The sequence below is a fragment of the Telmatherina bonti genome (assembly GCF_933228915.1).
Source record: "Telmatherina bonti genome assembly, chromosome: 17".
Taxonomy (NCBI): domain Eukaryota; kingdom Metazoa; phylum Chordata; class Actinopteri; order Atheriniformes; family Telmatherinidae; genus Telmatherina; species Telmatherina bonti.
In genome coordinates, this window is record NC_136615.1 from 12,636,098 (window position 1) to 12,770,590 (window position 134,493).

Below are 134,493 nucleotides of genomic sequence, written 5' to 3' on the forward strand. Positions count from 1 at the left end.
GAAAAACAACGGATCAGATGAAAACTGTTTCTGGACAAAGGAAAAAGTATCTGCTGCCTGCTTTTCTTTTCTTGACATGTCGTCTCAACCAGGTTCAACTAAAGATTGAACAGAATATTTTTATTTTTATTTTTAACACTAATTCAGTCAAGTTGAGGATTACTGGATTGTCTGATAAGGAAACAAACATCTGCATCAGAGTTAACATATGGTAAAAAAATGACAAATAAAAGTTTTTTCTGTCTGACAAATGTTTAAACTAGATTGGTCTGACAGCTTGCATCTATTGGAACTGAGAGAGAAGATATTGGTTAAGCATTCATCCATGTTAAAGGACAGTGCCTTCACCACTGCTCCAACCCCACTGACAGTGATGGTCCCATTGAGCTCCTAAAGCGACAGACTGCTGCACCAAAGTGTGATTTTGTCGTGGAGTATGTAACAAGCTTAGTCACATTAAAATAAGGTGTGTATACTCACCTGTCATATTGAAAGCAATCCATTTCTCATCACAGCTCTCAGGAAAAAAACTGTAGTATTTTTCCTTCATTTTTTCAAAGAAATCCTCAAATGGATTAAACGTGTCCACCAGCACACAAGCTGCCAGAAAAACCTGAAGCGACACCAATATATGTACCGCTTTCATTGCTGAAACAGTAACTTGTTATATGAATCGGTTTCATGAGACAAAACAATTCCAACACCACAAAAAACTAATCTAACCTGAAAAACTAGTTTTGTATCCTCCTACCTTCAGCTGTTCGTGATCTTTGTGTTCACTCATCAGTAATCAAACTGTAAATAGTTTCTCAAGGGATTTTGCTCTGTGCTTCCAAATGAAACCTTTTGTATTTCTCATATGCTTTACTTTCTTCCTCTGCAAGAAGTTTACAGGTCAGAGAGGAAGGTTGCAGCTTTTCAGGTTGGGAAGACTATGCAGAAAACGATCCATGGTTAGCTGGACTAAACTCTAATTACTCAAAAGTAAGGCGTGATTAGAAATATTTTCTATGTTTAAGATCCTTACAGATTAGAATAGCATACTTTTCCTCATTATTACTCTAAGAGTATTCAGGACAATTTATCCTATGATAAAAGCAGTAATGTGATGCAGTCTGTCATGTCATGTCCAGCAAACAGAAACATTGTTACTTCACTAATACTGTTCTTTACTTGCCTGTGAACTTTGCCCATAGTAACTCTTGATTCATATCAGTAGCACAGATTACAAAGTAAACATATTGAAATAATAATAATTTATGTAACTAGTCATGTATATATGAATATAGCATGTTTCTTTACAAATAGAAAAAAACCCAACACCATATAGTTTGTGCAAATCAGGAATAAACTACGACAGACTGACTATAAGTGACACTGATTCTGACCAAAATTTGATTCTGATCAAAAATTTGTTATTATCTGATTCTTTGGTTTCTGTTCCCTTGTGTCAATAAATTCAGAATCAAAACATCAAGACTATGCTGTCCTCCATGATGTCCAAATATTCAGTGGTTTTGGACTTTAAAGACAGACCATTTAGATTTCATAGGAGAAAAAGCTAAATATAAAAAAAAAAAAAACTTAAGTGACAAAAATCCTCTGTTAAAAATCAAAATAAATCAGCAATCAAATTCAAACATTTTTTTTATTTTTACCTTCAAACTTCAAAGTAAAAATTTGAACAAAGCTTTTTTTTATGAATGAAAAGCAAGATTGCAAGTTTATGCAGTTCCAACTCTTACATATACGGTCTATGATTTCCAGGGTAAAAAAAACAAAAAAAAACAAAACCAAAATGTCAAGATTTAGTCAAGATTATATCTGGATATTTCACTCCATAAAATATTGGTATGCATTCACAGTTGTTGTTTGGTGCTTTTAGTTGATGAAATATTTCATTTAACTGATTCTTTTGATCTGAAAAAAATATTATCATCTTGAAACAATATATAACAATATATGTTTTCTGCTGTGATCATTGGTTTAGTCTAGTGTTTTGGAATATCTTTAGTGTACACAGAAAGTTCGATTAGTTTCAATCATATAACAAACTAAGGAGTAAGCTAAATAAACCTGAGGGCTGTAGATTCCAAGATTAGCTCAGTATTGTCATCTGGATGGAGACATTTCCACCTCATGGTGGTGCTAGAGGAGAAGTCAGAGCATGGAAGTAAGTAAATGTTTATTTTTGTAACACCTTTCAAGCTAAAATCTCAAGTTACTTGAAAATAATATACAGAAAAAAACAAAACAAAAAAAAAACACAAGAGACATAAGAACAAATTAAACTGAGGAAAAGAAAGTTAAAAAACTATCACCAAAACCAGCAAGACTGATATGGGAGACAAATGATGATTCATCAATGTTGTTGAAATATTTCATGTGAGGAGAAATGTTTGACCAGCTGGTGGTGCTGCAGCTGAAAAGTCTGGAGATCCACACTGTCATCTGCAGCACATTTCATGGCAGTCCAGCCAACATTCAGAGATTCTTTTAAAATCCAAACCATCATCCTCAGGATGACACAAGAGGAAACGTCAGGGATCATCAAAGTCTTGCTTCATACTGTAGGAAACAATAGCATCTGTTAAAAATGTCATGGCAATATATTTCAGGACTGTAAAATAATATCACTGCTAGAAATAAAAAGTCTGCATCACAAGTCTCTGACTTGTGATGCAGAACATAGATAGTTTCTATTTTATTTTAATGCCGTGATTTTTCATAAACTCCAGAGGCAGAACTTTTTCAGTTCCCAGTCAGTTCTCCTGATTAGGTAATTGATTTTGACATCTAATCAGTGGAATCTTCAATTGAAAAGATAAATAAGGAGGTTAAAGTCAATTGTTGAAGCATATTTTAACATGACTACTGAAACTTGCACTCTTTTTTTAATGAGTGGGCTTCATCGATCAGACATGTGTGTGTGTGTGTTTTCAGCTCCCAGTGGTCATCAGGTTGGAAACAAGAGCTTTATCTTCAGAATGTGGATGTTACTTCCTTGACTCACAAGTGCCTGATTTAAGATCCTTTCTCCTCTTTTATTTCATTTATTCCTCCTGTTCTCGTTCCCTCAGAGGTTACAGAATAGGAGAAGGGGGCAGGTCAGCTTCTAATCCTACAATAAACAGAGGGCATTGCCACCACACACTGACCCCACTCCTCCTCTCTTCACCTCATCTTACGCTCTCCTGATCCCCGACACTGTGGCCGCTTGGACTGGCCAGTCAGTCAAAGAATGAAAGCAGGGCCAAAGCACATTCCTGTGACTGAACAAGAAGAAAATCTGCAGAGAGAAGATTAGGGGAATGTCACAGGACAGATTGGGAGCATATTTAGAAAATCTATACAGAGATAAATCCTGCAATGAATGCAAAGGGTTTGTGTTTGGATTGTTATTTTCCTCGCCACCACCAGGCGGTGTGTTCTGTTTTTATCATGTTGGCTTTGAATTTTTGTATATTAGATGTGCAGAACACAAACATAACTTGATCACAGCAGCTTCTGAAGCTTTTTTTCTGTTAATTAACACACTTATAATAAACATATTCCCAGCTTTTGTTGATGTATACAGTTAAGCAAGTATGAAAAACAACTTCACGCCATGTAAATAAGCAAATATTTTAAAAGTCAATCAGCAATGTTTGGTCTTCTTTTACTTACAAATTAATATAATTTTAATTTATAGTTTTGTGAGTGGAAGAAATGGTAATAACTTTATTTAAAAAGTTTTCTATGCGACAGTTAAATTTCATGTATGTATAATACTAAAAACAACAATGAAAGCTCATTCATTCATTCATTTTCCAGCTTCTCAATCCAATGAAGGGAAAATGAAAGTTTGACTTATATATTTTTATTTAGATTTATAGTGATAAGCTCTGGTCATAGATAATTATATGATGACAAGTAATAAAGAAGAGAAAAACGTTTTCCTTCTGCAAACACTTAAAAAAAGATGTACATCGTAGTCTTTCAGTCAGGCTTCAGTTATGCTGTGTAATTTTTCTTTCTTATTCCTGTCAAAACCCTTTTCCCTCAATGAAACAAAGAATAGAAATAAAAACAATCAAGTTTGTATGAAAAACAATATCAGACTTTATACATAAGGTGCACTGACTTTCTGATGTCATGTAATATTCACATTTTAAATAAATGCAAAGCAGAATGGGGTCTAGAAATCAGGTAAAGCAGACAAATTATATTGACAGTCTATTTCTATTACTCAATTACTTTTCAATTCAATCAATCAATAACTATCATTTTATAAATAATGATGAAACAGTTTGGCTGTGTTCTGGACTGATTATCAATTAATATTCTTCAGAAAATGATATCCATTTGACAAAATGGTTCTTCTGTTCTCTTATCAAATATCTTAAGGCGGCAAAAGAAGGTTTGATGTGTTTTCAGAAGTTATAAAATTCTTAAAGAAAAAAAAAAAAAAGAAAATGATGTTTGAATTTAATCTTTTTTCAATGATGTGAAGGACTGCAATAAATTATTCATATAATTCAACTAAGAAAAAATTCAGTATTTGTTGTTTCTGCTTAAGATTTAGCTAAATTTAATTTCATGAATGAATTTATAATTTATATTTAAATACAATTCACTCAAGATTGATCAACTAAAAGGAACACTTATAATGACGCAAGGTGTTAATAGTAGAAAATGTCTTTGTGTTTATCCAACACCTCAGAGTTTTGTCAAATAACTATTCAACTTTGGTAGAACAAATATGAGTTTCATCAAATATTATTCCAGTGACCGTGAGTGTGGGGGCTTAGGCTTGTGAGTGAGTTGAAATAGAAACAGAACAGAAAAACATACATTTTGGACTAAATTAAACTTACAGTACTCTGAATTAAAATGGGTTTCCTCTTGATGGTGGAGCTGTGAAGGCTTCTGTCAGGTCTCGGCTTGCTAACCTTTCTCCAGCTTGCTGTCGTCAAAGGAGAGTGATTTCTGATGATGATGAGTATGATGGTTGTGGGACTGGGATTGTACTAATGAAGAGTGTGTGGGTTTGTTCTGCAGGACTTTATATGATTTGGAAAAACTGGTACATACCTGTGTGACTTTCAGGCTGCACTTCTGCTGGTCACGAAGTCAACTGTCTGTACTCAGGCGGAGGTGTTCTGAATCCTGAAAGGGTTTTTATGAAGACATTTCTTTGTCAAATTAAATTGTTTAAGTCAGGTTACTTTAAAATGAATCGCTGGAACAGACAAAAAAAGGGATAAATGCTCTCAAACAGACTGCTTTAAATCAGTCTGCATCACTGAGCAGCCATATGCATCACAAGTACTGACAAGTTAGTCGACTGACGTTCACATGGGTGCTGCTTTGACACATGCCACTAACCTAAACATTTTTGCAGACCAGTCACACTTCCTGATATACTGTCGCAACAGCACCCCCTTGGAAGGTGTTCGTCTGCACCATGACTGGCAGCTACACTGGAAACAGAGCTGATTAGTATAGGCTAATGGTGGATTTGGACCTGACTTTTGTTTTATGAATTTCTGCATCATGTTTCACGATGTGAATATTCATCCCTGTCTTGATTACATTTTAATCCTGCTTCCTAAACAGTTGGCATAATGTGTAAAGCGTATCACCATGGTCAGCAAGCAGGAGGTTAAACATGAATACATTTTAAGTCAAAATAAGAAATTAAGTAAAAAACAAAAAACACTAAAACACACACAAAAAGAAAAAATTGGGGACAGCAGAAGTCCGAAACCTCAAAACACTGAACAGATGCTGGTTAAATAAGCATTTAACTCAACCTCATAACACTTTTACATAATGAATAAAAAAGAAAACATTAAGATCAATTATTTTAATTAAGATTAAATAAATGATTAACATGGAAAGGCTGAGTTGCCATTAATAATGAACATCAGTAAAATTGTTGTTTTTGCTGAAGGAGGAATGACTCGGAAGTATCAGAGAAGCAGCTACAATGACAAAAACAAACACAAAAAAAAAGAAAATTCAGAGTTTCACTTATCATGTTGTTTAGCAAAGAAACACTGGAGCATTTTCTATAAAATAAAGTAATTTAATCCATCACATTTCCTCATGGCCCCAAGTTTTAAACAACACTTGTTACTCCATTGTAAAGGGCTGTAAGGTGTATAAACCTGAGGATGAGGTAACAATAAAAACCATGACAATTACAATAAAATCTTCCTTTTTGTGCCCCCCCCCCCCCCTGGTTTTACATTACCAGCCTTGTTAGTAACATAATTAGATCATTTAAGATAAATTAAGTGTTGAAATATTCATTGCAACTCAGTCATCTTTTCCAAAATCCTTACAGCAGTGTCGAGCCAGATACAGAGACAGAATCCTGAAGTTATTAGTTTTTATTTTGGCATTAATGGTCAGTGGAAGGGTTGGGTTGTGTGTGTGTGTGTTTTTAAGTGTGAAACTGTTTTTTACTTTTATGTTGTTAAGCACTTTGATATGCTTTTGTATGAAAAGTGTTATGCAAATAACGTTTGATTTGAAATTTCTCCTCCCATCTTTTCTTGACCTAATGACTTTCTCCAACATTGTTAAGGAAAGATAATAAGAAAAAGGTGACAGCAAGTGTGTTTTGTTGTTAATTTATTTACTTATTCATTTCAATGTTCAACTGGAAACCTGTTGTGGAGCAAAAAATGTGCTGATGAATGAGCAGCAAAATGAAAATTAATTTTGACCAAAACTAAAGATTAAGACATAATAAACATAATATAAATCAACGTGCTGTGACAAAAAAAAAAAAAAAAAGTTTAGAGAAGGCAGCTTTTTTTCAGCAGGACTATGACAATCAACATTCTGCACATGCTGTACAAAGATAGTGATAAAATAAAGCTTTACTGGCCTGTCTTCTTTGACACTGTTGAAAAACCACTATCCAAAAGCAAGGAGGAAAAAATAATGACAGACTTCTAAAATGACACCTGTCAGCCTCTTCAGATCTCAAATAATTATAGCATATACAATATTTTATGGAGAAAGATGTTTGTTTATTAAATAAAATTACAAGCTATTTCTAATTGCTGAAACAACCCATTGTTCATGTTAAATATGTTGTTGACTAAATATGTTAGATATGTTGATTTGTTATCATATAAAAGCTTTAAAGCTGTGTCTGTTCGGATTAAGAACCACTGAATTACAAATTTGCATGCAGAGAAAATTATACATGTTTAATTGTTCTCCTATGGAGCTTTTTTCTGTCTTCCATGATGAATGGAAACCACTGAGGGGTTTTGTTTTCTGCCAGAAGATGAACTCCTGTGTCCCCTTATAAAACATGACATATACAACCCAAAACACTTGAGCTCAGACAAATGTGTTTGTGTACTGTCTTCTGCTTTGTTCATGCACAGAAAAAAGATCCAGAATGAGCCAGAGGTCCATTTGCCACAGATAACCTGGAACACCTGCAGTCAGGTCTGAACTACTGCCCCATATGTGTGAGTCCCAGTAGGAGGGAGTTGCATTTTCTGTTGGTTTCCAGATAAAAGTCAAGCGTCAAGTGTCTGGAGAGAAATGACAACCTGCTGCACATTTTTTCTCAGCCACAGATGTGAAAGGCAATGCTTGTCCTCTAAGTGGTTTCCTGCGTCACCCTGCAGAAGGCCAAATGTCCCACAGCAAAAGAGGAACACACATATCCCTGCATGCAACGGGACAATACAGAGCAACAAAGGCTTAACTCAAGCTGTATGTGCAGACTGGGAGAAAAAGAGAATACATTTGAGTACAATGCATGCCATCATCTTCCAAACATTCTCTAAGCGGTCTCCATTGTGTCAGGCCAGCAGTGCACTATGTAAACATCCCTTCTGTTCTGACTCATGACTATATTCAGACTCTCAGCAGGAAGTGATTTCATTTCCAACATCCGCCTCAGTCTTCCTCTCTCAGGTGGTGAATACTCTTCTTCCTCGGTCTGGAAGGTCGACCTTCCAGACCGAGGAAGTCAGTTTGACATTGGTGATGTCTTTGAATGAAAGTACCAAGAAAGACTGTTTATATTCCAATGAATATGTAAGGCCAGTGAAAAATATCTTCTAATTGCAGCCATTTTTTGTTTAATTTTTTTGCTCAATTTCTTTCAGGGTTTGTTTGCTTTTAATGAAAAATTAAAGGTGTGATCTGACAGCAATTTCAGGTGATGTAAACACATTATTTTTAGGGCTTATAAAAATTTTAAAATAGAAAGGGATTTAAATACAAGCATGAGAGAATTTTTTAAAATCTTTTTTAAAACAATGAAAAGTTTAGTCTTACCAGTAGTTGTACCATAGCTTTAAATTCAACGCAGTCTTAATTGTAGAGGTAAAAATGTACTTATTTGTTGAAAAAAACACTCTTGTTGTATTAAGTGTTTATACAGGTAATCAAAAAACAACTGAGCCAAATATTTTAGTGGATGAAATTAAATTGTAGACATTTATTTATTTTAGGGAAGCCAAGGTAGTTTGTATAACACCTGTCATGTACAAGACAATTAAAAAAGCTTTAAATAAAACATTAAAAACATCACAGATGGTGTAAAGAAATCAAGATCAGTTCAAAGTTGCTGTGCAGAATTCATGCATAAGCGCTTAACAAAAGAAACGTTTTTAACCTGGATTTAAAAGTTGATGCGTTTGGTGAGAGTTTAATCTCCACAGGCAGTTTGTTCCACTTGTTTGCAGCAGAACAGCTAAATGCTGCTTCTCCATGTTTAGTCTGGACTCTGGTCTGGACTAGTTTAGTCTTTGGATTTAAGAGCTTTGCTTGGTTTGTATTCTCTGAACATATCACAGCTGTATTCTGGGTTTAAACCATTCTGGGATTTGTAAACAATCATCAGGGTTTTAAAATCTATCCTGTGACTGACTGGAAGCGTTTTAAGATCCTAAAACTGGTGTGGTGTGATCAGACCTCTTAGCCCTAGAGTTAAAACTCTTGCTGCAGCATTTTGGATGAGCTGCAAATATTTAATGATCTTTTTCAGAAGTCTTGTTAGAAAACCATTACAGTAATCCAGTCTACTGGATTGGATGAGTTTGCATGGATGCATGGATGAGTTTCTCCTGGTCATTCTGGGAGACTAAACTTTTAATTCTGTTGATGTGATTTGGTAAAAATCTATCATAGTAGCAACTTTGACGTTGCTGCTGAGAGTCAGAACTGAATCTATCAACACTTAAATAATGAAACATTGAAAGCAAGCTTGTATGGACTAAAAAAGTGTAATATTCACTTTAAGACCTTTTTACAGCCCCATTTTATTTTTTCTCAGTTTATATAAGAAACCACCTGTGTCTCGACTTTAAAGTTATTTTACAGTATTAACTTAGTCGTAGAAGCAATCTAATATCCACTGTGGCTCTAGTTTTTTGGCAAACACTTTCTGCTCCTCTGATTACAATGGAACCAGAGTGGAATGGAGCCAAGGAACCTGTAGGGAGCTAATAAGCTGACGAAAAGGCAGACATGCTTGGCTGACATTCATAAAACCTTAAGAGGGACCTTTAAGGGTCAAGTTATGGCTGTGTTTCAAACTAACCCCCAGAAATCTGTAATAACGAGCGCAGAGAAAATCAAGGAAAGAAGATAGTAAAGAAGAGGTAAACTTAACTCTATAATGCAGAGTTCTACTTGTAATTTAGATTAAAAGAAACATCCTGTAAATAAAACTCTTTTGGGATGGGGAATCTTTGTGGAAGAGCATTAATCTCCTGTATTACCAGGTTGGACTGAGCTCCAAAATAAAGTATAATTAGTGTGGGTTGACCCACACAGTAACATTTCAAAGTTCACTGACGCTAAACGCTAGTCTTATTAATAATTTTTTAACAGCCTGACACATTTACATTACACACCTGGCATAAAAGTCATACTGATGTAGCCAAAGTGATAAAGAAAAGTACAGGGAAAAACAGAAAACACCCATAAAACATGATTAACTGCGACTGTTAAAGGCTATATTTTGATATGTTTGATTTATTTTAATAACTGCATAGAAATTTAAGACTCTGAGCCTGAATTCTGCAGACCAAACGGCCGCTGCAGGGTTTTTAAGGCAGCAGCTGACTCATAAAAGCTGTTATTTCGGAGCAGTAACAGTGAAAGGACAGGACCAGACAAACACACCTGTGGTGACCTTCAGGGTTAGTGGCATTTTAACTTCTGTTTGTTTGGGTGAGTGTATTAAGTAAGTGTCCTTCTGGACTAAAAGCTAAATAAACACCCAGAACTGGGGTCATAGATTCGTCTAACAGGTGTCATGCATGAACCAGAACAGTGTTGTAAATCTCATGTTCAAAGGTTAAACTCACAAATTCCCTTTTTTTTTTTTTTTTATAGTTTTGGTACCACAGTGAGCAGAATGTGTGATTATATATATATGAATAAAGACTTTGAATATGATGTTGTGTGTTGTGTGCTGTGAAATTAAACTACAGCTGGAGCAGAAACAGTAATGAAATGATCTATCCACCATCTGTGACTCCCTGCTGTGAAAGGGGCTTGGGAACAACCTGCCACAGACAGAGCAGCGAGGGATGAAATGCGGAAACCAAAAATAAATGAGAGGAGGAAGTGTTGGTGGGTGGGGGGGGTTTGAGAAACAAACAAACACACGGCTAGTTTTACACTCACCTGCTCCACCACCTGTTCTATATCAGCTACTGACTGGGAAATGGGTGCAAGAACAACTCTTTCATGTGGAAGAGGAGTTCTGAGCACATGAACTGTGGAAGATGTGTTCATGTTCTTGATGTAAAGCTGCACAAATCAATATTTCCACCAGCAGCATGACTCAGCAGGTGGCAGCGTCGTGGGCAGCTCAGCTAGTCAGCCACTGGGATGCTAAATTAAACATCTGTACAAATATTGAAGAGGTGACATTTTGCACTTTGGTGTCCAAAGGATTAATCAGAGTCCATCTGTACTACAAGCTGGCCAGCATCCGTTGCCTTGTGAAACACACCAGCAACCACTGAGATGCAATGAAACGTTGGAATACAGATTTATGACTCTTGATTGGGCTGCTCATAGAGTCATTTTATACCTAAATGAAGGGATCCATCAGTGGTGTCCTCAGCCTTTTTTCTGTTCATTTGCAGCCCTCCTACTAACTAAAAATGCATCAATTCCAAAGATCAAACAATATGATGATGCTTTTTGGTTGAAAGCTGGCTTGAGTCAGCACCTGCTGGACAGTAGTCATTCTCTTAGGACTTTCTTTACATCACCGAGCATCTTAGTTCACTTCAATGTCTGATTTTCAACACATTTATGAGACAACAGCCAAGCATATATAGCAGTATGCAAATAGGCTATATGTAGATGTGTGTTTGCAAGACACCAGTAAAGAATGTATGGAGAACTATATTCAGCCTTTATTGACAGAAGTTTTCATCTGCATCAATATATTACAAATTTTATTCATAATTTTCTTTGGTTGATGACCAAAGATCCATCAGCATTAGTAACATTTAACATTTTTGCTAATTAGCTATATGATAGCATGCTAACTCACTAAACGGCCATTGCAGCGTCACACAAGTAAAATGTTCGAGTTGGAAGAGTATTTAATGCAACAACGAAACCAGAAAATCAGTGGGCTTCGATCATTCCACAAGATAGCTGCTGCTAGCATTGCCAGCTGGAAAAAAAGTAGCCTGTCCATGCATACATACATACATATATTCATTCTTCATACTCCTGATGAAAATTTGTTGGTAAATAAGATTAATTTGCTAGCATTTTGAAGAAATTTTACATGCCTCAAATATTGCTACGCAGAATAAGGTGGTGCCAATACCTGCCATCTAAAAATAGGTTTTGGGCTGTAATTAATGTTAAGTTCTTCTTATACTTGAATCCTGCTTCATTTTATTGTTTGGTGATAGCTTACCACTGTTGATTTTATTAATAGGTAGTTCAACTCAACAGTCAGAACTACTAAGACTGCTGCGATTAGTCACAATAATTCTTGATGCAGAAAAATGCTCTCATTTTCTATACTGCTTGGTCCAGTTAGGAGTCGCAGGAAAGCAGGAGCCTATCAGAGGCAGGGTAAGCCCTGGTCAGGTCACTAGTCCATCACAAGGCCAACACAGAAGGCTAAACAACCACATTTATTCCTAGCGAGAATTTTTTTTAGAGTACTTTTCAAGAATCCACTCACATGCGGAGAGAACATGCAAACTCCACACTGAAAGGCCACAGTTCAAACCTACCCTGAGCAGAGGCTCAAATCAGCGACCTTCTTGCTGTGGGGCTGCACTGCTAACCACTACACCACCGTGCATCTCAGCCCCCCTTTTAGGGAGTACAAGAAAATGTGAAAGTAGATAATTTGAATATGTTCTTTTTACAATTTATTATCAAGCAGGATGCGAACATGAAGTTACTTTGGGATAAATCAAATCATTTATTTTTGAAGTTGAATCTTTAATTTCCATGAATTTGAGTCAGTTATTGTATCTTTATCTGAAAATATACTTCAGTATATCTGATTTAAAATACTTTTTTAGTGCACTTAAGTAGGATAAACTAATTAAATCACCAATTGAAGGAATTCAACTACTGCTAAGAGAAATAAACTACTTTCTCTTTATAGTGTATTACTTTTATTTATGTCTCGCTAAATCTGACGAACACTTAGCTCTCTCCAGTGTTTATATACAAACACACACAGCACAAAATTGTACATAATGCATTATAAAAAATAATTTTTTCATACAATGGCTCACCTTTTATTGAACAAAACCCATGAGTTTTTCAACCTCTTAAACTAGAACATGATTAATTCGAGGTGTGAGGTCAACCCAACTCCGACCTCTGGGATAAATGGAACACAGCTTACGTACAGAGTTGCTGGAATGACTGATTTTGTTATTGTAACTTTGAAATGACTCTTGCAATCATGCACAGATGATTTTCACCAGATTCTGTGGTTCCCGCTCAGTGAACAGTTTCCATAGTTACTTTTCCTGTAGATTTAGGACAGCGCTCTAATCACTCTCCTTTCCAAAGACAGCAAGGAGGTCTTGAAAAAGTTGATGGATGCCTGGCTGGCGGCAAATGGCAAACTGACAAATTAAGTGACAAGCTGGTGAATATTACAGAGCTTTTAGCTTTTTCTACAGGTTAGAAACTAAACAAGAAGTGAGCTTAGAGGGTCACAAAACTCCAAACTAATGCAACCCTGTATGGTGCAAGACGGCTAAAAAGCAAACTAAGTGGATTTTTAGCATAACATCACATTTGTGTCAATAAAAGTCATCATGTTATAGTAGAGTGCAGAATTTAATTCATCATTTGTGATTTAGATAAATAAATTTAGATAAACAAATGTTCTATCGGCTCAAAATGATACAAAAATGGTCAATTTTATGAACTTCTTTGTTTAAAACTGTGTGACCACTCTTTCAAAGTTAACAAAATATGCAAATAATTGGGGAGTAAATGCTACTTTATTTTTTTAGCTGCCAAATTATAAAACAAACAGACAAAACACTGCAGTGGTGTGACCTGCTGGAAAATATCATTTAATTCTAAAGTAGGAATAAAATCCATATATAAAAAAGAATATGAAATATACTAAATTAGAGTTATACCCTAAATGCACACACACACACACACACAAGATGCATCCCAGTCCCACTAAAACCAGTGATGGAACACTTAATGATGATGATTAAACAGATAAAATCTCCGCTGTGAGATAAAAGTTTATTACTTTAAGTTTGATGACAAAGATGGAGAACCAGCGGTCGCTGCAGCCATCTGTAGCCTTTATTCCTTGCTACTCATTTACTCTCCCTCTTTTGCTCTTTGACCTCTTCTTCACTCACTCACTTACTCACACACTCACCCCCTCACACACAGAGAGTACACACATGAACAGAGATAAATGCAGAAAGCTGATTAAAGGGTGAAAGTGAATCAGTGCAGACAGCCGATGGAAGGAGACACTGATAAGTGCTACAAGTGGGGCTGGTGATCAATGGTAAGAAGCCATCTGCACGAGTGTGTGCATGCACTTGTGGGTGTTTGTGTCTAAGCCCCACCCCCACAACTCCTCGCTGCTGTGATTGTCCACCACCCAAAACTACATCTGTAAAAGTACAAGCAAAAAAAAATCTGCAACTGGTTTGTGAGTTCAGCTTACTTCAAAAGGCATTAAGATAAAGATAACACATTTATTTAACATTTTAAGCGAAGCAAAACTTTGGATACCTGCATTGTCTGTAGATCATTAGAAAAGACCCGTTGGGCACTTTGCAAACCGCTTCCTGTGGCAGCTACTGTAAGAATCTTTTGGCTTTTATTTGGAGGGTATTCACTCGTCCTTTCTGTAAAGATTTTAACTTCTGTCAGATTCTTGGCACGTGTTGCGCGCACTGCTTGCTGGAGATCCATGGGCCTTTGATGGCACTTCAGTTAGAAAAGAAAAGACTCAACAAAACCTTTAGTTTTGCATGCAAATCAAGCTGTCTAAATGATTCATTTAATGTTTGTTAGATATAAAAATTTCACACTACATTTAATTTTGTGGTTGTATTTAATAAAAGGCTAACAATGTCTCTCTGACAGACATTTCTTTATTGTATAATGATAAAAAACCTTTATCATATAAACTTTGCTAAGACCTTGTGATTTAACTAAACCACAGTCTCTCTCGTCCACACCCTGAATTTAGCAGGCATTCACCCCAAATATGAAAGATAAGAGATTCATTTCTGCCCTTGAAAAAAATCATTGGCAAAGAGTAGTTATTATGTTTCCTTTAAAATAACGATGAGTAATAAGTCATATCCAAATATATATCCATGTTATGGGACGATCACTGGCTATAAGTGTAATTTGATCATCAAAGGAACATACTAAACAAGGTTAATGGCTACCCTGGCTTCTTCATTGAGAAAGCAAATCACTGTTTAGGCAGAAAAGCAAAAGAAATGGATTTTGTATGCAGGACCGTGAACAAGCTTACTTCACAGGAAATAAAAGCTCACTAACAACCGAGCTGCAGTTCTGTGATGGCAACATCTAAAATTATGTCGGACCCCTCTGCCCAGTGGTCTCAGACAGCGCGTTTTCATGTTCAAGCCGGTTCTTTTTCAACCGGTTAAATCCCTAAGCTCTGACTGACAGGTTCTCCGGGAAGATGGATAGGCCTGCAGAGACCTGTGAAAAGTAGAAACCTCAGTAAGCTCCTTTGGTCAGGAACAGGGGGGGAGAAACCATCTGAGGGGGCAACGCCGTCCACATTAGCAGTCTGTAAATCCTAACACTAGTCACATCAGTCACCAGGCATTTACAGAGAGGGAAGCATATTAGTTAGTATCCATACACATGTGCAACAAAGGGTTTTCCTTGTATGGGTTGTCAGCATTTCATTATGATTTTCATTGATAGGCTTGCTGCTTTGGAGGGGTGTTTTCAGTGTATACATTTCATGTAGGGGAACGCTAAAGATAATGTCAGTGTGTGAGAGTCAAGAAAAACTAATATCTGCATTAATGGACCCCAGAAAACAGCCTTTAGGCTTGTTTTACGTCCTTCAGTATAATCCAGTCCTGACATAGTGCAGTCAAGAGGAACTGAATTTATTTTTCTTGAGTTATATTAAAAAGTAAACTGGCACCCTGCATTTCCACGTCCCTCCTGTGGTGAAATATAGACAATGTCATACCTTTACCTTTCACTCTTTAGGGCTGCATGTTGCACACATATTACAATATGAAAAAGCTTCATCCTGCAGGGATCAAAACAGACCGTCTCTATTTTACACCTTTTCACAGTTGGCTGAACAGCAAGGACACCAGACAGTGTTACTGCCCAAGCAGACCACCCTGCTGTTCTTCATAGATTTCTAGTTGTAATAGTTGCTGCTCAGCATGTCTTTGTTAGACCTGCATCTCAGTCCACCCTTCCCTCCTGTTCATCTCCTCATCTATCAGCCAGCAATGTGACTCATGTATTATTGTAGCGTTAACACAGGGAAGCACCCGTGGACCGGAAGATCTGCTTCTGCAGATTGAGCCACTGACTAAATGATGCTTCCTGCCTCCCACCCCTACCTCCCCTTCTAATGTTGCCTGCAGAACCATTACATCAACATTAAAAACTTTATGCTACTGTATGGTCTTGAAAGATTTCTGTCCGTTTGAGATGTAGTTGCTTGCTTATATAACTGACACTAAAAAATAATTATGTTATTTGTTCTGTGGCAGATATGTTAAGCAGTCAACCTGCTGTACCTGTGCAGTACAAGCGTGGAAGAAATACTGGCATTTTCCATTACGGGAGCAGTTGAGGTTTGCATATTTAACAGGAAAAAAAAGTGGGTTTGCACAATGAAACATTTGTCACTTCCAAATGAATCGTGACAAAATAAACAGTCGAGGGGAACGTACAGACAAGCCAAGGTGAGACACCCTCCATCAGCTCTCAAAGATATATTTGCTTTCCTTGCAGCAGAATGCCATATTAATCAGAAGTCATAGGTCACAGCAGGTTTGTATTGAATCAAGCGCAAAATACTCTCTGACACATGTTACAAATGTAGCCTGCACTCTTCACCAGCAATATGTCTACATTTATGTCAAGGGGTTGAGGAGAAAGTTAGGCTTGGGGCAAACAATCCCAACCCGACTGGTTCTGACTGACAGAATGAGTGAAGGCTCAGATCAAGACGATCAAAGATAACAGACTGTTGTAAGATTCTGCTTTGCTCGATGTCAAACGGTGGGGTTAACTGAGCGGATGGGCTCGGATTAAAGGTTGCAGCAGCAAAATCTGCCCCATTTTCTCCTTCAGGGTAGGATGGGGCGAACAAGTCTGCAAGACTGAGATAAATTCAGAAGGGAGTCGATAGGAAGTGATGTGAGACCACTTCCTGTCTTTGTTTCGGCCGCTATTTTCAAGGCTTGGAATGTAGTTCCTGTTAAGAGGTGAAGGAATTCAAAACAAGTTCATTAACCTCTTTATGTGAGCGCATTAAAGTTGGAAAGGACTTAAGGATTCATGCCTGTGAGTGAATCTGGATGACGTAAAGACGATGCTGTAGTTTTACATTAAATCTGTAGTATTTTACATAGTGAACCATACCAGGTGAATCATTTACAGCTGTATGTGTGGGGTATGCCCAGTGTCTGTCCCAGGGTCTGTGGGAGACTGAGAAAACTTGCCTACCACACCCTCATTACATCCTGTGGCAGGTTTGTCTTTGTGAATGTGTCTCAGGCCAGCATCCAGCTACATACCCAGCCCTCTAGTTCCAGTACACGGACATAAACACTCGCCAGCAAAGGAAGTGCTTGTTTGTGTTTTACATCTACTTTTGCCTAGTCGCATGTGCTACTTCACTACAGTGTGATAAACCACCAACGACTTCACTTCAAACATGCACAAGTACATGTTTGATGCACAACAACAATAAACATGCACAACTTAGTGCATGTTTTATGGGTATTCGGATGGTGTATTCAGATGCCTTTGTATATGTATATGTATATGTATATGTATATATGTTTCTCTCTTCTCTCTCTCTCTCTCGACGAGGTGTTGTCTATCCTCTCTGGTCTAGCAATATGATGCATACTCTGTAATACAAACAACTAGACAAAATAAACAGAAAAATAAAATAAGATTCCAGAATATCAAGGGGATCATTATATCTACAAAGCTCCCCTTGGTAAATTAAATTTGTTCAGCAGGACACAGCATCCAGACCACCAGACCACCATTCTGCTTGCTTAAATGCTGGACAACACACACACACACACACACACACACACACACACAAAAAAAAACCAAAAAAAAAAAACCACATGCACAACTTAGTTATTTGTGACCATTTAATTAATACTTATTTGACTTAACCAGGGTTTTCAATGGCTTCCAAAACCTGGAACTTCAACTGTCTTGATGAAGACAGGATGTCAGTCCCACTCTGCTCACCTCCAGTGGGTTTTCAGGCTTTTAACAGCTGGTGGGTATATCTCTCCTGGGACATCTCTGTGGTGCCCAGTACTTTAAACACAGACATGCAGAAATCCACCTCTTCTCTGCTGAACTGCCCTCAGTTCCAGTAACGTCTCTCCAGGAAACTGCAGTCAGCAGCAGAGGGATTTGAACTGAAATACAGCAAAGTTTTTCCAAATCCAGTCTGACACTTCTTCAGAAATGCGTGCATGGACTCTCGGTATTTCTGGATGTTAACTCATTGATAAACACCAATCTGTTCTGTAAATCACAGCTCATATAAAAGAGTGTAAGAATGATTTTTCCTTCCAAGAAAACTCAATCTGAGTAAATGTTCTGCTGTATTGCCGATATTACACCGTCAAGCATTAAAAATGTCCAAATGAATTTATTTTGAATATGACTTATTTTTCATCTTATCCCTTCTCAGATTTAAATGATTTTTATCTTATAACCCTGATGGTAACCCTGACTCAGACATCTATCATCATCGTAGCAGCTTGAGACTTTGGATAATCACACTGACAAGAGTTTGGTGAGAAGACCCCTTCTTGCTTTTGTCTGCGCTAAATATAAGGTCACCATAGATGGTTAAGCAAACAGAATGCACTGTGACTTTGAAGCATTCGTATAAATTGGTCATGTTTAGAAAGTGTGTAACCTCGCCTTCCAGGAATACATAAAAGTACCAAAACTCTGATGGCATGAAACATATTCAAATGAAGAGTGATCACCACCACATAATTAAGTTTTTGTAGTGATGAATGCATTAAGGCTGAAAAAAGTCTATGTTCTAAAATATAAGGGGGCAAATAAATGTATATGTAGTTAAGTGTCCTATATGCTATGATCAGTTTAGTTCTACATCATGGTTTAAACACTAATTCCACACGATGTTTCTGAAAACATCGTGTTATGGGGAGCCTAACCTCACCATATAAACAATATTCACTGTCATGTAAATGGCGCAACTTTTCACAAATGTAATGGAACGCACCACTTTCATAGAAAGACAACTAAGCAAGAACAACAAGCTGAGCCTGCATCCCCTTGTTTTATCTCCCTTCATCTCTATGTCTCACATAACCAGATTCATCTCCACAGAGATCTGTCAGCATTGGAGAAAATCCCATCTGCACCTATTATCATGTATGTTTGTGGGGAACACACTCTGGCTGTGTTTTCACAAACCAATCAAAATCACCCCCAGCAGGAGTAACCCAGGATGCCGTGATGGTATCCATGAAAAAATAATGCCAGGAAGGGAACTGGATTTGGTTTAACTAATGATACCACATGCAAAGCAATATGTGTTGGAAAATGTTTTGAATTCCTTTCCTTATTTATTTATTTATTTTTTTTTTTTTTTACAGCTACTTGATAATTAAGTAAGTGTGCATTATTGCATAATCATCAAAACTTTTTTTAATCTGTAGACTAAAGTTTAGTAGTTATTTGTCCTCATAACAAGTGGTTTGAAGAGTGACACAAAGATAACAGAAAGAAAGAAGAATCAGAAATCAATAGCCAGTCAACAGGCTTACCATGAGTTGACATCAGGTGAGTAAGACTTTTTCACCCTTGTGACCTTTTCTTTGTTGCCATGACTTCTGTTGATCTGGAGATAACTGTCCATGCTTTTCATAAAGGCTTTGTCAAGTACCTGTAAAATAGCCAGTTTGCCTTGTTCACTTGGACACTTCACCGTAGTGCTGATCTGAGTTCAAGAAGTGACTCTATTTTCATAATCTGTCATACAAGTGACAGGCATGGCTGGGGGCAAACCAAAGGCTATGGATCTACCCCAGGATCTGATGCCCCTTGTGTGTTAAAGTTCAGCAAGCACATTTATAGCACTGTAGAACAAGCTGTCACATTGGATTTGCTTAGATTTGCTCTCCACTGCTGGAGTGAATAATCACATTTATTCTGAACGAATATCCAAGACAGTGAAGCTTTGGATCTCATGTAAACCGGAGACAGACAGGAGATCAAATAGCTGTAATGGTGAGACTTTTGTGCAGAGTTCCTGGGGTTCAGCTGTGGTTTGACATAAATCTCCTCGAGAGTCTCTGTCTGGTATACAATAACTGCTTCTTGGCCATCTGTGCTTAGTTAGAGTGGGAGATACTTTTTTAATGAACCCATCATTAAGGCTTTAGGAGAAAGCGTCAGGCTGGTATGCCCTGTGGTCCACCGATGGCTCGTGCAAATACAACAGCTCAAACTGTTCTGTACTTCATTATAGAGCTGTTCTGCACAAAAGCTGCAGAAATCTGACAATTAGAGTAGAGTAGTGTTAAACACACACACATTTTTAGAAATCTCTTACCAATACAAGGAGTCTGCTTTTGTGGGTAATTTCCCTTTTAACTTATACTATGTTTGGTTTCTCTCAGACTGTATTAATATCTCAGAAGAGGGTGGAAAAAATGTCTACTGCTGGGAGGGAAAAATGTAAGTTGAATGGAGTATCTTTTGGAAAACTCAGTTAAATTTGATTATTAACACTAAAAATGTTTAGCTGGATGAATGTTTAGCATTTCTGTTAGCATGCGGGCAATTATTAGCTAGAAGAAGAGTTTTGGCATGGATCGATCCATCCGTCTGTCCGTCCGTCCATCCATCCATCCATCCATCTATCCATCCATCTATCTATCCATCTATCTATCCATCCCTTTCCCCAGTGACACTCTTCAGTACCTTCTGAGATGTTCCCAGGTCAGAAGGGATATAGAGTAGACTACAATCCATCCAAGATGTCCCAGGTCTCTCCTGGGTTGTCTACACTCGAGAAGCCAACTTGTGATGTAGAATTGGCGCATTCAGGCCCATTTCTTCTCCTTTGCTCAGCTCAGACTGCATAAGGACCTAAAATTTCTTCAGGACTGGTGGTGAGCCCATCTTCTGTGGCTTTTCCCTTGTTGAGACAACCAAGCCCCAGGAGCCAATGCTCTATTACCAGATACTCACACGCAAGCTCTCTTCACCACATTCTGCAAGATGTAAGTTTTCAGTGTTATATATTCATAAGTATTGTACATTTGAAACTTATTATGCCATTGGAAGTGACCAATCACAGCAGACTGGGCTTCTTTTTTTTCACAGAAAATCTGTAATTATACAGATGTAACAAGTGCTATAGATAGACTATTATAGTCTATCCAACAGTTGGTCCATGAATAACTATGATATAGTAATCCATCTTGTAGATGCTTAGATAATTTACTTGATAACTATGAACATTCTTGGTGTTACAAACCAAATAAACGACAACCAAGTTTTGTTGTAAATATCACTTTACAAGCATCATGGTTCCACTTGCTGATACTCTTTTCTCCCACATGGCATCTTGGGAACAGATGGCTGTCCGCCTGGCTGAATGGAGATCTTCCGGCTCTCTGCTCAGCCTGATGTCTCACAGTCTCTTTTGATGTCATATCCCTCCATTAAACAGTGCAGCTACCATACTTTTGGCTGTCATCGGAGCAGGGACAGTCTGCTGTGCATCAACAATCTATATGATTGACTGATCAGGCCTTCTTCAGTTACTGCCTGCCTTTTACTTAACATAGACTTTGATTTACAAGATTATATGTCGCCTTGCAAAGAGTACACTGTTGCAGACAGATGGACGGATTTATCATAACATTATTCATTACCTTTTCTTTGTCTTTCTTTTTCTTTTGAGTCGTTTTGTTTTAATTATTTGGAGCATAAGAAAAAGAAGAGTACTTTGAAGGTTATGTGTGCCTTGAGAAGTGTGCCACCCATGGTGACTCAAGTTTGGAGCTGCTTAATTCACCTAACATTTTACTGTATTTGGATTCTTTGGAAGTTCAAAGGATATGGTTTGTATAATCATATTAGGTTTGTTGTTAGTGAAGAAGTCAAAAACCATCTCATACTTAAGATTTTTACCAAAGTCAACTAAAAACTGGCACAAATGAGCAACAGGTTAACCTTCATGTTAAGGGTTGCTTGGATCTCCATTTAGCAAAAGCATTTGTCCAAGACAGTAACTTAAATTCAACAGTCAGACATCTAAACAGGAAGTGAAGTAATTTCTCAGCAATGCTTGGATCTATTAGAATGAAACTGTGATTTCGAGGAAGCACGAACAACTGTGCAGCATTTCATATCAATATCCACAATAAGCTAAACTTTCTCTCTTGAACAAATACTTTTCTGTTATTGTCCTGCAATCACATCATGTTAACAGTTATTGACAACACTGCCTGGCTGTGGTCTGTTTTTTTTTTTCCAAGAGTCAGTTTAGTGCATAGAATATAGCTTTTATTAGAACGGCGCATTTCTTCAAGAGCATGTTTTGATATGAGGGATTACCCAGCTTACTAGCAGTGGATTATTTGTGAGTATACCACAAGGCAGTGCCAATATAAGTTAATATGACTTACAGGTGTTCTTCTTTGAAGTAGGAAAGTTGCACGTGTTGCATCCAACATCACAACGTCTGTACAAATGTGCAACACATTGGCTTGTTTGGAAGGTTTCTTTTATAGAAAAAAAAAAAAGTTATGTAAACCTCAATTTCTTTCGAGGGTTTCAAAATGCAGCAAGTCTGTGCTTGATGCTCTTCTTAAAAAAAAAAAAAAACAGCCTTGACCTCATTTTCTTGCAAAGAAAGAGCAGTTCTCTCAAAATACACAACTGTGACAAGAATTCATACAAAATTATACCACGTGATTTCAGGTTCCAAGATTATGTTTCCTATATTTTGGCAATCCCGTCTTCCCGTCCTCTAGCAAGGCCAACAGTCGTAGCATCATAGTTATTTCAAATCAAGCGTATTTGTTTAACAAGATGGTTGTAAATGTTATCTGATCATACAAACCCTGAATTCTTTATGTCTTTTTGACTCTTAAATATATAAATAATGTTCCTCTGTTAGTGTCATTCCCCTGTTTAGTCTGTTACTCCAAAAGCTGGATAATAACGAAGAGAGGAACTCTAAAGATGACATACGATGAAACAACACACACATAGAAAAATACTGTAGAACACTGCATACAGCTGCTGGCAAGCTGTCATTAAATTTGTATGGCAAATATCATATTCAAGAAATATTACCATTCTCTTCATGTAACAAGACTGCACTGTGATGCCTCGCCATCTAAGATATAAATATTTGTGCAGGAACAAAATATCACATCATTCAGTAACAAGGCTGAGGAAAGCACCCCTGGGTGAGCATAGCAATGCAGCGACTGTTCACACTTTCTTTGCAGACACAAAGAACAAATCTAAACTGTCCTCCTCAGAGAGGGGGAATTTGATTACTTTAGTAAATAAGCCAGTTGAACTCATATGTCTTTCTGTGGTGCAGAGTTTGGTTCAGTGCATATAAGCTCCCTGAGCGTTTTCATTGCTGATGACAGACTGACGTGGAGAGCTGGGAGCAAGAGGAAAGAAATACCGTTGGATGAAGAGGCCATTAAAAGGGGGCATTTCAATGAAGTAAAACAAGATGTGAAGAATTATTATATTTACATAATATGATGACTTGTGTATGAAAGGAAAATTAATAGGAATATGTTGTATTTCTGTGGAAGGATACATGGATACTGGACTAGAGGAACTGGTGAGGAGCACAGGGAAAGTGGAAAGGTTTGTATTTCATTAAAAAATTGCTTTTCCAGATGACATTTAGTTTGAGAACAAATAATCAAGACAAAAGTATTTGAACATAAGAACTGAGCATGGTATTCCACCTCCTATGATCCAGTATCAAGTTATCTTGCATTTATATTTTTTATATGATGTTGTCAAATTATTCCAGAAAATCTCATGATTTTTTGTTGTTATGAACATGTAATTAAATAACATTACTAATTTAGTTACATAATTTAGTGACATTACAAGATTACAACATAACTTAGTAACATTAGTAGTTTTTTTCCGTGTTTGCGAGCCATTTTTTTCTGACCCGATCTGAAGGCACGAGGTATGATGACAAAGGGATGATGTTTGATATGTTTGCAATGGTTTTCATGCAATTGTATTTTTCTTGTGTTTGCGTGTTTTAATGTCGGTAAGCCAACTCCAAACTGCAAACCAATTCTATCTACGGGTATAAATAAAGTTTCCTGACATAACCTAATTTTGGTGTATAAACCTAGGCTAAAAGAAACAGAAACAAAACTGGCAAAATAACTTCAAAAGGGCTTTATACAGCAACTTTTAAGTCTGTTAAAGGTGGGGGGAACTAATTTTTTTTATAGTTTTTAAGACAAATCCTGTAATTATTGATCTTTCAACTTAACCTGGAATAATATGGATCCATCATGTTTCCACATACACAAACTGCATACATGCTTTTTAAGCCTGTTTTTGTTTTTGTTTTTTGTGTTTTTTTCCACAATACTCTGGTTTCATCAAGAAAAAAAACCACAATAAAGATACGTTAAGCTACATAAGGGAGTAGAATATTTGTTAAAGCAGTTAAAGGCATTTCTTTATCACGTTCATGTCGCTGCAAATATCTGACTGCACATGTTATGGTAAACAATTCACTGTCCCACCAGAAACTTATAATGTATATATTCAGAAAAGGAAAACTTCCACATGTGATTATGTAATGAAAATTGGAATAAAACAGGGTAATCTGATGATTTAACCTGGACAAATGGCAGTGATACAGGCTTTGGCATGGTGCCTATATGAGCTGTGGTAAGAGTCTGCTGCTTTTTTCAGCCAGTAAGACTTGTACCTCATTAACAAACTGATTTTAAACTCTATGGGATCCCACAGGTGCTCTTGTGGGTTTAGCAAACAGCCATTTTTATTGCAACATCCACTTAAAAAAAATCATTTTTTTCTCTGAAGTGCACATCCAAAATTCCTCTGCACACTTCAGAGGTCATGGGGGTGTCTCTAAAAACAGGTCAGAGGAGCCTCAGAAACTGATGTCTCCACCTCTGTGGATTAAACTACAACTCAGATCAGACATCTGTCATCACACAAACTTCAAATGTCCATCTGTGTAGGCTGAATGTGGACTGGTGTCTCTCTACCTGTCTCTTTCTTTGAGTTTTTAATATCTTTTACATGCACTTGACCCTGTTTTAAAGGGTTTGCAAGAGTAGTTTAATTAGATAACTCTGACTGATCTCTGGTGCAGTTGTTTTAGTTATCTAGCTGTGTTTTACTGTTACTAAGTCCAATCTGCTGCTTGTCTACAAGGGTCTGCTTGTGTGCCTTCTGTTCTCAGACCTCCATTTATTCACATTGACACAATATACCCAATTGTGGAGAGTAGAAGATGGAATTTTTTGCTGATGTGACACAGAACTGCCTTTTTGTTGCAAAATAATGATATTTGACCTTTTCAGAGAGATTTCTTCACTTGTCAAAGCCATATTTCACATTTTTAACTTGCCAGTTGTGAGGTAATTTATCACGAATCACTTTGAAGTTTGACAGTCTGAACTTTTATTAAAAAGAATATTTCCCTGCTTTTTTTTTTTTTAGTAAAGACCTTATTTATTTAAACAGAAACCTTTCTTTCAGAGTTGTGCTTAACATGTCTTCCTACAGACAAAACATCACTTTATCTTTCGTTTTATCATGTGAGCTGAAGATCCTGACATAGGTTTGCACATTGTTAAATTATCTGGGAACACTGTTCATAGCATTAACAGCCTTCCTGGCTGATATTAAACTGTAAATTACTGCAGGGCAAATTTAGTAAAGATATTTTCTGTTTTTCTTGGGTCTCAAGAATTTCAGTAGCAGGAGTATAGAACAGTACATTTTCAGTCTGACTTTTAGGGAACAGGAAGCTCTGGGACCACCAGCGCAGTCCTGTTTTTTTTCACAATGGTGTTGCAGGAGTGTACGTATTGGGTCCGAGGCTGAAACGGAAACGGTGGTATCGGTGGAAGGCCTTGGACAACAGGATGTCCTGTTTGGCTGCTCAGCATGAAAATCTGTGCAGACACACACACTTTATCTTTATCCTTGTGAAGCAGAGTGAATCTGTGGAGTTGATAATATTGCGGTTGAACTGAGTATTATATTTATCAGTTTCAGAAATAAAGGAGTTTTCTCAGAATAGGTCTCAATCCTCCATGTTGCCCAGTCACACAGCGTTGTCTAGCATTGCTTCTGTAGACATTATGCATTACTGAAATGCATGCAATTTGGTCTTATCTTAGTATGATGTCATTCAAAACTGCTGTAACAACAAATATTCTGTTGATTAAGACAATTTCATTCATACAAATCACACATTAAAAGTAGAAAATGAAAACTCAGAAAGTGCCATTTTCCTCACTTCTGTTACATATAATATAAACAGCTGAACAGCTGCTGTGCTGAAACATCTGTCATGTAAAAGCAGACGTAAAGGGTATCGGAAGGTGCATTTCAGCAGGAAAGCTGCCACAAACATGATTAAATCACTGCACTGCATCATGAAGCTTTGATTGGCGCATGCATTTGCAGCAGCATTGTTCCTATCTGCTCAATATTAGCTCATTTCTATTCAAAACTGCATTAATTGTTTTCCCTCAAGATTATGTACTGATGATGGAAATATTAGACTGTTACATCCCACATTGCCTGGTAAATTCTCAGAGCCGTTCATGGCAGTTTTTAAATCACAGAGTACCATTGTAGTGTCGCTTCCTGACACACTGTTCATCATACAGCATGGTGCCAGCTGTCCATTCATGACATTAACAAAGATTAAACATGGTGTTCTGAGGTGGAAATCATCATAATGCAGTCCTGATATTGCTGAGTGAACCAGTTTAACACAAAGAGTTTATAAGTGGCTAACAGCTTTGCATATTGGATGTCTGACTGATTCATTTATTTTCTATATTGTTTAATCCAGGGGTGGACAACTCTGGTGCTCGAGGGCTGCAGTCCTGCAACTTTTTAGAGTTTCCCTGCTGCAACACACCAGATCAGTGGGTAATTATTACTACCTCAAAGCTCAAAGAGATAAATTATTTGATCAATAAATCCAACATTTATGTTTTTGGACGATGGGAGGAAGCTGGAGTACCTGGAGAGAACCCACACGTATAAAAGGAAAACATGCGAACTCCACACAGAAAGGCCACTGGCCAAAATTCTCCCCAGTCGAGGCTCAAACCAGTGACCTTATTGCTGTGAGGCCTTTAGTGCTAACCACCACACCACCGTGAATCCCTGGACATACCAATCAGGCATATTCTAACTGTTGCTACATGTTACAGCATCACCAGATAGCTTAAATATATCTATTACTGTAGTACTTCTACAAAGATCTGATTTAAAATCTGAATGAAAAGCATTTCAAGTAACACTTTAAAAATTTCAGAGTTATTGTTTGGCACGGCTACCCTCTTGTTCATGCCCCATCCAGGGTCACTGCTACTGCCCTTTATTAGACTCTGTCAGGCCCTCTTTGACGCAGATCCGTTTCCTGTCAGAGAGAGATTTTTATTGTTCCAAGGGTGCAGCCTCCAGAATCTCACTCCCTCAGCCTTTTCCTGTTTCCTCTAAAAGAGGAAGCGCTGCTTTGCTTCAGCTTGTTTTTCCTCCTGCATCTTCTCTGGGACAAATCTGGAACGCTAGCTACAGAACTTTGCTTGTGTCGGCCAAGTCTTGATTTCAAAGAAAGAAAAGAGTTCCTTAAAGAGGTATGCCCTCCCACTTTGTTACACAAGCTTTCACATACAAATGCACACACAGACACAGAGAACAGCACACTCACAAACAAACCCACACCGCTGTTGGATCTTATATTCTAACATCCCCCCCTCCCATTGAGTAATAAACCTTGAAGGTGTGTTCTCACCTGCAAGTTCCCATGGTGCCTCAGCACGTAGGCTTTTAGCTATCATACAGGAAATGTTGTTTGTGTGCAGGAAAAGTAAGATCATACATTTAGTCACTATAAACCCTAAAACAAATATAAGAAAAAAAGACTCCAAAAGGGACTCCATAACATAGAGAGATATAAAAAAAAAATATGACTGAATATCAAGTGAAGAAGCGGTCTGAGATTTGGCTCATGCCACTTGAAGTCCGGCCACTCAAGCATAAACACAAAAGTTGTTTTGAGAGTGTATGCACGATTGCATACAAAGAGCAGCTCTGCACATACTTAGAATGACAAACGAGTCCTTGTTTTCAGACAACTCTCGGTCCATTTCAAGGCAGAGGAGGAGTAGCGTGTCTGTCTTTTTATACATCATGTCAGCTGCACCCACTGGCTCGCACAAGCCGCTTCATCTGAATGAAGGAACAGGCCCATCCGCCCGCCTCTAAAACTCCAAAAAATATATGTTGTTTCTTAGAGAGATATGTCCATGAGGGCCACTATCCTGTAGGATTTTGTTTTTTCCCTGCTCCAACACACCTGATTCAAGTCAAATGGATCCACCAGCTTATTGTCAAGTTTTTCGCAATAACTCATTCATTTCAATCCGATGCGTTGGAGCAGAGAAACAACTAAACCTGCAGGATGGTGACTCTTAAAGACAGCAGTTTGACACCTTGTTCTGAGAAGCTTTTGGAAACTAAGAGAAGTGGTAAGGAAATAATCCTGCATATCATGAATGTCTGAGGACTACAAAAACTGCAAGGCTACAAAGTTAAACAAAGTTGAAAATGTCAGATTTGCGACAGATTTTTCATAAAGATCCATGAGATCCTGAGGAGCTGCAAGCCGCTAGGCTTCAGGCTATCAAGCAGTTATGAGCACAGAAGCACGGCCCAATCAGCGTCCTGCTAGTGTAGTAGTTGTGGATGAATTTCAGGTATTATGATGACAGTAATGTAGACCTTTATTCACTTACTGGTTTCAATGTAAGAAGGTTACTGGTTTGAGCCTTGGCTGGGGGGGTGGGGCTCGAATGGTGGTCTTTCTGTGTGGAGTTTGCATGTTCTCCACGTGTATGCGTGGATTCTCTCCGGATACTCCGGCTTCCTCCTACTGTCCAAAGACATGCATGTTAGGTTGATTGGTTACTCTAAATTGTCTATAAGAGTGTGTGTATGTATGTGTGTGTGTGTGTGTGTGTGTGTGTGTGTGTGTGTGTGTGTGTGTGTGTGTGTGTGTGTGTGTGTGTGTGTGAATGGTTGTTTGTCTGTTTGTGTTAGCCCTACGATGGACTGGCGAGCTGTCCAGGGTGTACCCTGTCTTTTGCCCCAAAGACTGCTGGGATAGGCTCCAGCTTCCCGGCGACCCTTCATTGGACTAAGCGGTTTCAGAAAACGAATGAATGAATGAATGAATGAATGAATGAATGAATGAATGAATTAATGGTTTAACTGAGAGAACGATGGAAAAAGAATGATTTCTTAATTCAGTCTTATGGATTTTGACTGCTAAGAATGCTGACTTTGTTGAGGAAGACTTTTATTCTTTTCATCTAAAGCTTTTTCTTTCTTTTACAAAAACAGTAGTTTGTACTTCTAGAATTTGCACATCCTTAAACTCATCCATTCCTCCTGTTGTTTAATGAGTCTCCTGCCACTGACTTAAAGCATGATCAACCCACCCCTACGCTTCGAAGTTGGGAATGTGTCTCCATAAAATTCTGCACCATAACTGGCAGAATTATTTCTTAATTACATTACAAACAGAGGAAACAGCTTCCTGAAAACGCTTTGCAGGCTTCCTATAAGTCATCCTGAGTTAGCCTATTTTAATCTTCAGATAATAGCAGCTTAGAGTCGGCTGCTGAAAACTGAGACGTGATTTAAGACATGCGAGTATTATAAAGATTTGGAACTTTCATTATTGCCATTCTTGTGGGTCATAAACCATAATTATAGGAGGTCAGAAACCTTAGTAAAAAAAATCATTTAAGCGCTCATTCTGAAACTTTTGCACAACTATACTCGTACAAAACAGAAATGCATTATTCTTTCATAAAATTTGGGAAATAAATGCTACATCTACTATTGCAAATCAGTTTAATCACAAATTATTCAGAAATGTGGATATTTTATCTAAACTTGAGGGTGCCACAGATCAATACTACAATCTTTCAAGGCTTTATTTTGACCGTTTATTTGATTACTTTTAACAATTGTAAGCATTGTGGTGGGCTATACTCATACACAAAGGCAGAGAGGAGGAAAAGAAACTGCTTCCTTATCATGCAACTGCTTGGCTTCAACAAGCTGCAATTTCACAGATTTGATCTCTAACAGCTGTAAACATGAGCCTATAGGGCTCATGTCATTATCCAAAACAGGAGCTTGCAGTTAGACTGAACTATTTGGAAATGTATTCACACTCAGAAGAAAAAAAAAGTTATGCATGTTTTCTCCTGTGCTGTGCAGCAAAAGGCCAAGAGGTGAGAAGACTGAATGCATTTTGCCCTCTTCAAGATGTCTGCTCCACAATGGAGCCTCAAAACTGCCTCAAAATCAGATTCCAGCAGGATGGAGAGTGTTTGTGCAGGAGAGGGCTTTTATCAGCGGCAAACACTCACAGGAAGTCCGGTTTGGGAATGTCCATCCAATTCCTGCGTTCCACAGGAAGCTTTGCATAAAAAGCAACTGAAAAACGCCCAAAGACATTTCATTTGCCGCCAGTCGACTCGCGGGGAGCACCAAGAATCAGCCGCGAGGGTTTTTCATTGCAGACCCCCATAGTCGAGCTTTATAAAGAAACTGGCACCATGGAGAAGCCTTCTAGTCCACCAGTCCGGTGGCTCGTGCCCATGGCCGCCGCTCGACCTGCGCGCGCGCACGCACCTCACGGGCCAATACTGCGAGGGTAGGATTTTTACATTCCAACTGTCTTTGTTATAAATGTGTATTGTCGTGATGAAATTTTACATCTTAAAGCTTTAATTAGTTTTATTAGCCAGATATTCTGATTCATTGAAAAATAATGGGTAAAATATAATGAAGCAGAGTAGATAAATATGCAAAATGATAATCAGCCATTGCTGATCATAGAGGCCATATGCATTGTGCAGAGTTGCTGTGTGTTAAAGGCTGCGATGAATGATTAGGATTTGGTTTGCATGCATCATTCAACATTCTTATAAAACATTATACTATAAGTGAAAGAACTGCTCCTTGTACTTTTAAAATGTGTAAAATAACAGTAAAATGCAGGAGCAGAACCATTATAATGTCTAATGGTCAAAACTCCCAGTGGCCTGCTTTATAAATACAAGCCCAACATATAAAGTATTTCTCTCTATGAGTCTATAGTTAAAGCATTAAAGTAAAAAAATAAGAAGAAAAAAAAGACAAAGTTATTTAAGTTAAATCCAAACCAGTGAAAGCCAGACAAACAAATAGTAAAGACTTGTTTTTTTTTTTTATTGTTTTATTTTCACAATAAATAAAATAATCTATTTAATCTTTTTTTTTCTTGTTTATAAATTTGGCTTTTAATAAATTTCCTCCAGTTTTCTAGTAGGTTAAAGCACGCATTTTATTTTATTTTTTTAGATTTGCTTTAAGAATAAAATAAAATAAAATAAACAAAAGTAATGCAACTTTTGTTTTGGAAGACAAAATTCATGACTTCTGTGTGCAGCAGAGCTTGTCTGAATTAATTCAATCTTTCCCCAGAATGACAATTCCAGCTTTGAGTTCTTATCAGTGCAATCATTTCTGGGCTAAAAGAATCGTTTCATAAACTAAGAACACGAGCACTGCATCAGTAAGCTGTTACACTGGGTATTTTCCTTTTTGCTAATGAATGAAAAAAAGTTGTCTGCATGCTGACGTCACTCTCGGGTCCCCCGTAGCAAGCAGTCTGAGCCGTGGGACACCCAGCTGGAGGAGTGGGAGGAGGTTCTTCCATCACCCCCCATGCTCTCTGACAGTCTGAGCTCCAGGAGAAATCTGACTAGTTGCGGAGTTTTATCTCTGGACTTTTGCCTCTCCAGGACTTTGCTGAAGCCTCGTGTGTTGTTTTCCTGCTCCCTGCAGCGTTGCACTGTGGGGTTTTCATGGATAAATCCCGGCTTGGTTGCTCATTGTACGGTTTGTGGTTTGTTTAATATGTACCCATGCATGCGCTCTGCAGTTTGCTCTGTGGTTATTGGCTTGTGCGCGCTGGTCTGGCATCCCTGCTTGCCTTTTTAGCGTTGGAGAATGTGGATTTCTTTTACATGTATACTTCTAGGACGACTGAGAAGTCACCTCCTTACGGCGTGTGAGCGTGTGTGTCCGCGTGTGTGAACGTGAGGGTGCTACGGGGAAGGAGAGATGAGGGATGTTGGCGTTAACGCACGTCCCAAGACGTCGATGCTGTAAAACAGCGCCCTCGCGTGGTGAATGCAGGTGCATGCAGAGAGCAGAAGAAAATGTTGGATTTTTGAAGCACATACCTGCTCACACCAACACATTGCCTGAAACCTGTAATTACAGATGCTCATAATGACTATAAACATCCTCTTTTAAGAAAAGCATGGATAAAATCATACATAATTCCCCTCCAGATTTATTGAAGACGTGCAGCAACTTTCTCACAGACAGTTTATTCATACCAAGCTGTATCACACAAGCGCACACACACATTCTCATGGAGTTTTCAAAAATGCCCCCTGCTGCACTGACAGTCCATCTCACTGCAGTGGTTTGGGAATGAATGCAGGCTTTAAACGTGTTGCTGGGCGTGAAGCCAGCAGGAGGATCACAGAGACATGCAGGTTGTGATCTGAGGATCAGCGTCACCTCCAGGAAAACACAGGGATCTCCAGAATGCTTCAGTACTGCAGCCTGCCAATGCACCTGGCTGGCTTTAATGCACTGAGAGATTTCCCAGGGGTTTAGTGTCTGCTGTGTTAATACATGTCTGTTGACTGGCAGCGCAGTAAAGGAGGACTTTGGGTTGACTGTACTGCACTCTTCATAGTCTTGCTTTCAAACAGGTAGCTCAGGTTTTACTTTAATCCTGTACAGTATGTGATAATCAAATATATCTGTGAAGGGGTACGGGAACATTTCTGTGAACTTAGAGGTTTTCACCTTGCCTGGGCTTCTCTGTTTAAATCTCCTAGTCTATGCAGGTGCAGAAGAGTTTAAGGAGTGTGTTTACAGGTTGTTTATGTGTGTGTAGCAGTGTTAATGTTAGTATAGATGCATCTAACAAGACATTAACTTGCTGCAGGAGTTTTAAGCCCAAAACACCAGCCTAAAGATGTCAGTTTTTTATTGCTGGTTATAAAAGCTTCAAGTGATCACAACATCTCTGCTTTATGACTTTTAAAATCACTCAGCAGGGAAAAACATTCAATTGATTCTTTTATAATTAACAGTGTCACAATAAATCCAGAGACAAACACAAAATAAACTTCTTGTATTTCAGCTGTTTGAGTCTGAGGCTTAGATGAAAGGAAACAAAACTGCATGGTGGCCCAGAGGTGCAAAATACAACAAACAAAGAAGAAGATGATAAAAACAAATTTCAGAAAACATATTCTATCAAACAAACATTACAGAAACAAACATTTTGTTGTTTTCTCTCTGTGGGTTTAAAATCTTGTGTTTTGAGTTTATGGTAATCTTTTCTTAGAATTTCTCTCTGTTTTCTCGTTATCGTCTGAATTTCTGTGATGTGGTGTTTTATTTAAACGAGTTTATTTCCTTTGGCATTGTTGGTCGTCTGTTTGAAATGTTGTTGTTTCGGGCGATTTGTGGTTGCGTTTTGCACCTCAGGGCCACCCAGCTTATGTTTGCCATTCCTCCGCACAACAGCCTCCCTCCTTTGTAAAGACACGCAGCGCTCAGATCCATGCCTGACATAAACGTGACAGATCTGCTGGCAGCTTTCGCATCCTCGACTTGATAACATCCGGCTCTTAATTTTAGATTTGGGGAGTTGCAGGTCTGCTCTTTCTCACCCCTTACTGCCCCCACCATGCCCATCCTCATCAGCCTCTACATGACAGAGCCTCTGCAGACATGCACTGCTCTATGTATCCATTTCATAAGCGCTAATTCTGTTGAAAAGGACCTCAGGCTTTGCTTCGGTTTCCTTTGGAAGTCTGCTCTCAGTCATGACACAGCTGTCTCCATCTCTTTTGAAATCCCATTAGGTTTGATCTGTGGCTGTCGAGGAATTAAGTGTTTTTCATTGAAGTTTCTTCCTATTTTTTGCTTGATTTTATTGGACAAAAAAGTATTCCAGTACTCGAGTAATTCAGATTTCTGTCTTCTCACAGGTAGCTGGGGTCATCCTCCTGGAGGAGAACACACACATCCAACGTGAGGAGATTTTGGTTGCCATCCACAGTCCTCTTACCCCTCCCCCTTCATCCTCCTCTCCTCTTCCCTCCCACTGGCACAGAGAAGAGTGTGAGAGACCCAGTGAGGAAACGTGGGAAAGAGGAAGACGATGTACCAAACGCTGCTCCTTTCTTCCTCCTTCTTCATCCTTCATGTGATGGCCACTCCCCAGTTCTTCGCTCACCATGGGTAACAGCTCACTTAATACTCTTCCTGTGTTTATTATGGCCTGTCATCTTGTCAGTATCTTTACAACAATCTCAGATACGCGTCCACTTCAACTGTCAGTCTGAGCTGTTTGTTTTAGTGGCCGAGACGGAGGAGTCGACATCCTCGGCAACACAAACTGCGCAAATGATATTTAAACATTGATGAAGGTCAAATTTCCACCACGATGTCTCAGCCTCTTGTCATTTTTCACTGATTTGCATTAAGACCAAAATAAACCAAGAAAAGGATCAAATGGTGACATGGAGGTCAAAGTTCAGCTCTTAACCACTGACACATTCAGGAGTGACTTACCGGGTCTGTCAGAAGTTTTTTTTAAGGCTCCAATCTGGATGTTTTCAAGTCAAAAAGGGGACATGTGGGCTTTAAAGTGTGCATCTAAAGCCAGCTCAGCTTCTGATGAAGGCAACTTACATGTCCATGTTATTGCAGGAGGAGGGTGTGCGGCCGGGAACCCCATCACAATGTTGTTATGGCAACGGAGTCATATGTCCAGCCGGTGCACAAGCCTTACATCACCTTGTGTCAGGGCCATCGCGTCTGCAGCACCTACAAGTGAGACATGCTCTCATACACACACACACACACACACACACACACACACACACACACACACACACACACACACACAATAGGAAGAACATCATCTTCAGCCTGAGTTGCTGAAGCACTCCGGTTACATCAGCGTCAAAACAAAGCTTTAATTAGGGCATCTCCAGATGTAAACAATGCTTGACACGGTTAGAAAGGATTAGGAGCGCAGTCTGAAATAGATCTTGTGTTTCTTCCACATACTCCCACACAAACACACGTTAGCGTACGTAGAACTGGGTCACGGTGGCACATACTGGCGTGGAATCTAAGTATCGAGTACTTTTTGTAACTACGGGAAATGAGCTGCCTGCCCACAGAGACCGCAGCCTTGTTTATGTTGGACTCAGCCTCGCTCTGTACTTACAGTCTCTCCATCTCTGACACTCTCTTGCCCCCTCCCTCCCTTCCCCTCCACACATTATCCCCCTCATCTTCATCTTCTCTCTGCCCAAATATTCACTTTTCCTTTTGGATCGTTTTCATTCTTGTTGTTCTAACATGAACCGGCGTCACACAGTCACAGTCTTGAGAAATTAGTTTTATTAAAACAAGTTTTTAGTTGGTTATTATGACTGTTTGCCTCGGTTTATCACCCCGTTTCTGCTCCTCCTCCTCCTCCTCCGTCAAGCATACCACACTCTCACCCGGCTGTAAAAAAATCTTAGATTTTAGATCTGACTTTCCGCTGCTTTTACCCCCGTGACCTCCCTTCAACCTTCACTCATCTCTGTACAAAGCTCAGATGTCTGCGCTTTCAGTATTCCAACAAATTTTCATTCTCTTATCAGCGTATTGCAGTCTGACTGAGCACAGAAAGGGAGCAGACCACACACACACACACACACGCACACACACACACACACACACACACACACACCGCAGTGATGACAGCATGAATAATACCAAACCCTTAACTGCAGTGTGTGTCTGTGTGTGTGTGTGTGTGTGTTTCCACAGGACAACATATTTGATGGGTTACCGGCAGGTGAGCAGAGCAGTGTTGCCTTCACAGCTCTACCCAGAATGCTGCCCAGGCTGGCGACGATTTCACTCTCATAACTGCAATCAAGGTAATATGAAGAGAAGTGTGCTGATGTTCTGTACCTGGACTCTGCTGCGGTTTTTAAGGAATAATAGCTGAACATTTTGGAAGAACAATATACATACTATAGTTGCTCATTTGCTATAAAGACGCATAGCTGCATAGCTAAGCATAGTTTGCTTAGCTCAAACCTTTTCTAAAGGTTGAAATAAATGGTGAGGAAAACAAAAGACACAAAAGAGACCTGAAGGAAACAGTGGCAAAAGCAGTCAATGCCCTGGATCTGCTGGATGAACACCTGACTGTGACAAGCTTACGTGCTATCAGCTGCACCTAATACTGCTTTTTAGCGGCACGGGGAACTTAGCAGTGTCTTCAAAGGTCCGATTTTCTTCCTTTTTCAAAAAAAACTTTTGTGAATTTCAAACAATTTTACCACATAAAATTTTCTTGCCCTTTACTTTGACCATGCAAAAAATGAGCTAAGCATCATTTAGCACCAGTGTTTTTAGTTAAAAGTACTACAAGTATTTTTTACAGGTGTTGCTGTTCAGCTCAGCACAAAAGTGGAGGCTGATGCAGAGTTTGGATGAACAAAGAGTTTTAATTGACTATAAATAAGCAGCTGAAGTGAGAACCTAACGTATGCACTGAGCTCCAGCTGCAACAGAGGTGAACTTCGTCATGTGCATCTTTGATACACACATTCACAGGTTTTTCCCAAACACGCAGAGAAGAACAGGCACCTCTTAAAGCATTGCTTTTGAAAAGGTTTGCAGAGGGGGCGATACAGATAAGAAAATTGTAAGAAAACATAAAACGTGATATTTCTGAATGCTTAGGGCATCATTGCATTAGATTAGGGCATCCCTCCAGCTCATCCAATCATGTACAGACCTAACTGGTAAAAATCTCGGCATTGAAATGAGTTTCTAGTTCAAATGAAACAAATCAGACTGATAGTAGTAAATATTCATCTGTAATAACTTCTAACCCCTTCCATGTCTCTGCCAGCTGTGTGTGGACACCCATGTGTAAACGGCGGCACCTGCTTAAGACCAAACCAGTGTGCTTGTCCTCTTGGCTGGACTGGACACCAATGCCAAACTGGTACCGTCAATCACACCCTGAGATTTACCTTCACAGCCACACACAGGTCTCTGTGTTCACGCTCACACCAGCTTTCATGTCTTTCTTGCCTGTCAGATGTGGATGAGTGCAGCGGGCGGCAGCCTTGCACCCAGCAATGTGTGAACACAGCTGGCAGCTATCGATGTGCGTGCAGAGACGGCTTCACTCTCGCTGGAGACGGCCGGTCCTGTCAGAGCCTTCCTCCAACTCCGTCTCCTCCTCCTCCTTATCCTTCCCAGAACGGCCAGGCAACAGTGGGTGGCCACCATGATGCGGGTAAATGAGCAGGACGGGGCTGTGTGCATACTTCACACTGTATAATTTTGTGCTCTGCAGCAAGACAGAAGAAGAAAAGAACATGGCCAGCTTCGCGGTCCATTATTACTTTTGGTACGCGCTATGCCACTCTCAACTCGTACCGTGAGTAATAATGCACTGCGACTGGTGCCGACTCCAGACAGATGTCATGCGGGCTGGCTCCATGCAGTGAAACTGGGATCACTGGAACTTTGATAATGACTCAGTTTACTCCTTTGAGTGCTGTGATTGAAGCAAACATCTGCCTTTAATAGAGCTCTCATGCTAATACAGACATATTTTCACCCCGCACACTCCATTAGTTCCCTTAAAAATGTTGCAATGCTGTCTGTCTTCATGAAAAAGTCCAGATTCGCTTATGTGTGCTTGTTGTATCTAAGCAACAAAATAATTCAACCCCCCCGCCCCCTTCCATGTGTCCAGATGTGGTTGACCCCAGCATATTCCTTTTAAGTTTTATTCTGTGTAAGGGATAGTGTTCTTTTGGGAAATGAAGCAACATGAAGCCTTAAAATAGACTTACCTTTTCCTGATTTCTCCCAACACTTTTCAGCCGTAGGGATTTTTTTTCTGTGAGTCACCAAACTGTAAAGATCAGAAAAAGGGGGGGTGCAGTTTCTTGCACTTCCTGGGAAAGAAATATCTCTCTATGAATGAGAGACTGCCAAATTTCTCAGGCCCTGCTCCAAACTCCCATCTATTTATCAACATTTTTTTAAAAAAAGGAGAGAAAAGACTTGAAAACTTTCTCGCCTGAAAGCTGAACTCTACGACAACATGATGGATTGCTGAGTCAGCTAAAAGACAGGGAAAAAAACACCAAAAAAAGGCATAAAAAATGCTAAAATATGACAGATCTTTATAGTATTTAAAGCTTCAGAGTGTTTTTTTGTTGTGGGTGTGTGTTTATTCGTGCTGACCGGCTCAAATGCAAAAATATTGCAACATGTTTTGCTTAAGACATTTTTTTCTATCAGCTCATATGCACATGTCAGAAGGATGTTGATGGAGATCACAAATGTAAACAAGTTTAAATGTTCAGAAAGTCGACTCTCTCTCTCTGCCAAGAGAGTTATTCTCTTGCCTCCTTTTTCTTCCCCTCAGCTCTTGGCCAGTGCTTGTCTTCTCATTCCAGCTCCATCAGCTCTGTCTGCTGGGGGTCATTGCCTGCCTCCCCCCTTCTTCCTCCCACACCTCCTCTTCTTCCACCTCGCCCCGTTTCTCAACTTGAACTAGTCTCAGTTAAGGACCACATCTGGGAGAGATTGAACATCTCCTGGTCTGTCTGCAGAAGTACAAACCAGAGTTTGGGGGTAGTGCAAGGATCCCTTGCTGGGTCCTGCTTCCCTCTCGAGTGGATTCATTCGGAGGCTTAAAGTTTGCCTGTCTATTTTTGGTGGCTTCCCTTTCAGCTCGTGTATTGCCTTTTTTTTTTTTATAGCCGTTCTCATATCTACAATCTCCCTTGTCCCCTAAATTCCCCCTGTCTCTTCGCAGCTCATGCTGATTTCCAGATAGAGACGTTGCTAGTGGCCTTTCCATCAATGAATTAGATAGATTAGTTAGATTGATGAAGGCAGGATGCTCCAAGGGATCTCTACAGTAAATGTAATCTTCCCCACCTTAGATCTATGCCCTAACCTTTCCCTACACCTCTACTCTTAGTGGCCATAAATTCCCTGATGTCTGTGTCATTTATGTTTTGTGCAGGTGGAAGCTTGGGCCTGGTGGAGAATATGACAGAGGAGGTCCAGAGCCTGAGGAACAGAGTAGAGCTCCTGGAAAAGGTACATGAGAAAACTCAACACATGTTGAAACTCACATAAATGCCACCTACTCTGATACCTCCCAGTGCGGTTCAGCAGGAACACCTCTGGTTTTTTCTGTATGTACAGTTTTATAAGTCCAAGCAGCTCAGACTATACAATCTTTAAAATGCCAGACCTGCACGGTGCTTTTATATTAAAAAGTGTCGACAGAAACAAGCATGACGAGGAAATTAAGATGAAAGGGTTACTATTTTTCTTTACGAGGCAGGTCTGTTCCCTAATCTGCTTTTATTTTTGTGCTTCTGTTAAGAAATTACAGTTAGTGTTGGCCCCCTTCAGCAACTTCTTCCTGCCGTCGCTGGACGAGGGCTTCTCAGAGAAAACCACCTTACTCTCCCACTCCTTCCAGCAACTAGACCGCATTGACTCCCTCAGCGAGCAGATTGGTTTCCTTGAGGAGCGCCTCGGCACATGTGAGTGACCACAGTCTGACCTTAATAGATGGTTGCTCTTAAAGGAGGGAAAATCCAATGTTTGGTGGAACATCGGGGGAGACTGCGATTCCCAGAAAAGCAGGATTTATCCATTTTTTTTCCAAAGAGAGCACATCATGAAAAAGCTCAAACAATTGTCCATAATTTCATAAAAGTATACTGCATTATGGTTTTATTAATAAAATAAAGCAAATAGAATATAATAAAATCTGCCTCTAATGTAATAACCTTGAGACAGATTCAGTTTTAAATTCAAACCCAATTAAAAACATAAGGAACGTTGCTTTTTAGGTCTACTTTACTTTTAGTTTAGCAGAAACTCAAGGACAAAAACAAAAAAAAAAAAAAAAGTTTTTTCAGTGTGCTGGAGGAAAAAAAGAAAAGTCTCCCAGCAGGACTTCTCCTCCTGGATGTTTGTACAAAATGTGCAGCACGCTGCATAAAAAGCTCCTGAGAAGAGTAGACATGTATGAACCATAAGTTACACAAACTATGCCTTGCTTAAACATAAGCACTGGGTGTTATTATTTCTGATTAAGCACTTTATTGCTATGATGCCTGGGACCACTTTTCATTTTAGTGACTTCTTTTGTAACGTCCACTCCATGCATTACAGATGTGAGACGTTGCAAAATAAATTTTTTTTTTTTTACAACTTCTTCCAATCTCATAGTTTATATTTGTCATTTCTGCATATTAATAATCATAATTAGAGCAGTCTCAGAATCCCTGTTTGCATGTCACATTTTGTGACCCTTTGTTGGAGGCTTATAATCAGATTTTTTTTTATATTGCACAAGTTTCATCATATTTGATTTTATTAGGTGCTGAACTGTCAGTATTATGCAGGGCTATAATTGTATGCAATTGTCCCTAAAAACAAAATCTGATACCAACAACTTGTTACCCATTTTTCTAAAATATCCCTAGAGTCAGGAATATATTCTATTTATCCATTTTCTTAACTACTTAGTCCAAATGGAAGCTGGAGCCTATCCCAGCAACCACTGGGCGAGCAGCAGGGTACCCCCCTGGACAGGTCGCCAGTCCATCACAAGGGTTATAGTCAACTGAAGAGGAATCTTACTCTTATTAATGAAAACAATAAAATATCAAAAATACTGTATTTGCAGTTCCTACAAAACTTGTATCTCCCATTTGCCATCTTTCAAATGTTTTTTTTTTTTTTCATGTTTTTCCTTGTAGGTTCGTGCCAGGAGAATTAGCTGCTGAGCAGGGCAAACGTTCTTTCAGTGACAGAGACGCCGCACGCCAGGATGGCAAATGGCAGCCTTGGTCATTGCTATGCTGTGACGCAACCATCGCACAAATTGTTTGTGGTTTTCGCCACTCTCAACAGGTCCTTTTTTTTTTTTTTTTTTTATAAATATTTGTTTTCTTCACCGAATCACTGTTAAGTTCTTGAATTTCCAACAGAACCTGAAGCAGGACCACTTTCACCAATACATCATTCCTGCAGCATTGAAACTCAAACCTCATGAGGTCAAAGGTTAAGGTAGCCTTTTAGTTTCTGTTTGTTTTGCATCAGTGCAGCTGTGCCCCCCATCAGAAGTCCAACCTGTGCTGGGGCTGATATGGGCATCTGTATTTATCTATTTAAATTATGATCATTTTTAGTCATTTCTCAGTGGTCCAACAGCTATTTTAAGTTTTTTTTTTTTAACATTTTGTAATAAAAGTCTTAATCAAAAACACCTTGTGTGCTCACTGACTGATTAATGGGTGCAAACACAGCTTCTCTACACCACTGGAATACTACTGCATCAACAGCGCAAACCGCAAGTTCTGTAATCATTTGTAGAAGTATTGAATATCCTTAACCCCTGCTCCCCTAAAACATAGCAGCGAGGGGGGGGGGGGGGGGGGGGGGGGGGTTAGGTTGCCAAGCAGCTTGCAGAAGAGAAAGCAAAGGGAGGCCAGATGTAGAAACACTGATACAGATAGTTAGCAGAACAGCTGATCAATCAGGTGATGTAGTAAGATGTGGGGTGAGCTTGACCTCTCTGAAACAACTCTATGCTCACTATCGTCTGGAATTGGGAAAATATTTATCTTTGGAGACTGCAGCCAGTTGCTCTACTCAGTTTACAGAGTGTTACTAAAACAGGAGGTGATGCAACACCGCTGAGCGTATAACCTATAAGTATCGGTCAAGTTCAGGATAAGTTTCAGCTTGTTTATGTCTCATACTTGTGATCTTTGTTTCATTACATATGTTTTACACAGCCCTGCTCTAACATACAGACAAATAACAGCAGCTGAATGATTGCAACCATTTTTAGACACTTTGCATAGTTCAGTTTCTTTCTTTAAATGACAGAAAAAGGGAACAAAATGCTCCAAAACGTACACAATGTAAAACTCAAGATTTAGTGTTCCCCTCAGCAATCAGACTAAGAAATCGAAAGTGGACAAATCGCATACAAACACTGAGACCCAAATTATCATACATTTACTGTTTTTGTTCATTTCTCCTAAATCAGTGTGAATGACAGAAAATCCTGAAAAATAATCAAAATAAATTCATTTTGATGAACAAATCACTCAAATAAGTGCTTCAAATTAATCTTCATAAACAGGTTCAAAATTTTAAACAGCTTGTAGAGCACTGAAAATCTGTTCCTGTTGTATTTATTTTTTTAACTTACAATATTATTAGTATTTCCCTTAAAGGTAGAGTACGTAAGATTTTCAACATTTTCAAAATAAATTAACTAAAAAAATAATTACAATCATAATTAGATAGTTTTTTAAACATGTAGGTTCCAGTCTGTCCATATTTGATGTGTTATTAAATTACAAGTTTAATTAATGACAAAGACCCTTCTTGAATGTTTTCTGACCAGTAAAAAAAAAAAAAAAAAAAAGTACTTTTTTCCCACCAGTAGGGGGAGTATAAGCCTATTTATTACAGAGCGGCTCTGAGCTACAGCTCACAAGCGATTCCTGCCCTCATTGGAGCTGGCAAGGAGGAGGGGTGAGGGGAGAGTTTTGCTCATTACTGCCAACCTGTGGTCGTTTGTGGAGGTAGCAGTTTTGTGGTTTTGCTCACGACCTGGTGTTTGCCACCTGGTGGTGGAAAGAATCGCCTTGAAATCTTACATACTCTGCCTTTAAATGAAGCTAACCTGCGAAACTAATGATCGAATATGTCCGAGATCATCAGCATGCAGGAGAAGCAACGCATGCTTAATCTTCCACAGAAATCTGAAACCCAAATGTTTAATTTGTTGAAAATGCAGAATGATTTGGGACACAGTGTGAACACAAAGTTCGCGATGAGTAGAAACGCAGAACAAGAATAATATAGGACACTTTCTCCATTGTGCTTGAGTATATCTATTTCTTCACCTTTTAAAGAAAAAAAACAAAAAAACAAAAACACAGTTCAGAGAGCTGCTTAAGAAAGAAAAAAAAAAGAATTTATTTTTTCTTATGCAAGGCATTCACATTTACCCAGAATAAGTGAAATCAAGACCACTTTATAATCAATATTAACCAGATAGTATAATGGGCATTTATACCACGTGTGCATATTAACACACACGCATTGTAAAGGACCATACACACACACACACACACACACACACACACACACACACACACACACACACACACACACACACACACACACACACACACACACACACACACACACACACACACACACACACACAAGGCTCTGCAGGACGTCATCTCTGATTCTCATATCTATCTAAATTACACTTTGGTGAAAAATCAGAGAAAAATCCTTTTTTTTTTTTTTTTTTTTTTTGACTTGGCGCACCTGAACTCAGCATGAAAAGTGCTTTGATAACATTGTGAATACTTTGATTATTTTCCTATATATTAAATATGAAAACTGCCCAAAGATCAACAGGTGGTTTGAGCTCATGACACAAAAGCTTACAAATCGCATGTCTGCTTTAAAAAAAAAAAAAAACGCAAGTGAAATGAACCAGGAACCAGTCAATCAAAGACTTTACAAATAATTTAAATGGTACAAGGAGTATTTTTGAGGGGAAAAAAAACAGTTTGGTAGAGAGCTTTTTTCACATTCGGACCACTTGCTGCAGAGTTCAAGTCTGCTATCATAGTCATCCTATTGTTAAAACAAAACAAACAAACAAAAAAAAAATACTAAAATGAATAAAATAAAATAAAAAGTCAGTATATCTAAACTAAACTTCTGTTAGTCATTAGGAGTAGAGGTGTACATAATTTACCAGCTTTTAACATACATGAAATCCTAACCTCCATGTGTATGAAAGCAAGAATCCCTAAAACTACTGTTGCATTTGACTGCGAACAGCAGTGAACAGGCTTACAATAGTATCTAAGTAAAGATAAATCCAATCACGACTTCCTCAGAGTGTCTGTGTGCACGATCGGTTGCTTGAAAATGAACATTTACAGCTCAAATAAACACATCTTTTCAGTCTTGATGCCAGCTGTATGCAAAAAAACAATATCCTAAAAAGAAAAAAAAACAAAAAAAAACTGAAACTAAACAACTTCCTTAAAGCTGCAGTACATTCTCAGATGGTGTTTGATGGGCAAAACAGGTGAAACAGTGAAGGCAGTGAGCAAAATTAAGACCTGGATGTAAAAGACAACAGTTCAGTCAGCTATATGCAGCTACAAGTTATTGTCAGTACATAATATCCAACGTAAATCAATAAGTGAACTTGTCAAACAATCCAAAGTGCGACAGCAGCAACCAATCGAACTTAAGGCCAAAACTTCCATAAACCTTTTAAAATAAATTAATGCTCTCCATAGAGGTCATAACTGAATCAAAACATGAATAAAATTAGGGATAACTTCTCATTAAGCTAGTCAAAAAAATTAATTTGTGGTTAATAAACTGTTTTTAGGAATGGATTTTACTCTACACTTCTATATTTATTATTCCATTTATAATTAGAAAATAAAACCAGTTTAAGCTTTATCTCTCTCAAAAAACATAAATTAAACGCAGAAATGTCTTCTTTATATCATTGGTAAAGGGTAATTACTCAGTCAAATGACTGATTATCCAGGTAATAGCAAGAGAAGAACATGGTTAACTTTATACAAAGTCTTTGTCATGGCACAGCAGGTAGCTTGCACTTTGGAACAACAATGCTTCAGAAAACAAAGTCACCTCTGTTTCTATTTTTTGTTTCTTAGACACATCTTGAATATGTTCACCTTTGAGTTCTCACTGAGGAACAAAAACATGTGAAACAAAATAATCCCAGGTGAAAATAAATAAAGAAAACAAACATAGAAGACACTTGCTGCAACGCTGCATGTCAGTCATTTCTAATGTTTTGGAAAGAAACTGAAAGAAAAGCACCAGGATACACAAACAACACACGGCACTGGAGACTCATCAGTTCACATCAAGTCCATTAATTCAGCACAGATGGGGTGCGACTGTTAAACATGGCGTCTTGCACTCCTCGCTTTCTGACATCATGACGCATGTCATGGAGAAATTGGTCACTGATCTGACGAGCCAGTATGGATATCGATTTGAATTCATAGTGACAGAGCTAAAGAAGTCCACTGGCGACCAGTGTCGACCTCTCACCTCCACACACTCCACCTCTTGAGGAGACCCCGCTCCGTTTGTCTTTAGGCAAGAGACTGGAATGCAAAGGGAGAGCACACTAAAAGCAAAAGGAAGGAAGGAAAATGGGTTGCTTTGAATGTGTGTCGGTATTTTGTGCATCCAAAGATAACTAAAACTAAGGCAGCATGAGAGGAACGCATAAATATCCAGTGACATTTATGGACAGAAAAGAGAAAATGCCAAAGTTTATCTGCTAAACAAAAGGCAGATGTAGACAAAAAAAAAAAAGGGGGGGAGGGGGAGGGCAAAGAAAGTACAAAGATGATAAAGTAGAAATTTAACAAAGCCAGGCTTTTCCAAAGCAAGGATGAAGGTGGACAGAGCCATCCAAAAAAGGCATGCATGAACACACATCCATACTGTTCGGCTTGCCGTCCGTCACTCCACTCACGGCGTGCAGAGCAGCGCTGAGGGTCGGGACTGACTGTGCTGTATGGTCAGGCCAGAGGCAGCCTGGACCAGGCGCCAACTAGACAAGAAGAGACCTGTATCATGTTGTTTCCTGGCCAGGTAACGGGACAACCTGGGGAAAGCGGGGAGATCTGTGGGGTCTCGGAAAGGGGCAGAAAAGGTGGCGATACAATGGCAAATGTTCAGTGCCTTGTGGGCCCGTTGCTCTGGGTTACGGAGTCAGAGATGTCCAGGAAAGCCGAGCGCATCAGGTTGAAGGATTTGTCAGACAGAGATGATATGTCTTCCGATGTCATCCCCTTTGTGTCAATCTTTGGAAGGATCTTCAATCTGATGGTCCCTGCAGACGCAAAGATCTCTAACATCAGAAATCTGCATATAGCAATTAAAAGAAAAAGAAAAAAAGCAGAAACAATGACTAAAATCCAGCCGGGATACCTGATTTGAACTGCTTTTCTTTCCGAAGGTAGAAGCTGCTGTAAGAGGAAAATACGACTGGTATGATGGGAACCTGAAAGAGAAGACAAAAAGCAATAAAGCCACCTCTGAAGGCAGCTCCTTCCTCTTTTCCTCTGTTTTCTAGGCGAGTTAAATGATAAGAAAGAGATTTTCGACAGTGGCAAAGTTACATTCTCTCAGCGTGTCTCCAGCAATCTCAGTCTCCTCTGCTACAACTAATAGAGGCCGAGCTGCTCTCTCGAGGCCCCGAGTGGCCCTTCAACGGCACAGGCTGAGCCAAACGTGTCTCCCCCTGGGGGCTGTCCTGCTTCCACTCAATCTGGCTGGCTGACTACAAATGGAAAGGCTACACTACAACTCAGCAGAAGCAAACACGGAGCCCCGAACAGTCTCAAGTGTAAAGCAAAGCCAACAGGGAAAACTACAACATAGACTCAAGTCAGAGGTGCTTGCACATCAACATGTTTGAGTTATTTTTCCAACATAAGCAGACTCCCCCACTGGAGACCCACTATAGAAATAGTTACACATCTGCTAATGAGGAGCAATAAGGTTTGTATTTTTGCAGCCTCTCGGCTCTGATGCAAACCTGAGCCAAAATGATTTCAATCTTTAGAAGCTGGGAAAAGTGGGCTCATACACAACATAGTTTCCTAGGGTGAACAAAGTTGTGGTTTCTGGCCAGATTTTACTCAACAATTTCTTCCTTTTTTCCCCCTTAAATTAATTTATTCCACCTGTCTGACCCTGAATCTGTGCTATGAAACATCAACTGTGAAACAGAGACCTCCCACATGCATGCATGCAGAGATAAAGCTCATAAATGCACACAACAGAGCTGTGAATTACTCTGCAGTCGCTCCACGTTGAGAGCTGTGTCCACAATCTCCTCTAATAATTTAAGGTAAGGAGTTATTTCATGCGTAATACTGTATGGAAAACAAATGAGAGGGGCTCAAAAACAAGACTCAAAGCAAAGTGCCTTTCATTTGGGGAAATGAATAACTTGGTCCTGCAGCACATAAGGCTGCTAGCTCCCTCGTGTGTCTAGAAGCAGCACAGTACTAGCCCCTCACTCTTTTGGGAAAGTTTGCAGAAGTTTCCTTGAACACAGCCAGAGTCACATAAACTTTCACTTGGGGTCGGCTGAATGAACAGGATGAAGGTGTGCTTCAACTTAATTCACCAACAGAGTATATGGACAGGACAGCCGAGCCTCATATGAACACACCATGTCAGGTGAAATCCAAGGACATCAAATGTACTCACTTGTGCCTGAACAGCCAGGTGGAAAGCACCTTTTTTGAAGGGCAGCAGGTCACCTCTCTGGTTACGCGTTCCCTCTGGGAACACCCACAGTCGGATCTATTGAGGTCAAAAGAAGGAGCAGGGATTTAATCATTCCACATGATTTCTCTAAAACAGCACCTCAAATCAAAGATGTGACCCCTTTTAGACTGAAGCGGTTGCTTACCTGCTCATCCAGCATGGTTTTAGCAGCATCAGCCATGACGCTTTTGGCATCGCTGGTCTTCTTGCGGTTGATGAAGACGATGCCGCCCAGCCAGCAGATGAGGCCCACCGTGCCAGCGTAGACTAACTCCTTCTTTGCAATCATGGTGCAGCGGTCAGGTAATATCTCCATCAGGCCTGGGACATGAGAGAAAAGAAGTTTTCTCTTCAAGCACTGAAACACTTAACCTGTTCTTGATAAGGCCCATTTTTCTGGCCTCCTGTCTGAACTGACAAATAAATGAAGTATATCTTCACAACTACAAGGTCTTTATGTATAATCCTGGTTTTAAAAGAAAAGCGGAGACGTGTCAGATTATTAGGGAATGTGTGTTACAGCAGATGATTAAAATAGTTATCGCCTCCAGAAACAAAGAAACCACATTAGTTTCAGGAAGTAGTAAAGTCATGCTTGATGAGTACATGTGGAAAAGCAGAAGCTAAAAAAGGGAACTTGTGCAGTTTTCATTTTAATAGAGGTGTTATGAAGGTAAACCCTCCCTTCATCCTAACGGAAACTACCAGGGCCTTCAGGATTCATTTCAAACTACAGAATTGTAGGACTAGCACAGTTTTTTGAGGTGGATTACAACTTTTGACCACAAAACAGTAAAATGAAATCAGTAAAGCAGACTTTTAGTCCCACAGTGATGAGACGGGTGTCTTTGTAATGAACTGTCTCTGCTTCCATATGACACCCTGTTTGTATGGTTTGCCTGAAGTAGAGAAGTTAGCAGAAGCTAAATGAAGTGGACGATGACGTTTTAGTGTTTGTGATGTTCCAATGAAACTATTTAGAGCTTGAACTGTGTGTGTTTTTCTTTTGGTTGAAAAGAACCAAAAGAAAAACACACAGGTAGCCCTTTGGCTGAGCCCTGTTATTTTGGTATGCTACATGCTAGCATAAGTGCTTCCTAGCATGTGAAAAGATCTTCTGTACAGCACATCTTTATGTTGCTCTCTGAACAGGGAACCCCAGTCAACATGCACTTAAAGACACACATTTGAACAAACCAGTCAGTCGTGTCTTATTGAATGGTTTGGGAGCAATAAAAATCTGTTGATTCTCACCAGTATGGTGTCTACAAAGGGGTTTGTTAAAGCCCAATTCAGTATGTACAGCAACACCAGTGACTAGTCAAGTGTTTCAAGTTTGAAATGAGCTTTGACCTTCCCTTTTTTATCTGCTTGATTGCATGAGATAGAAAGTCTGTTGACAGAACAGATTCTCCCTTTATTGGTGGGAGTTATCGTATTTTATCAGCCTCTGTGCATCGAGTGATGTCCAAACAACACAGAGAAATGAGCTGAATTTACGTCACTTGATCAAATGATAACAGCTGCAGCTCAGGAAGAAGAGTCGGTCGCTTAAATTTCCCCAGACGACAAGTTTAAATGTTCTTGAACCAAACAGTGAAACCCACGTTCCCTCTGTCAATCTAATAAAATACAGTAGTACGTAACACTTAACTAGGAAGTGTTGGTCAAGTGTAAATGAATGGATGAATGTAGCTTCTAGTGGCGGTCAACAGAACTACACAAAAAGTTTATTAGGGTAGGAATTAGAGTCATAAAAAATGATTCAAAAATAAATAAATAAATAAAACGGGATTTTTTGCTTAACAATTTTAAAATTTATACTTTTGTTAAAAACCAATTTTTTAAATAAGTTAAAAACATTCCATCATAAAAAATTTCTAATCTTTATTGTTTTTTATTGATCTTTTTACTTGTCTGCATTATAGCAGCAGAATGATGTTCTGGCTACTGCTTTGTTTTTTTTCCTGAAATTGAAATGAATTGAAATTAAGAAAAATGACAAGCAAAAAAAGATTTATACATGTCACAGTTTAAATCGAATCGGCCCCATTAATTTCTCAGTTCTTTCTAGCTTATAGAGGAATGAAGCTACTTGGGAAATTAGCACATTTTGTTCCTCAAGTGTGATGATTATGAAATGAAAATCTGTTTGAATTGAGGAATGATTCTAAATCGAATAGTCGACCCAAAAATCAGAATCGAATTGAATCGTGACTTCTTAGATTCACACCCGGAAACATTTATAAATACAGAGTACAGTGAGTTCCAAACAATGTCATCACGTCAACTCCAAAAAACAGCCATTAATTGCCGGATGTAGCAGTTGACATGGTAACGTGGATGCCAACTCGGCCTCATGCTGAGTTTTCTCAGTGCTAATTAGATGCCTGGCTCTCCTCCTGCTGTCACTACCCTGGCCTTGATCCTGTCCTCATCACTCACCGGTACAGAGAAACACTTCTGTGACAGAAAGAAAGAGAAAAGAGAAAAAGACACACCTCTGCTTTATTACTCTCCACCACACTGAGATTTAGGGACTGAGACAAACGTGAAAGGTCATTCAAAATGACAACAACAGCAAAAAATTAAAAAAACAAAAACACAAGCTGAAACAAGAACCAAAAGCTTTTAATGACATACTCTGGTGAAGCAATTTCCAGATTTAGATGTTAGGAAATAAAATCCGAAACAGGTGGAGGTGTTTTATTGGAATAACTGCTGATTCCAACCTCTCTGATCTTCAAAGCCCAATCAAACCAACTTTTAAAGAGTCTGTGGCTGCACAGTGATCTGCAGCACTCTGAGTGTCAGCACATAGCTGGAATGCAGCATCCGTAAATGTGCCCTAGTTAAGCACGATGCTGTCTTAACATGCACAAGCAGGATAAGCAGTTGTTACTTAAACAAGTATGAGTTTGAAAATGATATACGTCCCGATTGCTGGTTCAGATGCTAAATCTGGCTTTCCGATCTGCCTGTTTAACACTGCACTGCTACAGTTTGGTGGCAGATCTAAAACAGACCTTGACTAATGGCCAGTGTACACATTATCTGGCTGAACTGCATTCCTGCTTTGTTATTTTTATGTTCCTGCTCTTAAATGAGGAGACAAGCATGAAATTCAACCAGTGCAAATAAAGTGCAGTATTGACGAGGCAGCTGAGATGAGGATAACGTTATTTCATTGTCATAAAATTGTTATATTGAAGAAACCACAATTAAATACAAGGTTTAAAACATGATATATTTAAAAGGCATAATGAGGGTTGTACTCTTGCAACATCCTAATTAGTCTCTAGCAAACAGAGTTCCAGTAAAAGAAAAAGCTGAAATGTCAGCAAATACACTGTAACTGAGTTATAAATTAAGCTGCTTCAAAACAACACCCCTGTGCTGAAATTGTAGCAGAGCTGCAAGAAAGCTGGAGTGCAGCTGCAGTGAAATGCAACATAATAAGACCAACAGAAAAAGCAAATAACAGATCTAAATGAAATTTGATGTAATGATGTTGATTTCACTCTAAAAAAAACAAACAAAAAAAAAACATGTCACTTTAAGCTACTGGCAAGGCTTTTACGCAAAAGCTCATTAACCCTACAGTGCAAAACACTCAGGTCAACAGCCAGCTGTTTGTCATCTAGACAGCGAAGGGATGGTGTGAGGGTGTGAGCCTATCCAGGTCAACAGCCACTGACTGACTGTACAGTCCAGCTCAGTCAAGTAACTTTATATATAATCTGCTTCTCTTGGCCAGATTCTGTGGAAAATATCTACAATTATACCAGTTCCTAAAACTAGCAGACCAAGAAAACTGTATGAATTCAGGCTTGTTGCTGTAACATCTCCTCTTTCAGAAGAAAGTAATTTGCAATGAGATGCTTTCAGCCTGTCTATTAGATTATTTAAAGTTTGCTTACCAGGCAGGTAAAAGCTTGCATGGTGCTAGGATTTTTATTTTTGAGTGGACAAGTATCTTAAAACTCCAACGTCCCACACAAGACTTTTTTTTTTTTTTTTTTTTTACTGATTTTTATTCAGTCAGAAGCATCCTCACATTAAATTCTTGCTTCTAATTTTAAACTTCTAAATTAAATCTTTTCTTCAATCTTACATTTTTAACTGAATAAAGTCAGCATGGTTTTGTGAAGGGGCACTTGTCAGGGCTGGATCCTGTCAAGACTGTGCGCTCTCTCCCTTGTTTTATATTGTGTACAAACAACTGCAGGGCCTCCTATAAAGGAAGTCATTTTGTCAAATTCACAGAAGACACTATCCTGTTAAAATTGCTTCAAGGTCATGGAGTTTTGTCAACATTTGTTAAATGATGTGACAGCACATTTTAACATTCCAAATTTGTCACATTTTAACGTTCAAAGCATTTATTTCTTTTAAACCATGTCCGAAGCATGTCATCAAATCCATCTGCACTGGCTTGACTAGTGTGGTATTGGTTGCGGTATCGGTACACTTTTATTAATACCAAGTACGAGTACACACACATGGTATTGAGCCGATACCGATACAGATACTGATATCGGTATCGGTGCATCCCTAGTTGGAATGTGCTCCAAGTCAGGCTAAGAGTGTTCGGAACCTTGTGTAGAAACTGGGTAGAAAACCAGAGACATTGTGTTGTACCTGAGGCCTGTACTAAGAAGCGAGGTTAACATAACCTGGATATCTCTTCAGTACCTGGGTTGACTCATCCAGATATTGACGATCTAGAGAAGCTACGAAGCCGGTTATCAACCAGTAAATCAACCCAAGGTTTTCCAATCAACATCAATGCATGCTCAAATAAAAAGGGGTGGTGTTTGCAGCCTTGGACATACCACGAACAGAGAGAAACCTAGTACAGCATCCTACTTCACCATGGAGAAGCAGACAATTATTGTTTAGAAATAACAATTTAAAACACGTCGTCCAGGCCAAAGGCAACACTGCAACAGCCAGGAAGGAGCCCTGACAGAATACACGCTGTAAATGACTGTACTCTGTATTACTTCATTACAGTTCAGACGTTTTGGAAAAAGCTTCCTCAGTTCCTTCCTTTCATATTTCATTTTAAGTTGAGTAATGATGTCAGTACTTAAACCAGAAGGTGATTAAATGCAAAGACCTGAACACCTAATCAACACCTCCTTGTTTCTCTTAACTCTCATGGTTATTTCCATTCCCCACCTAGTGGGGTCTGCATGGAGAACAAAGGAGCAGAAAATAAATAATACATGCTGGCCCTATTAAGCAGTAGCAGCTTGTCTATTTAATGGGAGAGAAGATTCACTGTGTTAACAGTCAGGTCCACAATCAGAACTCCCAGCTGTCAGAGCTTAATGGTACAATTCTTAAACCTGTGTCTCCTGCAGAGCACAGCACTGCTGGTTGCCCTTCCAGTTAAAAAAAAAAAAAAAAAGTACAAAACTGAGCGTGTCAATTTCATTATTCGACAGCTCAGAGCATTTTCACTTTTTTTTCCCCCTTGATGCTGCAATTCTGTTCTCAACTCAAGTTTCTGAAGATTAGTAAAGGAAAAAAAGCTGCCATCTGAGAGGCCATCTCGGTTTATCCTTCATTTCTAACAGCAAAAAACATTCAGCCTGTGTTTAAAACACATTAGCTGGACTGCTTTTCTTTAACTCTTAACATTGTTTCAGATTTACATTCAATCTAAAACCAATGACAATTTAATATACTCAAAAATATTCAACATAGGTGACAATGGTGACTGTCACTCAGTTTAAGGTTCTACACAAACCGGGTTGGCAAAGTATGAGATGTGTGTTTAGTAACAATTGCTTTTTAGTTTACAGGATACAAATACAATCCCCTAAATTATTTGCGCTAAATAAAATGATAATTGTGTTCAAATCTGTAATCCAAATTGTTATCAATCTCACATGTTTATGCTAAGAAAGATATTGCAATACCCACCCAAAACATCCAGGGAGCTCTGATGGTTGGAAATGATGACATAGGGACCTTCCGTCTGCAGATGTTCCCAACCACTTACTTCAAATCGAAGACCCAGCAAGTATTTGACATGGCGAACCATGGAGCGGATGATCCTGGAGAGGAGGAAGAGAGATTACCGGTAATTACAGTGCTGAGAAAGTGTGGGTTTGTTTTCACAGATATGCAAAGCTCTCAGTTAATTTGATGGGAGTTAAATGTACCAATGCCATGTTTGAATTCAGAGACAGATGGTTTTCTGGAGTGATTTACCATAATGATGAACTGGAATATGTATACATTACTCCCAACATGAACTGCTTACATTAACAGACAGGCATGCACGCCTTCTGTGGCCTCCAATTTAAATTAAGATCTGTTTTACAGACAAATCCATCATTGCATAAACAAAGGAACACCCTGGTCCAAAACTCTCATTAACAGCACCAGAACCCCGCTTTGAAATACTGGAGCAAATTGTGGAGTGTATATAACCAGATGGCCATGAAAATATTGCAGCACATATATAATCAGATATCTATAATTCTACTTTAAATGAGACAAATCAATCAGCTTTACCTTATATATATATATATATATGGAAAAAAAAAAGAAGATGTACATCTGGTGGTTTAATGATGTTTTACATCAACATCAGCGCTTGGTGTTTATGAGATGTAGCAGTAATTAAAGAATTGCCTGTGGTTGGTTTAATGCTCTAATAAGCTTTCAGAAACAATGTCTTACCATCTGCTTGCCTGCCTGCGTCTCACACTAAACACGTGGCACATGCCAGTGGTTGCAACGTATTACTGAGAAAAATGAGGGACAGTAGTAGGGAAACAGAAAAAGTATCGGTAGTAATTCACTGTAAAAACACGCATAAGACGTAGGACTTCACTCTCCATTTTTAGCCATTTTACTTCCCAACTAACTGCTTAATGAAAACATTTTATAATACTTTAACATCAAAGATAAAAAAATTAAGCTAATTTAATTTGGTTAACTTTGACATTAACAAATTTAAAGTTGTATAATTTGGTAAACTTTGACATTTAAGTTAACAAATTTAAACAACTTTAAGACTTTTATCCACCATGCAGTTTTAAACCTGAACAGAATCACTTAAAAACTGCAGCAACTACTAGAAACGTACACTTTCATTCAAGCAGTTGATACAGAGCTCTCATCTATGCTCTAAAGTGGAGTTTCTCAACCTTTTTGCAACACAGTACCCCTTTTAAAATAATTTTTCAGCCAAGTACCCCTTAACCACTGCAAAGTACATTTAAGAAAAAACATGAAATACAGCACTTCGTCATTTGTGTTTGGTTTATTAAACTTGAACCATGTTTTGCACATCTCTACTACGCTTCAACTAGGATTTCATTGTTTGCGTTGTCAAGGCAACACTGACTGACAGACATGATTTGGCTCGTAAGGGATGGGGTTCAATTCATGTCGGAATGTGGAATTTTGGGAGGAATAAAATGGTGCACATCTAAATGTAAATTCAGTACATGAAAGTACACTTACATTTACTGAAATATATTAAATATTTATAAAAATATTTTATTTTATTTAAGGATGTTTTAAAGAAAACATAAAAAGATCAACGTTTTCAAGAAATTTCATGTACCCCCTGGAATGCCTTGAAGTACCCCTTGCAGTACATGTACCCCTATTTGAGAAACAGTGCTCTGAAGAATTGTTGAATAAATAAATATATAAATAACAACAAGACTAAACATAACAAAAATAAATAAATAAACTAAATAAAAACTAAAATAAATACAGCCTCCCATGAATTAAGTTAGCATTTTAACCTACAATGCTTTTATGTATGGAAGATGAATGTAGTTAAAGGGAAAAAAGGGGGTAAAAAAGCACACACACACACACACACACACACACACACACACACACACACACACACACACACACACACACACACACACACCATGTTTTGACCTCAGAGTAAACATTTCTTCACAAAAGACACCTCCAGTTTACACCCTCTGTCAAAGTTTCATACGTTGACCTTTATACAAACACAAATGATAGCACTTCTGTGAAGTCTGAAATCTGTGAAGATTTAATAATTTGAAATCTAACTTGTCAAGGAAAACTTTCAGGGTTGTTAAAGACAGCAGGCACACAAAAAATCTTTGGTCATATTGTTTTGGTTTTTTTTTTTTCTTTTAGTTCCAAATCATCTTTTACCATGGTACAAGGTAATTGCCAATTGTCAGTAAATATGTAGGTATAAAAATACATTTCTAAACAAGAGGAAAAATGTTTCAAATGATAACCCTAGCAACCAAAAACATATTTAATGTCTGTTTCGCATGGAATTCATCAGAATTTGTTAAATGTCCCTTTTTATCCAACAAGCATAAAACATTTACTTTGTCTCAACACTAGTCCTGACAACTTCTAGGCCAATCTGGATCAGAATTTTTATTATTATTACTATTATTGTTGTTTTTGCTCAGGCTAAAAGTTTCTTTTAGCAACTGAATCAAATTTGTACAGTTTTATTAACATGAAATCAATCAATTTGTGTTTAATTGGCATGCATATAAACAATGGAATTATATGAAAATAAATAAATATATGCATTTCATACAATAGGACATGCATTGTTGTGAATGCAAACCATCCATATCCTGGCTTCTGTTGCATTAACTTGAATGGTCCTACTTCTCCACACGGTCACTTCTTCAACCTCTGGCAGAAAAGTCAGCTTTTTAAAAATCAGCTTTTATCACTACACCAACAACAGAGTTTGCTTTCACATTTTTTACCCAAAAAATATAGGTTTGTAAACTTGGAAGTAAAAGTCATTAATGTTACATGATATTTGAGCAGTTTCATCTTGAAACATAAAATTTACAAGCCGAAAGCAGAATGTCAATAGACCAAAACATGTTTTCTATGGCATCTTCTACTGGAATGTCATTACCATTATAACTATAATTGCAAATCTAAGGTACAACTATAAAAACTATATGCTGTCACATTGCTTTTCCCTAAATGGGTCTAAAAATACAAACAAGTTGAAGATCTTCTCTGTTTTGTTTTCTGTTTCTGGGAATAACTCAGCCACATCCAGCCGCCATTCTGGTTTTTTGACACATACATTCATTACACAGCAGTTGAGTTCAACACATTTTGCATATGTGAAGTCAAATTAGCCTCATCTGAATTATAAAAAACAAAAAACTTCCAGCTTCATCGCATTGTAGATAAATGCCCTGCTTCTCTGTGCCTGGGGGATAGAAGCAGATGACAAACTTGTAGTACTGAACTGTAACAGGCTGTTTTTTTTTTTGTTTTTTTTTTTAAATAAGATTTTTTACAGGTTCTTCATCAAATAAGATCTTTCATTTTATAGTAGATAACATGATATGAAAAATCATGAGCACCTCCCAAATGTTTTACTTGAAGCAGAATTTGCTACAATGTTGGGAAAATATAAAGGAATACTGCAAATGAAATTAGTCTACTAACTGTATCAGTTTACTGTGTTGATTTTTCTATTGTCAACTTTACCCTAATATCACTTGAATGCCTGTAAGAAAGTAAGCAAAGCCACAGAGAGCCCATCATCCATCTTCCCTTCCTCTTATCTCGGTTCCCCATCATGATCAGATGGCTAATATCACCATATTGCCAGCTTGGAGCGGATAACGAAGTGAAAAAGCAGTGAGAGCTTCTCCAATTCCTTGTGCCAGGAGCATACTGCTAACTAAATGACATGAAGTGCAGTTATCCTGCAGCTGCACACAGGAAGTCAGGTAACTCACAGCCAAATGGAACAACGATGTAAGGTAGCATCAAATGTTAACCAACATGGCTACAAAGACTGCGTTCTTCATCTGAATCACGTTTTCCGGTCTGCCTCAGCTAATGACATCAAGATATAGGAATCTCTATTCCTTCAAGGACTGTGGCAACTAAATACCCACATAACTCAGGACATACAGTAACAATGCACACAGCTAAACATAGATGCTCGACTCCAATTGATCTGTTGCTGTTGTGATCATGTTTCATGGTCAGCGTATTGTGTAGTAACACAGAAACGGATTCTCGACATAGACTGTACATATGAAAGATACATGTAGCTACAAGGCTGAAGAGATGGAGTAAGATATCTGCCACTTACTTCCCATCTGAGCTGTTTTCAGAGTCAGTTTGGAGCCCATGCCCCCAAAGTAAAACTACTTTCTGTTTTGACTGCCATGGAACAGGCTCCCAGTCAGGAAACCTGGCATTGCACCAGAAGAATAAACTCTTTGGTCAGAGGCTGGGGGTTTATTATTTATGGCAGAAAAATTTAGAAACAAAAAGGAAAAAAAAAAAAATCGAATGCGTCAGTAAGTCTTATCCACAAGAAAATTACAAAAACACAGCTTAAACATACATGAAGTTGAGACAACAGTTTATAGTTTTATGGCCACGTGACTGGTGTACACACTCATGTCAACCAGCACTGCCCAGCAACTTAAACAAACACTACACTGTAGATATTCACACCACGTCTCTTTTACATTAGATTATGGTCTGTTTGGGTAAACATTGCGCAGTTAAGCAAATTAGAGAATAAATAAAACAAAAGCAACATGTTACAAAATTATAAATATGCTCAAACTCCTGACTGTCTTCTATTGCACATATAAAACTACTAACTACTACCAACTACTCTTAAGTACTTCTATTACCACCATAACAAACTTTAATTTTTTCCATAAAAAAACAAAAAAAAAACAAAAAACAAACAAAAAACTTCCACACAAACCATTTGGAGTACATCTAATACCATCATCCTTGCAAATACAAGCTCTACTAGTTTAGTTAATTGTGAATTTGGAATATTTAAATGATTTTAACAAAGATTTTTTATTAATTATTTAAGTTGCTGGCCAGTTTATTGATGTCAATCATGAATATCACCAAACATTGCTAATATAAACTCTAAAATCCTTTAACCTTTTTTTTTTTTATACATGAACCTTTTTATTGGAAATTAAAATCTTTCCAAAAACCGCTTTATACTTTTAGTGCATTGTGAACTTAAATTCATTGTTTATCTACTTAGACTCCAAACTGGTGTTAGAATGAGATTCCCAACTTATATATGACTATATTTACTGTTGTAATATTAAGGAAAATTAAGCATTCATTGCCCAGTTTAGAGAAATGTCTTATAAAAAGAATCATGAGATCAACTTTGACCTTTAATCCATAGTGTAATCTTCAGGGTATCTTTCAACACATTTACAGTGATAAAACACTTAGTCAAGTAAAAAATTCAGAGTTGCAACAACTGTCTGTTGCAGCAACACCAAGTTTAAAGGGAGTTAAATTACCTTGGCTGAATTATTTTATTACCAATTTACTAAGCTTTTATACTTGTGTTAATTTCATCATCAGTCTGTAGGAACCTTTGATCTTGCAGTGTGTGATCACAATTAGATAAGAGCAAAACTCAGACCTTTCATCCCTAAAACTACTACACCAACAAAAAGAAATGTAGCATTATAAAACTTGTTTGGCTTATTCACAAGCTGAAAGTTGTACAGTTGAGGGCAAGGATCAGCTGAGAGTGACAGAGATAATTATCATTACACTTCAGAAAGGAAGGAAAAGGTTACCCGAGACGGATGGACTATGAACCAAAGAACAAGTTCAACCTCTGCGATATCCTTGATGTTTCATCAAAAAATGACTATCAGCTCTTAAAGAGGCAAAATGGAATCAATCTAAGGTTGGCAGGGAAACTTTAAAGTTGAACAAGCTGGGTCATCTTAATCCCACGTTTCTGCTGTTCAGATATCCCAACCTTCATCACACATCCTTCAGACTGTCGCCGCAAAATCCTGTACTGTGCATCCCACTGTTTTCCTCTGTCATATGGTTGAGTCTTTTTCACTCCTGTGATTTTTCTATTTCTAAGTATTATAGGAAATTATGTACATTAAATGAATTATCTTTCAGAAGTACACAGTAGTCTACGGTTTAAATAAGAGGAAACATACCTGTAACCCCTTGGTATAAGTGGGGAAAAAAGCACAAAAGCAAAGATAAAAGCATACATACAGTAAATATAACTGATAAAAAATTTATATCTAGCAGGAGTGTTTCAAAAAATATAAAATCAATCTTTATTTTAATTTGGGTTTCATGGATCTTTTTGACTGAACACACACAAGCTGGTTGTGGCCCTGCAGTTTACAAGTTCCTCTAAGTCAGCTGCGAAGTCAGCAGTCAACCCCAGAATTTAAGCTTTTGTGTGACAGTAAATGCCTGTGACAGACTCCTCTGTCCTGATGAATCACTGAGCCCTTTCTGCTAGGCCTGGCAAGTCTGTAAAACACACATCCATGAAAAAGAAAAGGTCTTTTCACTCTCTGTTTAAGGTCTAACCCCGATTTAGTCGCTTTGTCGCAGTCAACAGGTCCAGATAACCTTTGAGCTGACAGGATGGTACACCGGTGCAACATAACACCGCCAACACGGCTAACATGACTGGGAAATAGTTATTCCTAGTGCACCTAGGCTCTGAGGTCTGCTGTTGCAACTGACAGGGCTACTGTCAGCAGATCAGGTCCACATGAGGTTGCACAGAGGAGATGAGCCTCATAACTATTCAGTAACCCAATTCTAATCAGAGGAAACTTGCCAACTGGCATCTGTCTCTTCAAGGTAATTACTGGATTGCAGTCATTTGTGTGCAGCAATCCATCCTCACTGAGAAGACTTAACAATCACAACAGAAAGCCCCCTGCAGCACACTGGACACAAATAAAGGGGGTACCACATTTCGACCTTACCAGCTATCAGTTGACCTGGTCACATTTGTCTGCCGTATAAATAAAACACACATCTTGATAGGGGAAATGACAAGAGAATGATATTCTTCAGAACCTTTTCTATCCTAAACTTAACTATGTTAATGAATTTTAAGAGTTATGGTTGCAAACATGCAAACTTCAGAGAACAACACATTTTAATAATCAGCGCTATCTATTTAGAAAACATGGTAAAACAGCAATTTCAGAATGCAATGCTTAATTGCATATTTGATCTGTACAGTTATGCCTTCAGGTATCCCCCTAAAACTAAGTAAAAATGAGATACATCGTTTCAAATTAGTACTAAGGATATTTAAATAGCACAGAATTTATTGTTTCTTTGGGGAAAAAAAAACAGTTTTTCAATAGACAGACTGATGTACTCACTCAATATAAGTTAAATTACTGGAAAGAGTCTAGCAGAGATTATTGCAGAAGACATAAACAAGACAATTACTGTTTACCCACGTTAACATGAACGTGTCAAACCAGTGTTAGCAACATGAGCTAACATTAACGTCTCCCTAGTGCCAATGTGTCAACAGGGCTAATGTAGCATATGCATTATTAAAAATGCTTTCAATATTTTCCTTTTTGTTTTTTATTTGTTTCTAAAAATGATTCCATACCTGTTCAATATAAAATTGCCACTGATGTTACAGCGTGTTAATGTCACCATTAGTATCTGTCAAATGAAATCTGCTTGCCAGCCCAGCCTGAACCTTTAATATCAACAACTGCCGATGCTAGCCCGCTAACATGCTAACCACGGCTAGCTGTCAGACGGCGCTTCAAGCGACATTTCAAACTCACCTCATATTTTCAATGTCTCTGCCTCCGCTTTTTAGTAAACACATGGGGATCCCCAGCATGGCCAAGAGCATCATCCATGCCACGTAGAAGAACTTTTTGAAATAAAAAACAAACGTGCTGCTGGTCCACATCAGGAATGGAACCAGCAGCAGCGGCACCATCCACAGCACATCCATAGCGGTGCACGGGGGGGAAAAACTCGCAGCCAGCGACAACACTCGTGGGTCAGATGAGGAAGCTGTTAGCATGCAAGCCAGCTACGGTGCTAAGGGAAAGGGACGCGCCGCGATCCTGACAAACATTACACTGTTGGATGAAATATCCCTTGTATGCGCCCTGGTGATCGCGGTGCTTGATCGTGGCTGCACGAAATGAACATGCAGCGGCGCTCATCTGTTGCTAAATGGCATCATGAGGTGGAGCAACGTCGTCATCGGTTGTGTGTGTGTGTGCTTTTTTCCCCCCTATTTCCGGTGGCTTCACTGCCACTGTGTCAGATGTCACCAGTTAGACCAGTGTTTCTCAAATCCAGTCCTCAGGCCCCACTGCCTTGCATGTTTAAGACATGTCCCTCCTCCAAAGCACTTGAGTCAGATTATTGAAGTTCCTTATCAAGTTCTTTGCAGCCTGTTAAGGAGTCCTTTATTTTATTCAGGTGTGTTAAGGTAGGGTTGCCTATAAAACATGCAGGGCAGGGGGGAAACACTGAGTTAGACCTTTATTTACAGCTCGAATGGGACTGGTTTACGCAAAGGTGCCATATGGGGGAGATAGTTAGGGAGATTCTAAGGGCCCCACGACTAGATAGGGGTCCAAAAAGAAAATATATAAGACAATATATAGCACTAATATAAACTGATAAACCATTTATATCAAAATAACTTAGTTAGATGTATGCACTGTGATTTAACCCTTCATAGGGCACTCAAAGAAATACCTTGAAATTAGAAATTTTAACCTAAAACTGTCTTCCTGGTGTGTACCAAGACTTCCATTCTCTTGTTACATTAACAAAAAAAAAATAGCTTCATGCTGAATATGAAAGAAAACTGTTAAAAAAAATAGTCACACGGCCCTAGATCTTTATTATTCCCATGAAAAGATTTTTTTTTCTTTTAATCAGCTTGAAGTAATTGAAGCAAAAATGATAATCTAAAATTTGCAATCAAGTGGTGGGGTATATGCCATTGTCTTTCACAGGGCCCAAATGTCCCTGGATTTACGGATGACTAGGTCGCAAAATACTTACTTTTAGTTGTTTTATTAACATTTTCTCAAAACTTTATTTAGCTACTTGTATGTTAACACATACGCTTATCTAACTCTGTTGTAATTTGTTTATGGGAACTCACTCTCTCTCCAAGGGGTTATCCTCAGTATAAAACCAGTTTGAAGGCAGATTAAAACATGTGTAACTGGATTAGTGGTGATAATCCAATCCTTTGCGATAATCTGCCACTGTCCAGTAGCCCTGACAATTAAGTTTCAGTCATGTTGAAGGGCTCTGTTAGACATGATTTAGAAGATTACAGTCAGTAAGTCCTTAATCTTTATGTAATATGTGTAATATATTTCAGATTTCTTCTCTCAGCCATCTCCACATAAAGCAAACCTGATCAATTTATCATGCCCAGAATTGACCCTTTGTCATTCCACACAGCATATCACCATATAAAACAATACTTAGTGGCCGTCCACTAATGTACAGATCTATATGAATTTTATTAGATGTAGATTGAGCCACCTCAGAAGTTATAATTTTGACCCTTTTTGAAGAATTTCAAAGCTTTTAGTGGGTGAAAACCATTAAATTCCTACTGCATGAACACACAAAGTCAACATCAAGTTGGGAAAGTTTGCCTTTGAACTGGTATGGCATAATGATGCTTAAAAGGGAGTACAAGTCAATAAAAGTAGTCATGAGTAAAATCTTCAAACATTCAATTGTAGCATTTATTTATGGTGAAAGCAGCTGTCGACAACATTTTCCAAAGTGAAGGAAGAAGAAGTGGCCACCATCACATGGATCTGACTTCCATACTGTGTCTGTCCAGTCCTGGAGGAGCACAGTGAATACATTCATTGGGTTTATCATGGTGTGTCATTTGCTGTATTTTTGTATCTTAACATGACGCTGGTAATTCCACAGAAAAAGAAATATACTTGAGATACTGAGTAATGTTACCTGCAAATGTATTCTGGTATGTTATATTGTTAGTTTTATGGGTGTGTTTGAAAGAAAACTGGGTTGATTTATGCTGATGGATAGGTATGTGTATGTTTAGCAAATGTTGGTCTTCATTCTGTGTTTATGTACTTATTTTTATGATTTCCCAAAAACATGAAAGGTGAAGGATTATTTTAGGTAAAATTAATAAGTGATGTAGCATCAGAAATGATCTGATCCATAATTATTTATACAAACACTACAGAGGTTGCAGAGATTCAAGACTCTACGCTACTAGAAAAAATACAGTAAAATGAAAAATAGAATAAAAAAATTAAATGAGGAAAATGCAGAAAGCAAAACGTTTCAGAGAAACTAATGTTTTTTGTGTGGAATGTTGTGTATTTATACCCCACTACCCCACTGTTGTTGTGCTTTGGGGGTAAAAGGTTTTAATGTTGTGTTTTGGCTGGTTTTATTCTTTCTTTGCATCTTGGGGTCATTTTCACACAGCCTGTACATTAATGAGAATTTCCAAATCCACATAACTAACTATTCATTTATTCTTCAAAACTCTGAGTTGGATGTCAGTAGCAAACAATTTATCTAATGTTTGTTGTCCCTTCATATCTGTGTATGAGCCATGAAACATTCAAGTTAAACATCAAACTAACATTCCAGTGCATATAAATTTCTGTGGTATGGGAAAATCTTGACCCACAAGGTCATGTCAGATTCATCAAACCAATACAACTTGCTGAACTAAAAGGTCAAAGTAACAACAGTTTATCTGGTTATCATGTCAGTAAGAAGAAAGGAGATAAATATCCAGTGCCAAGATGCCTTTGATGAAGGATATTATGTTCAGATAGATTTTCCGATCTCTGTGAAAGACTTTATGCAGTAATAATGCCATGGTCATTTGAGTTCCTTAAAACAGCATCCATGAGTTTGTCACTTGCACAAACAGAGCTTGTGCACCCCCTGCTGGTCAACAAAGAAATTTCAAGAATGATGTTTACACATTGTATCTTGGCATCATAGACTGTCACAAAATTCATTTAAATATATGTGAACAGAGTAACAGATCTTTAAAAAGTAAAAAGTGGAGATGCTTTCAATCATATATTAAAAAGAGAAATCAGTCAACATGTCAGAGCTCACATTTTCCAAAAAAGTTCTAAGAAAGTTTAAAAAAGAAGAAAAAAATCTAAACAGCTGCCAAAATTGTTTCAAAGTGCTGATGAAGTAGTTTTGATGCCTGTTTTGTTTTTGTTCTGTTTGTTTGTTTTTGCCTATTTCACTATTCCAAGCCCTTCTGGGTTTTTTTTGGTTTTTTTTTTTGTGCTAAATAGAGGTACCCAAACGATTGCATACCAGAGTGCATTTTGTTTTATTTTATTTATCAGGGACGATGTACAATGGTTGCATACAAACCTACATGAAGAGCAGCTGGCAGTTAATAATGAAACAACTAAATAGCAGTGGAAGAAACATGATAAGTAAAAGTTCTAAAAATGAGATAATTGCAATTTATGAACAGTGGTTTACAAATATGCAATTTGTGGTGAAAGACCACAACAAAACACATATTGGAAGGCTGAAGCAAGTCTGCCTACTGAGATGTTGCACAGCCATTTAGTAGTTTTTAAACAATACCCCTTAAATCATGTCCACTCAAATCCAGTGAAGGGTTTTCAAGCTTTAAACTTTACATGTGAATTAAAAAAGATGACAATGTAATGCATAAAAAAAATACAGAAGAGACCAAAGCATATTTCATTTTGCATTTTGGTGTATATTCAAGATAAATTATGCTTTTGTAAAGGGATTCTGCAAATAAAAAGGCAAGACCTTGCATTCATCAGAGATTTAAAAATAAAAAAAGGAAAATATCAAAGTATTTGATAGTAGCTTTGAGATCTAATTTTGGAAACCATTAGGCTGATGTCTTAAATTGTTCAACTTCTCTGCCAAAGAGATTATGTTTTACCCGGCGTTGTGCTTGTTTGTTTGTTTATGTTCAAGATAACTCAAAAAGTTATGGACAGATTTTCAGGAGTTGTTGGAAATGTGAAAAGAAAGAATTTATTTAATTTTGGTGGTCATCCGGATCACTGTTTAGATCCAGAAATCTTTTAAAACTGTGGCCCTTAGCGGAGGTTTGCGCTCACCCAGAGCATTTAGTTATGATAAAGAAGTCTAAATGGGTATGATTGCCCACATTCTCAAAAGAATCTATTTAAAATATCTAGCATGGCTTTTTTTGTGGAAACATTTTACCTATTTTACTCAGATAGTTCACCATGTGGTTACATTGAAATACTGTCATTATGTCTTTCTTTCACACAAAGTGTCACAAAAATACAAAACGTTGCCCTTTCCCCAACAAAAGTAAGTAATCCTTGTAAAATAGTCTAGTCATATGCCCCATGAGTTAAATACGTTATGGGAGTTAGGTCTCAACATGATGATCTCATCTTTCAAAGAAATGGCCTCTGTAAATTTCATGAAACTGCTGTGTTTCTATGTACTGCCACTAGATGGCGGTGCTTTTCTAGCTGTAACATTGCTTGGAAAAAATACTTCTTTTTTTCTTTTGCACCATAAATTTAAAATGAAATGGCTGCACTTTACGTGATTAATAAAAAACAAAAAACAAAAACGAAAGTAATTCTAACATCAATCGATTTCTAAGTTACAGTTAATATGGTTATTTTGTAGCTGACAGTTGGCTAAACATATGTTTACTGCAACAGGTGTCTCAGGAAACTAACCATGTGAAAGTGAGCCAATATCCACAGACAGCTATGACGTTCATCTGAAATGTTTCAGAAGTTAATTTGTCTAACAGACAATGCAGTGTATGACAAATTAAAGAGACAATGCAGTATATATAGCCTGATAGATTAGCTTTGACGATAAAGTTAGTTTTTCCTTATAGAAAAAAAAAGAAGAAAAAGAAGCAAGTAAGGGGTGTTTGGCTTTTTTTTTTCTTTTTTCTTTTTTTTTTTTTTTTTTAAAGGAGATTTAAAAAAAACTCAGCTCCAAGGTTGGGATCAGTTTAAGCCACACATTGATCTTGTAGCCTGCAATTTCTTTTTTTTTTTTGCAGATATCTGATCACCTTTATCTCATCAGAGAATCAGTGACTGTATGCAAACAGCTGCCACTTGATGCGTCCACGTTTTGAATAAACTGACATTACAGGAAATCATTTGAGAGAAAGGCAGACTATTATATTTAGGGCAGCTTTCAGCATGAGTGACCTTTTAATCTTCTGTTAATTATAACTGTTTTAGTTTTTAAAGGGCTTCTGGCTGCTGTAAGGGTAAATGTTAAGTAAATATGTATAAAAATGGTCTTGTCAAAGTCATGCATGATCGCCTAATCAGAAAGAACTTGAAGGCTAGATGGGTAGGCAAAGCCAAAAAGAGAAAGTTCGAGGGGCATCAAACCCACTGTGAACATTCAATAAAACATCTGCCATGGGTGATGACCTCTGAACCTCCCACCACCACCCCCAACATCTCTCCAGCATTTAAGCTTCTGCTTTTCAAAACAGAGCCTCTCTCCAGCTCCAGATAGTGAATGCGCAAAGGCACTACTAGAGGCTTTATTGGACTGCCCCACAGTGACACCCCCCTACTAAGCTTTTTTTTTTTTTTTACCCTTGCTCATGCACGCGCAAAAGCAGCTGTCATTGAGTCAAAGCGGGTGCGCGCACGCGCTGCATATAGCGAGACTATCCTGTTTGAAGATTATGCTGCAGCTTCTGGCCATCTTGTGTCAGACACGATGAGGCACTGAAAAAAAAAAACAAAAAAAAACATCCACGAGCACACGAGCGTTTTGTTCTCAACTAGGTTGGTGACAAGCAAATTAATTCAGGACAAAGAGAAGAAATCACGCCTGTCGCTGCTGCGGGGAGAAATCACCTCAGCCCAGTTGTGGATTATTCCGAGGACATCGTACTGAAACCATGAGCTGGGGGTCGGAGCTATGGGTGAGTCTCGTTGCACTTGTGCCGTTCATGTACATTAGTTATATAGTTCATGTAAATATAACGAAACATGTGTGTCAGAGCGCAGCGGCCCAGTGTTTTTGCCGCTAAAACGACGTTCAGTGTGCGCCGTGTCGCGGATGTTAATAAGCCTTATTGACATTAGCTTTAACTGGGGGCTAATTTGTAGCGAGGGGGGTCGCCCGTATGCTTGCCATGATGTGTCATGGTGCTGCGTGTTGGCGACCTGAGTGCAAATAACGTCAGCTCGCAGCTCGCGACCCATTTTAGTGTTACATTTGTGCATTTTTCTAAGCACGTTTTGCGCGCACACCCCCTCACAATGTAACACTGCAGTTAGCGGTGCCAACAGTTCAAGGTGTATGGCCGTGTTGCGTTTACGTGCTTTGTGTTCATATGTGAGAACTGTGTAACAAGCAGATAAATACGTAGATTTCACATGTTGTCAGTAGAGGAAGCAGAGGAGGCTTCTCTCTCTCTCTCTCTCTCTCTCTCTCTCTCTCTCTTTCTCATAGCCGGATTAAAAGTGCACAGGCCCCTGGGCCCAGAATGTCCCAGGTGCCCCCTTCCCCACCGCAAAATTGTGAAAAGTGGGAATGATACACTGTGAAACAACATTTCTAACATCTCTCAGCCAATGATACAAGTAGCAATACACTAGACACTGTGGTGTAACTATCTGGCTGTTATGTACATTTTGTTTCATGTCCAAAATGCGGGTGTTTGCCCCACATGGCCCCAGGTGAGCGTGGGCCCTTGGACCTGTGCCCATAATACCTATTGGATAATCCGGCATTGCTCTTTCTCTCTCTATTATTTGCACCCACCAGTGGACCATAACAAAGCACTGCTGTTTACCTTTGCTTTGCAGGTGATTAAGCTGCTTTATGTATTACTACATCTATATTCATTTGACTCCAAATAGTACAATTATACCTGCACTGAGCAAAATGTTTTCTTTTGTAATTTTATTTACATCCATTGCAAGCTAACTGAAAAGCCTCTACATACAGATCTGAGAGGTTTAGTCATCTTTTGTTGTTCTTTTCTATCAAATTTTACTAAATGACTTGAATTGTCTCACAAAATCAAAGAGCACAGCTTAATATGTTTTTTATTTAATGTGGTTAACAGCCGCCAGAAGGTTAGTAAGCAGCTGTAAGAGATGAAGTATAAGCTGGTGACCTCATTACAATAAATACCTCTGCTATGATGTCACTTTTCATCACACTGAAATGGACTTTTTAGGAAATCTAATACAATCCCCATGGCATCTATTGCCCACTATGTCTCTGTTTCAGCATTAGAGAAGTTCATGAAGGGCAACTCATGAGGAGAAAAACAACAATGACAAACACAAACCTGCATCAGACTATTTTTATGACCTGATAATAAGCAGTTCTGACAAGTGGAACTCCTCGTGCCATGATGCTGTTTTATTGGCAGAGGTGTTGGCTTGTTGCAGGACTCATTGCACGTGTTAGGTAATTGGTGCTTGGCTTTGAGTCTGTGTGTATTTGTGTGCCATTGCAAAGATGTATGAGTGTTTTTGCAGGTCATGTACAGTCGGTAGTTCTTTTCCTTAAAGGGAGCTAAGATTATATTGACATAAACTCATGTTGCACCCATCTGTGGTTCTAACAGCTTCTTCTTTTACATTTCTAGGAATTCTGTGAAGCACACTGCTATTCTCAATAACCAATTTGATTATTTATTTAGGATGCATTGCAGAACAATTATTGATCTGATTTAAGTTGCATTTGAGTAATTATAATAGTTTTATTAAGCATTTTCCACTAATTTCCTTCTAAACCACAAGAGTGTGTGGAGATAGTTAAATCATTGGTGTGTTTTTCCTCTTTAGAAAAGAAGGCAGCAGGAGGAGGAGGAGTGGGATCTGCAGAATATTCCAGTGATTTACCTGTTACAAAGTTCACTAAAAGAGCTACATGCACTCTGCATTCTTCACATTTTGTTGTCAGTTTATTTTTACCTTTCTGACGCACTGCTCGACTGAGAAACATAACTGTTCAGGTACTCACGCAAAGCGAACATAGCCCTGAGGTGCTCTACAGGCTTTCATGTGTATCTTTGCGTCTGGAAAATGTTTGCTAGTTGGTCAGACGGAGCTGTAGCCGTGTGTAATGTATTACAACCAGATGCTTTACTTTTTTTTCGCCTTTAGTGAAGTCAGTGGTATCCAGAAACTTGTTTCTGTAGTCTTTGTCTCTGTATTAGGGAAGCAGACACAGCTCAGAAATAATCCATGGGTGGCTCTTGCCACTAGAAGCTTAACGTGTTGTAGTCAGAAAGCAGCCTAACACACAACCATCCTGCCACTGAGGCAGCACCCACTCTTTTATAGAAGGCAAGATAAGGATGTTGTGGCTCAATCTAAAATCATCTTTAGTTATAACAGGTAGCGTTGCAGCTACCGGTTTTGTTTTTTTACTACACATAACACTACTGATTAACTAACTTAATGTGTGTTCTTGGTTTGTGAATTTTAAGAAAATATCCAAGTCAACAACTTAAAATGCTTCATACATGACATAGATGTATTTGATTTGTTCAAGAATTAGCTAATATCACATTTTGCTCTCTAAATGAATCTGTCTTCTCTTTTTTCTCTTTTTAAAGTGCTCAATCTAACAGATTAGATTAGAACAGAGTCGATAAAGGATGAGGCATCTTCTGCATGACACATTTTGTCGTGCTCATCCTGTTGTTCCTCTCTGCGAACAGGAAAGAAAATTATATTTCAGGAAGTGAAGTCAAACTAGAATAGGGTTGCTCAACCGCTCAGCAACATGGCTGCGGTGAGGTAGCATGAAGATTTTGCTGTTTGTGTTTGATCTGTTTTGTCTGACCTAAATCAAATGACGTTTATCAAATATGGGGTCTGTTATAACTTTGAAAGGCTGTTTATGCTCATAAAGAGAAACATGGTAAATAAATGAGGAGAAATGATTTTGGTTGGCTTCTATTGTTTAAGCTTTGTGACTCCCCATCATTAAAGCACCAGTTGACTACAACATGTTGAATGCCTTCTGTGCAGCATCATCCGACTGATTACAGCGTTTACAGTGTTCATAAAGACAGGCTGGGAATGTTAGCTGCCATAACCATTATCTGTCCTTGTAATATTACCAGTAAGGCACCAACAGAACATGTTACAAAAACGGTGTTGAAGTAATCTAGCTAAGGCTTGCAACATTGAAACCAGAGAGATTGATCACATTGAGCTGAGTTCATAACTTAAGTACTAAATTAAAAAACTGTAGTAGATGCTGTATGAGATTTTGCAAACTTCTCAGAAAACTGAATTGAGAAATGGACCTGACTCACATGCATCCACTGTAGAGACCCCAAACCCCTTCCTAAGTAAGGCGTCACGTACAAAATCAAGCAAACAAAAAAAAAAAAAGGAAGTCAAATGTTGCGAAACCTGTGACTTTCACAGTGGTACAAGGGTAAGAAAAACTGAAATCATACAACTCATTTAATTCTAAGTAGCTGTTCTTCATTAAAATTAGATTTGCTTTAAGTGTTGAAAAAAGAAATGTGAAATGTCAGCTGGAAGACTAGAGCTGCAGCGATGCCACAAAGCCAAAGTTCATTTGCCAAAGAAACAGGTTATATCACACGTTTCTTATTAATAGCATTTAAATGGATGCAAAACTGAAAAAAGAAGTTAGCCTGTGTGGCTTGGTGCTGAACTGTTACATCTTCCCGCAGTAGCACACCTTGACTGTCTCACTTCTCTCACGTGGTGAATTTGGGAACTGGATCCAAGCCACTTATCCTGCAGTGGCATGTAGGAGTTCCGTAAGTGCAGGATGACAGTGTGTTTCCCTGTCAGACACAACCTATTGATGAGGCAGAATGGACAGAGCGGAAACTCTCCTCAAAGAGCATCAGCTTAAGGTGAGTTGAACTGCGAAGGAGTCGTCAGCAACAGCCTGGCATTATCAGGACTAATTTGTGTGTATTTGCAGTGAATTGTGCTTTTTCCAGTTAGTTTGTGGTTTGGGTGTTTAGACGTGGTCTGTGAGAGTTTAAAAGCCCTTTTTTAAGTGTGACCACTTAATGCTATTTAAAAGGAAAAATTATGTTGTCTGGAGAGGACCTTTAAATGTCATCTGATATAGTTGTGGCATTTGGGACTTGAGCAGTGGGACACTAGTAGAAAGTCTTAATCAAAGCCTCATTTAGTTTATGCGTTCACAGCAGTGATATGTCTGGGTTCATTTCCTTGCTAAGTTATTTGAAGTTTGAAACAGCCTGGTACCAGACTGAGATTTCCTCAGTCTTTTCTGCCATTACATCCCATCTTGACTCAGTCTCCCCCAGGGTCCGACTTCCCTCCTGCTGCTCTCTTGACATTCAGGACTCTTGCAGGACTGAAACCTGAGCTTCATGGTTTCTCTTTGTCTGGGCATCCAAGTCAGTGGGGGTCAGCGACTGAAACATTTAGCAGACTACAAAAGGCCTCCCCGTTAAATCTTGTGGTAATTGCCTCCCACCTGCTGACTCAGTGATACTCACTCAGGCCTGCTTTCTCCTCTCTTTCTTCGACCCATATATGATCTGAGAGCACTCCTAGGAATGTGGAGCTGATTCAAATGAGTAGATATATGAGGAATAAGGTTTAATCTTTTGCTAATCTGCAGCAAAAACATTTTAAAACTGAGAATTTGGTAGCTATTCGATGCGCATTTGTGAGGTTCGTAACATAATGTTTGTTTCTCTCTCTCTTTTTTTTTTTTAAACCATCAATCAAACCAGGTATTTCCTTTGTTTAAGAGGTCTTCTGACCACGAGAATAGTCCTGATGTTTCATCATCTTATTCATGAAACTGTAATCAGTCCTTCCCAGCACAGCCTTTAATCTTGATGTATCATCACCTCATGTTATTAGTAAAGTCGGTCTTTAATCACTGCTGTGACACTGGAAATTAAATGGCTATTGAATGTCAGCTGCTTGAGCTCTGACATAATGTCACCTGATCTTTCAGCCCATGTTCCTCCCATTGCTGCTGCATCATAATACATACCGTAAGTACCACTGGGTATTTCGGCTGCATGGAGTTGCCCTCAGCAGTGATAACACACAGCTTTGTTGGCTGTTTATAGCTGCTTAAAGAGCTGCAACTTCTTCTTTTTTTAATGCAACCATTTCTTTGAAACAACTCATGCTTTCGAGCTGCTTTTTCGTCGTAGACGGTCTAGATTAAAAACAAAGTGACTTTTAAAATGCTCGTTCTGCTAAAAGAGACTCAGCATCTGGCAAAGATTCAAAAACAGTCTGATAAGAAAAGATTCACTTCTTTGTATGATTTTATCATGTGTTCTACTGGAAATATGTGTTAGTCTCCTCAGATCTCATGGACTGCCAAAAGAGGATGCCAAGCCAGTTGATAGACAAACCACTTAGTCACCTTTATGGTGGCTTTAAGGTGAAATGATCCAAAGCAATAATGAAACCTGGACCACAACAGCATGGAGTTACCACACATTTGTCTCCTACTGCCTGCAAATATCTTCAGAAAAATAATTCCAGCATTAACTTCAGCCTACTCATGCTTTTCTTTAAATGTGTTCCTTTGCTCTTTTCTCTTATCATTAGACTGACTCACTGTGTTCAAAAACATAACCTAATAGCTATAACCGTGTTTTAGGCCATGTTTTTACTTAATCTTACACTTCGGTTAGATGGAGGGTGTCCATGAAGTAGTCAGAATGTGCGATAAAACATTTTTCTTACTAGATTTATTTAGATTATTCCAGTATAAGGATGCATATGAACATGGCTTATTCCAGATAGACAGGATGGGGATTTCTAAAAGAGGTCCTGTGATGGTATATGGAGTTTTCTGAGCTTTCTACAGTGTTACAGTGTTGAATCCTCATCAGACATGTGAACAACACTGGTTTTTATCACCTAAACGCATGTTTGAGTTTGAGTTTGAGTTCCAGCACGCTCTCCGTTTGGTTTCCGAAAAACACGTCGTTTTAGAGAGTTTTTTCTACTTCGAAATCCTTGTTACATCCCAGGGGATAAGGTTCGGTGATTGGTTACCTTCTACTGGTTAACAAGGGCATGTACAAATACATCAGGCGGGTGGAAAACGTCGGATGAAGTTATTTCCAATGATGGCTGGTGAGTTTACCAAAGAGAGACATCCTGCTGCATTCGTTGCTGTGGGTTGCTGTTTTCAGGGTCCGATTCAGGTTCCAACATGTAGGGCTGTATGCTATGTGTTGACATTGTATTCAACTGAGTTCATATTAGCCTAATCTTTCTGTTTATAAGATATGTTACAATGACGGCAAAAGCAGTTGCGGTGCGCACTCCCGATGTAGTGCAGTGGCAGCTGACCAATCGGTGGCAACTTATATCTGGCGGGAGGCGGGGCTTAATGCAGAAGAGTCTCAATCCATTCGTTTTGCCTGCAGGCTGATCTGACAGCCTACGGAGAGGGTCGGTCTGAAGTAAATAAAGCGATTTGTGACAATAACTCCATCAATCCCAGCCCTTCTGGTCTCAGAAATAAAAATAAATTAGCCTGAAATGCACATAATAGTTCCACTTTAACATCATCAATACTTTTAGCATAAACCAGTCAGATTCATTAGCAAACTAAACTTGATACATATATGTGTCCCTGGATAGATGTTTCCCCTTGTTCTATATTAGCAGGGGAAGCTACCTGATCCTGCCGTGCATAAAAGTGCATTAAAAGTCTCAATAGGTTTCAACAAGATGAATAATTTGTTTGCTGAGCTCGGTGGTGTCTCTTAAACAGTGTCATCTGTACTCATTTCCTGAGAAGAGGCATGTTAAGGGTAGAGTGAAAGAGCTGCCACATAATTCTGAGAATTTCTCTGGGAAACTTTTCCAGTCAATGATCTGAGCTCATTTCAATAATGCAGTTAAAGTAATTATGCATACCAAGTTCCCTATGGGTTTTACTGCCCCCAAAGTATAAGCATCATCTTTAAAAAAATGACTGGCGCCATGGACTCAAGTGTTACTAGTGGTCTGTTAGCAGGTTCATGTACTGGCTTCTCATCCTGTAAAGTAGAACGGCCCTCCCCTTATAGCACAGTTGTCTTACAATGAATTTATTGAGAATTATAGGAAGTTTTTAGTTGTTATTGTTAATAAAAAATTAGAGTTAGATGTAATTTCAAGTATTTCCTTTCTTTAAATTAGGAAAGTCTCAATAACAGGTAGGAATATCTTATATCTAATAAGATAATTAAGGGGTCAAAGCGTTTGACACAAGTAAAGTGCTGTGATGTGAAAATTCCCAGGAAACACAAAAAATGTTTTGAGACATAATTTTGCAGAGAAGGGCTTCTGTGCAGTCATTAAAACATTTGATCCATTGATCTGCTAAGAAATTGGTAGTTTCATGACATAATTTGCAGCTGTACTTCAATTAACTTAAGCAAATGTTTGAAATTTTTACACATGAAAAAGGAGTTTTTTTTTAAATCTTATCTGACGTCATCTAATCTAAATAATTTCTTCTCTACTTTGTTGCTTAACTGAAAAAGAGAACATGGTGCAAAATGTAAACAAAATAATTGAACACACACACACACATAACTGAATGGAGGCCTGATGGGGGACAAATTGATCTTTAAAGTACTGATTTGACCCCTTGCTATTTAAAGCTTAGCTGAAGTCAGTAAAGGCAAGTCTTCTATGACACTGACAGAAAAAGCTTTTGACTGATCTAGTTATGAGCTGAAACTTTAAGTAAGACACATAGCTTCTGTAGGTGTCAGTGTAAAGTCTATTGAAAAACACGTTTAATCTAGTCTATCATTTACTACCACAATGTCTCCCAGCTGGGATAATTAAAAACTAGTGTAGCTTGTTTGTGAGTTGTTGTTTTTTTAAAATTGCACAATCTCCCTGGCAGCCACAGTTTAATTTAAAGACTGAAACCTATTGAGGAGTAAGTATAGTAATCATTTCCACCCAGTGCAAGGGAACATGTCGCAGTGTTCCTTCACGCAGGACTTTAAAACAAAACATGTCACAACAGCACGAGGCACGGCTGCCTCAACAAGAGATTTTACTGAAACTTATCAAGCATCTGTGCTGTTAGTCGGCAGCTCAACAGGGGTGTCATTTTCAGACTGAAGTCAGTATTATATCCCCACTTTGGCCTCATGGATGTTTCCTTTCAGGTTTCTGCATTAACTTAAAAAAGCACATGATAAACACATGTTGTGCACATATATTCCTGGTCTTATTTTTATTTAGACTTCATGGTCTTTCATGCACAGGTACACAATACTCATTAGGGCTGTGACGATATGCTTTTGTCCCGATTCGATTCGTTTCCGATTTTTTGGGTGCCGATTTGATTTTAATTGCGATTCACAAAATTCTTCAATATTGCTGAGTTTTGTAGATTAAAAACAACAACAACAACAAAAAAATATATATATAAAACTTCTTTTTCTAGTAATTTTTCTTGATTTTAGTTAGGAGAAAACAACACAGTAGCCAGACCATCATTCCTCTGCAATAATGCCCAAGAAGTAAAAAGATCAATAAAATCAATAAAAATTACCATTTTTTTATGGTGGATTAATTTAAAAAAAATTTATCTTTTAACAAAAAATTGATTTTTAGCAAAAAAAAAAAATCGATCTTAAAATTGTATAACAAAAAATCCCAATTTTCGATTTTTCGATTAGATTTTCCCACTCCTGATACTCATTGTCCTTATATAGTAATTACATTACTTCTGTTCTATGTAAAAACTTCATTTGTCTGTCTGCACTGTTCCAGACATACCTGCAGTGAGTTCTCTTAGTATCAGAATGATGGTGAGTTTTTTTCAATCATAATTGATTCATGTTTTCAAGCACCCACCATGTCAGCCAATGTGCTGATATGAGTTCATCCCACAGTCAATATCCCACTTGCTTAGCTGTCCATATCATATATCCTTATTAAGTTTTTGGCTAAGATATTCTGTATTGATTCTAACTTCTGTGCTGAATGCATGAGGGATGGTATTTGAGGTGTGCCAATACCTTAGATGATTGCATATATTAAAGTGACATTGCCGTCCCCATATATTGGCCAAATTATGAAGTTCAAAGTTTCCTTCATTCCAGAGAATGTATTATATAAGAATTAAAGAGCTTTATTCTCCACAAGGAACAAAAACAGCTCAGCGGGAACAATGGCAAGTGTGTGTTTGCTGGCCTAGTAGGACTAATCCACAGAGCAGCCTAATGGGTGTTAAAGGTAGCTACAGGGGGAAGTTTAGTAATCAGATTAATAACATCGTCATTTAATCAAGTTCTGTGCTAGTTGCAGCATTTCTGTTCCTGTCATTACACTTTAGGTCTGTCGCTATTTGGTGAGCTTCACTTGGCCTTCAGTGACCAATATCAGGATATATTTTGAATTTAGTCTTTGAACTACTATATTCTTGCAATTTAATCTGTTAAGATTAGTCCACTTGACCAAGACCTGCTCTTCTGTAGTGTTTTATCCCCCCAAAGATGGATTAACGCCATTCGGGACTTCGTTTTACCACTTTGTACTTGTTTGAAAATAATGACCATGTTGCGCAGAAGAAGTGGGTTTTTTGTTTTCCTGGACAACGCTCTTTCTGTGAAAGCAGAAAAAGAAGAACATGAAGAAGAGGAGGAGCAGAAACTGGGTCCTTTTGAAGAGTATCTGCAGGTGCTACTTCAGATGAAGATGACCAGTGCTGTAAGTGTTCAGGATAGTGAGAAGACTGGTTAACTAGAGGCATTGTTTTGGTTTTATACTCTTAGATGTGCTTTGTTGCTCCGTACTCTTCAAAATTAGAGCTCAAACTCTGCTAAATTGTTGGGCAAAAAATTTGTATTTTAATCAGTGAACAAGTCAACCAACCCTTCCAGTATAATGACTCATCGGAGAGGCAACAATTTCCATTTACTTAACTGCCACAGGAAGGTTTTCTTGTTAAAAAAAACTGAATACTATGGCATGACCAGTCAAACTTAAAGCAGTTAGTAAATGTACTATGAGCCCCAGTGCCTTATATGTGTGTGTGTGCATACACCAAGACAAATTTCAGACCAGTTGAGGTGTTGTTTCTATAAATATCTACAAGCCATGCAAACAAGAGGTCTTGGACACAAGGTCGTCCACTGCCACAAACAGCTGTTCATAGTTTGCACACAGTTTTATGTCTGTACATGTATGCATTTGCCTCTGAACATGTGTCTTGTTCAGAGGCAAATGAACTTAAGGGGATTTTTCATGTTGTACGATCCTGAATGGCGATAACGCAACTCAGTTTGCAAATGTAAGTTCAGATAGTATTGTTTGACATGTAGCTGCCCAGCAGTTATCCAGCCTTCAATAAGTATTTTAGCAAAGCGATGTAGATATGTAAAATTAAAAACATTTAATCAAGTTTGCAGTGAAACTACATGGCAGATAGAATGCTGAGAAATAATACATTTGCTTGTACAGTATGTATCTATTGTGGTTGTACTGGAGCCCGACAAACACTTGTCAGCATTTAATAACCTGAAATGAAAAAGCTGATGGCAGCTTGTTGGCGGTCCTTCACATGAGCATCTGTCTTAGTTTACGTGTGCGCACGTGTGTGTTTGGTTGTGTCTTTTCCTGTGACTCTTCTCTGACACATGGGGTTACACGGGGCTATAGAGGCATTGTTCCGCCTCTCTTCCTTGGACAAAGCCTTGTGTGTGTTCGAGAGGGGGTTTGGCATCTCCACCAAATATTTGTTCTTTGCTACTGGACGCCCACATTCGTGAGACACAGTAAAATGCTGCAGTGACCAACTTGTGGATAAAAGTAGACTTGAGTGGCTCTGCTTCACTGGGCACACTGCTTCTCTGAGTCTTGTGGTGTGTCCGGTTACTTAAAGACTGGTTGTGAGTTGGGTAATGAGTAATCCCTTGAAGAAAAAGTCCAACGAGTCAGACGTGGCAACACTATTTTGCATGCATAGTTGAACTATTTGTTATTTTAATTGGCTAAACCCTCACAGCCCAGTGAGTAGTTCTGGGTGAATTCTTTTCCTTTTTCATCCTTCTCATTACTAGTGCAGTTTTGGGCTCATCAGCTCATGAGACTCATGAAATAGTAATTTTTGTTAGCCATTATCAAGACTTGACATTCATCTGTGATGAATCAGACATAAAACAGTTAATTATGTCAGCGTGAAATAGGATGAAGTATGCTGTGCATGAGCCACCATAATCCAGATTAGCAGAACAGATATTAGCTAGTTTACTGGGCAGTTTTCTTCTGGGGTTATAGAGATTTCAACATGATGCCAACCCCACCAACCTGCTGTCCTCTGTCCTCGATCAACATATTGAACCATTGAAAGGAGAACAAAAACATCTATAGACCTCTTGTCCCATTGTCTTCCTCCCATCAATCATTCAGAACATCTGTCTCCTCAACCACTTTAAAAACACTCTGGTGGTTCATCTTTTCTTTTTCGCTATTTTTTATTATCATTTTAGTTTCCTGTCAGTTGTAGGGATTCATATAATCTCCAGTCTCTGCAGTGTTTTGTAAGACTGAAATTCCATTGTGAAACTGCACACTGAGTACCCGCTGGTGAAATCTCCCATCATTAAATTAATCTGAAACCTTTACACTGTTACTCCATGGATTTAATCAAAGCAAGATGTGTTAGTAGTATGACATACCTTTACTTTAAAGCAGTAATGTCTTGTATGACCTATTTAGTTAAGATTGCTTGAAGACATTTATAGGAAAATCGAACCTAAATTCAGATGCATTAAAATCTTCTGTAATATATTAGTCAGCGATTTCCTTTTTCTTGTTCTGTGTTCTTTCCGTCAGTCGACCAATGAGTTGCTCTTTCTTTGTCCTCTGCTGAGTTTTTTCTTTTTAATGGGGTATTGATTTAAACTGTGGTCATCAGAGCAACAAACCAGCCTTTGCAGAAGTAGTGAGACCCCAGTACATTATAAACCCCAGAAAGTGTTTGCACTGAAGGTTTAAAATCAGTGAAATCATGTTAATTTTGTTGTAAATTTCCTATTTTTTTTAACTTCCTGTTCTATTAGCCCATGAGCTGAACTTTATAATCCTAAAAGAACATTACAGGACTAAATTTATCATTCTCTACCGCCTCTCTTGGTAGGAAAGGAAATTAAAAATTTATCAGTAAAGTGTTCCTTGACTCTGTGTTGAAGGGGACGATGCCATCATACTGTCATTATGTTTGTGATTCAGAGATTTAGACTGAGTTGGTTTCTCAATAAAGTGCATTAGTTCAGATTAACTGGCAGTCTGTTACATTAACCTGCACCATAATCCCCCTCACTGCTTAGGATGGGCTTTACAGGTCAGGAGGCTGATCCTTAAACAAGCATGTATTTGTTTTCTTATAGTCCATATGCAACCTACATATATTTAGCAACTGCTTAGTGTCTCCTTTGTTCCCGGTTTGAACCTGTTTCCCATTTCCCAGTTAATAAGAAATATTTAGCCACACAGTTCTATTTATTTTCTGTTATGTACTTCAACAATAGCACATGTATAACAGGGAGTGGGACTGCAGCCTGAAATAACAAGCAGAGTGAGCCTGTTTCATGTCCTAAAGGGATCCCCCACATATCCCCTCCTAGAGGAACAAAGTCAGGTGTCAGAGGCTGCAGATGAAAGAGAGGAAGAAAGTCAAGGTCAGGACAATGAGTTATTAGTCTTTCGTACGAAGCTGTAGGAGGATTTATGCAGGTTGGACTGTAAGGATGCTATCTTTTCAGCCAGTTGTAACTGAGTTAACTGACTGTGTAGTTTGTTTGCAGGAGGTACAAACACATTATGGGTAAGAGAGAAGAAGCATTTACATTTTTGTATGTGCCAAATATTTTTTCCACATTCATCATCGGCACATTGCTGATTTATGGTTTCCACTGGTTTGTGCAAAAAAAATAAATGGACAATGATTTTTTTTTTTTATCTTTGTCTTTGGTCTAAATGTAACAGTTCACATATAAATGTGAACTTTTCAAATGTGAACTGAAAATGGGGAATTTTGAGTTTATTTTCCAATGACAGTCACAGGCTGCACATAATGAGTGTGGATTACACAGACCAGACATAACATTATCACCTTCCACCTCCTGTGCCAACAGAGCTCACACCAGTTAGGGTGTGGACAACAAAGAACATTTGAGGGTTGTCCTGTAGTGCTGATACCAGGATATTGTGGGTTGCGCAGCCTTCCTTCCCCACAGATGCCATCACAACTGATCAGATTAGTATCTGGGAAGTTTGGTGTCCAGGTGAACACATGTCACACGGTATGTTCTTTCAGCATTTCCTGAGCGGTTTTTACAGCCTCCCCACAGCAGTGCTGCTGAGGGGCTGTTACCTTAGTAAACTTAAATTACCACATGGGGGTGTGACGGGTTTGCAAAAGGTTTAAAGAGGCAGCAAAGTAACAACATAATAACATTACATTGAAAGAAGAAGAGCAGTGTTATTAAAATTTAAATAAATCAATAATCCAGTCATGACTTGCACTGATGTCTGGTTGAACTTACTTTGTCCAGTAATGCATTATCTGTGTATATCCCATCTGACTGTTGTAGCTTTAGCATTTTCTGGTGATGAATTTGCCGTTTACTTGTTTGCAACAAAAACGTATTCATCTTTGGGTGAAAAAAATACAAAATTCTCCATTAATCAACCCAAATTTGTTTTTATTTGGTGCACATTTAGTAAAAAAATAAATTATCTAATTTAATTTCTGAAGATAGCCATGCCCCTCCAAAACCCCAGCCGCTTGCTCTCAACATTCCCGTGTGCTTTCTCCTGCTTTGCTTATAGATCCTTGTCATTGGATCTGCTCTGTATGGTCAGAAAAATGCATTTTGTATGGGGTTAAATACTTTAGTAGCTTAGATGGAAACATGTTGATGGGATAATGTGGCACATTATAAGAGTGTGTCAGGCTCACTTCTCAGTGTGTTGTTTTCTTTGATACTTCCCTCCTTCTAATTCATTATTTATTCATCTGCCATTTCTCCTACATCTTGAAAATTGCTTTGTTGATGGCTTTTCCATTTCACTTCAGCACATTTCTCTTCCGCCCCAGCAGATTCATCATATTACACTAACTTTTCTTGGCATAATTTATAAGCTTTATACCACTGATTTGCTACATTTACTGCATATTTTGTTAGACTTGTATACATTGTGCAGGTTTTCAAAATTTATAAAGCTCAAGCAGCATGGTCTAGCAGCCCCCTCCCATATAATCCCCTCTCATATAATCCCGCCTCTTCTATCATTCCCATTCCTTTCAAGCCCCCTCCCTTTGTTTTTCTGCTCTCTCACTGTCCTCCTCTCCTATCCCACTTATTCCACCTTACGCCTGATGGAGCATTAAGCCTGAATGCCGTGAGCAGCCGTGGCCTCATACTCAGAGTGTGTTGTTGAGTGAGCCAGTGCTGCAGCAGTTTCCTCCCCTGCTTTTGGATTCTCACTCCTTCCGGAAAATCAGGAATTACTTGCTACGTCTGGGCAGTTTCTTTTTGTTTTTATGTGGGAGTGGGGTCAGTGGATATTGCTTCTCAACCCAGGCACCACTCTTTCTGATCTGCACGCTTGTTTCACTCTGGATACCTAGACAAAGCTTTCGCGGATGACCCCCTCCGACCTAGCCTCAGCGTTCCTTTGGATGGTGGCGAGTTGAATGGACATTTTCCGGATTTGGATGTTTCAAAGGGTACACTTTTCACGTTGAGAGACAGTGGATAAGATGGTGCCCCTGCAGAAAAGGGTAATCTGAGACATGTGTGTGGAGGAGGAGAGGAAGGTTTTATGTGCATGATGTAGCTGTAGTGATGAATGTGTTGCTTGTTGTCTTTATTTCTTCTGAATGGTTGCTGTAAGGTTATGATGAATTGTATATGATTTCATCAACTGGCCCTTAAATCTGAGAGTGGGCATGCTCATAGGGATTAAAAAAAAAGAGTAGAAAAGCAGTAGTTGGTTTTTGAATGTAGAGAAACTCAGGGGGCTTAACAATGATGAGTGATGAAGTGGAGGACTTGCCTCATTATTGCTATGAAATGTCTAATTGCTTGGTTTTATCTGGTCATTCTTCTGCTGAGTGGGTTGTTGATGAGTGATTTCTCATTGAAACTGACTAACAATGCAGACTGGAAAGTCCCCGTCATTCAGAACACACTCTATTGTTTTTCTTGAGCACTTCAATTGGGAGCCATTTAATTTGTGATTACCACTTTCCAAGATGTACAACAGATTTAATGCATTGTAATCTTACTTCCACAAAAGAGCAAAACTACAAATATATATTTTTTCTACCATAAACTAAATGTAGCTTAAAAAGATTAAAAGTACGTCAAATTGCTATTCATTTCTGGAGGCTGCAATACATCCTTTTGAAGCAGCGTTTCTCCACCACAACCGCTTCCTGTGTCTCGTACCACAAAGCTCTTAGTGCATCACATACGCTTCATAGTCTGCTCAGAAAATCTGAAACATTCCTTTTGTGCTGACACCTGCTTAGTGTGTTTTCTGCAAGTACTGTTATTTGGACTCAAGAAGAGACTCCAGACATGGTGGAGGAAAGGATGGGGGACTGTTGGAGCTACACCAAGGTTGTTTTTGTTCCATTTGTTTTGGTTCAGCTTTAGGATCTGTTTCACTGTAAAGAGATAGCTTTTAAAGTAGCCATAAGATTGTGTGCAAATTTTCAATCTGGCATGTGAATGTCTGTGTGTTAATTGATATCCCATACGAAATAGTCTCTTTTCCAAACTGATGAATTTCACAGCATGACCTCAGCCAACTTGAGGCTCATATTTTCCCTACAAGTCATGAGCAAATTATGAATAATAACTTCAGCCTGAACAGCTGTATTTGGTTATCAGTGCTGCAGTCTGCTAATGTATGTTATTGCTATGTTACTCACTCTACGTAAAAGACCTCACATTGAAATCCTATTTTTTTTTGTGACCAAACTAGCTGGTGACACGACTAGCACACAAAGATTACGTAACAGGAGACTTGTGTCAGTCATCTTCCAGATGCTCAATCTTTGAAGGGCTAATACACTCAGCAGGTGCTTTTGTGTGAATATACCATGTTAAAAGTAGATTTGGATGAGGGGAGATTGATTATAACTCTCCACAAAAGTGAGGTACCAGGGTGAGTAAAAGGAACCTACTTAGCCTGTGAGCACCGAGTGTCTGTATAAACTGCTAAGTATAATGATGACGAGTTATTGTTACTAAAGAAAACATGTGTCTTTGTGTCCTAAAGCACATGTACTTTGGAGTCTAATTCTTTCATTTTCCAGTGTTTTAAATAGTAACATATTGCTTGAATGAGTCTTTGAATGAGTTAATCACCGTGTCCTTTTGTCCTCTACAGGATCAGTTCGACAACTTAGAGAAGCACACACAGTGGGGTATCGAATTCGTGGAAAAGTACACCAAATTTGTGAAGGAGCGATCGGAGATCGAAACCAACTATGCAAAGCAAATTAGGTAAGTAGTCAAGTTGACTATGTTTCTTTTTTTTGGAGTTGCAGCTATTAAATTAATTTATAGAGTTTTCACTTTGTGTAGATAAAATTAAAACAAAAAAGAAGAAGCCATTATTCAAGATTTGACCCACTTTAAACAAGCCTTGAAACAAGCAACTAAATCCTAAAGAGCTCTTTATGCAGCTCAACTCGAGCTCTGATCCCTTTAAAGGAGGGGGCCAAAAAGAAAGATTTACATGGCATGCAGGATGTTAAATAAATAATTAATAAGGATACACTGATCCAATTCTGAATTCTGTCAGATCTCTTTCCCCTTTACATTATTAGGGTTATATCTCTCCCAGAAAATGCAATATGCTACATGTCTAGATACACGAGGTACAACACAGCTCATAGATATAAATGGCAGTGTTAAACTGTTACCTGTACCTCCTTTACATTTGATTTAACAAGTTCTCACCTGTATGTGTCAATTAATAATTAACTAACTAGACAGGTGTGAGACAAGGGAATTACTGCATTCTTGTTACTTGCTTTTAGCAGTTCTTGATTGATTTCTCTGTTTATTTTGATAAACAAACCTAGCATCTATGACATCATTGACCACAGGCTTATTTGTACTTAGCATATACTGAGCATCCAGACACACCATGATGTCTCACCAGATAAAGGTTCAGATGTGTTGCGCTAATTCGATACTTAATCCATGCTTGGTAAACTTTTGTCCAATGTCCCTTCCTTTCTGCAAAATCCAAATAAGATTCAGGTGTTTGATGTGGTGTTGCAAGCCTTGTCATGTGTTGTCATTAGATATGGTTTGTGTTTACCTTGCAAGTAATTGCAGGATGCCGGGCTTCCAGTTGGTGGGCTAGAATGTTTAAATGGTTTACATACTCCTCTCACTTGGTGGGTGTAAATGTTTTGCACCATTTCTGACAATGATTTTAACGATTCCTGATTTTAATGTGTAGAATTTGGCCATTGACTAGTGAATGACACTTTTTATTATACTTATGATGTAAAAATATGATTGTATGTTTAAAGGTAATGTGGAATTTAATTCAGATTTGTTAACTTACTTATTTAGCTCACTGTTATTTTAATTATTGTACAATTCTATTATTACTCTTCTTGGATCTATGTAGGTTCACATGAGACTGAGGTAAAACACAGAGTGCACTGAGGGATATATTTCTGTTTTCATATTTGTATTCACATTACACATGATTACATTAGAAGTAGCAAAATAATACAATCACACTAACATTAGCTACCATAGTCACCGAGCAGACTGGGGTCAAATCATCTCTGCATCAGTTTTAATTACGTAGCTATCCCTAAATTTGGAGCACATGCATAAATGGACACTGCAGAGATGTTTACGCTCTGTGGGCTGTGGTTTGTTTAAAAATGTCTGTGTGCGTTGTTAACAATAAAAATAAAATAAAAAGGTTCTAGAAAAGACTGAAATATCCCTAAAATAGAAACAAATGTGCTCTGTTGGTGGTGATGTAGCTCAGAAAGTGTTCCTCTTAGGCATTTGCACATGTTAAAGCAGTGCGTTTGCATTTGTTTTCAGGATTTGTGTGCAGTATCATGTGCAAGTTTTTACTTTTGTGTTTGAGAGAGAAAAAGACATGTCACATTAATGTGCTGCCTGCGTTAGCTGTGCTTTAGCCAAATACAGTAAATTGATTGAACATGTTATAATGATGCGTTTTGGTGCTTTTAGGTTCTTTTGATGCTGCTAGCTAGTGAGACACACTGGTGTTGTTCACTTACAGTAACCTCTGATCCCAGAGTGCCTCACAGCCTCCAAGAGCGGTTTCATCTCTACAGGCATATATATGACCCATAGATCATCTGCAGCTTGTAGTTTACTCTCTGTTCGGTGGTGTTGTGCAGTACAACATAACTGTCATCGCTTTGGCATATGGGCATAATGAAAGAAGCTCTTTTCCAGACATATTAGCTTCTAGAAAAAGATCACTAAAAAAGTCAAATTAGTTGTCTGTGTTCGGTTGTCTTTATGCCATTCTTAGACCAGAACAAGCCTTGTCTGTGTGTCTTTACCTGAAAAAGGCAGGGATAATAAAAATGCAATTATATGGAGACTACATTTAATAAAGTAATTTTGCAACGGCAACCTTGTATAGTAATTTATTTATGATTATTAAAAACACAAGACAATGGTCTCTTGATCCTTACATGGATCAATAATATTTGTCTTTGATATAAATCAAAGCAGGAAAGGAGAACAGCATCAGAACCTGGTAACAGTGATTGAATAGGTTGGTCTAAAATCTAAGCTATCAAAACATCCCCAAAATTACAATCATTATTTATATTTGTTGTAATGCACGAGCTTACTGGCTGGCAGGTTTAAAGCCAAACATACAACCAGGAGAGGATGTCGTCTCCTCTCTCAGTCCTTATTTTGTCTGGAAGAGTCGCTCTGTCTGCCTCTTTCTCGTTCTCCTGCATGCAAGCTGTTTGTAGCTCTGTTGTTGGCTTGAGCTTCAGGCAAGAGGAAGTCAGGTTGTGAGGGGGTTGGGGGGTTGGGGGGGGGGGGGGGGGGGGGGGGGGGGGGCTTGTGTTTCCATAGAGACTACAAGGTATCAGCATTATCAACCTCAGGTCTGACCTAGATTTATTTTATTCATCCAACCACAAGTGTTGGCCCCGCCCCCTCCATTTTTCCCTGCACATACTGTATTTTAGTACAGTCACTGACTTTCAAAGGCAGCGATGGGAGCATAAGCATTCATGTTCTGAGAGGATGCATCTCTTAGGGCCTCCTGCTGCTCAGCTGGCACAGTAGGAGACAGTCCCCCCTCTAAAAAGAAAAATCCGCAGTCTTCATCTCTAAAGAGGATAGCCAATATGGGTAATGCCATAAGTATTGACCCCAACCCCCAATTTCAAAGTGACTAGCCAATAACATTCCGGTATTTATGTAAAAAAACACCCTCGAACAGATCCTCTGCAAACCATAATGCGACTCTTCATGAGAATTAAATCAGCATGAGATGATAAGACTTGTTCTCTGTTTAAATGTATGCTTTAACCTTGTAATCCTTTACCTGCTAACCTTTCACACAGACCTGTCTGTAACAGAGAGAGTGACACATTTATCTATTTATACTGCTTTATAACCAGGTTAAAGTAACATGAGTCTAAACCGATGATGACCCTTTCCCCCAAAATTTACATTTCATATTGAAAACAGATATATATATATATATATATATATATATATATATATATATATATATATATATATATATATATATATATATATATATATATATATATGTATATGTATATGTATATATATGTTAATATTGAGTTCTGCTAGCTATTTCAGGTTGGCCTTTATGCAGCCTTATGCTCCACAGATGGTGCAGATGTTTTCAGTCTGTGTGCTTAAACTAAGGACTTGCGATCCAACTGGCCCCTTTATTTGGAAGATGCACTCATAAACTCATATTTGCACATGGACTTGCTTGACAAAAGAAGCTAAAATAAGGAGATTTGGATGCACACACACACAAACGCCTAAGTTACAGTTTTTCAAAGCTGTCAACACACTGCCTCTCTGTTGGGGTGCTTCTTTGCCATACCTTTGTACTAATTATCCTTTATAAGTAATCAACTTAGCTCATTAGATCAGGTTTAATCTATCAGCCACACTCATACTAAAAGAAACACATGGCTCCTAGATCTAATAAACTAATGGAACTGGGGCTTTGATCTTGTTCACTTGTCTCATCTGTGTTGTTGGGCAGATTTGGCCATCTTAGATGTGAAATGTCTCTTCACAGCAAACTTTTAGAGACATCACAGTAGAATAATAATAACAGTGGAACTGCAGCTGTGTACACTGTGGTTTTGCCCCAACTGAGTCACTGGTTTAGCTTGCTGGGACAACATCAGAAGTTTAGTTGAAAAAGGAGGAATCCTAATTCGGTTTCTTTCATTTGGAAGTGTTAAAAAAACAGGTATACATTTCGCGCCATTGTAGACCGAGTGATTTGTCAGATCAATAAAGAAAACGGCCAGTAGAACTGGGTCAGTTATAGCAAACCAAGTATTGATCCAGTAATTGGAATACAATTCCAAACTAACTTTTACAAAACTGTACGAAATAGTCAAAATACATCACTAACTGTGTCTCATCTGCGGCTTTAACTCCACTTTGCACCCTTTCTGTAACCATACCAACCACACACCGCACTAATCCAAGAATAATCCTCTTCTCTGCATTGGTGTAAACATGCACAATGTCTCAGTCTAGTCATTGCAGGGCAGTGCATTAATGCTTCCTCCTCCCCCAAACTCCAGTCTAGGATAATCCATAATAAATTTGAAATATAGTTATGATAACAAAAGAGAAACTCTAGGTGTAAATGACTGTGTGCTTGTATGTGCGTACATTTTCTACCAATCACTATCCAGCAAAAATAAAACAAATTGTATCATATGCAAAAAGCATTCATTTAATCCCTTTTGGTTCTATCAAGCAGCTACCTTAATTTTGACAACTTTGTTCAATGTAATGAGCGATAGCAGGAAGAATAAAGTCAGGCACATGTCATCTGGCTGTGGATGAATGAATGGGTGAATGGGAACTCGTGCTATAATTAGAGATGGGTTGGGAAGGACAAGGGAGCGAGATACACAGATAGATCTGCCTAGCAACAGTCCAAACACCACCGGGGAGTTGAAGCGTGGGGGATGTTGGCAGAGAGCTGGATGGAGAGCTCTGGAGTCCTACGATACATGTAATTTTTAAACACATGCATTATTTATTTAAGTAGGAGTTAAGAATCCTCTGACATGTACATGCCAGAGCATTTGCAATCTATCGGGTAATAAAATGTTCGCCTGCCTGTGATAAGCTTTTGTACAAGCAGTTTACACTGACATTGTCAACACTTTGGAGGGATTATTTTAATAATCTGAAAGTGTAAATTTGTTGTTTATCAATGCAGTGGAGTGGTTTTCCATGTATTTGTTAACATGTAGATGGCTTTTTCTCGATTGTGTTTGTTTGTTCGTTTCACTTGGTTCATTTTTAACTTGAGAGTGGTGCTTTTTAATTGAACAAAAGATCCTAAAGGTATCAGGACACTATGTGCACCTAAAACCCTCAGAGCATAGTGTACAGCATTATGTTTGCCTACAGACCATTTGGGTGATGAGTGGCTCACCTTATCTGACTGAAAGATGTGATGTATTCCAGCCTCCACCACATCATGTTGCAGGGTTAGCAGAGGGATATTGAAAGACTAATCCAAACAGCTCATTCACCACAGATGGCACAGTGACATATTTCTTTTATCTGTGCACTGCTCTGTTTACTGTGCATCCCTGTTTTGCCACTCTCATCTTGTGCCACTGACATACAGCCAGAGTCAAAACAAGGGCAATATCAGCTTTAGAAAAGTATGCTTGTTTCTGGTGACTTGTTCTGCATGGATCTTTCTAGGGTAATGATTTAAGGCATGAAGCGATGAGAGGGGGGTGTAGTTGCAGAAGCAGAAAGCACTCTGCAGAATTGAATGTTGTACTGGAGGATGCTTTGGCAGGTCCATAAGGGCGGTGTCAAGGAAATATTACGGGAAGTCTGCAGATTGGTTTCTTTGTTACGATACCGTAATAAATGTCTGATGAAGCTAAACTCTTTGTCTTTGCAGGAATCTATCAAAGAAATATCAACCCAAGAAGAACTCACGAGAAGAGGAAGAGAGCAAGTAAGTTAAAGGAGTCCATAACAGAGTTAGATGTGGGTGAATGATACCACTGTGATTTTCATTGAGAGGATTTTGAGATGTTTTACCATTGTTCTGATTTCTCTTCCTGTCTCTGAACAGATACACCTTCTGTCAAGCCTTCCTGATGACCCTTAATGAGTTGAATGACTATGCTGGTCAACACGAGGTTATAGCAGAAAACTTGACATCTCAAATCATAGCAGAGCTAACGCGCTATCTGACGGAGCTCAAGGCTGAGAGAAAATCGGTGAGGCGTTTTGAAAATTTGGAGCCATTTCTCTTTGAAATGCTTGATTTGTGCTTCTGCATCCGAATCCCGCCTTTGTCGTTGTCTCATTCTTCACATCACAGTGAAATCAAATACATTTTGTGAATTTATAGAAACAGATTGGCCTACAAGAAGTGAAGTAGCCCTTTAAACCTGCACACTCACACCTCCGTGAACTGAGGTCACCGCTGAGTAAATATAGATAAACCCAAAGGGTTTACCAGAAGTGAAGAACGTGACTTCCTGAGTCTTTTTTTTATGGAGCTCAGTCACAGTCTATAACATACAGCATTTCCTCCACCTCTCACAGCAACTTAAGAATTAACTGTTTTTCCTCATTGACTTTATAAAGTGATTTATAACACTAGTCGACCTGCATGATGCGTAGATAACAGCATAATTAAATGAGTTGAGCAGGAAAAGCAGAGAAGAAGTCACCCAGATGGAAAAAGTATGTTTTGAAAAATATGTCATGAGCTGTTTGGCCTCAGAAGCCCAGCTGAGGGAACTGAAGTGGAAAACCAAGAGTGCGTGTTCATTTGCACAAGTGATGACATCAGAGCTGCTGCCTTTACTCTTCCTTTGAAAGTGGACGATTTGGCTTTTCAAAGATCTGGGCTTAAAATAAAGTGGTTACCAGATCTTAAAACAGCAGAATCATCCACTGATACCAGAACTTTCTAGCCCTTTTTTTTTGCTGTGGTTTAGCCGGGCTTGGATTAGCATAGCAGTGCTCTCTTACTGTGATCACATTTGTGTCTTTTCATTGAGGGACTTTGGACGTAATTTTTTCTGTGCTCGAGCTGCAGGATGTCGCTTTGACACCTCTCTTCCTTCTTGCTTCCTCTTCTGCTCCTTTTTTTTCTTTAAATATTCATTTTCCCCACTCTGGCCCCTCAGTCCTTCTTTACTTCCCTTCATAGCTTTAACACTCCATGCTTTCTTGGAGCTGAAATTGCTGATAGCCTATCATGTGTCTTTACCAAAGAAGCCCTCTGCTGTGTTGATTTAGTTATCCAGTCATAGGGTTGTGATGGTGGGGGCAGGGATCTCTTTTCTGAACAGAGGAATATTTGATCTAAATACATGGAACTAGTAGTTTTGGTGTCATATACAGAGCAGTGTACTTACAGGGAAAATGTAGTCTAGACATTCAGACACATTGAGGGAACTGATGAATAGCGTCCCATTGAAAAGGCTTTGGAAAATAGCAAGAACAAGGTCTCAGTTGGTTATAGAAACAATTAAAGCGCGATGGATGTTATTGTACATGCTTCCATGGCTCTCAACCAAAGGTTTCAGTGATATTTTGAATGGTGGTTGTGAAACAGAAATGCTCATGACCTCAGCTTCCTTTCACTTATTTCCCTGTTTTTCTCTCACATTTACATACCGATCTGGCTGCTATGACATGATGATTTGCGTGCATGTCAGGCAAAGTTGTTCAGGCAGATCCAGACAGTGGGATTAGAGGAGGGCCAAAGGCCTGCCTCTCCTGGGTTTACAGGGAGCTTATTAGACAGCTAAAACACCACAAACCCAGAAGGAGAAATAATAGTTCATTACTTTCTCATGTTGGGTTGTTTTGAAAGTGTTCCTAACGCTTTCTCTTGGCTCAGCTCATTGTGGGGCAGGATTGGTGAGGTGGGGTGAAGAAGGGGAGATATGATTTCTTAACAGAGTTAAAAGAGCAGATATGTGTAAGATGACGAGAATTAAGATGTTAGATAAATATACTTACTCATTATATACACTTTGTAAAATAAAAACATCAAGAAACATAAAAAATTACCTCTATTTTGCAATGCACTGTTTCATGCCTGATAGTATAATATGTGATGTTGCAGACACATCAGGGTTAATATGGGATGAAGGGCCTAAGTCTCACTGGAGTGTGTTTGTGCTGAGGAATCATATTAAGGTGTTCCGTCAGCATGCCTCTGTCCTCATAAGGGCTTAGTTGTCCTCTCTGAGGGGGAACGATAAAGACACGATAAAGACCTTTAAACACCCTGCATGGCCTTAAAGACCATCACAACTCAGTGGTTATCACTTTAAAGTCCCCATGCTGCATTTCCTGTTTGTATGTGTTATTTTCAGGTTGATTCTGTGCATTCTCTTCCCACTAACATCCTCATCACTGCGCATTTTTATACCTTTTGGTGTTGGGGGAGGTTTTTAAGGTGACATGTTCAGCTATTTAGAGAAAAATTCAAATAATATATCTTCCACAGTGACAGACAAGAAAAATTGTTGGTGCATTACATGAAAATTTAGCAGAAACTCTAATGCACAGTATAAAGTATTAAACTGGGTTTGGTGGAGAATGCTGTTTTTATTTTCTCTTTAAGGCAAAGGCGAGCCGTGCAGTTGTTTGTGCGGTCACTGCACAAATAATGTGTTACTTCAGAGAAAACTGATAAAAAAAAGGGGAGGAGGTGGAGAAATGATTGTTTTATCTCAACACTGTGACTGCTTGTACATCTCAAACACAACTTTGCAGCACTGCTCAGGTTTAACAGTCGCATTAACACTCAGATTTTATCAATGAAAAATTAAAACATCAGTCAGAGATTAAGTATTTAGTCATACATGAACACATCTTAACATAAAAAAGCTAAAACAGACAGCAGAAGGTGTTTTTTTGTTTTTTGTTGACTTCTGTTTCTTTACTTTGCTCAAAGTATGTTAAACAGCTTGTAGATCTTTAAGCCGTAGACAGATTCCTCCTTTAATGGATGTGGCAGCTTGTAAGTGCACTTGATCTTTATTAAACCTGGAAAAGAACACCTGAAAATAAATACGAGAGAACAAATACCAGAGTCACTTTGGTGTAGAAATAGGACAGAATGTTGCACTACAAAAACTCTACCCATTATCAGATCTGGGACATTTCTTTTTCTTGCTATGTGTGTTACTGTTTCAGAGTAGCTGGAGGGAATCTGTTGGTCAGTGTTGCACTATGAAGAATACTTTGTCTGTGGAAATTGCATTGGTTAAAACAAAAAAATGGGTCATTTTCTTTTCTTTGTTTACAAGCAAATGTTAAGTCTGTTAGATCTAATATTTCTCTTTGGTTAACGTGAATGTGGTGACACCGCCAAAGCTTGGAGATGAGAATTTGACTTAATGTTTCAAGCGGTGAGGGTGGCAGGTTCAGGTCAATAGCCTGTTGTGTTGCTGCTGCTGTTGTCAGATGTTTCTGACTGTGCCAGAAGTCACATGCTGTTACTAACTGGAAATAAGTGGAGGGAAGATGGCACATGCCTTCATAAATATGTCTGAAAATATAAAGATGGAGAAGCCAACACGTCAGAACGTCGGCATAACTGGCTTCTCCATTTACAGAATACCTGCATCACACATGTGCATCATGTTTGAAAGTGAATTAGCACATATGCCTTGGTTTGGTTTTGTTCATATTGTGTTCATTCTGTGTAAATTTGACCGGAGCAATGTAATCATCGTTTGTTTATCATCCTTGTGATGAATGTTTAGTTAAGCAAGACGAGATGCTGGATAGATCTCTGAAATGCCGTTATGGAGACAAATATTTAGCTGAACGAAAGCTTCACAGCAACGGTGATGAAGCCCGTCTGTGCCGTGTTTCTGCTATAGCCACGTTAAGGTTCCAGGGCTTCAACAGCTTCACAATCCCCCTGTTTCTTTTAGAGATTAAATACTTCCTCTGAAACACTGGAATGCTTCCTTATTTTATTAAACTTCCCTTTAAACTTTGGAAAGTGAGAAGCATGAGCGTAAGCGGTAAACCATTTCTGACAAACCACTCTCATATCCAGCATTCATAAGAGAAGATGAGCATTTTGCATCTGCCATCTCCACATCTCCTGTTTGGTGTAAAAGTACTGACTTCCTCATGCCCCAAGCGTTAAAATAGCAGAGGAACACAAGCCAAAGGCTTCTGTTCTTTCTAACGACCTGAGTATGTTAATGAATAGCAGCATCGATATGCAGCTCAGCTCCTGATTTCCGACTCTGCAGTCTGTGTAACCAGGGGATACCTCATTCATAGTCTAGTCTGGGATTTTTTTTTCATTTCAAATGGGTTCTTTTTTATTCTTTGGCAGAAAAAACTCTGCTGAAGGCAAAAGGATTTGTATGCATTAGAGGAAATCGCTATCTAATTTAAAAACAACAAAGTTTTAGATTTGTTCCTGCGTGTCTGGTGGTCGACACAGAGAGCTGTAAAGATCCGTGCTATGTCTGTTAGCTAAATGCACCTTCATTGGTTGAGCGAGGCCTCGTACAGACTAACAGCATATGTGCTGTGTAAGTTTAGCCCAGCAGCTGCCACTGAGTTCTGTCCAGCATGCCACACTTGGCAGCGTCCAGGTTCACCAAGGCCTGTTCCCCCTCCCTGAACACACTCCATCCAACTTCTCCTGTATGATTGGTCACATCCTTTGTTTACTTGAAGTTTGTGTCATTTCACTTTAAATTATTACCTTTCATTTGCTTCTTATTTTAACTTCCATATCTATAAGCAGAACATTTGCAGAGAATGCCTTCTGCTATACATTTTATATTAAAGTAAACTTAAAATGGATTCATTTACTTGTGGTCCAGCTCTCTACCAAGTGTTATGAAATCAAATAGGATATTATTAATATTATTCCAAATTTTATCTGTAATTAATACAGTTTTTGTCATAGCATAGCTAATCTGTTACATACTAACTTGCATGGGGGAAGCAATACTAAAACAGCTGTCAATTGTTTTACATGTGTTTGGTCACCTGGTGATGGCTTCTAGCATATATCAGGGAAATCACCAAAGTTAATAAAACCCACAGAAGAATAAAAAATGAAGTTGGGGGAACTCCAGTTTTATTAAGTGCTATAAGAGAGGAATTGTGTGAAACTGGCTAGTAGAGCGTTTATGTATTACCTCTGTTTCAATTCTTTTCTTGTTAGCATGTTTTCTTTCAGTTTGAATATTTTGTTGAGATAAAAATAATCACATTTATGTGTCTCACTGGGTTCAAATAATTTTCAATTGAAAGTATGCATGACGTCTCGACAGAGAGCAGCGAGGACAGTTGTTTAGCAGGAAAAACCTTGCTGCTGGCGCCATGCTCTGTACAAACATGTGACTTTGAAACGTTGTGAAAGCACTGTCTGTTCTGCTTCACCACACTGTTACTGGTCCCTCGTTGTGGGTGTTATTTAATTTAGAATATGTTGAACCTTTTTTATTAAGTGGAACTTTTAGTACTATTAATCTGTCATTTTTCTTTATTTTGTTTTTATTTCTGCTCCATATCCATTGAACTGTAGCATACATCCTTAAGGGGAATTTTAATGGACCTGTGGTAAATGTAGGATATGATCTTTAAGACTTAAAGCCATTTTGCTCAAGCCTGAGTAAATCTTCCAACTTCAATCACGCAGTTTTTCAGTGATAATTATTACTAGAGCTGCATAGTGTCTATTTGAATTTGCACTACTTTCTATGTGCACCTTAATACCTTTCTGTCACAGTGTGGGTAATATTCATAGCCGTTAATAGATGAGCCTGTCCTTTTTCACTGCTTCGTTTTTCTAATCACCACTTTGTCAAGGTCAGATTCACCTGCTTTTAGATCCCCTGAGCTTATGAATAAGGTGATCATATTATCTTGTTTTTTTCTTTCTCCTCATCTTGAACAGCATTTCCATGATGGGCGCAAAGCACAGCAGCACATTGAAACCTCGTGGAAACAGCTGGAAGCGGTAAGTGACCCTATTAATGTGGAAATCCACATTGGTTTTTTATTCTTTTAAGAAAACCCTGAAAAATACTTTGATTTGTGCTTTTTTGTTTCTTTTTTTAAAAAAACAAAAACAAATTAGAAGTTAGAAATAAAGCTGTATATGATGGAAAAAATCTAACAATATATTTACATTTTATAAAGTTTTTTTAGGCTGAGTACCTTAAAAAATAACCAACAACCTGTCCAGGGTGTGCCGTGATACTTGCTTAGTAGCTGCTGGAACAGGCTCCAGTGATGTCAGTGTCGCTTGCTCAATGTTTTATGGATTGAAATTTGAATGTCAGAAAGAGATGAAAAATTAAGGCTTGGATTAGAGAACAAATTTAGCAAAGATTTCTACAAATGTAGGTATTTCTAAACTGTAAGAACTGAATTCTTGTTAAATAAACTGTATATATATATATATCTATATCTATCTATCTATCTATCTATCTATCTATCTATCTATCTATACATATATATATATATATATATATATATATATATATATATATATATATATATATATATATATATATATATATATATATATATATATACACCTTATGACTGATATAAAGATGCTCTAAATGTGAAGCTATACATGCTCAAAATCACAAAAATGTCACAGGCAGACTGAGGAGATCAAAAGTTGATGTAAAACAGAGAGTTATGTCAGTTTTTGTTGCTCAAGACCCTCACAGATCGTCAAAACCACATGATACAAAAACAGATGCTGCCTCAGATACTCCAATAGAGACTTGTTACACATATTATGAAAAATTGAGGCAGCATAGATGGGAGGTCTCAGTCAAAATGAGTCTGATTGCACAAAGCCCTGAGGGATCTCTTGTTCTCTTTTCATCAGAAATCTCAAACCATGCAATATGGACCATATTTATATCACCCTGCCGACAGCTCAAAGGACGGCTACACTCCAACCAAATTCATAACACACACGTTCACCCGGCTCTTCTTGGTGCATGGTCTATGCCATATTTTTTAGCCAGGGATTTATCTTGTGTCATACACACTGTCCCTGATGACTGCATCTTAGGTAGAGACAGAGCTCAAATCATCAGCTTTCCAGTTTTACGGAGAAGATATAATACAATATAGATTGTTAAAAGTAAGTTTTTACAAATAAATGGGAGTTTATGGAAAGTAGAGTTTGCTTGAGTTCTTTCAAGCTTTGCAGCTTTGACCATTGTTGTGATGAATTAAATGTGAATCAGGATTAAAAGTTGATATTTACAAGCTAAAAGGATGTCCAGGACTTTCTGGCTTTACAAGAGAAACTTCAGTCAAGAAGAAGGAAGAACAAAAAAAGGAAACTTCTTATCTCTGCCTGGCCCCTTTTCACAAGGAAGAGAAATACTGTGAGAGAAATGCACAACTGCCTTGTCCTCCTCAAACTTCTCTGTGCACTCAATGATACCATTGTGTGCTAGGCAGAGCAGAGAGGCATAGTTCAGAGTGCACACTGGCCCAACAAACACTGATTGTTCAGTAAGAGGGGTCCAAGGAGGGTTGTATGAATGCTTGTTTTTCTGTCCACAAATGACCACTATGAATATTTGTTTAATCTGCAGGCTGCAGACTTTAACAGACCATTTGGCTGTTGCAGTGACATAAACTGGCCTCTGCTGCACACAATGCTGAGCCTAAAATATGCATGACGCATATATATGTATATATATTTATATAGCTATAGGTTATGACGTCCGTTTTAATGGCCATTAAAAGGTCACGCTGTGAAGTGTTCTTGCTAATGCTCGTTTCAGGAAATTACTGCAAAGAAATTATTTATGTATTTATGTCACTTTGAATGTGATATTCTCTCATTTCAGAGTAAAAGAAGGTTTGAGAGGGACTGTAAAGAGGCAGACAGAGCAAATCAGTACTTTGAGAAGATGGATGCTGACATTAACGTGACTAAGGCTGACGTGGAAAAGGTATGTGTCATTTCCCGAGCAGCGATCACCAATCACGTGTGCTTGGCCTACACTCTCCATGCTTGACACAGTTGCTTGACCTTCCCTCCACATAGCACTCCTTTTTTTTTTCATTTACATTTTTGCTCCGAGCCCTGACTTTTAATTCTACTGAGCCTAGAAGACAGCAACGACTGAGTGTTCATGTGTGTGATGCCAGAGATGCTGTGTTAAAGCTGGCATTGTCTTGGCAGTACTGCGATCTGCTGCTTGACAAAGCTGCTAGCAGGAGTTCATGCTCATTATAATTGCTGAGCAGCCTACTAACATTCAGCTGTGCTGTACAGGCCTTAGCACTGGAGAGTCTTGCGTGTGACTATATATGATGTGGATTTTTTTCTTAGCAACAATTTAAAATATTTAACTTAACGATCTTATGTGTTGCTTAGAAAATCTACACATGCAGCAATCACCCGATTCTCAAGAATCGTAGACCAGAGCCCCATGGGCCTTCAGCTGATGTCATATCCTGTTGTCAGGACCAATTAAAAGAATGCTCAAAAATCTCAGCCCTTAGCCCACACAGCTCCCACGCCCGCAAGGCATCATGGGTCAGCAGCGCGTGCTCCTGCTGCTTCATCAGCTGCTGGAGCGGAGCTCAGCCTCTGAGTTGTCACAGTTCAGACCCGATTATTATGCAAATATTGACTGGAAGAAAGAGTCTTTCTGCACTCTGGACATACAGCCAAACATCTCCAACAAGCCTTGGCTGGCACTGAACTCAACTGGAAAGATCCAGCACTGCAGTTCAAGAAGCTGGTCTGGAAACAAGGGTTCTGTTGTGTCTGATTAACATCATTCTGTTTACTGATGCATGAAAGACGTTAAGAATTCAGTAAGGGCGCTAACCAGATCCTACAAGTTTTAATTCACATATCATGTCATAAACATTTAGCATCTGACCTACTCATTTAACCATGTCTAAAATATTTTCTAGCTAAAATTCAAAAGATTATATCTATAATTTTGCATGTTCGCATGACAAAATGCATAGACTTATGTCACTGCTAGCACCTTTACAGTAACCCTGTGGTGAGCTCATGCTAAAATACTGTATGTTAAACTAGATTTTCCCTATTTTGTTTAAGAAAATATATTGAAAATAAAACCACTAAACTTAACTTGTATTGCAATTTTTTTACCTTTTCACTTGTCATCACAACACATCCTAATTTTCATCATTCAGCTTTGAGAAGAACATAAAATATGTTTTTTTCTTTTTTATATAGAAGAAAACATTCTTTACTAAAAATTGCATTAAAAACTACACATAACATGGTGACTGGTTACCTGAAGAAGCTTTCTGCTAGCTGACTTCCAAACAGCATTTGAAATGACACAAAGTAATTGCTGCATCATAGTGGTGCATTTTGATTTTAAAATGGTCAACAGCAGTATATACTTTATGTATATTAAGTGTTAATATTGCAGCACTTATAAAAATACCAATGTTAACCTCTTATTCAGGTGTAGTTGCTTGTCATTCAGGGAACGTTTCTGTTTTTTCTTCCTATTAATGAAATAACTGACATCAGCTTTGTTTTTACTATATTTTTATGAGTTTTATTAAATATGTCATAAAAATTAAGCTAAAACAAGAAAACCTTTTTTTGCTGCTCTGTGTGTCTTTACAGCGACGCATTCAATGCATTAGTTAGAGCGCTTAAAAGATTTGTAAAGGGATAAAATGCTACACTGCTTGAATAGTTTATGATGAAATGGAATTACAGTGAAAATCTGTGGTGTATAAGTAGACATGGAATAAATAAATTTGGAAGAAAATGAAAGAAGAAAAAGGGAGACATTCAACATCCAGAAGCTTGTACTGATGATTGTTTTTTACCAGTTTCCAGTATAGTAATAATTATGTTGCTTAACTTTCTCTACAAAACCACTTGTTACTGAAAATAAAAAGGAAACCACTTGTATCTTAGCTAGATATATTTTAACATATTTAGTCCCTGTAGCTGGAACAGAATTCAGGGCTTATAAACAGGATAAAATAGGAACTGGATGGATGGATTGGAAGTTCTACTTGTTGCTTTTTGTCTGAAATATGATGTCTTCCTTAAAAGTAAAAGAGCTGCTGTTTATTGAGCTGAGGTTTTTGTGGTTTTCCGCACAGCTGGAGCAAACCTCTAACTATTCCCTCTGCACCTCTGGCAAACAAATCCCTTAATTTGGGGTTTGGATCTGCAGTCCAGATATCCACAAAGGCTGTGTGGAACCCCCAACCCTCACACACACTGACAGACATGCCTGAGTCATAAAGCATGAGAAACGTTTCGGACTACTTGGCTCTGTTCAGTATCTACTGAGGACATAAAACAGCAGGTTACAATTCAAGTATTTTTAGCTGGGACTATGAATGTGTACCAACTTCCCTTTTTGGGTGATGACACCACCAGTGGTCCAGGAAGTGCTTCTATAGCAACTTCTTGTTTGGCTGCAAACAGCTAACAATACTTTTGTGTGTGTGTGTGTGTGTGTGTTTGTACATTTATTTAATGCTATGCCTTGAAGCGAAGTTTCCATAAGGTAGGTCCAGTATGGAGAGAACCTTTTATTTCTGTGGGAATACACACTGTCTTGACTTGTGTCTCGATACACACGGTCTCCTGTACAGTCTGACACATAGCCCAAAGCAGGTCTGTAAGCACGCCCTGTCCTGTCTGACTGTGATTGGTGGCTTTCTGCGCTGTCTTCTGCTCAACACTTCCCAGCAGAAAGGTTTTTTTTGTTTTTTTTATGTGTGTAAAAATAAATATGCATTAATACATATGAAACACAGAGAAAGGTAGCAGGAATCATGCTGCATATGCACAGAGAGCTGTAACTCAGAGAAAGAGAGGTTATTTCCAGAAGAAGACAACAGGATGCGATTTGGCTGGAGGCACAACAGCTTGTTTCAGAGTTTTGCTACTTGTCATGTTACTATGGCAACTACACGCACCATTATTGTCGCTCAACACCATCAGTGCACTTTGCATGCACCTACACCAGCGAAGCATGCATGCATATAAACAAGCTCACAGCCCGGCACATAAACCACTGGATTTTTACATGTGCGTTGTAGCTTTTTGCTGGATTTCATATTCCTGTTCTCCGTAGCTGTGACTGTCGTTTGCCGCTGGGGTATGATCAGTCATGCCCTTTTATGCAGGAAATAATGCAACTTTGAATCTGAGCTTTTGAATTCTGATGTCTCCTTTTGCTTTATTATGTCTTTACTCACCCACATGTGTGTGAGTATGAGAGAGTGGTGAAACTTGCAACATTTCTCATAAGGTGATCTGTCTAGATTATAGCAGATTATTATGTTACCTTAAATATGTCCCATGGTTAAATTCTTGCCTTTTTTAAAAATGCATTCAACAGACTAAATGCATATGATTATAATTATAGTCGCATGCTGGTAATGTGACTCACTGTGATGGATTACCCAGTGACATCACTGTTGTTGAGTGGACGTGCATTGGCTCTTATGGAAAGAGGAAACAAATATGAGTACTTAGCAGCGCAGACACTAACACGATACACACACACACACACACTCCCCCACGCAGTCTAGCTGAGATAATCTCATCCCCATCTGCTTGCTGTGGGTCTGTAATAGGCTGCTCCTGCTGTGTTTCTGACTGCCTGCTTCCCTTACTTTACACTGAACTCGCTTAAAATAATCAACATTATCAACAGTAGGCATAGACCAGATTGGGCAGGCAGTCAAGATCCAAATCCGTCCATTCTTTTTTATGTTTGTCCTGGGCTACATACGATCTAATGCCAAAGACTGTTGCTGCTTACCCACTGGTGTCTGCACCTGCATTCAAATGCCAGACAGGTCCAGTTCATGTGTGCATGGGTTGACACAAATACTCATGAAGGTTTACATGGTTCTGATATGTGTAAACCATATATCTGTGTTAATCAGATGACACTGAGGTTTAGTGCACAGGACCTATTTTTGACAAATGTGTTTGCGTGTGTGTGGACTTTTTTTTTTTTCTTCAGGCACGACAGCAGTCTCAGATGAGGCAGCAGATGGCTACTGACAGTAAGAAAGATTACGCCTCTTACCTGCAAAAATTCAACCAGGAGCAGAATGATCATTACTACACAATTATTCCCAACATTTTTCAGGTAAATATAGCAGCAAAACTGTTCATGCTTTACTCCTGACTGACCCCCCCTCAGCTGGAATGGTGCATTCATGTGCCATAAGTAATTTTATTTTTAAATTCGGAACTGGTTGACATTAAATAAAAATACATTTACAACCTTCAGGATACACTGGGAGGAAAACAAAATTCTTGTTAACATCATTGTATTTATGTATGAACCATTCTCTATTGCAGGGGTATCAGAAGTCGGTCCTCAAGGGCCGCTGTCCTGCAGGGTTTTGATGTATCCCTGCTCCTAACACACCTGAGTCACATTAAATGGATCCAACAGCATTTGAAGTTTTGACTCATTTATTTGTCAGGTGTGTTGGAGCAGGGATACATGAAAAACCTGCTGGATTGTGGCCCTCTAAGACTGGAGCTGGACACTCCTGTTCTACTCAATTTCATATAGTAATTCATAACTTTTATAATGTTTCTGGCATGCCTGAGCTTTTATCATCAGTATCAAGACATCTCATTTTGACTTTAGGTACATTACATCATTTTTAATATTAAGCACACATGTCAGTATGATTGCAACTGTTTTAATGCAGAAACTTCAGGACATGGAGGAAAAAAGAATTGAGCGACTAGGAGTATGCATGAAGACATTCGCAGAAGTGGACCGGCAAGTGCTTCCCATTGTGGGACAGTGTCTAGACGGCATGACAAAAGCTGCTGAGTCCATTGAGCCCAAAACTGTGAGTATTCAGAGCAATATATCTGTGCACAAACACCACCATATGGGACATATTACTCACTCAAACATTAAGTCTGTCACAACCCACGCATTGTTGCTAAGGCTATCACTGAAGCAGCAAGTGGAATGGGACTCATCTGGGGCTTTTTAGAAGTAAAACAACCCACCAGTGAACAGTCAAAGTGCTGTCGAAGGGCTGTGCTGCAACTGAGCAAAGACAGACTCAGACAGATTCAATTTGTGTGCTGGCCTCCCCTTTATAGTTAGAAAATCAATCACACAAACATACTGTATATCCCCAGAAAACTACTTGCCAGGATCTCTGTTTATATCACATATGATAGTCCTCTCCATAAATGGGCATTTCACAGATTTAACATATTAAGTTCAGTTAATTTGTTATCAGACATACAGCATTATACACTGTCTGTGAAAAGACTTGTACAATATGTTCTGTGGCTTGAGAGGGGATCTTTTAGAGGAGTAAAATATAATAAATGACTTCACAAGGATTATCTCAGTTTAATCTTTAGACATTTTTTACAAAGCTCTCATTAAATATTAGTAGTTTGCGGTCTGAAAGGCCCAGGTATGTACATGGTGTGGAGATCTAATTTAACCAAAGCCATTATAATATTAAATATAGGTTGGAATAAACAGGCCTATACATTTTAAGTTACGATGATTGTCCTTTAAGAAAAAGTCTCTATAGGATAAATAGTGTTATTGTGTGAACTTTATGCAAATCTTCCCAACTCGTTAAACTTCCACATAGGCCAGAATGATATCAAGTAGACTTGATGTGTCTCAAGACATTTTACACAAAGGATGTAAAATATCGCCAACAACAAGCACAAATTTTTAGAGCAGCATTGTAACTGTCTATGTAATTTTCTTTGTAGTTTAGCTTTTCCCTTCACAGCAGACAGATAGCTCTCAGCTCAATCGAGAAAACTCCTGCAAGTATGCACTAGCTGGCTAGCAAGCTAGTTTAAAGAGTTAAAAGATGGAAACTGAAGATGATTTTGTCTGTACAGGTGAACGGTGTAGCACTTTCCAGTGTACCCTCTCTGTCTGCTGGTGGGAGTATAGCTTACTTGTTTGTGCACACTAAAAGCCGTGTATAGCCATGGCATAACGTTTTAAAATATCAACATGCGAATGAGGTAAATAAGATCTGGCTGTTTGGGCTTTATAATAAAAGTTAAAAAAAAAAAGAATTCTAAAGGAAAGCGGACAATAGAATTATTCTGATGTGATCTGATTCAACACAAAAAATGCCTAATTAATAAAATAATAATAATAGATAGTTGAATATAAAACAGCTTAATGAGAAAAGAGATAAGATATTGAGTAATTATTGAAAATAAAATAAACAAACTATAGACTATAAAATAATAGAATGTCCATCCAAGTGTGTTGAAATGAAAAAAAAAAAAGTTTGCTTAAATCTTACTGGTGTCTTTTTATGCATGATAATGTTGAACTCAACATTTACAGTGTTTTGCAGATTTTAATCCATATATTGTCTGTGGGAATAAAGTAAAAAACAAATTGGGATATCACTTAAAAGCCATATCACCCAGCTCTACTCCCACAATTAATCATGTCTTCGTTACATTGTTATAGAGTAGTAAAAGTTCATAGTCAAAATTTTGTCTGTATCATTTCATAAGAAGTAGTGACACAAAAGTTATACTTACCAAAAGAAATGCACTAAAACCCACTAACTTTTACTTATTGAGTGCCATGGGAAAGGCTTATCGTTCATCCCCTTTGCTAATTGACTGTAGTAATGACAGTTTGCAATATTTCCATCTCCAATGATGGATAAAGTGAAAAAAAAAAGCACTTTAAATTTTTAATGACTCCGAACTTTAAGATTAAACAGCATGCACATTTTTCTTTTCAGAAACATGTTTAACATCTGGAGCATATTGAACAGGATCAAATCTATCTAGAAGACAGCTGGGAGCTCACTCCGGCCTGCTGTAAGGGGCTGACATATATGGTCCTGTTAAAAATAATAAACTAGTTTTATTGTCCAAGAAAGTTGTCCTCATCAGAAACTGACCCAACACAGCTTTCCCAGCGTAATCTATCCCTACACATTGCTATAGGTACAACCTATCCCCTGAGAGGTTGTACTGGATAAGCTCTGAATACATTATAACCCCCCAAAGCACTGAGGGTCAACATGCTGCTTCTGGCACTGGGGAAGAATTTCATCAGCATGTTTTACCAGTGTTTAGAACACATTGTAAGCATGCTACATTTGGTGTATAAACAGAAAGAATAAGTAAAACAAAACTCTATCAGTTAGCACCTCTAAACCTTAACAATGCAAATGTTATTTATTGTAAGTCCTTCCCATTTTTCCAGTTTTAGTGCCAAGCTGAGCTAACTGGCTGCTATCACTTCATATTTCATGGGCATTTATGAGACTAATATTGATTAACTCATCTAACAGTTTGCCAGAAAGTGAATGAGGTTATTTCTATAAGGTTAAACTATTTTCTGCTTATTATGGAATTAGAAGGAAGTTTGAGCCTTAATGCTTCCCATAGTTTTCTGTTAAGCAGAGCTTATTATAACATTTCTTCTTTTAGTTGTAATACTCCTCTGGAGCACATATACAGTTGTTGGCTTGCGTTAAATGTTCTTGCTTATTGTTTTTCATTACTTGGATACTGAATTGGGAAGCAGTTTCTGTTCAAAAGAATATGATTGGGAAATATCAAGCTGTCACCTGTTGGTGGCCTATTTCATGACAAAAAACAACCTCCTTCCCCCCAGGATCACATCGTATGTGTGTGTGGTTGTCTGGCTGTGTGCATGGCCCAGCTCCAGGGAGATGACTCCAGTCTGTAGCAGTTCTGCTGAAGTAAACAACGACTGGGGATGACATATCACATGCTTCTTCCTCTGTGCCTTTTCTCATCCCTTATTTTTCTGTCATGTATAGAGAGAACAGAAGGTCTTTAACCCCTGATCCTAACTCAAACCAGACCCTCTGGCCTTATCAGTTTAGATATGTCAGTGTATGCTGCAGCTGATATATATGTTTCTTCCTGTGTCTAACAAAGCTTGCTGTGTGTCCCTAGTGTTTTTGTTTCATCATAACTCCTCCCTGACAGATTCGGGTCTTTTCCTTTTCCTTTTTCTAGACCACAAACTGGATAGTCTCTGCATTGCCTTATCAGACAGAATAAAAATAGAGTCACCAGGTCACTATTGTGTTACATGTCTTCTCCAGACTATCTCCACAACCAGATATCTTGCTTTCAGTCATTGTTTTATTTTTTTTAAATAAAATAACAGATGTATTAAAATAAAATATCCTCTAACCTTTGCAATCTCTGTCTCCCACAAGGACTCAAAGCAGGTGGTGGAGTCCTATAAGTCCGGGTTTGAGCCCCCAGGAGATGTGGAGTTTGAGGACTACGGTCAGGCCATGAAGAGGACAGTATCTGAGAACAGCCTGTCTAACACCAGAGAGGGCAAAGAGAAGCCTACTAGCAAGAGCAAGGGCAAACTATGGCCTTTCATTAAGAACAAAAACAAGGTAACACATGGATGAACACGTAGCACGAGTGTTGTTTGCACTTGAAGCAAAGCCTCACTGGTTTTAAGTGCATTGTTCTCACGTGGAGGTCAACTTGCTCTTAAAGGAGCTTTTTGTGGGCTTTACATTATTACATGTTTTGTTTGTCTTGTAATACAGTCCCAATAGAAATATATATGTTCACCGTAGTACCCACTAGTTTTCTAGCACTGATTATGTGTTTGATTTTCTTACATTTTTGTGTAGAGCTTATGACTTTTGTTAACTGTTAGGCTGAAGAAATTAGTTGCTAGTTCTTCCTCAGTATTGCCATTTTTGTTGTTATTATTTGCCACCCGTTTCCTTGTCCTTCGCAATCACCCCTCACTGATTTTTGAAGCCACCCCTCTGTAACACACACTAATGTATTTCTACCTGCACTCTATGGACGGGCCTAACTAGCAGATATTAACTCGCTGTCGGATCTGAAGTAACAGTCTTCCCTCACCATCATCAGGCTCAACTAGCTTTACTCAGATTCCTGCTTGTGAGCAGCAAAAACTGATTTCTGGCTATCTTATGGGCTGGTGGCACTGTTGGTACTAAGTTAAACCAGAGCATGACTGAGTAATTTGGGGTGTGTGTGTGTGAGAGAGAGAAAGAGAGAAAGATTGACTGAGAAATTCTTGCAGACACAATCACAAAACATGGCTACAAAAAAAAAACAAGCACTTACATGCACTCCAGCACACATGTATGTAAACATAGCACATACAGCATGGTATCACACAACAGGGGTTTCCTGACATTTTAGTCTCTTTTGAAAAGAAGGTTTTTCTGAATTAGCTGCTGATGCATGTGCACTGTGCAGTATCTTGGATCTCATCGCTGCTTTTTTCCTTCTACTTCTACACTTCTGGTTGGAGGGCTATGTGGTCTGAAACGTTAGGGCAGCGGTAGGCAGCTAGAGCTGTCTGCTGGTAACCTCAAATGCAACGGTTAATGTCCAGTGGGATGCAGTGAATTTCTCGTCGTAGCTTGCATGTTGAGAGAAAAGATGGAGGAGGATCTCTAAAATGAAATCCGGCATGCGCTTTTTACCGAAACTCATTGCTGTTTGCTTTGTTGCAGCTGCTTGCTTTAACACATTTTAAGCTTTCTTCTCACTCTGGTCGTTTTGTTTCTTTTTAACTGTGTTTTTATTTATATGTTTTATGTGTTTGACAGTTCTTTTTTTTTTTTTTTCCTCACATCAACACTACTCATAAACTAGGTTTGGCATTTCTTTGGTTGTCTTTTAAGTTCTGTTTGGGTTTTTCCGTTCTGTGTTTATTTTTTAATATTTGTAGGAGGCTTATTTATTTCGTTTTGTGTTCCCTCCTCCTTTTCCTCCTTTGTCTTTTTTTCGTTGGATTCTCGCCCCCTTCCTCTTCTTCTTCTTCTTCTTCTTCCATGTTTTTCCTCCTTCTCTTCTCCGCCATGGCTCCCCCTCTCATACTGGTAGCTTATGTCCCTGTTAACATCCCCCCACCAACCCCCACCTGCCCCCCCAGCCTCATCCCCGCCCTCACCCTCTGCTGTTCCCAACGACCCCCAGTCTCCCAAGCAGCACAAGGAGCCCCTCTCCCATCGCCTCAACGACTTCATGACCTCCAAACCCAAAATGCACTGCCTCCGGAGCCTGAGGCGAGGGGTAAGTGTGTGTCCAGCCAGCTTTGTGCATGTAGGTACATGTGAGCGTGTGTGTCTACACCTGAACCTGAGCTGAGTAGCTGCCTCACTGTATGGGCGAAGCAATGAAAAACCCAAATCTTTGTCTTGTTTAAAGAGACAATCAGACGACTGATTAATTAGCTAAACCTGCAGCCGTTTCAGCTTCACCCATGCAGTGCTCAGGCTCTGTGCTTCTCTAACATGCTTCTGTAGTGCGTTTACAAATCCATATAACACGTCTGACTCACCAGTATTGTCTTCATCTTGTCCCAATAATTTTCATACTAACTGTGCTCACAGGGACAGTCCTTCTCACCCACCTTTTCCCCCCTTTTAGACAGAAATTTGCTAGAGGCTTGAGCAGGCCTGCCAGTAGCATGGAGCCTGCAGTCGCTCCTCTTCTGTGCTGGAAGCAGACTGTTTTACTTTTGGTTTTTAATGCATCTGATGTGAGAGAAAGGGGGAGTCAAAAGAAAGAGATTAAAACTTCCCGATAAGAGTTGAGCGATAGATATTGTGGGAAATGTTCCGAAGTCTAAGTTTAGGAGGTTGGTTTTATCAGCACCAGCCCAGTGAAATGATTCATGTCATCACCAGTTCCTGAGTTAAAGCCCTTGTGTGTGTGTGTGTGTGTGTGTTGTAACAGAGTGGTTGGGTGACAGTCGCTGGGGAAGGTCACAGCACGCTTTCCCATCACAACCCCCCTCTCCATCGTCATCCTCAGCTCTCCCTGACCTCAGGAATGGGCGGCTGCTCGCAGTGTTCCTTCCGGGCGTCGCAGTTATAGCTTTTGTTTATGGTTATAATTTGAAAGGACAGCAGGTACTCACAGTAAAAACATTATCATGAATCGGTGCTAACTTGAAAAGGCAAGAGAACAATATGGTGCAGCAATGTAGTGTGAGTGTGTGCTATAGAGGAAATGATTAAAGAGAGTACAGAAAAGAAGGAAGTGTGCAGCTTTGCTGGTGCCGGACAAATCGAGCAGGAAGTGCACGTTTCTGAAAGCGGAAGTGCTGCAACAGCTTGAAGAAGAAGCATAGAAACTGGTTAGAGACTAAATGAACACATTGTTTTCAGCTGTGTGTGGTTTTAAAAAGATTAAAGTTTGACCTTACTGTAACATTTCACAGCTTAAAAAGGGGTGAGTGATGGTTTGCAGGTTTGAACTCAACCAGTAGTGCTTTGTATACCTATTTATGTTCATCATGCATTTTAATCTTTTATTTAGACCACATGTTTACAGTTAATTTACTTTATTCTTTAACTTTTTAAGTTTATACATCGACCTGAAATTGCAAGTAAATGAAATTCAGCAGAAGATGCACGGTGAAGCCTGTAAACATGCCTTTCAGGGACTCCAGGAACCCCACTGCCTCACTGACGCAGGCAGATTGGTCAAATATCGCTCAGCAGCTGCAGATAGCGAGTCAGAGCTACTCTGTGTTTTTATTAACAGGACTGCACCCGGTTCAAAATGATCTTTGATAGATAAATATGCTCAGTTTCAGAGCCAAGCTTATTTGGCTGCATAAGTATTAAAAGCATAATTCCTTGCCTTTATGGCATTAATATTAGTTATATGCTATTAGAGGTACAGGGGAGATGTTAAAGACTTCAAATTTTAAATTATTTTTTTATTGAAAAGGTACTAATTTAAGTAAACCACATGTAAAACTAATATGAATTCATCATTTTTCACCAGTTAATCCATCCATCCTTTTTCATGTGCTGGGCATCCTTATACATGTCAAGTTCATATAAATATACTGTACCTATTTTAATCCATACTGCATCAGATTGGTAATAAGAGCATTGATAAGTTTTAAACCCACCAAAACTCTTTATAAAGGTTTAACAAAGTAAGCATAAGATAAAAAACATGTCCAGCGATATTCTTTGGTTTAACCTGCAACCAATACAATGAAGTATAATTATATGCCTTTTATATATCCTGCTGGGAAAACCCAGTATCACATTGGGGATTAGATTAGTTGTGCCTGTGGAGGTGGTGTGTTGTGTTGCTCTGCACAGCGTAAAGATGTGCACCCTGCAGGAGAGCTTTTGTGTGCTTCACATTAGCCGTCTAATCCATCCACTGTCACTGTGTATCTACACGTCTATCTGTGTTTGGAAGGAAAACGATCAAGCTGTTCGTTTTGCGAGTCAAATTAAGGCCATATACAGTATAAGAACTTGTTTTGTGAGTTCTCATTGACAAAGCTTTATTCTCTCTGACGACCACAGCAGCAATCTCCGCGCTCGCTCATTTATCACAAAGAGCTCATGAAGAGGACTCTGGGTCAACCCACATATGCTTTTGAAGCAAGGCAATATGTTGTAAGTGTGTGTGAGGGGGAGACGGTATTGTAAGCAGGTGTGTGTGTGTGTGTGTGTGTGTGTGTGTGTGTGTGTGTGTGTGTGTGTGTGTGTGTGTGTGTGTGTAATAAAGAGGGAATGCATGTTGAACATGTGCAGATGTGTGTGATTTGTAAAAGCCACATGAAACACAGGCAGTAGCCTCTCTAATTGGGATGCATTCGGTGTGTGTGAGGAGATTGTTGGTCCCGGTTAATGTGGCGAAACATCCACACAAAGGGAGGCTTGTGTCTGCAGCTGGCTCAGTATCGATCACATGGTTCTGACACATGTAGAATTGGGGCGAATGATCGGAGAAAATGATGACTTCACCCCCCATCACATGAATCCGCTTGAGGTTTGCCGTGTCCTGCAGCTGTTTCAAGGCTCCTCCCACTGAACATCTACAAGGGGTCAATTCACAAAGTGTCGCAAGCACCTGAGGATTTGGGAGATTTCAAGTATGAGGATGCTATTCATCCCACTCAGGAATCACCCCTCTTTGCCAAATAAATCTCATATGAGGATGTCCAATTAGAGCAGGTGTTAGTCACACTTTGTTTCAGTCTGAAGTACCAAGAATTCACCCCTCCAGGGCTTTCTGTCTGCTGGTGTACCATATCGCAGCAGTGCCGTCTGCCTGTAAGAGCCATGATGTACGTGTATATTTATGTCTGTCCTGCCGGTGGAAACAAGTTTGTGCTGAAAAACAAACGTAGGAGTTAAACCTTCTTTGCTAAGAGTTTTACTACTTAGTAATTACATAAACGCTCAGAAGAGGAAGAAATACTTCTCGCTTTTACTGTTTACATTGAGTTTACTCTGATTGTAGTTGTTCTGCAAAAACAGGATTTAAGTCTTTAAGAAAGTTATGTTGAAGAAAAGAGGAATTAGAAAGGCACATGAAGTGACAAAGCAAAATGAACATCGTCTGTGTCCATGTTCTTCTAATAAGAACAACAACAACAAAAAGATCTAAAAAGAGATGTAACCATGTCTCAAAAAGCCACTTTCCAGCTGTTACTTCTTGGTAGATGTTAAAAACAACTTAATTTACTCTAAAAAAGTGATTTCATTTATGGGATCTGTATGGTGGTCGGTCAAAGTTAGCTTTCAGGAATTTAGAAAACCTCAAGCGGTTCCTATTTTACGCAACCAAAACCTGAATTGCAGGTGTTTTTGTGGATTATTCAAATACAAAAAGTGCATTCAGTGCGATGTCTGCAATGTCTAGAAAATGTGATGGTAATTTACATTTGTAAAGTTGAGAGGAAGATCACAAGGCATCGTAGTAACAAGCCATTCCAGGTGGATGACTTGATTAGAGGACTATAATGCGTAGAGCTCCTCAGTGCACCAGCCTGTGAGCCTCCAACAGGATTACAAGTCATCTGCTGCAGCTCTACCAGCCAATAACTGTTAACCAACTTCTTTGTTTTCAAAGTGTTACAAAATCCTTTCGGAAATCTCCCCAAAAATGATGTAAGCAAGCTGTTACGTCACTTTTACAACCCTTTTTTTTCAACTCTCGTCTCTGCTTGACTAGAAGCTGATGATTACTTTAATGTATTTTCTGCATCTTTGAAAATTTGCAACCTGATTAGTAGATTGTTTTTCACTACAATACAAGTTAATCGATGTTTTGAAAGCACCCACAGCCCGTCTGTGTAAGATATCTGCCTTCATGTCCATACTCAGATTTCAAACTTGATAACGTGGTTTTGGCGCCCTCTGCTGTCTCATGTAGCAGCAGCAGCTGACGATGAAGTGGTAAAGGGTGCATTCACCTCTGATGCTGTCCCTCTCCCTCTTCTTCTCTCATTTGTATTCATCTGCCTTCCCTTAATTTGTCTCACTCTTTGTGCTTCGTGCAGAAAGTTGGCCTCTTTTTGGTCAACGTTTTTCCCGCTTTTCATTAATCCATCACAATAAAAATGTTAAACTTCACCACTTTAGAAAAGAGCGGGGGCTTCATCACTGACATTGATTTTTATCAGAGCTTTCTTATAACACAACAGTGTTAACAGTAAATCTGAATCCTTCAGCCTCTGAAAACTTTACCCTCTTTTCCTCACTTGGTGAAGTCTGGCAAAGTAGAGTGTTATTATAAAGAGCAGGTAAAATATGTTTGTTTGAATACAAAGCAAGAAGAAATGGCTGTAATGTTCCTTTGATGCTGACTTTTATCTGTTGTCTTTTTCTCCCGCCTGCTCCTCGCCATTTTTCTCTTCTCTCCTCCCATGAAGCTTTCTCTCAAGCTGGTAAGCATGACCGTATAACCGCACGACCATAGAGGCATGACCACAGCACGCATGTCACGTCCCCCTTCAGTAACACGTTAATAATAACGTTTAACGTACCTTTATGTATTTGTTGTGCTCCTTTTTTTTTTTTGGGTTGTTATTTTGCATTTACGTTAATTATTTTTATTTGTTTTTGCTGTGACACATCAACGGACCTCAGACTCATGTCTTTGTCTCATTTGTGATATTATGTTTGTTATTTTTTTTATGTTGTGGTTGTGTTCTCGTCCTGTCTCTCCCAAACTGTGTCTGTGGTCTCTGTGGTGCAGATCACACTCAATTCCCACGTCCGGAGTCTTATTGAGGTGATCAGATTTACTCTATGTTTTATCTGTTAGTCTTGTCTCGTAGTCCCTATTGTCTCGACAAATTGTACGTCTTTGTAACAAATACTAATCTGATCGTATGTAGAAGTTGTTATCTCACACTGCATGCCAGTTTTATTACATATGTGCAGATTTTATGCTGGTTTTTTTGGGTACTAACAGAAGAGACCTGTATGATGTCAGCCTTCATAATACTTATGATATGAAATTACAGCCAGAAGATACTGACTGGATATAAGGGGAAAGAATCTGTCTATTCTGACATCAGCATGTCATGAATGAAGGAAAGATTTATATACATCAAACTATTTGATGCTAAAGTTAAAGTTGCCATGAAAGTCACTGTCATCAGCTAACCAATGTTTCACATTTTCGCCTAATCAGGCTATCTCTTCCCCCTACTTTTCACATTATACTACAAGTTAACAGAGATGAGTGTCTTTTGAGCAAATTCTCACTCCCAACTCGCCTGAATAATAAGCTACTCAAACAAGGAAATTTTAAGAATTGGAAAGTTATTAAGAAAACATACTGCCTTTATGGCTCTGTTGTTATGAGAAATGGTTAGAAATTGATGTTAAATGGTACCCTTAGTGTTGAAATATGACACACCAAGTTTGACTTGAGAGTGAGTTTTATTTGACAAGAAACCAATATAATTTCCCAAAATTTCTTAACAGCTCCTTTTAAGCTAACTTTTTCATGAAAATCAATTTGTTCTGGTGTTTTCTTTTAATTAAAAAAAAAAGCCTGATTATATACAGATCAGTCAAGTTGTAAAAGCCACATAAATCATTCTACAAGCAGCAGATGACTGAAATGTGTGCTTCTAGATGTGTTTAGTAGAATTAAACCACCTTTCTGTTCAGGATGTCTAGATTGTGAACACTAATAAATGATCTTGTCACTGATAGAGGAGCATGGTGTATCTGCATGATGATTGACAGATCTTTGTTATGTTGCATGCCTGGTTAAGTGTTGCATGCTGAATCAGGGAGAAAGGGTAAGGTTGCCATGGTGACCTAGCTGCTGTGTTTGACTTGGCTCGTGTGCAGTGAATCCTGACCTCGAGTGTGTAGCTCCAGCAGTTACAGCCTGTGACGCCATCTCAGAAAGATCCAGCAGCAGGCCTTCACCTCTTCAGTCCACACGAGCCGCAGTTTATCTGAAGCCATAGTTATTCCTGTGAGCGATGAAGATTTTCACTTCTATTTTATACTGATCCGAATCCATTGACAGACTCTGCAGAGCCCCAAAATGTTCAATATTTGCTAAGAAATCCTGCTATGAGATATAACTGGTTTTTATTAGACCTAGATTGAAGAATTAAGTTAATAGATTTTTTTTGTCTTCTTCTTGGGTTTTAAAAAGACTGTCCAGGAAGTCACTTAAGTTGGAGCAAAGAGAAAGTTTAAGAATTTGCAGAGCAGCATGACTCATTCAGTGCAGCGATACAGACTGGAAACAGTCTCATCAGTAAGCTCTATTTCAAGAGGATAGCAGTCGGATAGCAGTGAGGCAGGTTCAGACCCATTAGCAAGCTCCCACTGACACAGTATACTGGCATTAATAGGAAGCAGCGATTCTTTATTACATTTCTGATGGATTCAGAAGGTGCAAGGCTAAGTGGCTCGACTGAACAGGTGAAAGGCCTCAAGTGTTTATACAGACCAACACTTTAGCCCACAGTGAGTGTGTTAGAGTGCAGCTGCAGTATCTCCTTCAGATGATTTTTCTTTGGTGGAAACAGAACACAAGCTGTTGATTTGAGCTGTTGTTTATTTGGGTTACAGGTAAATGGAGATACTGCACCTTACTCGAAATGGTCCCTAAAAACAGCAGCCTACTAAGGAATGATCAGCATTAAATGTTTTCTTACAGATTTTCTGTCTCCTCCTTTGTTTTGTCTTTTTTTTTTTCTTCCTTTTTTTTTTGTTTTTTTTGTGACGCCAGGGTTCTGGACCGGAGGACTTCAGCCACCTGCCGCCAGAGCAGAGGAAGAAGAAGCTGCAGGGCAAGATCGACGAACTGTCCAAAGATATTCAAAAAGAAATGGACCAGAGGTAACTTCAGAAACTTAAAGAGGAAACTTTTGTCTCCCATTTGTGATATTTTGTACCGACTTTAAATAATTCTTTTTACTCAGGGATGCCCTGACTAAGATGAAAGATGTGTATGTGAAGAATCCTCAGATGGGAGACCCAGCCAGCGTGGACCCCCGATTATCAGAAATAAGCCAGAATATTGAGAAGCTCCAGTCTGAAGTTCAGAAATTTGAGGTTTGTTCACAGCTCTCGTTTGTTTCAAGTGTTACTGTCGGCCAAGCTGCGTCCTTTGGTAAAACAGTAAATAATAAGGATTTTAAACATAAATCTCCAGTTGGGATATGTCCAAAAGGAGCCAGTTGCTCATCCTTATTAGGAGAAGACGTGATGCATCTGGAGGGACTGGTTGCACAGGCCTACTCTGCGCAGGAAGAAAAAAGTCCCAGTTTAATTCTATACAAGTTTTTGCCAAAAGTATAAAAGTCATTTGACTTGTAGACAAACTCCACATTTATGAAAACATAACGGACAGACAATCCGCATGCGTTTCAGGGCTGGTTAGCAGAAGTAGAAGAGAGGATGCCTTCTAAGAGTGACACACACCGAAGAAGTGGACTCTATGAGACCCAGAACAACACGACAGTGAGCAACAACTGTGCGCAGGACAGAGAGAGGTATGGTATACTCTGACAAACACCAGTTCCAAACCAGTTATCTGCCTTGTCTTTGTGGAAGAAAACGAAGAATGTTTTCACAGTATATCTACTGTGTGTGTGTTGGCCCCTGAGCAGCCCGGATGGCAGCTACACAGAGGAGCAGAATTCAGAGATTCAGGTCAAAACAAACCTCAACCCCACCTCCACCACGCCGGAGTTTGATGACGAGTTTGAGGACGAGGAGACCCTGCCCACCATCGGCACCTGTAAAGCCTTGTACCCCTTTGAAGGTAACCGTTAATGCCAACATGAATCTCCACACACACACACACACACACACACACACACACAATCTATTAGTTTGTAGCTGTTATTTCTGTAAGCAGTTTTGGATCCGAAGTGGAGGAAATGCGATGAATGAGGAGGAGGAGGGGTGTGATCTTTCTATGGAAATGTGTTGAGTAGGAGTCATTTCTCTCCTGCTGTGTTTGGAAACCAAAAACCAGCTCATTTTTCTGAGCTGCAGAGTACAGGGCTTGCTGTAAATCACAGCTGAGCTCTGATCAGTCTGAGAGGGGATTAATGCTGCTGTTCAAGGTTGCTGAACTCTCCAGAAGACTCCAGAACAGGAGATGCCTGCTTATCTATGAGAAAATCATTTTTACTAGCAGTTGCAGCACAACATTTGTTTACTGGCTTGTTATTTATTTTTCTTGTACCAGTGTCCAAAGAATGGACATACAGTAACATACCTAATGAAAACAAATGAAAACGTTTTGTTTGTTTTTAATTATATGATTTATAACACTATAATAATGCTTTTTTTTTTTTTTTTTTTAGATTAGCTAGTATTATGTAATAACCAGGACAGCTCAGACTGCTGAGGCTGATACAGAAGAAAGGGAAAACCATCCAATCAGAGTACAGATCCAGCAATAAGATCAGTCATAGCAGTCGAGTATTGGACCCATTTAAAAGAATCTAAGAGCAGCATGTTACATCACCATCAGCCCTGGTTCCCGGCCTAGATCATTAAAAGTCCCTGAGCAAAAAGGGAAGCAGAGACAAGAACAGAAAGAGATCCAAACAGAAGTAAAGCTTGTTCGGTATAAGGCCAAATAAGTCTCTACAGTTTTTACTTTCCTTTGTACTGTCTGCCGCTTCCCAACTTTTTAAAACCTCACACTAATGCAAAGTTTAATTATGACCCACGAGAAATCTTTTCCACAAGTCTAGTCACCTCAGACATTAAGATGGTTAAGGTGGAAAATCCTTTTTACACCATTGCGTGATTGAATATATGTAGATCTTTGGATGCAAACAGCACAATGAGTCAAACTTGTGTTTCTGCTACTATTTCCTGTGTTATACTCTCTGGTTTTACTTCCTTGTTCCTAAAAACCCGACTCACATATAAAATGACCAACATATATGACATTATTAACATACAGCTGGTTGAGGTTAGTTCCTCCAAGTGTTCAATTGAAAATCTCCTTTCCCTCTGTGGCTTTTCTTCACCTCTGCAGGTCATAATGAGGGCACAATCTCAGTGGCCGAGGGTGAGCTGCTGTACGTCATAGAAGAAGACAAAGGAGACGGCTGGACACGAGTGCGGAGGAACGAGGACGAGGAGGGATACGTCCCTACTTCCTACATTGAAGTCCTTTTGGAAACAAATGCCAAAGGTGCTATGACATACATATAACTCTGCAAATACAAGCACTGATAATGGTTATTGGTTGCCGTGAGTTACTTTCCATCCACACACTAAATGAACACGACAGAGTTTAGATATTGTTACAGGATGCTCAAATAGACACAGTCCTGCTTCTGCAGAAAGAAGGACCAATCAGATTTGTCCATTGTGCCTCCTGATATTTGGGACACCTGTGGCGGACGATGTGCCACTGAGCTCTTCTGGAACTTGCAGCAAAGGATTTTGTAATATTTAAAGCAATGCAAGCTGAGCAAATCGGACGATGCATACATCACCTGTCCTTCCATGTAGTGCCCCCCAGTGGTCATGCAACATAATGACGCCCTCAGTCACAGCTCAGCGTGATCAGCGACGATGATCATTTGTAAATGAATTTATATGTTAATACCTAAGATGGTATTCTGTTTTGGCAAGGACATGCTGCTGAGCTGCAACCTCATGTTTGAGTCAGCTGAGTGAATGTATGCACCATCTGAAGTGACGACTGAAATATCAAACATCAGGCAGAGTTAATGTGTTTTGTCACATGTAGCTGAAGCGAAATGTGCAGTCATGCAAGCTTACTGTAACTTACATGTGCTGTAAAATATGATTAGATATTCAGAGTTATTTTTTTTTAGACTGAACAGGTCAAATATGGACAAAGTTGAGGAGCCACGTCAAGCGTTGCATGCTGTTGATGAATCATAGTGATGCCATGACATCATGAAGTTGTTCCAAGTAAATATTCTTCCCTGTAAAGTTTCATTTTGAAAGATTATTAGTCAAGTTAGTAAATGTAAGATTCGCTTCAAAATGTTGTTTTCCCCTCTTTTAAATCAGCTTTTGATAATGAAAGTGTTGGCCTGTTCTGATCCCTTTCTCCAGGCCAGTGGTAAAGGAATAAAGGAGTGAAAATTAGCTGTTCTCAGCTTTATGGTGAGACTGGACTGAGATGTGGTGGTTTTAAAGCTTTGTGGTCTCTTGCATGGGTCTTTAAACCTCTGTGAGTGTTCACATTCACCCTAAAAGCATTGACCCTTGTGTTATTCCACTTCACCGCCACCAGACAATTCAGCATCTCTTTTCAAGACTGATTGGCTCAGAATTCATCTCTGTCATAGATCAGGACTCGGGCCTTTGTTTAGCCTCTTGTCTCTGGATCATCTCTGATGGCTTGTTACAGGCACAGCATGGGAATGTCATTTTACATCAGTGCTGTAAATACATTTTTCTATTGTAGTTTCCGTCGAAGAGCGCCTGGAGTGCGGTGCATGCTGCAGATGTTGTAGGTGTTTTGTCATGGCGTGGATTTTGGCATGCGGTGACAAAGTGCAGCTGCTGCTCTCTGACATGCATTAAAGCCAGATGACGGTGGAATAAACTGAGCAGCTCTAAGCTAAACAGATATATCCCTGGGCTGACGTGCAGACCGCCTTCATGCACAGTGTTGTGTTACAACAGTATCACCCTATGCAACAGCCGCCTCTCCATAACTAAATATCTGGGTTTTCTCTTGTACTTTCTTTCAAACTAACTTTCACTCTTTATTTTTTTTTTTGTTTGTCTGTATTTCCTTTTTTGAATTGCAGATTCCTAAATGTGCGAGGCTGGCTGAGGAATGGCAGGGCAAGCAGCTTCGGAGAAACCACCGTATGAGAAAGAGAAAGATGACCTGAATCTAAAAGAGAGAGAGAGAGATGGCCGATAAGAACGCAGCTGAATTTTTCCAAACGTTACAAAAAAGAAAAAAAAAAAAGAAGAAAATAAAATTTAGCAGCGTCGCGCTTCCTCCGCAGAACGATGTGAAATCCATCTAAATTTTAGCGCTCATAACTTTTTTCCATTTTTAACACCCACTCAGATGACAGGACGCGACTTGTGTTGTTTTTGGGCAAAGCTTTGCTTCTTAATGTAACTAACGCCGCTTGCACCTACGCGCCGTCATGAACCAGGCTTCGCTCTCAATGCTGTCCCCCCCTCCCCCATGGCACACCCTCACACACACACATACGGGAAAGGGTGTGGTCAGAAACAGGACTAAGACGGGAAGAGAAACCAGCTGGTTGACACAACGTGTGTGTGAGAGAGCCATCCTGACTCACTCATTGACACGAGAGACTCATCCCAGGCTCATCCTTGAGGGCATCTCCTCCACTCCTCCCTTAAAATCAGCTCCACATTTGCAGGTTTCACCCAACTGGCAACAGAAGAAGGTGCTCATCTTCTTTCTGTGTGTAACTTCGTGTTTGTTTGTTTGATCAGAATGAATGTGTTACGTAATGTCCAGTTTTCTCCTCTTCATAATAACTCCCACATCCAGGATCAGCTGGAGAGAAAAGCCGCAGATGGAGCTTCCATTCCACCTTCACACTCATCCAGTAGATATTGTCTTGTCACTGGTGTGTTTTCCTCTCTCTGGCCACACCCTCCACCCCCCTCACATCCTCAGGCAGCTCAGGCTATCTATCTCATAGCTGCTTTGAGGCTCTTTTAAAATATTTTTTTTCTTATGTTTTTGGTTGTTTTTTTGCAACAGCTCGGGGCGTTGTGGTGTGCTGCATGCTTGCCCTGTCTTCCTCCTCGCCCCCTCTGCTGGTGGCTCAGAGATGCGGTGTTGGCGTTAAGTCAGCTTACGCCCCTTTTCCCCCCCGCCTCCAGACTTTCTGTTAAGTTAACCCTCATTGCCTGGTCATACTGTTTAAATTAACCCGAATGCTACTGTTTGGGTTTGGTGCCTGTGTGCTTTTTTTCTTTTCTTTTTTTATATTGCTTTTCTTTTCTGTTTTTTGGTTGAGAAAGCATGTTTCCCTGTTTTTAACAGCAAGTGTGTGATCTTTTCCTCCTCCTCCTCCTCCTCCTCCTCGCAGCGTTCCTTGAAAAGGACAGTAGGGACTTGATATGTTGTTTTTCTGAATGATCTTATCCATAGTTACAGTAGGTTATGGATGTCCATCTTCTTTTTCTGTATGTATGTAAAAATGTCACTTTTTTATGTTCTGTTTTGTCTAACGCAAGTTGTGGTTAGTTTACAATAAATCACCATGTGGGAATGCCCCACTAGATCCAAGACACCCAAAAAAAAAAAAGCATAAAACCCTCTGTCTACTGTATATGAAAATATACTGTGATGAGCGTTTTCCTGTGACTGAAATGTGACAACGTGCAGATTTTCACTTGATCTGGGCCTTAAACGGGTTTCTATTCTCGCTGAGAGAAGGACTGATGCAGATGTGAGCTGCAGCGAGGTGAGAGGATTAAGATGTGATTAGATTTTTATAATCATGAAACTGTCAGACAAGAGAATTGAAGTCCACTGTCTCCCCCCCCACCCCGCTCAACGGCACATAATGTACATGATCTTACTTTTTTTTTTTTTTTTTTTTTTTTAAATTTGATCATGTTGAGTGGAGATGCTTCTTTGTTTCAGCTGGAAAGTTGTTGCTTATTCTTTTTCTTTGGATGAAGCCAGTGTTGCTTTTCATCGAATGCAAAGTTTCGTGAACATGTGGAGGAATGGTGGAAGTGATGTCAACCCGAACTCATGTTGGAGGAAGTCATAAATTCCTGCTGGATCAAGTTAAAGAGAACCACACATGCTTTGCCCATAACGTCACTTCACACATCAAAAATCAAAATACAAGCAATTTTTTACTGATGTGAAACTGTTTTCTGAGCGATAAATGAGTCCAGCAGTGGCTTTAGGTTAGCCATCTGCCTGCTATTGCCACCACAAATCTTTCAGCCCCAGATTTACCTGCCTGTACAGAGGAAATGACCTGTTGGAATTAGAGAGAATATATAAGACTATATAAATAGAATTTAAAAAGGAAGACATCTATTTTAACTATTGAAAGTCTTACCACGACTGCTTTGCTAAAGTAAGACTTCATTTCCTTTGTAAGGTCTACCAAATGGTGTGTTTTGCACTTTTTTGTTTGTGTTCCATTTGGTGACCCATGCTTGTGTTTTGGAGCACTGAATACTTCGTATTGTGTTTACTGTGCCAATAAATCTGCCTGAAAAATAAAAGCTTTTGTCTGTCATCTCTGGGGAATTCAGAGTCAGTCAGGAATAATCACCAACTGCAGCAGTGATGTTATTCATGATTAGATGTTTATTAAATCACATTGTCAAGGTTTACGTATGGATCTAGTCTAATCAGGGTGCTTTATGATTTAATAAAATGGTGATTTATCCAAACAGCCCACAGCTTTTATTCCTTCCTTTCTCTTTTCTTGGTTTGATATTATAGAACAGATACAAATATTAAGATTACATGAAACAAAAGCACCAAATTCTTTTGTTTTAGAAAAAAATCATTTAAGATTTTTTGCTAAAATTCAGAAACTTGTTGGTTTTCTCTGTTTTGCCTCCACATTTACCCACTTGTCTTATAGAGACAGGTTTATTGATTCATCAACATGCTATGAATTCTTGTATCAGCCTTTCTAATACTTCAGGGCTAGACCTGAAGATGGACACTAAGGCTCAATTTGATACTTGTGGGTTGTTTTTTAATTTTATTTTTTGCTGAATGACAGGTGAATGCTGGACCTGATGGGGACAAAAAGAAAGGGAAGAGTTAGAAGAGAAAAGGAGAATGATCAGAAAAATGAACAAAGATACATAAAACAGAATATAACAGTAATAAATATAATAAAATCCGGACAGAAAGCTGCAAATCTTATAATGAAACGTGACAGAAAACCACCTTCTAAAGCAGATTTATCATCAGAAGCAATGCTTTTTAATTTATTTAACTTAAGAAGTGAAGAAAATAGAGAAAAACACGAGTTACAACACCTGCAGCCAGGATGTGTGTGTCATGATGTGGAGTTTGTCTTGTCTTTTTGGTTTGGTTTCCTGTTTTCTTTTATACTTTTACTTGTTTAGTTCCCTCGTGCCATGTTTACTGTTTTGCCTATCTTCCGTTGGTTCACCTGGTTTCAATCAGTCCAGATACACCCATGTCTTGTTCTGTTTCTGTCTGAATTTATACCACTTGGTTTCTGTTCTCAGGGCTGGTAAATTTTCTGTAGTCGCCTGTGAAGTCTTCTTTCAGTCAATTTTGTGGATGTAAATCTGCATCTCATCTGCCTCCTGTCCCTCTGTCTTGCATTTGGCCCCCCACACCTCCACGCACCGTCACAGTATGAAAACATAGCTCTAGCTACTGGCAGTTAAATCTGCAGGTAAGACAGTAAATGTATGAGTGTACGTGCATGAGGCATGAACACGAGTCTGGGTGCAAAATGTAAAGAAAGTTGTATTTATGACCGGAGCTACAGAAGTCTTATAAAGGACCACTCAGGCAGCCAACAGCAACCAGAGAGCAGGGAACCAAAGCAATCTTAAACAAATTGTTTGTTTTAGCCAACTTCTTCCATTATGAGCTTCTTAATATATTTATTTTTTTCTTATGACACTGTGATTAATTGATCAGTAAAGACTACAATCTATTTATTCGAGGCTGCAGTTCATCTCATGACCAGCAGGGGACAGTCGTGCTTTATCTAAAAGATTTTCCAGTCAGTAAAAATGCAGCAGTTTATACTAAAAACAATCAGCCAATCAGTAGAAAATGAGAACTTTTTAAAAGCAAAATACAATGGAAATCATTTGAAAAAATAATACAGAATAAACATTTCTTTTGGTCGCAGAAGGAAATTAATTTGTAGTTGGATTTTCTTTTTTCTTTTTTTTTAAATGAAAAAAAAGATGATTTACAAGATTATAATCATATTTCGTTCCGGCGGATGATGGCTGCCAGCAGGAAGGACATCTCTTGTCTTGCATCTGACTTCACTGAGTTGTGTGGAGGATGTGAGGAATCACACCAGTTGTCTTCAGGAGTTTGTTCAGCATTCTTTCCTGGACAATAAGCCCCAGCTGCTCCAGAGTTGTCCTTTCTTGATTAGTTTGTCCAGTCTCTTGCAGGGTCTGAGTCTGATGCTGCTGCCCCAACAGATGGCTGTGAAGCTAATTACACTTTTCACAACAGACTTCAAGAAGATGTGCAGCATTTTGGTGCAGATGTTGAACGATCTAAGCTTTCTAAAGAAGTAGAGTCTGCTCTGTTCCTTCTGTAGATGCCCTGTGCTGCATTTCTAGTCTGTTGTCTTGCTGAACTCTGAGGTACTTGTATTCTTCCACCACCTCCACCTCTTCTCACAGGATGCAGGCAACGTTTTGCTTACTCTTTCTAAAATCATCAATCATCTCTTTAGGTTTACTGGTATTCCAGATAAGGCGTCCACACCAGTTCACAAACTGATTGACCGTTTCTCTTTACTGAACTTCTGCTTCATCACTGAAGAAAAAACCCTGAAAAGGCTTAAAAGTAAAGTACTATGTACTTTATAAAAACATTGTGGGAGTCTATGAACACACAGTGCACCGAACTGCCTCATTTAATCAACTTGGACACAGAGAAGCGCCCAAAAAGCGCCCTCTGGTCTTCTGTTATTCTTTTATTCTTCTGTGACTTAAGAGGAAAACAAAGCAGGACTAGAACCTGTACCTCAGCAGGCTCTTAGTCTTTACAGTGGTGGTGTGGGTTTGCACACTTTTAAAAATAATCTGTATTTCTGCATTAGTGCATCAAAAAAAAACAAAAAAAACAACTCAGTATGAGGTAAATAAGGAAAATCATTTACAATAAATGAGATAAAAAGTATTTTGTCTAGTTATTAATTTATATTTGATCCAGAGTTATATTTATAAGTGATACTTCTAGGACTCAGTGATAGTGGGATAACAATCATGTGGATGAGCTCCCTATTTAATTTAGTAGAAAACTAGAAAAGAAAATGTACTTGTACCTAACAAGGAATATCATTATTACTAAATCACTTGGAGTACTATATCAATAACTGTCTTAGTTTTGATGAGCTGTGGAGGGAAGGTTAATACAACCCAAAGTAAAAACAAGTAATGCAAATAAAACTGTAATTTTCTGTAATTTTAAAATCACAGAAAATATCAAGTTATTTCAAAAAGGCATTTGATCACAGAACAACTCTCTTAATCATAATATCATTAATAGCACCCTATAATTTATACTGCATTTTATTTATTAAGCTATCAACGTGGCCTATAGAGTATGCAGAGGTATTATGGAAATAATGTTTATTTCAACCAAGTCATGTGTTTGTCTTTGGTTGCTGGCTTGCTTTTGTGTATCTATATTTTTACTTCATTACAATTATTCATGTGATCATTGTAAAATAATGTGAATAAATGGTGTGGCAGCATGCTGGATAGACTCCTGGAAGACTAGCCATTTTTACAGCTAATTGACATCTGAGTAAATGAAATTAATGCACACAAGGTAGGAAAAGACAGTATCGCATCTCCTGTGTAAATAAAGGAAATGCAAGATCATCCTCTGGACAGTGTGTGAAGTCAGGCTGAAAATGCAGCACAATAACTTGTAAGCCATAACAGGTTCTGTCACATTATACGGTGTAATGTTCATAAGTTCACCATCAGGAGAATTGTGAACAATAATGTGCATAACGGGGTTGGAAGGTGAAAGACCCTCAGCTCTGGAAAGCTCATCGATGGGCCAGAATGTTTTATCCTAATTGATGGCACAAATTGTTCTTCATTACACTTGAAAAAACCTCTTCTTAAATGCATATAGACATGAGAAATGACATCCTGTTCTGAAATGTAACCCTATTTCATGTAGGAAAATTCTATGCAAAAAAAGCCCAAAATGTGTTTTTTTTTTCTAAATGGGCCTAAAAGTCTGTTGTTCTAGTTCACAGAGCGAAAAACCGTCTCACTCTCAGTTGCATCACAAATATGGAGCCACATTCCAGTAACAGATGCAGCGCTGACCTCCTTCAAGACTTCGATAGCCTTGGTGGCCTTTTCACCCCAAAACCCAACATTGGTGGCTTTGAAAGGCTGAAGAAAATTAATTGCCTCTGTGAATCCTGTGGGGATGGAGAATTTCCCTCGCCATTGTGATTCAGAGCTTCTTCCACTCTGCTCTCCTAATTGGTTTATTTGGCAGAGACAGCCTGCTCATCAATTTACATCTAGTCTAGAGTATCTTATCGCCCGTAGTCCCAGGCAGCGGGACTAAAAGGCGCATTTAAAGTTTATAAAGACAGTTTACAAGATCACTAAAACATTTGCAGATGTCTTTAATTATAATACTCTAAAACTTCAAATAAACACAAGCAGCATTGAAGTTGCAAGTTGAGATGACAGAGATCTCTTTGTAGTAGAAAACACTTCTGCACAAGGGAAAGCACCCAGAAATCATCCCCATTAAGCTCAGAACAGCACAGAGTTCCAGTGTAAAACCAGTTCTTTATAATCAAACACATAAGTAGATTCTATGAGGATTTTGTGTTATTGTACTCATGCAAAAGAAAATCCATACAAAGAATGAAATGAAGTACTCAAGTCTCAGTGATGATAGTAACTGTAACGTACACCAGTCAAAGGTTTGGACACACTTGCTCATTAGATGTAATGGACAAACACATCCACATTTTTGACTGATCCTGTAGATAAGTTAGACAGTTTGCTAGAAGTAAACTGTCTGAACTGAATAAGATAAATTAGGTGAGCAGGGAGCATTGAGCGAACATCACAAAATGAGTTTAATACTAATAAATAAGAAGCTCTCATTCATATGACAGGACAAATCAAACTGTGTAAGAATGACAGAGTGATTTGTCTTCATCTGCTTTGTGTGAAAATCAACACATCGCACTATTTCTACTAAGATTTATTAAGCTTGCCTTGGATAGGGCTTCCATCTGCGTTTGGCTCCAAACAATCTCTACAGGCTTATAAGAATCAATCAGTTACTAGTAAATCATTCACACCTTCTGAAGAAAGTCTCTGAAGTTATTGAACCTGCAGAAACATGTTCACTTCGACAATTCCTCGTTGTTTGTTTTTGCTGGAGGCAGGTGTACTAACAGGAGAGATTTGTATTTACTCTGATATGATTTATTCATTTCATGATTACTATTTAGGCTCCCGGGCAGCTCCTTTTGAAAACATTCATTTAAATTCACTTGTTTTCATTTTGAATGATTTTGTTGGCTTAAGTATTTTTGATTATATCCAGTAGCATGTGGAGGAAATATACTCTAGGAAGATCTCTTGTATGATCACCGAAGTAACAAAAGGTGTTGGTGTCTGCACAGAGTAAAGTTCTTCAGATCCATCAGCACAGTGAGGTCAGCAAACACTTTCCAGTCAGAGCAGGAAGCGAAGCAGGTAATATGAGAGGTCAGGTTAAAAGGTCTGTGAAGTTTCGATAGCCTGGAAATTGCTAGAGGAAGTAGTGCGACTCCATCCAAGCCAGCGCATTTCTCTCCACATGCAGTTCAGCAGCACAATGTGTCAGGACCTTTACAGAGCTGACAGCCAAATGTTGGTGCAAACTCTATGAATAAAACACTGTGTTTTTAAAGTTACAGGAGGATGAGGGAAGCAACTTTCCTGAAGTTTTCACTGCTTAAATTATTCTGGCTTATTCCTAAATGTTTGACCATCAGTGCAGGTTTGTCACTGACTCACTCCCAGCTGGTAAACTAGCCCTTACTGAAATAATACAAAAGACAATTTGGTGCTTTTATATAAAAAAAATTGTTAAAATAACATCCCGACGGCTAACATAGTTTACTTAGAGGAATATTGGATTTTAATTTGGTGTGTTAAACTATAAAGGAGTGTTGCAAAATGGTAGATATGGGAGATATTATTACTGCATAACACAGTCATTATTATTTTCTTTGCACGACTTGTTAGATTGATGATCAGGCTTGCATGAGCACAGTTTCATGGTAATAAATAATCAGTGGATATGTAGTCTTCTCAAAATTTATGTATTTATCAGAAAGAAACCAAAATTTAAAAAGTAAAATGCAAAAAAAAAAAAAAAAAAAAAAAAAGGAAATAATAAGACACAAATAAAAGACATGTAAAAAGATCACAGGAGGAAAATAAATGCATGCAGTCAACAAGTGCAAACTTGGCTGCAAAAAGATGCAAATAAATGAAACCTCAAAGGATTCAATTCTTAAGTAAATGAACCATAAAAAGAAATCCGTTAGTACATGAATGACTTAAATGACAAATGACAAATAATAAAATGACAAATAATAACAAAAGACACACAACTCATCAAACATAGATGTACGTGACCAAACTTTTATGAGAAAATAAGAAAAAAATAACTCGTAGACCTTAAAATGAATAGTTAGAATTATAACTATTCATTTCAATTAATTCCATAATGACAAAGTTTAACAAGAATTTTAAAAAAAGATAAACAAAACCAGAAACTAAATAGACTTTAATGTTCCATAAACTACAACAACATGGTTACTCACAGGTTATCCAGTAGGAGATAATAAATCACTGCAGGGTGGTTGGCAGGTGTAACTTACAGTCTGTGTGTCTAAGTCCTTGGCTAGATAAGTTAGGCCCTTCTACTTGACTTTGCCTGGGGGGCCATTCATTATCGGCCCATATTTAAATGCTGACTTTGGAGTTTTGTCCAAATCAAAGTTATGACAGAGTCATTCGCCACAGACCTGCAAACGTGGAGGTTTTTTGTTTTTCTCCACATCGGTACAACATGTTGCATCTTGATGTCTTTAAATTCCCTTTCAAACATGTTTTGTAATGAAAGCTGATCCAAGCTTGATTCTTTTTTTTTTCATCCATGAGATAAAGAACATTTTGATATTGGTGTCAGAGCCATGGACTCTGGCCATCCAGCTTGGACTTGAGTCAAACTTGATACTTGGGAGCATCTGATTGATCTTCACAGAATCCGAAAAGTGCTTGTCTCATCATTCAGACTTGGGCTTGTTGCCTTGTAAAAATTCAGATCTTGGCTAGACCGGCCACACAGTCAGTTATGAAATGGTCTTAATTCAATTTATTGCAAGATGTTACTCCTGAAAGACAAAGTAGAGAGAAATCAGGAGTGTTCTGGATGGATTATCTTGGTCTCAAGCAAACAAGATACCACTGTTTCAGTGTCCTCCTTTTTCCTGTGAGTCCATCAGCTTGGGACATAAATTCAGCAGCTTGTCATCAGACTGTATTAGATTTCTGGCTGGATTTCTGAATGTGTTATACCTGCTGGTTTCAGTCTGTTCCATTACTGGTATGTTCCTGTCTGGCCTGAAGCGAGAACAGGCTGGCTAATGGGGAAAGCACACCTCTGGAGGTCGGCCCAGTCTGCTCCGTCATAAAGGGTCGGTGGAGGCCGGCGTCAGTCTGTAAAACGCATCAAGGCCGTCACCTCAAGCTTCTCAAGTGTGTGTTATGGAGCCACTGCAGTGTGGTGTATATTTAAAATCTAATGTCCACAGATTTGTTCTAAAAAGCTGTCAAAGTGATCAAATAACTTTATATTTTTAACTTCCTGAAAATAATTTTCTTCACATATGATCTAACAATTATTGTGAGTTATCCTCATGCCTGTACACCGAACTGCTGTCAGTCAGGAGACCTGGAGGGCCTCCTGGACCTCTTCTTTACTCTTAATATAGTTACAGAATAAATACAGCGCAGGTGCAAAGAATGATTGTTTTACTCAAATCAAGCCTGAAATGAGTAAAACAACTTTCAACTGTTAACTGCGCTCAGCTGCTGGCTTGCTGGTGCCTCGTCTTCCTCCTTGGAAAATCTTCAACTTCACAGAGGTTTTTACAGCCAAAATGATACTGAAACGTTCCAAAAAAAAAAATTTAAAAAATGGGAGAACCATGTGAGGGGGGGGGGGGTGTCACAGAACACACAGTAACCTGTACAGGCGTCAATGTGAAATCATAAACCAGTGGTTTTTAACCTTTATTTTGCAAACATGACACCTCGTGTGGCATTTCTCCATGTAAAAGTGCTGATATTTTGCCAACGTAAAAACTGGGAAATGTGCAAAAGAAAAAAAAGAAGAATCTGGTTCCTCCATCTGGAATAGCGATGCTGGGAGTAGAGCAGGTCTCACGCTGTGCTGAGAACTCATCTGCACTCCTGCTTCAGCTTTGCGTTCCTTTTTTACACTTTGATCACTGTGATCTCTTGATGCCAACGAATGTCTTCGGTACCATCCTGAATTATCTGCTCAAGACATGCAAAGGATGTGGTTTGAGATTATACTGAGCTCGAACGTGCTTCTGAGCAGATTCACATCGTGCACCAGTTTGAGCACTCGTAACTTATAGGGGTGGGAAGGTTTGAGGACCATTGATGTGTGCTATATGTTTACACAAGGCTGAGCGGCATGTCAGCAGAAGCTTTCCACTTTCTCCGAAGCAAGCTGCTGCCCACTCATCTCTGCTTTCTAATTACCTGCTGCTAATTAGAGATGGCGGCATGCAGCTCTGCGTCAAACATCATAAAACACCTCACAGTCCATCAGGAAAAAAAAGCCCTTTTGCTCCTTGTGTGCTCTCCTTCTGATTTGATTTTCCTTCCCCCCCCCCCCCCCCCCCTGTCTTTCCTTCTCTCCAGGCATCAGCAGAATCATGATGGATCCCATTTATTAGTTGGTGCAATAGTGGAAAATATGCTGGCAGTGACTGGGGAAAACTTGAGCGTGGAAAAGCTCCCTAAGAGAGCGAGAGAGGCAAGCTCAGCACCGCTGCAGTTGTGCTCACATGAAATTCGAAGTATTTCTCCAAATAGTCTGAATGCACTTTATTACAGAAGCTTGCTCTCTGGAAGCTTCACATTCGAGAAGGAAACCACTGGCTCTCATGCAGAGATTTAAAATGTGTCTGCATGCGGTGATTTTTTGATCCATTTTAGAGATGCATTTTTGTGTAATGATGTCAGTGTTTCTGTTTACAGTTCATGTGTGTTTAGATGCCTCTTTGTGTGGTTTTGAAATGGAGTTTCTGTGAGAAAGGAGTCAACCGCACACAGGTCCCCCCCCCACCAGCATCCGTAAAAAAAGGCAGCAATAAAATTCCTCCGCTGACCTCTCCACCTTGAGTTGTAATTTGGTTTCAACAGTGGCTCCGGGGCCACACGGTTAAATTGCAGAGTGACATTTCACCGTAGGGTTCGGCCAGTGTCATCCTCATTTAAATCCCAGGAGAAATCCCATCTATAGACACACATGCACAAAGACACACACGTACACACACTGCGATGGAAAATGACATTTGGAAAGAAACCTGGGTGAGTGTTCACAGGGAATACCACAGCACATGAGTGTAAGGAATGCCTCCACCACAGGACAAAGAAAAGTCTGTTGCTCCAGGAGCTCTTTGTGATCTTTGGACAATTTCATGAGATCTTTTTTTTTCTACGCTGTGTGACTGCAGCTGTGGCAAACACCCAGACCATCTGACCACCTCTGAATCCATCCTGCCATACAGGAAAAACTTGCCCTACCAGCAGAGATAACTGAACCACTCGTATAGAAGCAGAGCTGATCCTTCCAAACTCATAAAGCTCAGATTCAAGGAGGTAGAACTCGAATGGAGATGATTGTGATGAAATGGGAATGACAGTCACTCTTAATGCAGATTTCTATGGAAAAATTACCTAAAAACCAAAAGTTTGACCAAATTAAGTGTTGAGTCAAAATGATGGTGATGACTCATGCAAGCACCAAAGCTGGACACTGCTTCCTGCTTCTGAGGTAGTCTGTACAAAACTTAGCAAGGCCTCCACCCTCAATGACCCAAATAATGGGCTGTAATGGAAAGACTGAAGTCCCAGTGAGGTCCCAGGCTGCCTGCAGGACAGCAGATGTCATTTCTTCTACAGTCAGTTCATGTAATGATTCTTGTAGCCAACTTGTCTCATTTGTGAAGTGATTACAAGTAGAGGAGTCCTTGGGCTCCTTTTAATGAAAATCTGGCTGGAACCAGACAAGTGCATGCAGGGAGATGTCATCTTTTTCTTATTTGTCATGTGAAAGACAGGAAACGTTTGTTTTTGTTGCTGATTATTAATTGTAACAGAATAATGAGCATAAATAGTTTTCTAACCACAACTGATGGTATTATTCAAGGCTCATTTTTGTCCTCTTGGGAACAGCATGAAACTGAAAAACACTTACTATCATGCTATGATGTTGTCACTCACAAGACACTTAGTAACATTAGAATTCACTCGGAGCCCTTTTAATGTCCATCTGGTGACTGAAAAATCAATTATTCACCCCCATGTTGAACTTAAAATGAAAATTTCTTGCAGTAGTGTAGCAACACAGCGCTCCATCCTACTCATCTGTGCTAAATGTAAGAGTAGGCCAGTGTTTCTCAACTCCGGTCCTCATGTTTATAGGCAACCCTGCCTTAAAGGTGGAGTATGTAAGATTTTCAATATTTTCAAAATAAATTAACTAAAATAATAACTACAATCATAATTAGATAATAAGTACTCCACCTTTAACACACCTGTATGAAATAAAGGGCTCGTTAACAGGCTACAAAGAATTTGATGAGAAAGTTCAATAATTGGACTCGGGTGCTTTGGAGGAGGATCGTGTCTAAAACGGGCAGGGCAGGGGGTTCCTGAGGACCAGAACTGAGAAACACTGGAGTAGGCTTTACAATCATGTGAGGCAAAAAGCCTTACAGTCAGTTCTACGGTTTTATGGATTAAGACATAAAAAGGTATGAACTGTTTCAGATCTTACCATGAGGTAAATACAAAGTCAGGTGATCAACAAAACACAACTAAATGACATTCATTTCTTATATTTAGGTCACAGAAACTTGGTCTACTTTAACAGAAGTATAGAGTAAGTAGGAGGTATTGAACAAATTCACATTATTAACTGATTATCAGCAGGTGTGAGCAGCAATAAATAAATAAATGAATGAATACATGTTAGTTTGGCAGTACACAGCATTGGCATGTGTGTCTATTCGATGCCAAGGAGGAAAGACATCAGCAGTGACAAAGATTATTAAACATATGGGAAGCACAGAAGAAAATTGATCATTTTTGCATTAGTTCATGTCCCAGGAAGTTCCCAGAAACCTCAGATTGCATAAAGCTGAGAGAAACTGAAGCACTCAAGAGCTGCATCTTTGACTTTACTGGTCTCAGTTTGCACGTTAAATCTTTATGCTCATGACAGTACAATTAGGAAAAAGACTGAGCAAGTATGACTTGTTTAAAAGCATTGTGGAAACATGCCAGGAGCATGTCTCCACAACGCTGAAAAGCAGAGTGGATCAAAATTCCCCCCACAAAGATGAATAAAGACTCATAACATTGGACAGGAAACAATTACTTCACATTATGGCTGCTGAATGTGATTCTACACGCTGTTGAATCATGTGTTGGACTTTGTTTTTCCACACACTGCGTCTGCATTTTGCCTGAGTTATATTAAATTTTCAGGTGTCGTTCATAAGTTGTTTGTTTTGTTTCAGACGTGCTACATAATATATCTGGAGCCTTATTTGATGCCACAAAGTAAGACGTTCCCTAAGCTATTACCTTCCCACATTCAAATGAGTCAAACTGCATCAGCTGAGTCAAAGCAGAAAATTATTATTAAAAAAAAAACAACAAAAAAACAAAACTTACTGTATTGTTGCATTAAAGGTTTTTAAATGAACACCATGCTAATGAAAATAAAGGTTTTGTTCAACCTTTTCTATTAAAACTGGAAAACCTTTATTTAAGGTTTCCCAAGTGGCCAAACATTTATAAAATCTGTTTAATATTTTGTCATATTTGTTGTATTAACTTTGACTAAATCAAACCATTTAGTTTAACAAAGCTGCAACACACTGTGTGTACAGATGTGGACTGTGTTGACGATGATCTCTGTGTTTACAGACAAAGTTTTATTAACTAAATAAACTAATTTACTGTGACCAATATACTCCTCTTCCAAAATAGATTAACATAAAGTGAGCAAATTAGGATCTAGTCGAAGATTGAAATAGCTTTAATTCATTTAATTAAGTCAACTGAAATGAAAATGTTTAACTTGCTTTATGCCTAAATGTTTGTATTAAATATTTAACCAAGCAACAAATTAAGGTTCACATTGTCTCAAGTTAATTATGGTTGCTTTTTCAGTCATCTGCTACTGATTGCTCTGTGATCTGTTACGGTAGAAAAAGCACAGATGGGTTTAATTATCTGAATTGCGTGCTGGGGACGCCAGCTTGGAGCAGCTCCATCATTAACACTATTAGCTGCACCTGTGTTTGTTCTTCTACGACATGTTAAAACGCCACAGAATTGTTTTCACAGGCAGTCGAGAGACGATCTGTTCCACATCACCAGCTTCAAATGCTGGTTAGTGACCTGTCTGCTTTATAAACAGATTAATCTGAGTTCTTCCTTCATCTTTTGAATTGTTGTTGCTTTTTATTTTTCCCTGCTTTTGCATATAGATGATTCTCAGCTTCACGATGCCAAAAGGGGGAGAAAAGTGGAGTACTCCCTCATTCTTCTGAGAAAACAAATGCATATTTCCACCATCATGTACTTCAGTCAGAGAAGCATCTCCATGATGTTTCCATTACTTCACTGACCCAGAAAAACGGATATGTGATCTTGTTTCCGGAAACACCGGGTGTGGCTGAGTTGTTTTCTAAATATCAGACTGAGTCAGGATTTACTGGTTTTGCTGTGTTAAAAGAGCAGGAAATGGTACATTTTTCTCCTTTCTGAGACTTGAAAGGTATTTCATCAGTAGACCAAAACAAGTCTTTTCTCCACCTCACCAGCTGGGATTATCCCAGCCTGTTGCTTCCAACTGTCTTTCCTTGAGCTTTCATCTGATGCCTTTGCAGCGTTTCGATGGCTGCCATACACAAGGGCTCAGACACAAGTATTAATAATCCTTTAAATATGTGAAATATTTTTTTTTAAGGGCAAGGTAACAGGAAGACCTGAGGAGGAGGGAACTTGTGTTAACCGCTCATTTCTAATAAGTTTGTGAATGTTCTTTGAATGTAGTCAGTTGGGTCAGGTTTTACTTAAAATGATTCATATATGTATATATTTATCTTAAAGTTCAAGCCTAACATACTGTTAGGGTCTAATTTGATCTATTTTGACATTAAATCATCCTGACTTTTATGGTTTATGTAAAACGGGACATAATGCATAATAGTCAATGGTTTTTTTTTTCTGACATCATGTGTTGTTAAATAAAAAATACACCATTCTTTAACTCTGAAACATAT

At 38.8% G+C, this 134,493-nt stretch overlaps 4 protein-coding genes across 12 annotated transcripts in view; 2 read left to right on the top strand and 2 right to left on the bottom strand.

Annotated features, from left to right (window-relative positions):
• Positions 1-487, bottom strand: part of LOC306768612 (torsin-1A-like) — a gene marked incomplete at both ends in the record, with an annotated part of 3,108 nt that extends 2,621 nt beyond the window's left edge. The window contains one exon of the mRNA XM_079257020.1: positions 481-487. Within this exon, the coding sequence (XP_079113146.1) occupies positions 481-487 (7 nt within the window). The remainder of the gene's footprint in view (positions 1-480) is intronic.
• Positions 488-30,567: 30,080 nt separating this feature from the next.
• On the top strand, positions 30,568-41,459 carry egfl7 (EGF-like-domain, multiple 7). Of its 3 annotated transcripts, none has more exons than XM_079256184.1 (10): positions 30,568-30,751; positions 34,164-34,206; positions 34,289-34,416; positions 34,888-35,010; positions 36,007-36,119; positions 37,106-37,201; positions 37,298-37,498; positions 39,251-39,327; positions 39,620-39,782; positions 41,010-41,459. In XM_079256184.1, the coding sequence occupies exons 3-10, from the start codon at positions 34,337-34,339 to the stop codon at positions 41,027-41,029; spliced, it is 873 nt and encodes a 290-aa protein (XP_079112310.1). In that variant the 5' UTR covers positions 30,568-30,751; positions 34,164-34,206; positions 34,289-34,336; the 3' UTR covers positions 41,030-41,459. The 3 variants fall into 3 exon arrangements, with proteins under 3 accessions (XP_079112310.1, XP_079112311.1, XP_079112309.1); XM_079256185.1 differs by lacking the exon at positions 30,568-30,751 and adding an exon at positions 30,761-32,280; XM_079256183.1 differs by lacking the exon at positions 30,568-30,751 and adding an exon at positions 30,761-32,280 and having other exon boundaries at positions 34,164-34,416.
• Positions 41,460-46,037: 4,578 nt separating this feature from the next.
• On the bottom strand, positions 46,038-61,444 carry agpat2 (1-acylglycerol-3-phosphate O-acyltransferase 2 (lysophosphatidic acid acyltransferase, beta); the record flags this gene model as incomplete). Its single annotated transcript, XM_079256285.1, has 6 exons — positions 46,038-46,195; positions 46,294-46,366; positions 47,584-47,679; positions 47,789-47,964; positions 53,578-53,711; positions 61,269-61,444. The coding sequence occupies 6 exons, from the start codon at positions 61,442-61,444 to the stop codon at positions 46,038-46,040; spliced, it is 813 nt and encodes a 270-aa protein (XP_079112411.1).
• A 5,666-nt stretch (positions 61,445-67,110) lies between these two features.
• Positions 67,111-121,346, top strand: fnbp1b (formin binding protein 1b; the record flags this gene model as incomplete). 7 transcript variants are annotated; one of them, XM_079256455.1, is made up of 18 exons in its annotated part: positions 67,113-67,441; positions 83,916-84,031; positions 89,730-89,786; positions 89,907-90,054; positions 95,745-95,807; positions 97,678-97,782; positions 101,833-101,961; positions 102,539-102,685; positions 106,058-106,249; positions 107,733-107,921; positions 112,546-112,560; positions 114,882-114,991; positions 115,075-115,207; positions 115,526-115,647; positions 115,765-115,919; positions 117,156-117,314; positions 118,214-118,264; positions 118,918-121,346. In XM_079256455.1, exons 1-17 carry the CDS (start codon positions 67,418-67,420, stop codon positions 118,222-118,224), a joined length of 1,875 nt encoding a protein of 624 aa, XP_079112581.1. In that variant the 5' UTR covers positions 67,113-67,417. The 7 variants fall into 7 exon arrangements, with proteins under 7 accessions (XP_079112583.1, XP_079112579.1, XP_079112581.1 ...); XM_079256456.1 differs by lacking the exon at positions 118,214-118,264; XM_079256457.1 differs by lacking the exons at positions 118,214-118,264; positions 118,918-121,346 and having other exon boundaries at positions 67,111-67,441; positions 107,826-107,921; positions 117,156-117,334.
• Between the last annotated feature and the right edge of the window lie 13,147 nt (positions 121,347-134,493).

Bases quoted from the DNA above. Each gene is read 5' to 3' on its own strand.
- egfl7 (XM_079256184.1), top strand. From the start codon at position 34,337: ATGTACCAAACGCTGCTCCTTTCTTCCTCCTTCTTCATCCTTCATGTG. The intron at 37,202-37,297 runs GTACCGTCAATC...CTTGCCTGTCAG, and splicing joins TGGACACCAATGCCAAACTG to ATGTGGATGAGTGCAGCGGG. The intron at 37,499-39,250 runs GTAAATGAGCAG...TGTTTTGTGCAG, and splicing joins GGGTGGCCACCATGATGCGG to GTGGAAGCTTGGGCCTGGTG.